At 48.9% G+C, this 126795-nt stretch overlaps 47 protein-coding genes and 1 non-coding gene across 48 annotated transcripts in view; 30 read left to right on the top strand and 18 right to left on the bottom strand.

The window, feature by feature from the left end:
- Positions 1-1332, bottom strand: part of prp28 (mRNA splicing protein PRP28) — a 2679-nt gene extending 1347 nt beyond the window's left edge. Inside the window, exons 1-2 of the mRNA XM_032039998.1 lie at positions 1014-1332; positions 1-895 (exon numbers count right to left, since the gene is read on the bottom strand). The exon at positions 1-895 is cut by the window's left edge and continues 1069 nt beyond it. Coding sequence (XP_031906442.1) covers positions 1-895; positions 1014-1310 — 1192 coding nt within the window. The 5' untranslated portion in view covers positions 1311-1332. The remainder of the gene's footprint in view (positions 896-1013) is intronic.
- A 177-nt stretch (positions 1333-1509) lies between these two features.
- BDW43DRAFT_258628 (uncharacterized protein) lies at positions 1510-4113 on the top strand. Its single transcript, XM_032039997.1, has 5 exons — positions 1510-1989; positions 2055-2264; positions 2323-2792; positions 2850-3077; positions 3127-4113. Exons 1-5 carry the CDS (start codon positions 1774-1776, stop codon positions 3905-3907), a joined length of 1905 nt encoding a protein of 634 aa, XP_031906441.1. The 5' UTR covers positions 1510-1773; the 3' UTR covers positions 3908-4113.
- Positions 4114-4259: 146 nt separating this feature from the next.
- Positions 4260-6645, bottom strand: BDW43DRAFT_258625 (protein kinase IKS1). The gene is made up of 2 exons (XM_032039996.1): positions 6496-6645; positions 4260-6440 (listed from the first exon to the last, which is right to left on the bottom strand). The coding sequence occupies exons 1-2, from the start codon at positions 6552-6554 to the stop codon at positions 4418-4420; spliced, it is 2082 nt and encodes a 693-aa protein (XP_031906440.1). The 5' UTR covers positions 6555-6645; the 3' UTR covers positions 4260-4417.
- A 75-nt stretch (positions 6646-6720) lies between these two features.
- On the bottom strand, positions 6721-9368 carry BDW43DRAFT_258622 (putative GTPase NOG2). Its single transcript, XM_032039995.1, has 3 exons — positions 9180-9368; positions 8380-9130; positions 6721-7969 (listed from the first exon to the last, which is right to left on the bottom strand). Exons 1-3 carry the CDS (start codon positions 9275-9277, stop codon positions 7142-7144), a joined length of 1677 nt encoding a protein of 558 aa, XP_031906439.1. The 5' UTR covers positions 9278-9368; the 3' UTR covers positions 6721-7141.
- A 147-nt stretch (positions 9369-9515) lies between these two features.
- On the top strand, positions 9516-10691 carry BDW43DRAFT_258621 (uncharacterized protein). The gene has a single exon (XM_032039994.1). The coding sequence runs from the start codon at positions 9648-9650 to the stop codon at positions 10512-10514; it is 867 nt and encodes a 288-aa protein (XP_031906438.1). The 5' UTR covers positions 9516-9647; the 3' UTR covers positions 10515-10691.
- A 208-nt stretch (positions 10692-10899) lies between these two features.
- On the bottom strand, positions 10900-12270 carry BDW43DRAFT_258620 (TFIIH/NER complex subunit TFB3). The gene is made up of 3 exons (XM_032039993.1): positions 12206-12270; positions 11912-12152; positions 10900-11855 (listed from the first exon to the last, which is right to left on the bottom strand). Exons 1-3 carry the CDS (start codon positions 12249-12251, stop codon positions 10997-10999), a joined length of 1146 nt encoding a protein of 381 aa, XP_031906437.1. The 5' UTR covers positions 12252-12270; the 3' UTR covers positions 10900-10996.
- Positions 12271-12418: 148 nt separating this feature from the next.
- Positions 12419-14364, top strand: BDW43DRAFT_8618 (prefoldin-like protein). Its single transcript, XM_032050612.1, has one exon. It carries the CDS (start codon positions 12534-12536, stop codon positions 14280-14282), a length of 1749 nt encoding a protein of 582 aa, XP_031906436.1. The 5' UTR covers positions 12419-12533; the 3' UTR covers positions 14283-14364.
- Positions 14365-14944: 580 nt separating this feature from the next.
- Positions 14945-15974, bottom strand: BDW43DRAFT_258617 (uncharacterized protein). The gene has a single exon (XM_032039992.1). It carries the CDS (start codon positions 15489-15491, stop codon positions 15282-15284), a length of 210 nt encoding a protein of 69 aa, XP_031906435.1. The 5' UTR covers positions 15492-15974; the 3' UTR covers positions 14945-15281.
- Positions 15975-17490: 1516 nt separating this feature from the next.
- On the top strand, positions 17491-21816 carry BDW43DRAFT_295984 (ubiquitin 3 binding protein But2 C-terminal domain-containing protein; the record flags this gene model as incomplete). Its single annotated transcript, XM_032044146.1, has 5 exons — positions 17491-17719; positions 17774-17952; positions 18106-18956; positions 20472-20962; positions 21095-21816. The coding sequence occupies 5 exons, from the start codon at positions 17491-17493 to the stop codon at positions 21814-21816; spliced, it is 2472 nt and encodes an 823-aa protein (XP_031906434.1).
- An 839-nt stretch (positions 21817-22655) lies between these two features.
- BDW43DRAFT_8469 (uncharacterized protein) lies at positions 22656-24073 on the top strand. The gene is made up of 2 exons (XM_032050588.1): positions 22656-22876; positions 22960-24073. The coding sequence occupies exons 1-2, from the start codon at positions 22802-22804 to the stop codon at positions 23488-23490; spliced, it is 606 nt and encodes a 201-aa protein (XP_031906433.1). The 5' UTR covers positions 22656-22801; the 3' UTR covers positions 23491-24073.
- A 1-nt stretch (position 24074) lies between these two features.
- hxB (putative molybdenum cofactor sulfurase protein (HxB)) lies at positions 24075-27416 on the top strand. Its single transcript, XM_032050571.1, has 3 exons — positions 24075-24451; positions 24511-24885; positions 24954-27416. Exons 2-3 carry the CDS (start codon positions 24786-24788, stop codon positions 27320-27322), a joined length of 2469 nt encoding a protein of 822 aa, XP_031906432.1. The 5' UTR covers positions 24075-24451; positions 24511-24785; the 3' UTR covers positions 27323-27416.
- A 1-nt stretch (position 27417) lies between these two features.
- Positions 27418-28385, bottom strand: BDW43DRAFT_8422 (mitochondrial 54S ribosomal protein mL59). The gene is made up of 2 exons (XM_032050584.1): positions 27735-28385; positions 27418-27676 (listed from the first exon to the last, which is right to left on the bottom strand). The coding sequence occupies exons 1-2, from the start codon at positions 28290-28292 to the stop codon at positions 27635-27637; spliced, it is 600 nt and encodes a 199-aa protein (XP_031906431.1). The 5' UTR covers positions 28293-28385; the 3' UTR covers positions 27418-27634.
- Positions 28386-28442: 57 nt separating this feature from the next.
- BDW43DRAFT_258584 (putative mRNA splicing protein (Prp39)) lies at positions 28443-31329 on the top strand. The gene is made up of 4 exons (XM_032039991.1): positions 28443-28725; positions 28785-29000; positions 29057-29160; positions 29628-31329. Exons 1-4 carry the CDS (start codon positions 28657-28659, stop codon positions 30994-30996), a joined length of 1758 nt encoding a protein of 585 aa, XP_031906430.1. The 5' UTR covers positions 28443-28656; the 3' UTR covers positions 30997-31329.
- A 611-nt stretch (positions 31330-31940) lies between these two features.
- Positions 31941-34568, top strand: BDW43DRAFT_8175 (putative GTPase activating protein for Arf). The gene is made up of 4 exons (XM_032050552.1): positions 31941-32443; positions 32517-32533; positions 32612-32722; positions 32796-34568. Exons 1-4 carry the CDS (start codon positions 32329-32331, stop codon positions 34560-34562), a joined length of 2010 nt encoding a protein of 669 aa, XP_031906429.1. The 5' UTR covers positions 31941-32328; the 3' UTR covers positions 34563-34568.
- A 291-nt stretch (positions 34569-34859) lies between these two features.
- On the bottom strand, positions 34860-37756 carry gpi10 (putative glycosylphosphatidylinositol-alpha 1,2 mannosyltransferase). Its single transcript, XM_032050556.1, has 5 exons — positions 37134-37756; positions 36837-37067; positions 36570-36784; positions 36363-36509; positions 34860-36313 (listed from the first exon to the last, which is right to left on the bottom strand). The coding sequence occupies exons 1-5, from the start codon at positions 37482-37484 to the stop codon at positions 34942-34944; spliced, it is 2316 nt and encodes a 771-aa protein (XP_031906428.1). The 5' UTR covers positions 37485-37756; the 3' UTR covers positions 34860-34941.
- Positions 37757-38080: 324 nt separating this feature from the next.
- car2 (ornithine-oxo-acid transaminase) lies at positions 38081-39637 on the top strand (the record flags this gene model as incomplete). Its single annotated transcript, XM_032044145.1, has 3 exons — positions 38081-38620; positions 38685-39386; positions 39452-39637. The coding sequence occupies 3 exons, from the start codon at positions 38081-38083 to the stop codon at positions 39635-39637; spliced, it is 1428 nt and encodes a 475-aa protein (XP_031906427.1).
- A 6368-nt stretch (positions 39638-46005) lies between these two features.
- Positions 46006-47450, top strand: BDW43DRAFT_258561 (uncharacterized protein). The gene has a single exon (XM_032039990.1). The coding sequence runs from the start codon at positions 46783-46785 to the stop codon at positions 46936-46938; it is 156 nt and encodes a 51-aa protein (XP_031906426.1). The 5' UTR covers positions 46006-46782; the 3' UTR covers positions 46939-47450.
- A 147-nt stretch (positions 47451-47597) lies between these two features.
- Positions 47598-49444, top strand: BDW43DRAFT_258559 (uncharacterized protein). Its single transcript, XM_032039989.1, has 2 exons — positions 47598-48649; positions 48728-49444. The coding sequence occupies exons 1-2, from the start codon at positions 47654-47656 to the stop codon at positions 49112-49114; spliced, it is 1383 nt and encodes a 460-aa protein (XP_031906425.1). The 5' UTR covers positions 47598-47653; the 3' UTR covers positions 49115-49444.
- On the bottom strand, positions 49443-50261 carry BDW43DRAFT_258558 (uncharacterized protein). The gene has a single exon (XM_032039988.1). It carries the CDS (start codon positions 50065-50067, stop codon positions 49852-49854), a length of 216 nt encoding a protein of 71 aa, XP_031906424.1. The 5' UTR covers positions 50068-50261; the 3' UTR covers positions 49443-49851.
- A 501-nt stretch (positions 50262-50762) lies between these two features.
- On the top strand, positions 50763-52986 carry BDW43DRAFT_305359 (SET domain-containing protein; the record flags this gene model as incomplete). Its single annotated transcript, XM_032045784.1, has 7 exons — positions 50763-51008; positions 51069-51140; positions 51200-51559; positions 51606-51650; positions 51755-51981; positions 52034-52595; positions 52651-52986. 7 exons carry the CDS (start codon positions 50763-50765, stop codon positions 52984-52986), a joined length of 1848 nt encoding a protein of 615 aa, XP_031906423.1.
- A 2839-nt stretch (positions 52987-55825) lies between these two features.
- On the top strand, positions 55826-56992 carry BDW43DRAFT_295974 (class I SAM-dependent methyltransferase; the record flags this gene model as incomplete). The annotated part of the gene is made up of 1 exon (XM_032044144.1): positions 55826-56992. One exon carries the CDS (start codon positions 55826-55828, stop codon positions 56990-56992), a length of 1167 nt encoding a protein of 388 aa, XP_031906422.1.
- Positions 56993-58566: 1574 nt separating this feature from the next.
- On the top strand, positions 58567-60030 carry BDW43DRAFT_8030 (uncharacterized protein). Its single transcript, XM_032050534.1, has 6 exons — positions 58567-58911; positions 58971-59104; positions 59170-59322; positions 59378-59578; positions 59630-59755; positions 59811-60030. The coding sequence occupies exons 1-6, from the start codon at positions 58673-58675 to the stop codon at positions 59852-59854; spliced, it is 897 nt and encodes a 298-aa protein (XP_031906421.1). The 5' UTR covers positions 58567-58672; the 3' UTR covers positions 59855-60030.
- A 505-nt stretch (positions 60031-60535) lies between these two features.
- On the top strand, positions 60536-62973 carry BDW43DRAFT_258531 (phosphate transporter). The gene is made up of 5 exons (XM_032039987.1): positions 60536-60810; positions 60878-60985; positions 61056-61387; positions 61444-62339; positions 62398-62973. Exons 1-5 carry the CDS (start codon positions 60748-60750, stop codon positions 62805-62807), a joined length of 1809 nt encoding a protein of 602 aa, XP_031906420.1. The 5' UTR covers positions 60536-60747; the 3' UTR covers positions 62808-62973.
- BDW43DRAFT_t1 lies at positions 62953-63023 on the bottom strand. The gene has a single exon. It is a non-coding gene; the product is annotated as a tRNA-Gly (tRNA).
- Positions 63024-63580: 557 nt separating this feature from the next.
- Positions 63581-65613, bottom strand: BDW43DRAFT_317721 (putative feruloyl esterase; the record flags this gene model as incomplete). Its single annotated transcript, XM_032048574.1, has 4 exons — positions 64937-65613; positions 64194-64862; positions 63966-64149; positions 63581-63873 (listed from the first exon to the last, which is right to left on the bottom strand). The coding sequence occupies exons 1-4, from the start codon at positions 65063-65065 to the stop codon at positions 63581-63583; spliced, it is 1275 nt and encodes a 424-aa protein (XP_031906419.1). The 5' UTR covers positions 65066-65613.
- Positions 65614-66360: 747 nt separating this feature from the next.
- BDW43DRAFT_7989 (flavin-containing monooxygenase) lies at positions 66361-69171 on the top strand. The gene is made up of 3 exons (XM_032050531.1): positions 66361-67143; positions 67206-68638; positions 69108-69171. Exons 1-2 carry the CDS (start codon positions 66522-66524, stop codon positions 68438-68440), a joined length of 1857 nt encoding a protein of 618 aa, XP_031906417.1. The 5' UTR covers positions 66361-66521; the 3' UTR covers positions 68441-68638; positions 69108-69171.
- On the bottom strand, positions 68431-68905 carry BDW43DRAFT_258522 (uncharacterized protein). The gene has a single exon (XM_032039986.1). The coding sequence runs from the start codon at positions 68781-68783 to the stop codon at positions 68535-68537; it is 249 nt and encodes an 82-aa protein (XP_031906418.1). The 5' UTR covers positions 68784-68905; the 3' UTR covers positions 68431-68534.
- An 835-nt stretch (positions 69172-70006) lies between the features above and the next one.
- On the bottom strand, positions 70007-71977 carry BDW43DRAFT_317719 (uncharacterized protein; the record flags this gene model as incomplete). Its single annotated transcript, XM_032048573.1, has 3 exons — positions 71427-71977; positions 70810-71318; positions 70007-70766 (listed from the first exon to the last, which is right to left on the bottom strand). The coding sequence occupies exons 1-3, from the start codon at positions 71427-71429 to the stop codon at positions 70007-70009; spliced, it is 1272 nt and encodes a 423-aa protein (XP_031906416.1). The 5' UTR covers positions 71430-71977.
- On the bottom strand, positions 71978-72837 carry BDW43DRAFT_7944 (DUF1772 domain-containing protein). Its single transcript, XM_032050523.1, has 2 exons — positions 72610-72837; positions 71978-72556 (listed from the first exon to the last, which is right to left on the bottom strand). Exons 1-2 carry the CDS (start codon positions 72677-72679, stop codon positions 72078-72080), a joined length of 549 nt encoding a protein of 182 aa, XP_031906415.1. The 5' UTR covers positions 72680-72837; the 3' UTR covers positions 71978-72077.
- Positions 72838-72922: 85 nt separating this feature from the next.
- BDW43DRAFT_258513 (uncharacterized protein) lies at positions 72923-73557 on the bottom strand. Its single transcript, XM_032039985.1, has one exon. The coding sequence runs from the start codon at positions 73189-73191 to the stop codon at positions 72997-72999; it is 195 nt and encodes a 64-aa protein (XP_031906414.1). The 5' UTR covers positions 73192-73557; the 3' UTR covers positions 72923-72996.
- BDW43DRAFT_305350 (uncharacterized protein) lies at positions 73308-73708 on the top strand (the record flags this gene model as incomplete). Its single annotated transcript, XM_032045783.1, has 2 exons — positions 73308-73339; positions 73417-73708. The coding sequence occupies 2 exons, from the start codon at positions 73308-73310 to the stop codon at positions 73706-73708; spliced, it is 324 nt and encodes a 107-aa protein (XP_031906413.1).
- A 456-nt stretch (positions 73709-74164) lies between these two features.
- On the top strand, positions 74165-75496 carry BDW43DRAFT_295968 (uncharacterized protein; the record flags this gene model as incomplete). Its single annotated transcript, XM_032044143.1, has 6 exons — positions 74165-74291; positions 74394-74663; positions 74767-74897; positions 75007-75097; positions 75150-75302; positions 75366-75496. The coding sequence occupies 6 exons, from the start codon at positions 74165-74167 to the stop codon at positions 75494-75496; spliced, it is 903 nt and encodes a 300-aa protein (XP_031906412.1).
- A 2210-nt stretch (positions 75497-77706) lies between these two features.
- Positions 77707-80052, top strand: BDW43DRAFT_258510 (nucleoside phosphorylase domain-containing protein). The gene is made up of 2 exons (XM_032039984.1): positions 77707-78355; positions 78401-80052. The coding sequence occupies exons 1-2, from the start codon at positions 77874-77876 to the stop codon at positions 79782-79784; spliced, it is 1866 nt and encodes a 621-aa protein (XP_031906411.1). The 5' UTR covers positions 77707-77873; the 3' UTR covers positions 79785-80052.
- Positions 80053-84293: 4241 nt separating this feature from the next.
- Positions 84294-85190, top strand: BDW43DRAFT_7921 (GNAT family N-acetyltransferase). The gene has a single exon (XM_032050519.1). The coding sequence runs from the start codon at positions 84357-84359 to the stop codon at positions 84990-84992; it is 636 nt and encodes a 211-aa protein (XP_031906410.1). The 5' UTR covers positions 84294-84356; the 3' UTR covers positions 84993-85190.
- Positions 85191-85833: 643 nt separating this feature from the next.
- Positions 85834-86519, bottom strand: BDW43DRAFT_258508 (uncharacterized protein). Its single transcript, XM_032039983.1, has one exon. The coding sequence runs from the start codon at positions 86178-86180 to the stop codon at positions 85911-85913; it is 270 nt and encodes an 89-aa protein (XP_031906409.1). The 5' UTR covers positions 86181-86519; the 3' UTR covers positions 85834-85910.
- Positions 86520-86981: 462 nt separating this feature from the next.
- Positions 86982-89738, top strand: dppIV (prolyl dipeptidyl peptidase DppIV). Its single transcript, XM_032039982.1, has 2 exons — positions 86982-87041; positions 87129-89738. Exons 1-2 carry the CDS (start codon positions 87036-87038, stop codon positions 89436-89438), a joined length of 2316 nt encoding a protein of 771 aa, XP_031906408.1. The 5' UTR covers positions 86982-87035; the 3' UTR covers positions 89439-89738.
- Positions 89739-93360: 3622 nt separating this feature from the next.
- Positions 93361-95212, top strand: BDW43DRAFT_305343 (tyrosinase family protein; the record flags this gene model as incomplete). Its single annotated transcript, XM_032045782.1, has 2 exons — positions 93361-94584; positions 94643-95212. 2 exons carry the CDS (start codon positions 93361-93363, stop codon positions 95210-95212), a joined length of 1794 nt encoding a protein of 597 aa, XP_031906407.1.
- Positions 95213-96498: 1286 nt separating this feature from the next.
- BDW43DRAFT_7905 (uncharacterized protein) lies at positions 96499-97526 on the bottom strand. Its single transcript, XM_032050518.1, has one exon. It carries the CDS (start codon positions 97111-97113, stop codon positions 96589-96591), a length of 525 nt encoding a protein of 174 aa, XP_031906406.1. The 5' UTR covers positions 97114-97526; the 3' UTR covers positions 96499-96588.
- A 413-nt stretch (positions 97527-97939) lies between these two features.
- Positions 97940-98833, top strand: BDW43DRAFT_305341 (uncharacterized protein; the record flags this gene model as incomplete). Its single annotated transcript, XM_032045781.1, has 1 exon — positions 97940-98833. The coding sequence occupies one exon, from the start codon at positions 97940-97942 to the stop codon at positions 98831-98833; it is 894 nt and encodes a 297-aa protein (XP_031906405.1).
- Positions 98834-103041: 4208 nt separating this feature from the next.
- BDW43DRAFT_305340 (ATP synthase subunit C family protein) lies at positions 103042-103512 on the top strand (the record flags this gene model as incomplete). The annotated part of the gene is made up of 1 exon (XM_032045780.1): positions 103042-103512. The coding sequence occupies one exon, from the start codon at positions 103042-103044 to the stop codon at positions 103510-103512; it is 471 nt and encodes a 156-aa protein (XP_031906404.1).
- Positions 103513-105237: 1725 nt separating this feature from the next.
- On the top strand, positions 105238-105654 carry BDW43DRAFT_305339 (uncharacterized protein; the record flags this gene model as incomplete). Its single annotated transcript, XM_032045779.1, has 1 exon — positions 105238-105654. One exon carries the CDS (start codon positions 105238-105240, stop codon positions 105652-105654), a length of 417 nt encoding a protein of 138 aa, XP_031906403.1.
- A 2905-nt stretch (positions 105655-108559) lies between these two features.
- BDW43DRAFT_305338 (zinc-binding alcohol dehydrogenase family protein) lies at positions 108560-109603 on the bottom strand (the record flags this gene model as incomplete). Its single annotated transcript, XM_032045778.1, has 1 exon — positions 108560-109603. The coding sequence occupies one exon, from the start codon at positions 109601-109603 to the stop codon at positions 108560-108562; it is 1044 nt and encodes a 347-aa protein (XP_031906402.1).
- Positions 109604-109694: 91 nt separating this feature from the next.
- On the top strand, positions 109695-112552 carry BDW43DRAFT_7849 (Zn(II)2Cys6 transcription factor). Its single transcript, XM_032050514.1, has 5 exons — positions 109695-109980; positions 110035-110516; positions 110571-111082; positions 111132-112132; positions 112196-112552. Exons 2-5 carry the CDS (start codon positions 110177-110179, stop codon positions 112386-112388), a joined length of 2046 nt encoding a protein of 681 aa, XP_031906401.1. The 5' UTR covers positions 109695-109980; positions 110035-110176; the 3' UTR covers positions 112389-112552.
- Positions 112046-114079, top strand: BDW43DRAFT_7488 (M20 family metallopeptidase). Its single transcript, XM_032050466.1, has one exon. The coding sequence runs from the start codon at positions 112716-112718 to the stop codon at positions 113982-113984; it is 1269 nt and encodes a 422-aa protein (XP_031906400.1). The 5' UTR covers positions 112046-112715; the 3' UTR covers positions 113985-114079.
- Position 114080: 1 nt separating this feature from the next.
- Positions 114081-118137, bottom strand: BDW43DRAFT_7659 (uncharacterized protein). Its single transcript, XM_032050487.1, has 5 exons — positions 117781-118137; positions 117591-117697; positions 117432-117524; positions 116908-117370; positions 114081-116751 (listed from the first exon to the last, which is right to left on the bottom strand). The coding sequence occupies exons 1-5, from the start codon at positions 118024-118026 to the stop codon at positions 114736-114738; spliced, it is 2925 nt and encodes a 974-aa protein (XP_031906399.1). The 5' UTR covers positions 118027-118137; the 3' UTR covers positions 114081-114735.
- A 2652-nt stretch (positions 118138-120789) lies between these two features.
- Positions 120790-123137, top strand: BDW43DRAFT_7444 (putative MFS multidrug transporter). The gene is made up of 3 exons (XM_032050461.1): positions 120790-121397; positions 121462-122279; positions 122341-123137. The coding sequence occupies exons 1-3, from the start codon at positions 121167-121169 to the stop codon at positions 122897-122899; spliced, it is 1608 nt and encodes a 535-aa protein (XP_031906398.1). The 5' UTR covers positions 120790-121166; the 3' UTR covers positions 122900-123137.
- On the top strand, positions 123136-124609 carry BDW43DRAFT_258494 (palmitoyltransferase YKT6). The gene is made up of 6 exons (XM_032039980.1): positions 123136-123201; positions 123264-123429; positions 123495-123817; positions 123880-123941; positions 123992-124166; positions 124223-124609. The coding sequence occupies exons 1-5, from the start codon at positions 123181-123183 to the stop codon at positions 124005-124007; spliced, it is 588 nt and encodes a 195-aa protein (XP_031906397.1). The 5' UTR covers positions 123136-123180; the 3' UTR covers positions 124008-124166; positions 124223-124609.
- A 488-nt stretch (positions 124610-125097) lies between these two features.
- BDW43DRAFT_7398 (uncharacterized protein) lies at positions 125098-126545 on the top strand. Its single transcript, XM_032050460.1, has 3 exons — positions 125098-125270; positions 125327-125642; positions 125712-126545. Exons 2-3 carry the CDS (start codon positions 125503-125505, stop codon positions 126487-126489), a joined length of 918 nt encoding a protein of 305 aa, XP_031906396.1. The 5' UTR covers positions 125098-125270; positions 125327-125502; the 3' UTR covers positions 126490-126545.
- Positions 126546-126795: the final 250 nt, after the last annotated feature.

Genomic DNA, 126795 nt, shown 5'->3' with positions numbered 1-126795 from the left:
TAGCGGCGCGCTGAATCGGCGTAGGCTCCTTGTAGCCAACCTTGTTGACAAGCTCCATGAGACGTTTGGGGAGATTAGACTCCTCCCACGACCGCATGGGGTTCGGTACACTTCCACCCTTGGTAGCGATGTTGAAATCTTCCTTGAAGATACGCCAGTCGCGCTCGCGCATGTGCTCCAGCTTCTTCTCGCTCCAATGCTTGTCGAGCTGGTTGCGGGTGCTCTCTTCTCTCCGTCGGCGCTCCATTTCCAGAATCTCTCGCGCCCGAATACTCCCCGCTTCACGATCACGGTCCTCCAGAGCTCTTGCGTACTTCTTGGCCACGTCATCGGCGACATCGTCGCCGAAACCTGCGAGACGACCGCGTCCGTAGAAGTTCGCCTCATGTCGACTTTGATACAGGGGGTTGTAATCGCCGCTTGTGTCTTCTTCTGCATTCCATTCGAAGTTGAATTTCCGGTCTGTCGTCCTCTTCCGCTTCTTCTTCGCTGAGAAATTCGATGTCTGCTCTGCTCCCATGTATCTTTGTTTGATTAATGCTGCCTGAGCGACAGCTTCCTCATCGTCCACTGGCCGCTTGTCCCCTTTCGAAACTGTCAGACCGAAAGACATTGACTTTGGCGGAGATGGCGGCGATAGGTCGTGACGCTTATTATGGGATTGAGGGTTCCGCATGGCGGCGGGTGCGGTAGGAACGTCTGACTTTCTCATAGCCCGAGGGCCGGTGGGTATAAATCTTCCATCACCATTGCTCATATCAGAGCCCATAGAAGGCGGCTGAGTTGCGCTCCTGTCAACACCGTTGGAAGCCTTTAGCCTTCGGTCCGCCTCGACTTCTTTAGCTCGCTTCTCGAGGGCTAGTCGTTCTCTCTCTGCTTTCGACAGAAACTTTGGCTATAGACACAGTTCATATTAGTGATGCATATCTATGCCAGACTTCCATGACCAACCAGTATAAGAATTGAAATCATACGCCAATCTATCAGAAACAAAACAAAGAAGAAAGACATACCCTAGCAGCAGCCGCATCAGCTTCCCTTTTTTTGCGAACCAGCTCATCTACACTCAGCGGTGTAGCCACTGGCTTCTTCGCGCCCCATCCAAGTTTCTTCTTCTTTGGCTCTGGCGGCGGAGGCGCAGGAGGCAGGTCTTCGGGCGGTGGTGGAGGCGCGGCCGCATCTGGCGGCGGAGGAGGGGCGACGGAGTCTTCTGGAGGAGGCGGAGGGGGTGTAGGAGGTCGCTCGATGGGCTCTGGCGGTGGGTGGGGGGGGCGCACCTCCGACGAACCGTTCATCACGATATCGTCCATGATGGCGAATGCAAGTAGCGACTGAAAGATGTCGTTGGGGAAGCAAGCACCAACTAACCATGCACAGAATGGCCGCGGCTTCTAGAATTTCTACGGCTGGCCGGTGGAGCTTGTCACGCAGTCACGTGGGTAATTAGCCCCAAGATATGGGCTTATTTGGATTTTAATGTAAACAGCTTGAGAACCTAGCTAATCTTTGAATGCTACCGGCTATGTTTATTGGACAGGTACTGGTTATGTTCATTACTTGGATTTCAGGTTTCGACAGTAGATCATGAGGTACTGCCACGATGATAAGGCGGTGCTAAATATTGGCCAATTAGAGCGGCGAGGGAGTATTGATATTCATTCAGTCTAAGACGACGACATGCCATTATCCATAGGAGCAGGCTACCCTTATCCATGATTATATTACTTTCAAACACATGGTTCTGGATTTATTGAAGTAGGTAACTAGGATAAGATGAGCCAAGAGCAAGAAATACCGGGGAACTTCGAATCTACAAACGATCACGATGCCACGTTAGCGCCAGGGGAGAATAACTCTCTCCAGATAATCAACAACAATAGAAAAGCATCAGACATCAAGTGGAAGCCTTCTTCCACTACGATAGATGAGCCTCTCGCTTCTAACCTAACCAATGAAGATCTCTGGATGCTCATCCGACGGTTCAACAAGGTATGTCGAGATGATTGCACCGGAACAGACTATACATTGTATTAACGCAATAGCTCTTGCAATAGCAAGTACACCATGTCAAAGCCGTGCAAGGCCATCCCCCAGATGAGCTGGATCTTAACCGGGCAGAAGAGGAGCAATTCCCCCCAGAAAGGTTGCGGGCAACGACTGAGCGGTTCTATACTTCTGTGATTGTAGGATTGGTTAATTTCTTCGGTCACGTCACTAGACTGCGCTCGTGGAAAGAGCCCCGACGTACCTCTGCGTTTTGTATAGTATGTACCGAGGCCTTGTGTCCCAGATGTGATTGGTGGAGGACTAACTTGTTCCAAGGCTTACTTCATTGCATGGTTTTGGGATCTTCTTGTTCCTGTGACTACCGGCGTTCTGGTTGCTTTAATCCTGGTCCCATCAACACGATCATGTCTTTTCCCTCCTTCTAACACTGATAAGTGTGGCTCTTACGATGGCGTCGAGAATCCTACGAGTGATAACGTTACCCATGCTCCAGAAACATACAAGGGCGAGGCAGCTGAGCAGGAGGCCGCGAATCTCGTTAACAATATCGCCAATGTCGCCATGGAAAGTGCCCGTGGCAAATACGGCCAATCGGTGGTAGATGGCGATGCCGAGGGATCTTCAGAGCCTGAACCAGTTGATATTGCGACGATCACAGACGTGCAGAGAGAGACTACATCCGAAGACAAAACGAAAAAGCCTATGAAGAAGAAAATATCCAAGGCTACCAACCAAACTATGCGTATTTTAGGGGATATTACCGATATCTATGAGCAGTTTTCCAAGTTAGCCCCTCCCCTAACTAGCACCTCAAGAAGTATCATTGACTAGAGTCACAACAGTCTACTTTCCCCCACACCACCATTCCATGCCATAGCGCCCCGTCTGCAGCTGGTAGGGATACTAACATCCGTTGGCCTGACATCTCTCATCTCATCAAGCCATTTGATCGTCAAGACCGGTAGCTTCATCATTGGCCTAGTCATCTTCGGCGACTCTCTCTTCCAACGCACGATAGCATTCTTAAACGACAAGATCAAAGACTGGAAGAAATACCTAGACCTCCAAAAGTAAGAAGCCCATCAATCTCAAAGGATCATACCTGCTAACCACCCCCAGCACCCTACTAAAAGGCGTCCCCACAAACGCCCAACTAACCCTAGCTCTCTTACGCCTAAGCGAAATAAACTCCTCCCCGTTACCTCCGCCCCCAACCTCTCACAACAACGAGCCCCTATGGCCCATCCGCCGCAAGCCCTCCAATATTACCCCCAGCACAGTCATCACTCAACCCTCTACATCCCTCACAACCCAAACCCCTAAACCCGACCTCCCAAAAGCAGAGGGCCGCAAGAAAAAATGGACCAAGTTCCTCAAATTCATAGGCCGAACCATCGCAACCGCAATGAAAGGTCACATAGCATTCGACCGCGCAATACGCCTCACCGAATCCACCAGCGCAAAGAACCTAATCGGCCTGTTACACCGACGAGGCTGGATCACGGGCCCGCCTGTAGGCCCGCTCAAATTCGAAGCGAAATTCGAGCGTAAACGCGGCACGGTGGTGATCGATTCGTCGCAGGAGCAGCCCGTGCTGTATTTTACGACGTGTCAGGCTGCGAAGCTGGAAGATTTGCGGTTGGAAAGTCAGAAGAAGGGGGCGGTGTTGTTTCAGATTCCGGTTACGGAGATTAAGGAATTGAAAAAGACAGAAGGGTTGGGGTGGAAGGGGAAGTTGATTGTGGAGCTGACAGCGGGGAGTAAGGAGTCGATTGATGGGTTGGTGATTTCCACGTTGGAGCCGGAGTATCAGTCTTATCATCTTACGGGGATGAGGGGGAGGAATCAGTTGTTTAATCGGTTGATTGCTATGGATGCGCAGTTCTGGGAGAGTCATTGAAGTGGTGCTTTTGGATATTTTGGGTTATTGAGATGCGATTAAGTTGGTCTTTTTGAGGGCTTGAGGTCTACATGTGTTGTTTCATGTATTTGTTTACCCTGTCGAGCTGAGGAGTTGGTATAACTAGAATGTCATGCTTGCACTTCATCCTCGAAAGGAGAATGCCACTGAGAATATTGGGCTTTATCTTGAAAGGCTACAAAAGCACATAACTTGGACCTGAATCATATCTACTTCCTAGATTTAAGCATTATCGTTGATATTCTGGGATGACTACATCAAGATGTCTTTCTAAAAGGCCTTCAAGTAGAGGCCGAGTTAAAAGCTGAATACATTGCAGAAAACCGTTTCCCTTTCCAGTGGCTTGATTGTTATGCACACATGCTCAGGCTCTCGAAAATAACTAAAACTCGTAATGACATACATTCATAATGGACCCCGTCGGAGAGAAGAGCAAAGCAACAAGGGCTGGCAGCACCGAGTTGTGATAGTACAAAACAGGAGCGAAGATTATTTTGAAAACATCAACCGTGGGTTCTGCCAGAGGCACATAACGCCAAACTGCATGCTGAGGCTAACGGCAAAAAGATGTAAGATGAGAAACATTGTTTGCATGCCGATGCTTTGAGTCCGTAGGTTCAACGCTGCTAGCAATAGTAAAGGATAGAACATCCAGGGGTTCACCGCAAGAGGACTACAGGGCTGGAACGCTGAAACAACCTTTAGAATAAAGAATCCCAGTTGAACTGTATGTAGCGGAAGCTGCAAGTCAGAAAGTAAGGTTGAAAAGAATGGGAAATACCTCATCAGGATCGCCCCACTTGGGGGTGGAGGAAGTAAATGCTGAACAGTTTCACGAGTTTCATGCACTTCAGCGGCCTCATTTTCAACAGGTGGAAGAGGTGGAGGACCAGAGTACCTCGCTCGAAGAACCACATCTCTTTCAGGGCTTAGAGACATCCTCCTTTCATTGTGAGGACCCATGTCGTCAACAAATGGCACCGGACCGCCTCCATTGGACTCGTATGGAGGGTTACGTCGGAGAGCCACCGGACTCCGTGAAAATGGTTTTCGTGGAGACGTAGGTGGCCTGGAGAAAGAAGTAGATGTTTGATTTTCAATGAATTGCATCCTGGAACTAGGGTGTCCTTCAGAGCCCGAGGAGCCGGTCCTTCGGGAGCGGATGTTTTCATTCACAGTAGCCCCAGCTTGAAGACCGTTCAAAACATCGTCCGCAGATGGCCGCCTATCAGGATTCACAGATAATAGCCGTTCTAGAAAGGTATAGAGTTGTTCAGGCAACTCAGGTCTCATCCTGCGCGCATCATCAAATCCAGTCCACTGGCTGATTTCTTCCCTGAGCCGATCAAGATCTTCCCTCTCTTCATGGATAAGGTCAGCATTGCTGTAGGGAAGCTGTGCAAAACATAGAAAGTAGAGAATCATCCCCAATGAGAAGATGTCCGATTTGAACGTAAAGTTCCCAAATGGCCCTCCAGGATAATCTCGTCGTAACACTTCGGGTGCGCAGTACGACACAGTTCCGGTCGCCCCGGTAGAGAGTCGTTTCGCATCCTGGGCCTGGACCTCGCCAAAGTCACTGACCAATACGCGTATACCATCACTGGTTTTGTGCAATAAGCAATTATTAGGCTTGAGATCACGGTGGATGTAGCCATTCGCATGGAGATATCGAAGCCCGGATGTGATATCTTTGAAGAACGAGTATATCTCCTCAAAGTGGAGTTTGCGAAATTCGGTAGGATCGGTACGAGGATCCGGCTCGCCTCTGGACTTCCTCCTTAGACGCTCTTTCAATTGTTGGGCAGTTGTAGATGTTTGTACCGATCCACAGATGTAGTTGTGCAGGTCACCGGCGTTGCAGTATTGCTGAAGGATGAACGCGCAAGGCACACTTGGCCCAAATGTGGTGATCTTCGCATCTTCAAGCCATACGTGACGGTAAGACACGAGATTTTGATGTGAGAGATGCTGTAACAATTGTACCTCTCCGAGTACCTTCTCAAGCCATTCGTGGTCATCTCCGACAGGTACGCGTTTGCAAGCGTAGTGTCCTAGGGACACACCATCCAACACATGTTTCACGAGCAAGACAACTCCTTTGCCTCCTTTGCCTAGAATTCCTTCCTCGACAAAAAACTTCTTGAAGTAGTTTGGGATGAATGCGGCCGACGATATACCCTGGGAAGCGGACGTACCCCCGCTTGGTTCGCTGGTCGGGCCATCTGGAAGAGCCGGCTGGACGAGGCGTCGGTGGGGGGATGATGAAGTTGACGAGTTTGTAGAGCTAGGAAGACTCCTATGAAGCATGCGAAAATAGTTGGGATTGACAAACTCAGGTTGTCCTCCTGGACTTGTGTGACGGCTTTCTTGTCCTGCGCCGCTATCGTGCAGTGGACGATGGCAATAAGGACAATCGGTCAAGTCAATGTCGGCATTGCTCTTAGTTGTATTCCGAAGTACTAGCTGCTGAGAGTCCCGATCAAAAACCACGACGGAGTCATTATGGCGTCTGCCACACAATGACCGTTAGAATCATGTCTATCAGTTAGGACTAGTCATCTTACAGTACGACATCGGAGTTAGAAGATCCGTATGGTACAATGGACATGCCGTCGTCCGCCATTATCAATGAAAGACACGAACATCTCTTAACTTAGGAGAACAAGGGGTTATCATTCTCAGGGAGAATTTATAAGAGCAAGCAAGAGGGTCTTCCGTTGCTTGTTGAAGAGCTATGATGAAAGCGCGGCTGGGGTGGCCCCACGTGAGCTACGGCGGTGAAGTACTAGCGCATAACGACCATATTTAACCAAGACTTGGGTACTACTACTGCACATCTCGTACCATTTCACAACAGAACTGATTGTTTTGAGAGCTATGTGGGTATCTATAGTGAGGTGTAATGGTTTACATGACCAAAAGATGCAACCAATGCTCTAAATGCACCCATTGGGGGAGAATGTCGCCTAGCTAGTACGCCCAACAAATGCCGTGTACACCACGACTGGGCGGTTTGACACCGACTTTCGGTGTTCTCGACTCTGAAGACCTTGGTCCACGCTTATCGGGCCCAGTTGGTGGGGTCTCACCCTGCCTGTAGAGCGGCGTGGGTTCTGATGGACTCCGACGGGGGCTGCTGATTTCAGCGGCAGCCCATAGCCTCTTGCCTCGGCTGCTTGGTTTCGTAGAATACTATGGGGAAACGACCGCTCAATCATTTTCCTCCCCACTCTCCTCGTCGCTCACCTCAAGGTTTGCGATCGAGTCATTGTCATCATCACTTTCACCGAAGCCCTCAAACTCTTCGCCAGATGCAGAATTAGATTTGGCTTCACTCTTCTGTGCTTCTTCTGGCTCGGAGTCGAGCTTCCGCTTTCGACGCATTTCACCGAGTCGGCCTTCACGACCTTCAATTTTTTCGCCCTCGGCATCGGTGGTGTGGGGTGGTGGAGTGAACCATGGGATCTTGCCCCTGAGGAAGTCATTGATAACCATTTTGGCGACTCCATCAAGGTCAGGCTCTCCTCCACGGAGTAGCCTTCCACCCTTACGCGCAAGAACAGCCAAAAACTCGAGAGGGTCATCTGAGCCCTTCACACCGTAGGTACGTTCCAAATGTTTCGGCTGAACACGCTTGAGAACCGCGGGTATATACTGTTCGGGGTTCTCTACGTTCTCCACGCGGCAAACACCGCGAAGGAGAATATCTTCTGGTGTGTCATGTTGGTTTGGGGGGACCACACCGGGACAGTCAATGAGATATATCCTCTTCATGAGAGTAATATACTGCCAGACCTTAGTCTCACCCGGAATGGGAGCCACGGTACACACTTTCTTTTTGCGTAGTGTGTTGATGATCGAGGATTTACCCGTGTTCGGATAACCAATGAAACCAACTGAGATCTGCTTCCGTTCCGAATGGAGAGCTGAGAACTGTCTCAGGAGTTGGATCAAAGAGCCTTTGCCGAAGGAGTTATTGATCGAGGCATGGAAAGCCAGAGTAGGATGGTCTTTAGACAGATGTCGTACCCAGGCCGCCTGGTTTTTTCATTAGCATTCGAACACCAGTAAACGCAAGAGCTAGAACAAACGAAAACGTGTAACAGTAGAATGTGTGTAACGTTACTAAGAGATCTGCTATGAAGCAGCCAGATGACTGGAGCAGGACTCAACTCAAAAACGGAGCACAGCTCGGCCCTTACAACAGGCTTTCAAAACGAAAACCGTCAGCCTAGCTTCAGAATGAAGGTCGGCGCGGGCCAGCGTCAATCTACCAAAGCTGTAACAGACATACTTCCATTGAGAAGGTAACGACACGTGGTCGCTAGAAGAAGCCTTGACTTAGCAATGGCACAGGCATCAAAGCCTGATGGAGAAGGGTATCCGAGAAGGATAGGGAATGCATAAAAGCAAATATAGTGGAAAATATATGAAGGGGAACAACGTACCGCTACACCTGTGGGGACAAGGTCACACTTGTTGAGCACGAAAATCAAGTGCTTATGAGGAGCCTCTTCCCGGATGTACTTTTCGATACTCCTGCATCGTGTACCTTCGGGGTCACGAGCATCAATCACGTGGATGACAACATCCGAGGAATCGATGACCTTATAAAGCTCGTTCCAGATACGCTTGCTCTGACCTTTAGAAAAGACTGATTCAATCGCTGTAGCCGTCGTGGTATGGGCATCATCTTGCGCGGCTGAAACATCTCCAGAAACAGCTAGCGAGCCATCGGCATGGATCTCATGATCAGTCTTTTCCACATAGGCATCATGCATCTTAGCAGTCTCGCCAGCGAAGTCTTCCAGCGATGAAACGCCCAATTTGACACGTTTCCTCTGAGCCTTGGGCCCGAATGTATCGCCATATGGAGACGTCTCAATAGCCATTTTCGCTTGATGCTGTTTCAGCCCATTCACACCTTGACCGTCTCTGATCAGGCTCATGGGAAGCTTGTTGGTCTTGAGAAGGACTTGATAGGGGTCCGCAGCACGCTCGGCGACCGCCTCACGAAACGAGGAAAGTGCCTCTTGGGAGATCACTCGAGTATTTCCAAACCATTTACGGTTGGGCTCTATCCTAGCGACGGGGGCCTCGCGAGACTGATATGAAGCAGCCACAGTGATGTTACCTTCAGCGTCACGCCGAGGCTTACCATCCTTGTACAAATTCAGCCTCTTCACCTTCTTCGCATCTCTTCACGAAGTCAGCCAGTATATCACCAGATCATAGCGAGATGGCTCACCTGTAGAAATTTTCACCCTTGACCCTGACATTACCCATGCCATCTCCGACCTTCCCCTGCCGCTCTCTACGAGAGGCCTCTTTCTTTCCTGTACCCATAATGAATCCCAATCCCTGATTTCGGATTTATATGAAAATAAATCTCAAGGTAGGATGAGAAAAAAGTAGGTTGGCAGAGCGCAGAAAGAGAAATAAGAAGAGAGAGAAAAGTTGATAGTCTGGTAAAAATTATTTTTTCGGGGCGGGAGTCAGGCTAACAGGCGCACGGGCCAACTGTGAGAAAATCGCTTCGATCTTTTTCCGGCCTTCGCAACAGAACCGTGTCTCCCATCGTCCGGTCCGGCTCCCCGAATTGCGGACGGAGTTGAATAATTTATGCTTAGTCTATATTGATAGTTTCTATTTTGATCGTCTTGGTCACATTCGATTGCTATTAAGACTTTCAGTGGAGTGAACTGGATTGTTTACCATGTCTCTCTTCCGCAGCAGTTGCAGGGCCGCCTCCGTGCAGGTCCGTGGCTTCACCTCGTCGGCCTCTCTTCGAGTCGGTCCAGAGTCACCCAATTTCGTCGATGTCCCTCGTACCATTCAACCAGACCTGCCTTCGAAGCAACATGTAAAGGGTACACTGCCTGTTCCTCGCGAAATCTTCCCCGTTCGCCGAGCCGACAAGCCGTCCGAGGAGTACATTTCTGCCGCAACCCCCCTTCCTTCTAAAGAAAACAAAGTCGATCCGAACGATCCCCATGCCCAATATATCAACTGGAAGCGCCGAATGGCGGATATGAGGAGGCAAAATCTCAGAGAAGGTCTCCTAGAGTTGCACAGCCGAAAGCAGCGGACGGATAAGTCGATGATGCAACGGAGTGCCGACAAGCAGAAACGACGAGAGCGCATTTTCCGTCAGCCAGAGAGAGAAGATGAACGGTTGACTCGCCCTTCAGTCGTTCAGGAGATGCTCCCTAAGCGCACCCCAGTGCTACCAGACCCCAACCGGGAAGAGCGTCTTGCGCTATCCCACGCTCGGTTGGAAGCTATAAACGCCCAGAAGCAAGCGGAGCAGCGGGACTCTCTTCAAACGCTGTACATGAATGCCCGGAATTTCATCACCACCGAAGCTCAGCTTGCAGCTGAAATCGACCGCGTCTTCCCTGAGGGTGAGAACGAGGCTTGGCGCAATGACCACCAGCAGGGTGAGAACATCTGGAACTTGGGTGTACCCCCAACCGTCCAGTCTATCGTCAATGAGTCCAGGAAGAGCGAGGCAGCTCGCTGGGATCTCATCCAGGGCAGAGTCAAGAAGTTGGGCGAGCAGATCACAGGGGGCAAGTTGTGAATATCATGAAGACACTGTATATTACTCTAAATTATTGAGCTGAACCTCTTGTTTCTTTATACACCTAGTCTAGTCGACGTTGGCATCAATCGTTTGCTTTTCCTCTGCAATTACTGAACCTATCCATGACTTGAACACTGATCTGAAATTCCGGTACTATCTATAATATGCCTTTACACAATGAGTATTAGCCATCATGAGCCTGAAATGGATGAAGTCATCTGTGAGTCCGGCAGAAATGATGTATTTGTACAAAGGACACCACGTGCTACAGGGTGGAATGTACGGGGAGTATTGTCGATATGTCATACGTAGCACAACATTTTTATGAATGATGGTAGTCTATATCAGTAAAATCGAGAGAAATGCCGTTTGCCAATAGAACGCCATCGCTATGCACCAGTCCCAATGCGCCAACACCTAAACCAAGAATGAATCTATATAGAAAGCACTGACCCCTCTAATTCCAGGCATTCGGCAAGCTACACACTGCCTGCAGGCCCGCTCGAAGTCGCCGCCATTGCAGCACCTTCTGAGGCAACAGGCTCCGGGGTGTCCAATGTATTTGTCGCGTCCCGTTGTGAAACTTCCTCATCGACGAAGCATCCCAAACCTGCGAATGCCTCGAGCAAGGTGCGTGAATAGTATTCACGAAGGTCATATCCACCAGCCTGCATACGAGTATCTTGTCTAATGGGATCAAGATAGCTGGATGGGTAGAAGTCTTGCAAGGTATAATAGTCCCGTTTGCCCGGAGCCATTCCGCCAAACGGATCGTATGGCTTTTCGGGTTCGGGGGTCTTGATTCTCTTGAGTCCCTTGATAAGACCAGTATCACCGGCGTCACCAGCTTTATCGGTCGGGAGCCTACCTTGTCCAGCCTTTCTAGCATCCGAGCTACGCAGGGCAGCCTGTTTCTGTCTGATACGTTCCTCCTCGCTACGTCGAGCAGACGACTTCTTGAGCAGAACTTTCTGGCCCTCACGTGCAATAGCCGCAGCGTCCGATGGCCGTCCGGCGGCAAGACGAGTGAGAACGTCTTCTCGTCCCGCGAGTATCTCCCGGCGCTCGTTCTCATACTCCTGTCTGATTGCCTGCCGGCGGAGGCGAGCTCTTTCCTGCTCTTGAGTCTGCCGTTCTTGGAAAGACGAAGCTTCCTCAGCTTCCAAGGCTTGGTTGGTGCGGATGGAGCGCATATTCTCTTGTGCGTATTTTTGGAGATCGGATTCGGTTTTCGCTACATCAGTGCCGTGAACAAGATTCGCGATGATCTCCTCGCGTTGTTCAAGAAAATCATCCCAGGCCCGTTTAGAGTCAAACTCTTCTTCGCGGCGATTGAGACTATGACTCGTTAGGTATTACCACCCGTATTCAGTGTCGGATGTGCTTTATCATACATCTGCATAACTCTGCGCCGTATATCAACCTCCCTTTCTACATGAATATCCTCGAACGTCTGTTTCCGAAATTTATTCTTTCGTAAGGTCTTATGGCATCCGGCTACAGGGCAGTTCGCAGGGCCCGAAGAGAAAATACGATCCACGCATGACTCGCACATTTTGTGATAACATTCTGGATTAATGAGGAAGTGCATGTCCGGGTTCAGGTACCGCGAGGATTTGCAGACGGGGCAGACCTCTGGAAAGGTATTAGTCTGGGAGTCTATGAAAAGGTGGAAGTTCTGAGTATACCATCTTCATCTCCACGGTTTTGTATCGACTCGCGAGAAGGCGGCATGGTTCTTGATCGCTGAAAGACAAGAGAGGTGATTATTAGTGATTTGAGGTCTTTGGGTGCTGGTTGTAGGAGTATTAATCCAACAGCTTGCACGGGCCAATCAGAATCTCCGGTGACCGTTCCGCGCGGGCGGAACTTTTCTTTGCCCCCGCGGCGATTCTCATTTCTCTCTCCCACCTTTTCCTTATTTCTATTTTCCCTATGCCTCTAAACTTGCTGTGACCTTCACATGCAGCCCCTACAACCATTCGTATCCTTCATCTGCAACTGAGTACAAACGAAATGGGCGTTCCTGGTGGCAAACTACAGGACCTTGAGCGTCAACGTCTCGAGCTCGAGGACAACATCTTGAAACTCCAGGAATCTCTCTATCTCTGGAGGATATGGGAGGCAGAGTACGATGGCTTCAAGGATGAGGTAAGCGAACTTGGTGTCGACGCTACGACGGATGACTTTCTCCGCGTTGGTCGCGATTTTGGCGGGTCGCTAGTTACGGAAGATGAAGTCGAGGTAATCCTTGGGGTGAAACAAGGCGTGACGCGGACCAAACAACAGGTCATTGACCTCGTATCAAGACGAGTTGACTACGTGAGACAGAATGTCATGACTATGGAAAAGCGGCTACGTTCGATAGAGAACCAGCTGCATGTGTTTGACTCTGCTGAGCAACTACCAGCGGAACCCACCGCGGACTACCCCATGACGGAGATTGTTGAGGAGCTGGATGAGGATGGAAATGTTATCTCGAGCTCAACCGCGACACCCGGAGATCAGGCGCCGGAGCTTTTAGAACTTCTCAAGAAGGCTGGTGTGAAGGATATCCCGGACCATCTGAAGACAGACACGCAGGCTGAATCCAAATCGGAGGGTGAATCTAGCCCAGCAGTCAAACAAGATCAGGAAGAGGCCGCAGGCAAGCCCAACTCTCAGGAGACCAACAGAAGTTCTGTGACTTCTTCCCAGGAGAACTCAACAGAGTCCAAGCTGGTGACTGAAAATCAGGAGATACCTATTACTGAAATTGATGAATCCCCAGAGGATGCCAAACTACGTCGCGAGATGCTACAGTATGGACTTGATGAGGTTGGAGCTGTTGTGGCTGAGCTTGAGCTAGATGAGGATGGAAGTGATATATCTGTAGATGATGATTACAATGCTTCCGCGTATGACGAGGAGGACGAGGAGGAAGATGAATATGGGCGGAGTACTCGATCTGTTTTGAACGAGGATTATCACCGACAGATGCGTGCGCTAGAAGCCAAGTTGAATGCTCGAGGGATGTGGAACATGGGCAAAGACACTGGCTCGCTGCCCGCGGATGTGCAAAAAGAGCTCGAACAGCCCAGTGTGGTCCGAGTTGAGAAGAGCGCCGAGTCTACAGATAAACCAATGCCAGAAAACAAGCCGAAAAAGAAGGTTGCTTTTGCAGAGAGTCTTGATATCGCCCCTGCCCCTAAGACTCCGACTGTGGAGAAGAAGACTGCCCTTCGGCAATCGGAAGTGCCTGTCCTATCAGATGCAGTTGTTGAACGTACAGAGTCAGTTGCCAAGAGCTCAACCACGAATAATGCTCCGAAGAAGACATCTCGCTTCAAGAGTGCCCGAACTACTACCAGTGAGAGTAGTACTCTACCTTTTGAAGCACCCTCTTCTCTCCGCAAGCCCATCACCTCAACGTCTCCTTCATTACCTCTGTTCCCCGCCAGGTCATCTGAACCTAAACCCTTTTCCCAGCCAATTTCGGATATTACCGACGAAGAGTCACCCGCTTCCCAAGGACCCGAGGGGAAGATCTTGGCCGACAAGCTCGTCGAGCATGAGGTATCTCAAGGTGCCGCCATCCCGCCTGAGCTCGATGAGATCGATGAGCAAATCCATAGGAAGGAGATCGCAAGTGAATTCTATCGAATGAGAAACAACAGGATCCAGCAGAACGGTGGTTTCGTACGTGGGGAGCCAGAGATCGTGCCTATCGAAACCGAAGAGGCTCCGAGGCGGGTGAGCAGATTCCGAGCTGCTCGAATGACATAACCATGAAGACAATAGAACAGATACCCAATATATATTCAGCTAAGAGCTAGGCATTTCTTCCGTTTTGGTGACGCGTAGCAACGGAATTCTGCTTTGCTATGGATCCTTCTTGAAGGACACCTGGCAAATGCAATGGGCATACATACTTCCAATGGTATGGCCATCTAACTGAATTCCAATATAGACTGGGGGCTCTCTGACTCCTCTTCTTTCCATGTCATTACTGGAGGTATTGGGCTCAATAGAGTACTTACAAACAGTGATGGTTTGGAAGAAATGAAGTGTGGTTTTCGTTTCACCCTCAACATATCAGTAGTAACCGTCATAATTCACGCAAAATTATATTTGCTAGCAATTGTGTATGAGTTGTTGAAGCGGCAGTGTAAGGCCGAACACCTCCAAATTTTTGAAAGTTTGAACACCACAATATGAAAAATTACTTTTCTTTTGTTTCTTTATTTTTCCTTTTTGCAATGCATTCTGGTTTTCGTTGGGTATATATGTTTTCTATAGCTCTTATATTAAATGAAAGTGTTCCGCATTCTGCATTTCTATAAAGTTTTCGACATATATTTAAGCCACCAACCATAGGCTTTCGGCAGCATAATTTCTCCCTCAGCATATGTTTGATAATGTGGCCCAGAAGCTTCCAGCATACGCATAAACCATAATAAACTTAAAGGGAAAGAGGTTCTACATTCCCGAAGCCATGGATGAGTCTCTTTGGAGGGGTAAAGTGGCGTTTATACCCAAGTCTCCTATATCAAACTGAAGTAGGAGACTAAACACCGAACCATAGAGCGAACATGTTTGTTTTCCTCTTCCTTCCTAAATATCTTTCACCTTTCTGGGACACAGAGTCATGTGCGCTCTGCACTTCTACACGCAGAAAAAAATACCTTATACTAACTATAAATAACCAACGTCTTCACAGTACCGATATGTGAGGTTTACAATACGAACCTGCCAAAACTACTACTAGTTCTTACCCAACAGTAGTCAAACCTGTTCCATATCAACCCCGATTGACTTTTTACCCGATGACCCAAGAACATAATACGAGCCATTATCATGCCAACATCGGACAACTTGTTTTCTCCTAATCCGTCTATAGGCAGCGCTAGGCGTACCACACAAGGCAACAACAAAAAGAAAAACAAAACAAACTTTTGTCTGGAGCAATAGCCCTAAACATCCCCGATTACGCATGCGTATGCAGAAGCCCTGTACCTCGCCCGGTTGGGCTCACACAGCCGCAAAAAAAGAAAAAATGGAAATGCCCGAGAGGTCTTGAAGAATGCCTGGCATTCGCTGCCTTGGATCCAAGGGCCACACACCATTGCTGCGTGTCAATTTCTTGACCGTCTGGACTGACGCAAAGTTTATATTGCTTGAAATGCTTATCTGGACCGAAGGGTAGTCTAATGCACGCCACTGTCGCTGCGGGGGCTGTCTTTTGGGCTAATGACCGGTTTAGTTCATGTTAACGGCGTTGTTCGGTATGGTTGATTCTACTGAGATGAGGTCTCTGTAGCCAATCGTACTGCTTTTCTGATGAAAAGCTTTCAGAGAGGTGTTTCAGATGTTACGTATGGGCATACGATGGGGTTCTGGGTCAGGTAGAAGCTGAGGTGTCTTGTTTGTTTCTAAAGTATTATGGGGAATGTCTGATTAAATGGTTGGATGGGATATAGAGGGCATATACTCTAGTAAAACATTAAAAATAAAAAATAAAAAAAGGAACAGGCATCTAGAGGCGAGAGGTTTGTGTGGAGCAATCCAGCATTCGGCGAAATGCTTGCAGAGTCTTACTTCGGAGGGTGTACGTACGCAAAGACCTATTTGGTAATGTAAGGGACTCACGACTAGTTTAAGCGGGATACTGCCCCCCGTGTTTCTATATATATCGATATACATTACACTAGGACGGGATAATCGACTGAGGCAATAATTGCATAATGCCGAAAATTTCGAAGGTGAGGTTGCCTAGCTAAGATGACCTTTTCAGAAGATCAACAACAAGGAAGGCTTTTGTCCGAAATGACGTGGCGAAACTGATCGACGTTGAGCCTGCCTCATTGAAAGGGGATTTCGATCATATTATGATGATTGTGGTGGTGGAATTCTATGAGAAGAAAGAGGAATGGTCCAAAATAACAAGCATTGCCATTGGCAGCAGGTGACGCCACTCCCCACTTAGATAGACGGGGAAACGGTTTCTCCAGTCCACTTTCAACCCACTCGCTTGATCCAGTTCTACTGTCCTGTATCTACAGATCCCAGAAGGTAGGATCTGGGTCATTTCCGACGGGCCATAGTCTGAGGTTACTCAGCAACAACTGACCTTTGCCCTATGTGGTGTAAGATCTTGTGTTCAACAACACCATCATGATGCAAGACCGCCATAAGGGACATTGGGGTTGAATCCCCACCACCTCTGCTCGGCGGACGTCGTAAGATCCAGTGCATCTTTTGATCGGGATGTTCATTCCGTTGACAATGGCTTAGTAAAATACGGTTGTTATCAATAGAATCAATGTTCCATGGTCCTTCGTTGGCACTCCTGAGAACTCCCTGACTGTGTTTGGCCAGAATGAATCACGTACCATGGAAAGCGAAGAATTGCCACTGTTATTGCTAGGAGTGCCTTTTTCGAGCCATGTTATTGAAGTCATTGACCAGGGGATGGCATCCGATGGGCCCGGGTCCACAGTAGGCTCAATGCCTTGCACTTGGGGCCACTGCTATGGCTTGGATCCCACAGCCAACCCTCAGATTGTTTCCTCTAAGAGACTGTTTCTCCACGGTGCTTTTTTTTCTCGCATGACGTCGTCATCACTGCCTTGCAATTCCGAGCTTCCAGACCTGGCCGGCTTCGCCGGACAGTTGTCAGCTCGTCTACCAAATCAAAAGCACCTCCACACATTTGACCATGGTCCAGTGCATCCCATCATACATTATGACTGGACATATTTGTTTCTATTTTTTCAATCTCCATGTGGAGGTGCGAGATTCGATTCACCTACTTCATCCAGTTTACCGGTTACCTCCATGACGTTTCTTGACGTGCCCACCCTTCTTTATAAATACGGCGCACCCCGCGTGTTGCTTACCCTCATAACTCGATCTCGTCAATATCAATACGGTCTGTACCCAGCCTCGACTGTTTCATTCGCTTCCATTTGGGTCTTCGTACGCTATCTTAGTTATGAAGAACTTCGCTACCGTTGCAGCTTTCGCTGCTGGCGCCAATGCCCTTGTTGGAAGGGGCAACAGCTGCTGTTTCCACCTGACTGCTTCCGGCGGTGCTTCCGGCAATGTCGGTCAGCTTAATGACGGACAGAACCGCGTCCACGGTGGACTATCAGAAGCCGAGTTCTGCATCGACTCCAATGGTGCCATCACTGACGGAAACGGTCGTGGATGTATCATCACTGGTATGGAAGCACCTCACAAGTTCTCGTGAAAGCGCTTAGTAACAAGCTCGGCAGGCCCAACTACTCAGTTTCAATGCGATGAGGGAGCCACGCCTATGACTGGCTGGTCTATCAACTCCCAGGGTCAAGTTTCGTACAAAGGCGATTCGGACTTTGTCGTGTGTGAGACTGGCCAAAATGGCGGATTGAATATCTATACTACAGAGACTTCCGATGTGACTGGGTGCAAGGATGTGAAACTGTCTGCCGACTCTTGCTCTGGCCCCGGTAGCTCTAGCTCGGTGGCAGTCCCTGGCTCTAGCACTGTTCCTGCATCCTCTAGCGCCTCTATTCCCTACATCCCCGGAGCCTCCTCCAGTGCTTCTGTACCTTACGTCCCAGGACAGTCTACTAGCGCCTCTATTCCCTACATCCCCGGAGCCTCCTCAAGTGCTTCTGTACCTTACGTCCCAGGACAGTCTACTAGCGCCTCTGTCCCCTATGTTCCTGGTCCGTCCTCTAGTGCTCCCGTGGCTGGGTCCAGTGGATCTGCTGTCACCGTTCACACGACCTTGACCTCCACCTACTGCCCCGAATCATCAACTGTGCCCGTTGTTCCCGTACCACCCGGATCAAGTGTGCCAGCTGGCACTCCTGGCGTTCCTGGGACCTCTGCTACACCCGGTGTTCCCGGTACTCCCGGTACTTCTGGGACTCCCGGCGTCCCTGGAACTTCGGGTGCCCAGCCATCTCAGACTGCCACTGGTACTCAACCATCTGGTACTTCGACTGCGGGTGGGAGCTGCCCCACAGATCTCTCCGGCAACTATGAATATCCTCACTTGATCATCCCTGTCGACTCTTCTTCTCCTGATGACGCTGCTGGCACTTCTTTTAACGGCACCATCTCGTCTACCATCTCGACCATCTTCAACTTTGATATTCCTTCCTCTGACGCTGGAAAGACGTGCAGCCTTGTCTTCCTCTTCCCTAAGAAGGAGAACCTCGAGACTTCGTCTTACTCTTTCGGGGGTGACGGCCAGGTCGACTTCGTTTCCCTCGAATCTGCTGCCAGCGAGTCTACCACCTATAACAATGCTCCAGGCGTAAAGGAAGACTATGGTGACATCACTATCTCCCCCGGCAACTCCTACCTCATCTCCACTTTCGAGTGCCCGGCTGGCCAAGCCGTCAGCTACGAGATGAAGAACTCCGGCAGCACCGAGCTGAACTTCTTCGAGGATTACAACCCCTCCCCGTAAGTCTACCTGTGTTGCTTCTCAATCGAATTACAACTAACATGTATTCTAGGCTCGGTCTGTACATCACTGTCTGCTAAAGTAGTGGACTCTTTTGAGCAACAGTCTGACATCACGCGAACATGACTTATGGGCCCATTGTTTTAAATTCCAAAGTATTCCTTTGTTGCACGACAAGATGGTTTTCTCCTTTTGGGTGGTCAGGCTGGAAAGATTATCTAATACGATATTCAAATAAACAAAACTCTCTTTAACCTCTAGGGGCCATTGTTTTGAGTGTATATTATAATGCTCACGAAATAATTTTATCCGAATATAATTCGTGTCTTACAATATATATATATTACAGCAAAATAGAAAACGCTAGCCTAGTAGATTAGATCTTCACGAACTGAACATAACAACAAAATCGAAGCAAAAAAGGGGGAAGCAAAAGGACGGAAGGAAGCAAGAAAAAAAAAATTGGAAAGAAAAGAGGAGCGAGAAAAAGGGCAGAAAACGAGTAAACACAAAGAGTATTTGTTTCAGCCTAGATTTTTCGGAAAAATCACCTGCAGATCCATTTGACAACCGGTCAATTGTAGAATTATGATGGGGATCAACGGGAACAAGCCACTATCCCCATACACAAAGTTTAAGCGAACATGTGGCACTACTATTACAAGGCTAGTAGTAGGAGGTTCAATAGGTTGGTGTCTATTCTCCAATACAGGTCCTGAGGAATCTGGCTGCCTATATAGGACATCCACTGCGTTGTTCGAGGAAAAATTAAAATGGTGGCTGTCATGGATAATCCGCCCAGGGTCTCTGGGGGTGGATCTGCAAACGCGCGGTATCCATCTTGGGGTCTGGGCCTTTAATTTGACTCGCGTGTCCATCGCTCGAAAGAAGTCTAAGCCCATCCAAGCCACTTCACTCGCCTGTTGCCTTGGGCGGCACCCAGTTGAGGTAAATTCGTAACCAAACATGTTCCTTTTATCTTCTGCCTGGTTGCCAAAATTTTTCTTTTTCTTTTTCTTGATCTTTTTCGTTTCTCACGATATTTTATTCACCTCATCTGGGAGGTTGCATTCCTTTATTTATTAATTTTCCAGTTGTCACCGCGCAGGTTCACGGTTACCTGGAATCTTGCCTTACGTGCAGCGTCAAAGCGATTTGTTCACCGCAGCGTCTGTGTCCCTTGCTGTACAGATCAGTTGACAGAACACCATCCCGCAGACCGACCCTCTCTACGGAATTTTTATTATTCTTACGTTTGATCTCCGCGAATTCCAACCAAATGGGCCATATTCCCGATAAACTACCGTTCTCGAAGCGGCGGTTAAAGCCGCGCATTGTTATCTCGTGGGTCTCGATCTCTTAGGAAGGCATGCATGTTGCTAACCATTGCTTGACACGCAGATACATAATTGATTATGTAGTCCTCATGTTCGTTTACCCTAGACCGTCTCATACACCGACCCAACCTCTCCTTCCCCTGCAATTATACTAATGAGACAATGCCTTTATTGCAGCGCATGCATCGCCGGCTTCTACATTCTCGATTCTATTGAGCCTTATCACCAGCATTTCTCCTTGAACAATATATCTCTGATGTACCCTTATGCTGTCCATGAGCGTGTACCCATCCCATTAGCCCTCTGTATCTCCGGCGTTGGCCCCTTGGTCATCATCGCGGTCTATACACTCGTGATCGATGGGTTGTTTTCTCACCACAAACCGGTGGACCCAGTCTCTGGAAAAAGGAAACTGACAGGTCCATACCGGTTCAAGGATCGACTATGGGAGTTCAATTGCGGCTTCCTCGGCCTTTTACTCTCGCAAGGGCTTGCCTTTCTTATTACCCAGGTTTTGAAAAATGCTTGCGGCAAACCACGGCCAGACATCATCGATCGATGCAAACCTGCGCCAGGAAGCGAAGACCCGTTTCGCGGCTTGTCGAATTCTACGATCTGCACGGGTGATCCGGCGATTATCAAGGATGGGTTTCGTTCTTGGCCTTCAGGTATGTCCTGATAATTTGGATTGTGGTAGCGTTCTCCAGTTACTAATTACTTTCGCAGGCCACAGTAGCTGTGAGGAACCTTCGTATCTTCGAGTGATATGCTGCTGATACATATTTTTTTTTTATTTTTAGCTTCCTTTGCTGGACTATTCTATCTGACGCTGTGGCTTTGCGGGAAGCTGCATTTCATGGACAACCGTGGAGAGGTGTGGAAGGCGATCATCATTATAATACCCTGCATTGGAGCTACTCTCATCGCAGTAAGTCGAATTATGGACGCGAGGCACCATCCTTTTGATGTAATCACTGGCTCGCTTCTGGGCATCGTCTGCGCCTACATCTCGTACCGCCAGTACTTCCCGTCTATCTCAGAGCCTTGGAAGAAGGGGCGGGCTTATCCGATTCGGTCATGGGGTAGAGATCCGGTCGCCCCAAGTGATACCGCTCCTCTTATGGCTGCTAGCGAGAGCACTGCTGCTCTGCGCAATCCGGAGGAAGAGGGGCTCAATACAACTGGCGCCCCTGATACTAGAGACCCCACTCAATTACGCGCCTCCAGGTATATGCCTCCGGCTAACAATCCATATGCCACACACATGGGCCGTGATGATGACGGTCACTGGTCATCCTCAAGTGAGGATGTCGCAAATGGGTATGAAATGCAACATGGCTACGCTCAGACACAGAACCCGGCATACGGCGGACAGCTTCCTCGATATGAGGTTGACACATCATACCACTCCCGCATGGAACCCACAGTCACAGGGGTCAGTGCTGCTCATGCGCCACCGGTAACGACCGTTCGCTCTGACGGTGAGCGGGAGTTGACGGATGTGCCTCCACGAGCATTCTAAGATGGATCTTCATTCAACATCAGTTTGAGGAATATACTGGATTTTACCCAGTACCACGTATATCACGACTTTCTTATTGGATAGGACAAGTGAAATTTATGAATCTTCATAGCTGCTTGAACTGGGATATATACATGGTTACATACATCTCGGACTTCGGCTAGTAATATATGTCGATATGAACGAGATGCTCCAATTTTCAGGACTTTCACAACTAACTGGTTTGCATTGTTGTCTTACAGGATACAGCATGGATATATATGAATAATGGCGTTTGGAATGAAAATCTCTTTCTTGTTGTGTCGAGAATCTAAGATAGATGGGATAAAAATAGGTGATCGATAAGCTAGGGGTCAACCGTGGCTCTAGAACCTCGTGGCCGCCCCACGTTCTAAACAAACAACGGCGACAGTGAACGGTTCATATAGGTATATAAACTACCAGTATTGATGGGATGGTGTTGTTCTTTTACCATTGATCGGGATTTATCCCATGTCACAACTAATGTTTCATGATCATCCTTTTCCTAGAGGATCCACCGTTTCGATGATTTGTTGGGCGAAAATGATCCCGTTTCCCAGCCACCCCGCAGTCGCATTTTACCAGCCTCCTTTATTTGATGATGACCACAACTTGCATATTTTTCTTCTTATTTTCCCTTCATTACGTCCCTTGACTTTGAACCCTGCATAACTGTCTCTGCAAGATATCTTGTTCTATCCTTCCCCGTGCAGTTGAGTTGGCGAGATAAGACCGTCCACGTAGAGATCATCTCCCGGTCAACGTCAGGCCCTTGTTCCAATCTTGCGACAGAAAGGTTTTTGCGATAACACAAGAGCCTATTCATATATCTGTGATGACGCTATAGTGACTTGGTGACCACCATTCGGGTTTTTTTTTTTATCTTAATATTGGACTTTTCTACTCGCGTTCCTGGACCGTTTTTGACTGGCACCGGCGATCGTCGTGCGGAAGGACTATCAAGATGATCGGCAGCTTTTTCTTTATTTGCAATCGCCTTATAGAGATTGTTTTTCTGATACCGATCATTGGAATGCTGGTAAGGCTGACATCTGACATACCTGACGCACCCCGGGCCGTCTGTTTGCCCTGGCATGGGCCTAGAATCTAACATCAGAACAGGCTTATTTTGTCGACGGGTTTCTCAAGGCCAATATTATCACCCCGACTTACGTTCTCGTCCTTTTTATCGTCAGCACTATCGCGGTCTTCTGGTGTTTTGACACGTTAATCCGTCATGCGACCACCAAGCGCTCTGCTGCCTTCGTCGCCTTCGTCGACCTCCTCTTCTTCGGCGCTTTCATTGCAGGAGTCTACCAACTGCGCTTCATCGCTAATGCCAACTGCTCTCATTGGGATGGGGGCTCTGTATGGGTTTCCCTTGGCCCCTTTGGAGCCTATGGTTACCGTACAGGCAATCCATTGTCCCTACAGGTCAACAAACATTGTGCGATGCTGAAGACATGCTTTGCGCTAGGCATCATGGAGGTTGTGTTTTTCTTCTGGACCGCCTTCTGGGCGCTCTTTCTCCACAGCCGATCCGATGTGGTTGTTAAAGAGACCACCACGATCCGGAGGAGGAGCCACAGCAGTCGGCGTGGACATGGACACCGTCGGAGTTCCAGCCATCGCCGGCCCCAATACGTGGTCTAACCCTATTTCCTCAACTGCTTTAATCTCTTTGCCTTAATGTTCTTGAAATGTTTATGATTTACGGAAATGAATGGGATGATACATAGATAATGGGAAGCAAAAAAGTGCAGAAAGGACAAAAAAGAAAGAAAAAAAAAAGGCGATGCCCCCCACCGACGGTTGCTAATGAGACTACAGGATGCGACATTGATGTGATGATTATGATAGTACTATTGTGAAAAAAGAAAGAAAAGATAAAAAAAAGCCTGCACTTTCTGTTCATTGAAAGTTGGACTCCACAGTTGCATTCGCCTTGTGAATCTGTTGCTTTATTTTGGTCCTGTGATACTGTGGATAGGATGTTTTCGGGCAGGGATTCCCACAGGATGAACCATATCCAACATTCTTTTACGCAGAATCTGCTTTGCTTGTGATATTACGACTCATGTTTTTTTCCTATTCAAATTCTTATAGGAGAATATGAAGGACTGAGCTGGGATCCTGTTTTTCTCCCTGGGCAATTAGCAAATGATACTGCAACGTTCTAGATCCACTGGTCCGATCACACATGTGATGTACTGGGAATAGGCGATTAGTTCATAGACCAGTATATCATAGTTCATACGGTGACGAACTGCTCAGGCAGCCTCTTGCGGCGCGACATTGTGATAGCAAGCCATAGCGTTGGTTAGCGTGGCGGTTAATCATCCAATCTTCTCTTCCGGATTCGGTGGCTTCCGATCGCCCCGCGTCCGATAAGCCCCCATAATCAGTGGGGCAGCTGAATTCCCATCACATCCTCGCTCCTCGATGTGACCGAATATCGATACTCATCCTGCTATGAGTCCAGCGTGATGCGTATTCTAGGGTTACATTGCCCTCCGTACACATCTTCCAGCTCTCAGCCCTTCAGTGCTGTTACGAGAGACCAAGTTTGGGACAGAGGAGCTCCGCCTCGGTGACCTCCGATGGCGACTTTCATGCACGTATCAGCACCTCCACCTCTCGCCAATCCTCTGCTAACTCGCTTTCATCTCACAGATTCTTACCAATATATCCTTCTAAGCCCCGGATCACATTGCATCATCCGCGTTTACGGCTGTCGCGCCTGATGTCGTCCATACAGGTTCGAAAGACGATTGGCCAGGTCCAACATTCTATCCCTCACGAGGTCAACTGTCGCCACTGATCCTTGTTCAACCGGGACATTTTTTTGTCTCTTTTTGTCAACTCGGGGATTTTATAAGGACAGCTGGCTACCCGGGAATGACACTGGCAAATCTCAGGGCCCTTGAATACTATCCTTTGTTCAAACTATGGAAGCCAAAATTAACGGCGAAAGCCGCGCGGAATATTGCACCGGATATTCGGAGGATGTGGACGTCATCCGAGAGCGGGAATATTCTTTTCTCAAAGGTGGGGACTCCTAGAAGCCTACGCTACAAGTGAAGAGGGTGCTAATACTGTATTCACCGGTTGTACAGACACAACCTACCTGGACCATGCCGGGACAACGCTGTATCCCAAATCGTTGATAGACTCGTTCGCTCGAGACCTAACTTCAAATCTCCTCGGCAACCCTCATTCTCGGTCCTCGTCATCCCAGCTGTCAACACAGCGTGTGGATGATATTCGTCTCAAGGCTCTTCGCTTCTTTAACGCGGACCCGGAGGAGTTCGATCTCGTGTTCGTAGCGAATGCTACGGCTGCTATTAAGTTGGTGGCAGACGTATTTCGGGATTCATCACCACAAGGCTTCTGGTATGGTCACTTCATAGACGCACATACGAGTTTGGTAGGAGTGCGGGAACTTGCGCAAATGGGGCACAGGTGCTTTGCGACCAAGGATGAAGTTGAACAGTGGATATCGGAGTTAGCCTCCCATCAAACGAACTTCCCCCGGTTATTTGCATACCCTGCGCAGTCGAATATGAACGGTCGGCGGATGCCTATCCAGTGGTGTTCAAAGATACGGGATACCAGTTCTGAAACAGGAAACGTCTACACCCTCCTTGATGCTGCATCGTTCGTGTCCACTGCGCCTCTCGACTTGAGTGACACATCTACAGCGCCTGATTTTACGGCACTGAGTTTCTACAAGATTTTTGGTTTCCCCGATCTCGGTGCGTTAATCGTTCGCAAATCTGCAGCGGGCATTTTGGAGAAACGCAAGTTCTTCGGCGGTGGAACTGTAGATATGGTTCTGGCGCAAGGAACACCGTGGCATGCAAAGAAGTCCACCATCCATGAGCGGTTGGAGGATGGTACTTTGCCGTTCCATAACATCATTGCACTTGATTCCGCGTTCTCGACGCATGCGCGTCTCTTCGGATCGATGAGTAATGTCTCGTCCCATACCCGCTATCTGGCAAAGAGGCTTCACAGCCGGTTGACCGCAATGACCCATTTCAATGGAGAGAAAGTCTGCCACTTGTACAAGTCCCCAGAGACTGCTTTTGACAATCTTACTCAAGGCCCAATCATCGCGTTCAACATACGAAACAGTTCTGGTGCATGGGTTGGAAAGTCCGAGGTTGAGAGACTTGCGAACGTCAAAAATATACAAATCCGGTCAGGATCACATTGCAATCCAGGAGGAACGGCAGCCAATCTTGGGTGGACTGGACCTGACTTGATACGTAACTACTCCGCGGGACTGCGCTGTGGGGACGATCACGACGTTATGGATGGGAAACCGACTGGCATTTTAAGAGTCAGTCTGGGTGCGATTACCAATATTAGGGATATTGATGCCTTTGCAAGCTTCATTGATGAATTCTACGTCGAAAAGGCACCAAGCATCATTCCACTGGTACCGCCTGTGGAAATTGTTTCGCAACAACCCAGCTTCTATGTTGAAAGCCTCTCCGTATATCCTATCAAGAGTTGCGGGGCATTCAAGGTCCCCGATGGTCAGCGCTGGGAGATTAAAAGAGAAGGCCTTGCTTGGGACAGAGAATGGTGTCTTATACACCAAGGCACAGGCGCCGCTCTCAGCATGAAGAAATATCCTCGTATGGCGCTAATACGCCCGGTCATTGACCTTCACCGTGGGCTCCTACGCATTACCTGCGGATCGGATCCTAAAGAATTGGAGATTTCTCTCCACCGCGAGGTCACAAATCTGGTTACTACCTCGCTGTGTCAGAGCGCGAAATCCAACGTCTGCGGAGATCGAGTGATTGTCCAGGCATATTCCTCACCTACTGTAGCCTCTTTCTTCTCTAACTTCCTTGGTGTACCGTGTACGCTTGCGAGGTTCCCGCCCCAAATCTCGACTAGGGTTTCAAATCCTACTCGTTCCTCGAAAAGGACTCAGAGAGCCCCCATGCCCGGCTCTTTCCCAGAAGACCCGTCACCGATACCTGAACAACCCCCAATCCTTCTATCCAACGAGAGCCCTATCCTGCTCATTTCCCGCTCGTCTGTTAATCGCCTAAACGAACAGATCAAGTACAATCCCAGACCCAATCACAGCACTGCAGCTAGAGCCGTAGAAGCCGATGTCTTCCGCGCCAACATTGTCGTCGCTGAGAATCTTCACCAGCTAGCTAATGCCGAACGTCCATACATTGAAGATATCTGGCAGTCATTCTCTATTGGACCGGAACAGGTGCACTTCGATGTCCTCGGATCATGCCAAAGGTGCCAGATGGTCTGCGTTGACCCATACACTGGCATTCGTCGAGAGGAACCTTTCTCGACTCTTGCAAAGACGAGAAAGATCAACAACAAGATTGTATTCGGGAGACATGCTTCTCTTTCCAAAATGGAGCTTTTGCAGGGTTCCAACGCTCCCAAATCTTGCACTATTATGGTAGGGGACGTTGTGACGCATTCCCAAGTTTCTTGAATTGTTTGCAGCATATGTGGCAGATGATAGAATAGGCGTACCTGATGAATTAATGCATTATCCATAAGGCTTTAGCTCCTCCGCAATATAACCATTAATGCAAACTTAGATGACGAGTCTAATTGAAGGATGTACAGCACAACCGCATCCAATGTGCACATTCAATGAATATCTATTTGTACATACATGAGAACAAAAACTCCCGTTCAAACCCTGACAAATGATCAATGGAGCCAGGCGATCCGAGGACTGGCGAAAGATAGAGCATTACATAAAATTTCACAGTAGTAACAAAGGTATCCACACAAGCATTTACCTCTTGGGCCACTGTTTCCAGCCACGACCGTGACCTCTCTGCGAGCCAGACCGTTAGCGTAACAGAAATCTTTCCGGGTTGATAGTGAAAACTCACCTGCTTCCACAACCGAATCATCTCCGGCATCTCCATCATGGCCTTGCGTCTGTCTTCCAGACGAGACTCCATTGTTCGCTCCCATTTGTGACCTTTGACCTTCTGTCCAATACCGGTACCCTTGATCTGTAATCCGCGCTCCTCCCGTCTTGTCTCCTTGTACTCGGTCGATTTGCGGCCGGGAGGTAGTAGAGCCTCGACTTGATACTTCTTGGCCAGCTTCACCAGATCAGCCTGTGTCCGGAGCCCGACCCGTGCGCCAATCCATTTGCCTGTGCGGAAGTTCTTGCGAGGCAGGAATGGGTTCGGGTGCTCTGGGTCGGAGTAGAGGAGGGCACGGGAGGGCGAATGTTCCGTGGGATCAGGTCGCTTGTGGCCTTTAGCGTCTCTGTTGGGTGTGTACGGTGACGGCAGAGACTCAGCATTGACAGCGTCTGTTGACTCGGACCGTGGCGCCACGGCCGCGGAATAGTATTGCGGAGGATAGCGGGCGAAGAAATTGCGTAGGCGGAGAGGCAGCTTGTTCACCAAGCTGCCAGCTGCTTGGGTGGTCGACATGATGGAAGGTTTGCCGCACCTGTTCTTTGCCGGTGTGAGACAAACGCCTATCCTATCGAGTTCTTGTTGATTACGGGGCAGTTGCTTCCAGATGCTCGAGTTAGAGAAATTGAAATTGGCGCTAACCCGTTTTCGGGTGAGGCTCGGCAGAAGGGAAAAAGGGCGCGGGTGTGGCTGGAGCGTTTCTGTTCTCTTCCCTTGCGGAACACTTAACGTTCATTCTCCTGTCGCTGTCCGCCTTGTTTGTGTTTCCTTCCCCCCACTTTTACTCAGTGTCGCTCCATCTCATCGCTCAGTGTGCTTCTGCTTTTATACATTGCGCATCCCTAAGCGTCGTAATAAGTCCACTGCCGGAACTGCCATCATGGCGGATTACAACTATGGAGGCTCCGAGGAGGAGAATGCGGAGTTGAGGAAGCTTGAGGCCGAGTTGGTATGATACGTCTATTCCGCCTATGCAGTCTATTACTTACAGCTCCGTTTTAATTATAGGTCGATGACCCAGATAACTTCGAAACCTGGGAACGACTGGTTCGGGCTGGTGAGGCGCTTGAAGGAGGAATCAATCGCAACTCCAACCCCCAGGCTATCACCACCGCCCGAAATGTCTACGACCGATTCCTCGCCAAGTTTCCCCTATTATTTGGGTACTGGAAGAAATATGCGGACCTGGAATTCTCTATCACTGGAACTGAAGCAGCAGATATGGTATGGTTCATTTAAGCGCTTTTCGAAGAGCTAAGTGTTCATCGCTAATTTTGTAGGTTTACGAACGAGGTGTCGCCAGCATCTCGCCATCCGTCGACCTGTGGACCAACTACTGCTCCTTCAAGGCAGAGACTTCCCACGATGCCGACGTCATTAGAGAGTAAGTATACTAGAGCTGGTTTCCTTCCTCCCCCTGTAACCGTTACCAAGGCAGCACGGACATTATTGTGGTGTCGAATCCACATAATGTAAAAAGCGTTGACAACAGTTCCCTTCAATGATGGGTGAGATGCTTGCCTGACCCGGATTCAACTGGAGTTACTTCTCACCCATGACATCTTCAGGCTGTTTCCTTGCCCTTGAACCTTGTTGCTTTCAAACCAAGCATCATTCCTTGCACGGATATCAAACCAAGTGACTCTGACCGGTGGATCCTATTCTGCGCTCGATGCGGACAGGGGAAACGTCTTTCACAATTTGCTCACCTTAGTCGTTCAATTGTTTGGGCTCGCACTGAAGATTAAATGCTCATGTTTGCCATCCTTGCCAATTCCCTTTGCCTATCACCCTCCCGCCCCCGTAGCTTTTATTGACGCAGTTGGATTGACTGACGTGTTTCCTCTATAGACTCTTCGAGCGAGGTGCCAGCAGTGTCGGCTTAGATTTCCTAGCTCACCCATTCTGGGATAAGTATATCGAGTATGAGGAGCGAGTGGAGGCTTACGACAAGATCTTCGCCATTCTTGGCCGTGTGATTCACATCCCCATGCATCAATACGCTCGTTACTTCGAGCGCTATAGGCAGCTCGCACAGACTCGTCCGTTGGTAGAGCTTGCTTCCCCCGAGACACTGTCTCAGTTCCGCGCGGAGCTCGATGCGGCTTCCGCACAGGTGGCTCCGGGCGCAAAGGCCGAGGCCGAGATCGAGAGGGACCTCCGACTACGCGTCGATAGTTATCATCTTGAGATCTTCTCCAAGACTCAAACAGAAACCACCAAGCGTTGGACATACGAGTCCGAGATTAAACGCCCATATTTCCATGTGACTGAACTGGATGAGGGTCAGCTGTCGAACTGGAGAAAGTACCTCGACTTTGAGGAGGCTGAAAATTCATACGAACGGACTCAGTTCCTGTATGAACGGTGTCTGGTCACATGTGCCCATTATGATGAGTTCTGGCAACGCTATGCCCGGTGGATGGGCGCACAGCCCGGCAAGGAGGAAGAAGTGCGGAACATCTATCAGCGCGCAAGCTGTCTGTATGTGCCGATCGCCAATCCGGCTACTCGCCTTCAGTATGCCTATTTTGAGGAGATGTCGGGACGGGTGGATGTGGCCAAGGATATCCATGACGCAATCCTGATGTACCTACCTAATCACGTTGAAACAATCGTGTCTCTGGCCAACATGTCGCGCCGTCACGGCGGCCTCGAAGCGGCAATTGAAGTGTATAAGGGTCAACTCGACTCGCCACAATGCGACCTGGCTACAAAGGCAGCTCTTGTTGCGGAATGGGCCCGACTCTTATGGAAGATCAAGGGCTCGGCCGAGGACGCCCGGCAGGTGTATCAGCAAAACCAACAGTTCTACCTGGATAGTCGGCCATTCTGGACAAGTTACATTACGTTCGAGTTGGATCAGCCCACGAGTTCCGCGACTGAGAACGTGCAGTACGAGCGCATTAAGAAGGTTCTTGATGATATCCGGTCGAAGAGTTCCCTTGCTCCTGATGTCGTGAAAGAACTCGTGCAGATCTATATGGTCTACTTGCTTGAGCGAGGGACCAAGGATGCGGCGAAGGAATACATGACTCTGGATCGCGAAGTCCATGGCCCTGCGTCTGTTTCGCACACGAAGACTGGCGCCGTGGCCCAAGCGCCTCCCAGTGCCAGTCAAACTACCCCTGTCCCTGAACCCCCCGCGGTTCCCACACCGCAGCCCAACCCTTACGCTTACTACCAACAGACCCCAGTCAATGGCACTGAAGTTGTCTAGTCGACCTGCGTTTGTATTACCCTCCCTAGCCGTAACACGAGGTGAATGACTCTGTGCAGTACCTCCCGGTGGCTTACCTTGTGTAGAACATTACTTGTCTTCTGATTTGCTTAGCGATTTGGCTTTTCGAGGGGGCGAAAGCTATCTCGTCGGCTGTTTGCCCGTTTTTCTCGATTGCTTGTTTATTGTTTCACTTTCTCAATTTTTTCCCCTTTTTCAATGATATCATGTGACTCGATTGGGTGGAAATTTTACGAGCTTGGACACTTCCCTTGTATTCTAATGCTTAGGTAGTAGTATTATTCTCAATACATTCCCACGGACTTGAAGCAACCATTGTGTTATTCACAAACGTAGTTTATGTGGATCCCGGCCTCTTAGAGAATTAGGCGAAGCCCTGAGATAACCGTAAGAGACAAGGGGATATCGAATACGGATACAGGTAATGAGGCTGCTCGGGAGAATACTCTCGTTGCAGAATACCCGTTTCCAGAACACTGGTACGTTATCCACCTTTGTCACTCCGGGACATCCGAATATACACAAGCGAATTAATGACTTCTCAGATCGGCGGGTTTGGCTCTTCATCCTTTAATTTTGGGATACTGATGGCAATAACCCTATACGCAGGTCCCCGTTGGTTTCAAACTATGAATAGACATGCCTGTCCGGTGTATAGATTGGTAGTTATTGGATATTAGGCTGGTGGATCAGGTTTCATGGAATAGACGGTACAGTATACCTTAAAATAGCGCACAAAAATTAAAAATTTCGATTCATATATATTTGTGAACGTTGTGCCATCTTGATATTACGAAAATTGGGCATTTGCTTTGGCCAACAAAAGATAGAGAACCCACCTTGGGCCAAAAAAACGCACTATATACAACTCAATATAGTAAATCCATGCCTTAGGAACCACTAATGATAATATAATATAATATTTCCCCACACCCACAAGATCTCCATCCCTTTTACTCAGCACACGCTCCCTCTTGCTCTTTCCTTACGCTCGACCGCTGCCTCTCGTATATATATATATATACCACACTATCTGTCTCTGTGAAGAAAAAATTATTACTCTCGGAAAAGAATCCCTGTCCTTCTTTTTTTTTTGGGAGTAAATATGATTTGCCTCTTCGCATAAAAACATTTCCGACCGCTCGTACTTGGAGGCTCGGCCCGTTTGCCGTGTTTGAATCCCCTAACTACACTAACGCTTTCCCTCGACTATCATTCTTGCCCCTGACGGGACGGGCTTAGACAAGCATCACTGTCTTTGTGCGGGGAAAGACAAGTTAACCTCACGCCCTCGCCGAGACTTCCGTTACCATGGTGGCCGGTATCAGCAAACGTCAGCAGTTCCGCAATGAGCGGGCACTGCAGGACCTCATTCGGTCGGTTCCTGGCAATGACCGATGCGCCGACTGCCAAGCTATGAATCCAGGTGAGTCGAGTCGGATGTCTTAGTTACGTGCTGTGGGAAAAACACAATATTTACTTATGATGTACCTCTATAGGATGGGCTAGTTGGAATGTATGTATATCGGCACCACTTTAACCCCCGCCACACCCGGAAAGAGCGTTCAACAGTAATCTGATATAATATGCATAGATGGGCATTTTTCTGTGCATGCGGTGCGCGTCCCTGCACCGCAAGTTGGGCACTCATATCTCGAAGGTTAAATCTTTGAGTATGGATAGTTGGACGTCAGAACAGGTCGATGTGAGTGGTGTCGCGTGAGCGTTTGCCATGTAGCAGTACTTCAGAGCTGACAAGAAGAGGCAATGCTCATTAGAACATGAAATCGCACGGGAATATGGTTATGAACAAGATCTTTAATCCTCGGAACGTGAAGCCCCCTGTCCCCGCCGATGTTGATGAGTCCGATGCATGCATGGAAAAGTTCATCCGTCAAAAGTACCAATATCGAAGCTTGGACGATGGGAAACCGAAACCACCTAGTCGTCAAAATACTGGCAGTGACCAGTCTCTAGAAGGCTCACCGCCTCCTCTTCCCCCCAAACCTGCCAGGCCCTTTGGGTTCGGTTTGCGATCGGCCTCCTCCACGACTAGTCTTCATCGACTGTCCACCAGACAAGCCACGTCTCCCGGATCGCCTCCCTCTAGAAGCGGCTCCCAGGGCATGGGGGCTTCTGTTAACGATGGGTCCTTCGAGTCGAAGATGGCTACTCTGCGGAGTATGGGTTTTGCAAATGAGTACCGAAACTCTGCTGTACTCAAAGGCTTGGATGGTAACCTTGATAAATCCATTGAGACCCTGATTAGACTAGGGGAGGGTAACGCCACGTCGCGAGCCAGGACACCCGTTCAAGCGACAACTGCCGGTGACTCCGCTAGACAGCAAGCTTCCTCTAATCCTTTCGACCAATTGGATTCCAAGCCATCTCAGCCGGCTGGGCAGTCGTACAATCCTTTCGATGCTCCTGCTCCGCAACAACCTGTGCAGTCCCTTGAGGCGTCGTTCCAACACCTTCAGGTATCACAGCCGCTGTTCCCACACTCAACGGGCGGATATCCCAACCAGCGGCCGTCTTTCCCTCACCCCCTTTACCAGCAACCGATCACTCCCCCAGTGATGCCTACAATCCCTCAGGGCGCATTCGTGCAGTCTCCGCAACCCGTTGAGGGTAGCCACAACCCGTTCGTCCAGTCAGGCAGCTTCATTTCCGCTCCGAATCAAACTCCCGGCGTCGTTCAACCTCAGACAAACCCTTTCTTCACTCAAGCTCCTCAGCAACCCAACTCCTTGCAACCGCAAAGTCAGGCTCCCGCGGGATACCATCCACCCAGACATGCCAACACCATGCCCGCCATGTCTTCGACCTCACCTTTCGGGGGGCCCTCCCCATTCCAGCAACCACAGCAGCAGCAGCAGCAGCAGCAGCAGCAGCAACAACAACAACAACACCAACAAATGCAAACCCCACAACTTCAAGTACAACCACCCCAGCCTCAAGCCTTCCACAACCCCTTCCAACCCATGACGGCGCCCCCCACCCCGCAAAGTGCGGGGTACCAAAACCAGTCGCATCTTGGCCTGCAGGCCCCCGCGCAGCATCTAGCCCCACAGCCAACGGGCCGTATGGACAAGAACAGCATCCTCTCATTGTACGGCCTCTCCCCACCACCATCAGCCACATCCGAGCACTCCCAGATCTCAAGCCCAGCAGGAGTGACCCCCTTCCCGAACTCAGCACCGACACCTACCGCACCACAACCCCAGGTCCTCCAACAACCCACAGACTTCCAATCTGCAGGTACCCGGAACCCCTTCATGGGCACTCAACAAGCCGCCACTGGATATTCTCAACAGCAACAGCAACAGCAACAACCATACCTTCAACAGTCCCAACCTCAAACCCAATACACCACGACCCCCTTCAACATGCCCATGAAATCCAACACCATGCCACCCAGCGCACCCAGCGCCTTCGCTAGACCGCAAGGCCATATGAGCCAGCAAAGCGTCGATATTAACGCGTTCCAAAACGGCCGACACAGTCCGGATGCGTTCGCCAGTTTGAGTGCGCGGTATGGTTGATCGGTACATAGATTATACATGCAATGCATACACATATACATGGAAGGATACGTACGTATCTGGAAAAATATCTCGGTACATATTTGGGTCTTGATTCAGAGTGCAATTTTTATTTTGATTTTCATTTTCTGTTGAGGCGTATTTGGTTGTATTAGTACATTCATTGTGCATTTTGGTGGCGTTGAGTGGCATTGGATGGGAAGTTGAAACGATCATTGGGCTTGTCGAGTGGGAGGCCCGATCGATAGGTATATAGGTTCTAGTAGCTTTGGATAATCTACATATAGAGCTGGATTGGTTATAGACTTGAGACAAATGAAATTGAAGGCAAAATATGTTCAAGAAGGGGAACCAAAGTTAGGGAGATGTGTGTGTACATTTAAGACCAGAGATCCTGAACAACGGTTCTGGTCTTTTTCTTCGAAGAGCTCGGCCAGGTCCAGGAAGGTAGCTTCCACAAGGATTTCTTCTTCCAGACTGGTAATTGGATTCCAAACCACGTGGTCCGTTTGCGTGGCTCCCACGGCCAGGACCAGGATGAGGCCGAGGGTCCTGATCGGCTATACAGCGACGGCATCCACCGGGTCCAAGGGGAAGGTTTCCGCTGACCGGGGGCGTTCTTCCGGAAAGTTTCCATGATCCGGTCGAATTGCCGGTCGTGATGGTCACGAACACGCTTCCGGGTCACAGATCGCCAGGCGGCTTGCTCGGTGGGGTCGAGGCACCAGACAATGATGTCGCCCCGACGACGTGGGTCGTCGTGCCAGGCGGTGTTCCAGGTGCGCCAACACTCTCCGTAGGAGCTACTGCGGAGGAGACTCTGGAGGGTGGGTTCCAGCTGGGCAAAAAAGACGAGATAGTCGGGCCATTCGTGGGGGTTGGCTTGCTGATACGTTCGCGGGCTGATTTGCCGAGGTTTCCAGGAAGAGCGATAGGAAGGCGTCCGAGGTAAATGGCGTAGTCCGCCAACCATGTTTTCGCGTAAAAACCGGTTAGGGTCGTTGTAGAACTGGTCCGCTTCATCCACATATGCGGCCTTCTGCGACTCGTTGAGGTCAACGGGGGGCTCACAGGACAGGGCCCAGGCGTGGATGTTTGGATCGACCAAGTGGGAGCGCCAAGGGGTGCTGTGGCAGGGCATGAGGAACCCAGCAGTGATCTCTGTCTGAGAAGCACCGGACGAATATGCTAGTTTGTCAACCGGGTTGTGGGTTTGCTGTTGGCTGCGGAGATACGAGAGAACGCCGATTGCCCCAGAGGCATGATATAGAGTGGTGTAAATCGCAATACTGATGTTGATCAGCAACAAAAAAAGAAGAGAAAGCCGCCTGGGAATGTATGCCCCATTGGAACGAGAAACTGCAGGGAGAAAGAAGTTCACCAGCGGCGGGGCCGTCAGAACATGCAGTGAGGGGAGCAACGGGTAGATGAATCGCACTTCTTTATGGGAAATGATTGAGAGTGCTAGCGGCATAATTAGGCAAATCATTGCAAGTTGAGTTTGCACCGACAGCTGTAGAATGTTTGTCGTCGCCCGGCGTAGTGTGCGATACAGGCCGACAATAGTGAACGGTAGCGCGGTAGTAAGCAGAAGGGGGTAGCCTTGGGTCACATAATAGTGCCAATCATTTTTCCCGTAAAAAACAGCTAGAGATTGTGCTATGTTGAAGTACAGAAATCTGAGAGGCGGAAACGTCCAGGTTCCGTAGAAGAGGCGATCCAACACGGCCGACAAGGTCAGGACGGAGACACTGATGGTTATGAGTAGTTGAACAGTGAAGGGCAAGTTGATTAACTCACCCGCAAAGCAAAACCTCGCGATAGAAGATAGCCCTTCCCCGCCAAGTGCTCCGAAGCCATGCGACGCCAGCTAAGCTCATCCAGATCAGGATGTTCGTCGGTCGCAGCATACACGCGATCGCAGCGAGTATAAGACAATAGCGCAGCCTACATCAAGTGATTTTGTTAGCTAGACGGCTTGTACCGATCGAGATGGATCCGTCGTACCTGACAAGAAGCACTAAATCACTGGTGTCTTCTCGTTCAGCATCCCTGCCCATGGAGCGCGTGTTCCTCCTCGGCTGGACTTGCGGGATTGATTCCGACGACCATTCCCAAGGCCATAGGTTGAGTGCGACAATGGTAATCGTGGTTTCGAGGCAATTGGACAAAGTCCGGGTCGAACAGAACCATTGCCAGGGACTGAGGACCGTCAGGGCGAGCTTGGATTCCGATTAGTTTCCATATTCTCGAATCAAATTGTTCCTAACATACAGTCGCCCAGGTTTCATGACTCCGGCGTCCGTAAACGGTGCGGGCCAGTTTCCACGTATATAGATCTCCAATTGCGGAGATAACAGCCTGCGCTATCTTCGGGGAGGCAACGAGGATATCACCGCGGGTTGCGGGGGAGAGGCGCAGAGCGCGTGCGAATAGGTCGGCCACGGTATAAATCGTAGCAAAGAAAAGAGGATGGATGGAGGACCGTAGATGGTGTCGCCATTCCTACTCATGAATCGGTCAGTACTGTGGCGGTACAAGGTGCGCCTGTCCGGAAATTGTTCCACAGACCCATGTTATCCAAGCTCCGCTGTTTTCGCCGAATGCAGTCTGCCACGCCGGTTCGAGGGATTGGAAAAATTCATCGGGTTGGAAGAAAGTACGGAGAGATAAAGCGTTGAGGAGACGGAAGGCGATGAGGAAGAGGAGGACATGGGAGGTTGACGGTGAAGTCGGTCTTGTTGTTGTCGTAGTTGATGTTGATGCTGATGTTGATGACGGGGGTGGTGGCCTGAGGCGTGAAGGCGGAGGCGGAGAGGTTGTCGACAACGAAGCACAAGACGACGATACAGACGCCGACGAGGAAGAGGATCGGGACAAGAGTCTCCCAGGAGATCTCCGGCGTCGCGATGAAGTTGACATGATCGATCAAACAAACTCGCAGTGTGGAACCGGTTCTCAGGAACCAATCCCCTTAAGCGGCAAGACTTGGGTGCAGGATAAGCTCGATAAGAACAGAAAAACTGGAGAGAAACGAGAGTTAGTGCGATACGGACGGGGTTAGTCCGGGGCCGAGAGAGCCAAGGGAGAGTAATGAATGGACTGTGAGTGGAAGAGAGGCGAAAAAAGAAGTGGATCAGCGAGAAGTGCCATGGGACGGTTTGCATCATAGGCAATGGTTGTCGCGGTTAAACCTGCGCTTAGGGGCAGCGAAGGCTGATACACCTGCACTTAGGGGAATGACACTGGCTGCACCTGCACTTAGAGGTATAGTCACCCTTTTTCTATTACTTGATCCTATCTCGGTGAATTCTTTCTTTTCTCGCTTGGCTGATGCCCACGAAGTTTGATCCAATCCTTTGTTCTTCTATTTAAACTCGCTGCTTCCTATTCCCTCGTCCCTTTGTTCCCCCAAACCTCGACTATCCTATCTTATCATTACCATATCACCTCCACCACCTACTCTCCTAAATCTTTCCATCGTACCCCCTTGATACATTCCTTTTCTCACTCCCACCATGGCGGTCAACGGCACGAACGGTACCACCAATGGCACCAACGGCACCAACGGCACCAAGAAGACCAACGGTCACAGTGTAACCAACGGGGCTAGAGCATACCATGCCGCTTCCACCCAGGAGGCCATCCAAGCCGAGAAGGACTTCGCCGCCCACAACTACCATCCTCTCCCCGTCGTCTTCGCTCGGGCTCAGGGCACCTCGGTCTGGGATCCCGAGGGTCGTCACTATCTTGACTTCCTGTCCGCATACTCGGCTGTCAACCAAGGCCACTGCCACCCCAAGCTGGTGGCCGCTCTCGTCGACCAGGCGTCGCGGGTGACTCTGAGCTCTCGTGCCTTCTATAACGATGTCTTCCCACGCTTCGCTCAGTTCGTTACTGAGTACTTCGGCTTCGACATGGTTCTGCCCATGAACACTGGCGCAGAGGCGGTCGAGACCGGTATTAAGATCGCTCGTAAGTGGGGATACAAGGTCAAGGGTATCCCAGAGAACAAGGCGGTCGTCCTGAGTGCGGAGAACAACTTCCACGGACGTACGGTAGGTGCTTCGTAGGAAAACTATGACTGCGATGAGACTCCCAGTCAGCTGACTTGTGTCTTAGTTCGCGGCCATCTCCCTGTCATCTGACCCCGAGTCGCGTGAAAACTATGGCCCTTACCTGCCCGGTATCGGCTGCACCATTCCGGGAACCGACAAGCCCATCGCATACAACGACAAAGCTGCTCTGCGGGAGGCCTTTGAGAAGGCGGGTCCCAACCTGGCAGCCTTCCTGGTCGAACCCATTCAGGGTGAAGCCGGTATCGTCGTTCCGGACGAGGACTATCTGCAGGAGGCACGTGCGCTGTGTGATAAGTATAACGTCCTTCTGATCTGTGACGAAATTCAGACCGGTATCGCTCGGACCGGTAAGCTGCTCTGCCACGAATGGAGTGGCATCAAGCCCGACCTGGTCCTGCTGGGCAAGGCCATCTCGGGCGGCATGTATCCCGTGTCGTGCGTGTTGGGTCGTAAGGATGTCATGCTTACCATCGAGCCCGGTACTCACGGATCGACCTACGGCGGCAACCCCTTGGGCTGCGCGGTGGCCATTCGGGCTCTGGAAGTGGTTCAGGAGGAGCAGATGGTCGAGAGAGCCGAGAAACTTGGTCATGTCTTCCGCGATGGTTTGAAGGCCATCAAGAGCCCGATCATCCAGACCGTGCGCGGTAAGGGTCTGCTCAACGCCATTGTCATTGACGAGTCCAAGACCAACGGACACTCGGCGTGGGATCTCTGTATGTTGATGAAGGAGAAGGGCCTCTTGGTAAGTTCCTCTTGAAAAGTTCAGTCAAGCTTCCTCATGTGAAGGGTACTGATCTTGTCCTCTAGGCCAAGCCAACCCATGAGAACATCATTCGTCTCGCTCCACCCCTCGTGATCACCGATAATGAGATCAAGAAATCCCTGGAGATCATCGCGGAGGCCGTGTCGGAGCTTCCCCACCTGAAGGGTGCCGCCGAGGAGCAGGTGATCCCTCCCCCGGAGAAGAAGGTCAAGATCAGTGTTGAGAACTAGAGTGCTGCGAAGGCAGAAGGGAGAATATGGGGAGCCCAAGGAAGAAGACGGGCCACCGACCCCCCTATCTCGTCACCCAGCGAGACCTCTTCGTCCATATGCTGAGCGTGGGTCCAAGCCGACCCAAGACGACCGCTCGTCCGCTGAACGTGGAAATGGACAGAGAATCGGGTTTTTCTCGCTCCAGATAGGTTTCCGAACGTGTTGGACTGGACTTGAGACGGGATGCCATTCTGAGAATACTCTGATTTGATCACTACTTTTAAAAATCACAGCGTTGGCCTAGTCCCAGCGCTGGACGGTAGCTGTATCATCATGAGAATGAAATAATGAATGATGAATTTGACACCACATGAGATTTTCGAGGTAGTAAGAGAGTAAAAGAGCGAAAAGATAACAAAAGTAAAGGAAGGAGGGAGGAAGACAGAGGGGGAGAGAGAGAGAGAGAGAGAGAGAGAGAAAGGGGGGGGGGTAGGTGTGGTCGTAGTATGAGAAGTTGACTTGTTCAAATTAAATGCCGCAGGCGTTGCGTCTTTGCGCCTTTTTTTTTCCCCTTTCCCCCTCTTTTTAATCTCTCCTTTTCTACTTGTCCCTTCCCCCCCTTCCTCAGTCAGACAGCTACTACTAGTAGTAGTACTAGTCCTACCTAGGCCTATTGCCATGGGTTCAATTAAACGCGTGCAGACTAACCATCCACCGTAGTCCCGAACCCTCCGAGACGGAGGGTATTGGATCGGTCCAATCTTAGGGTTGCAGGTGACGATCTTGAGCAATTTCTTCTTCTATTATACTATTATACTAATCGTTTGGCACCGTAAGCTGTAAGATAACACCCTATGGATATCCTTGTACGTTGTCTTCCACGTCTATCAATGCTCGTTCGTCCATCACATATCACCCCTGTATATCTTTCAGCATGATGCGCCTACCTAGTGATGCATTCCCTCATGGAGCTGCTCGATACATTCCATACTTAGTTAGCCATAGTATCTGGGATAGTTGAGTCGCGCAGTATGGTATGCATGGCGAGTATTCCTTCCAGCGCATGAAGCAATATCCCTTCGTCATTTTTAGCAGATCCTGGGTTCTTGGCTTTGATATCTTGCTTGCGGTAAATTGCTAAACGTGTGAGGCTCAATCCTGAATACCGTAATCCGGGATCATTTATTTATTAGGAGGTCTTTCTTGTCGGAGCATAAGCGTAGGGGATGTACTTCGGTTTGCTGCCGGCGAAAATATACCCCAATCCTAGCCTTCTGTACAAATATCTCTGCTTCCCCAGAAGTTGCGTATATCCATAAACTATCAACCAGGATGAAATCTGAGAGACTGGCTTTCAACCCGACCTTGAAACTTATAACCTTCGCATGCTTAGGGCATGGCTTGTTAAAATCCCCTGAAACTCCCTCCATATAATTCACCCATGTCCAGAGTATCTCGGTACCAATATCAGGGATGTCGCGAGACTGCAGAAAAGGTTGCATGTGTTGTTAACTCTCTTTTTAGGACACGGGCTCCATAGGGAAGCTTGTAACTTGCCCTGAATGCTTGAAAGTTGGCATGGCTCTTTCGTTGCCCTCTCGAAAACATCTTCTGTAATACCTTACTCCAAGCCTAGTGCTTTCTGTATCTGGGAGCTACCACACTGTTCTGGCCTATTCTCGCCCCTGATAATACTCGTTCGCATAAAGCGTAGACTGGAGCTTGCTGGCCCTTATTTAGAGTAAAGTAAGAATTTTTGGAATGATAGGTAATTTTTGCATTGTCGGACTTTTCATAAGTAGGGTGTTATACCTGAAGATTGGGTATCTCAACCGTGGCCTGGAGTTGGAGCTGAGGCAGGAGGGCCGATTTGGGGTGGGTCAGAATGTACGAGTTTTGCGTATAAGCCGTTCACATAGTAGCTGAAAGGTTGTTGTCCAATTGACTGTTGTATATCTGCCATGGTGTTGATATAGCTCAGGCAATAGTCCTGATCAGGAGTCACACAGAGCTTAGAGAGAGGTCGTGAGAGAGCGAGATATATCTCGAACAACCAAAAAGATTTGTTTAAAAGGGTATCGTTATAACCAGTTTGTATGTTCCAAGGCGAGGGAGCCCTAATAAATTGGCCACTGATAAAGACTATTGTTTCGTTGACATGGTCGCCTGATTTGCGCCATTCCCATAGCCTTTGTGCATCTCTTATTAGGTGAGACATTGCTCCTGATGCCACACATCTACTGACGGGAAAGTCATCGTCTGTCATGTATTTGTAGCACCTGCAGTACCGACAACGCCGACAGCATCTGCATAGCGGTGGCAAGTGTGCTTGTTTTCTTCATTCAACCATGAAGGAATATTTGGGGTAAGGCTTTGTCGACCGAAGGACCGATCAGTCAAGGTACCAATCACTCGTATGTCACCAAAGTCTCTAGATAGTCCTGAAACTCTCTACAAGATACCAAACTGGGGTCCCCAGTTCATCGCGCTTCCTGGACGTGTATGGTAAACAAGCGTACTTGATTTGCTTGCTTTGGCGAAAGTCCTTTGTCCTAAGACTTCAGGATAGAAGCGCCAACATATCCATGTACAAGGACTATTTGAGTAGGTATATCATATTTAGACTTCTTGCAGGATAGTGTTCCAAAACCTGGGAGTAGGATCAAACTCGAGCTCGTTTCCACGGTAGTGAAATGAACAGAAATTATTGATAGATTAATCTTTTCGAGACTCATGACGAGAATTGTGACAACGTATTGACGTGTTGCAGCTAGATCAGTCTGTACTGAATGTAGGCATTTCCGGGAAATAGAACACAGTGTTGCTGACGAGTATTTTTTTGTGGCTATAGCCTTAGCTTAAGTCGAGCAAGATGAGTCTGCTAAAATGGAAGCTTCTCCGAAACCTAATTTATAGTTAGCTCTTGCACCGAATGATAGGTAATTCAGAGATTAGTTAGTATACAAGCGGCTGGAACGGCGGAGCTTCTACCATAGAATTGTCTTTTTCTTTCCACCGGTTTCCCTTTCCTTAGGGGTGATAGAAGCTTGTTCATCTTCTCCTTCGTAATTGGCTTCAGTATCGAATAAGTGCTAGTCACAAAATGATGAATATACGGGTGGGCTACATGACTATTTCCTGTGGGCGAAATATCTGATGTGAACCGTAAGAAGTGCCAACTATCATGCGCATTCGCTGCGGGTCTACCGAAGAGACCTGCTCCTACCAGGGCGCATTTGCCCTCGGAATTGATGGATATGAAGGGTATATGCAAAGATGGGGCAGTTCACCTCATCGAACTCAAAAGCGCAGAGTATGCACATCGTTATTCGTAGTCGCGCTCCCTCGGAGTAGACGATAGTATCAACAGACTTCCTCTGGGTATTCTAGTCTTGAAGAAAGCAATGACTAGCCCTGTGGTCCCACGAATATAATGTGCGTTTGAAGAAAGGCGGTTCTTTTCAGCGCCACCAGAAAGTATAATTTGTGATTGATGAAAAGAAAGAACCCCTATCTCCCTAGCCCTGCACATTGCAGTGCTATAGTGCTCACTTGAAGTGATATAAGAATAAAATGAACAGCACTGGTGAAATTAGGCCGTACACTCTTTTTTGACTTCGTTAATGAGCCTCTGTAAATGAGTGAGCTTCTTAGGCGGGTACCAACCATTGAGAGAAGAACCTCATCATATGTACAACTGTTGTAGAAAGCATTATTGGTGGGAATATTTGTTTCACCTCCAGTGAAGGAGAGGATAGAAGACTTTTTCAAATTATTGATCGAACTTCCTCATGTCAAGGACGACTCATCTGTTGTGCCCTTTCTTACCATCTCCATCAACAAGGTTGCGCCCTGCAACAAGTGCTGGGAAGTGATAGGAGTGTACCGTATAATAAAGGCTATACCAATTTATACTCGTTAGGCGGAGAGGTACCCACCCCCATCTTGAGGCACGAGATCGTCCCATATCTCCGGTGATTAATTCGCTTTCGAATTTAGAATCTCGGTCGAACTACTATCACCATTCCCACAATTTCAATTTCACCACCTTCAACAATGGCCTCTGCAGAATTCCCGGTACCAGCCTGGTTAACAGCACCGAGACGCGCATCTCAAGCATACTCTAAAACCCAGTATAAACGTGATGCAGCTGAGGAAGCCTTCCCTCCTGAGAGCACAGGGGGGGGTGTTTTTTTAATACCCCTAGTTTGAAAATGTCTGTATTGTTTTTATTTCGATAGTCACACTGTGGGGAATAGTAGATCCCATGCTAATGTACGGAGTGCCGCGCCGGTTTCTCCTGGTCTTGTTTTCCGAGGGAGCTCTCTCAGGCACTGTACGCACCATAAAGGCCGGCACAAAGCTGTAGGCACCACTTCCCAGACATCGCCGTTAGTGGAAGAAAGAAATTGCGTTTCGTGGCGCCGGTCCGAGCTTAACGCCAACCGCGTTCGCTGGGATGGAGCTGCGCTGGAAGATTATTAGAGAGGCCTTTAAGAACCCGATAAGCAACCACATGGTACACCAATGTACTTGGAGTACTTGCCCGGTTGAACACTGCTAGCCATGACGCAGTTCTGCTGTTCTCCGAGTATATATTCCCCCCCCAGGGCGTCTGCCAAGTAGATTTGTGTCTGCCCTTTAGTAGAACTAACTTAGGATAATGTCTCTGTGCTTCTCTCTTTTATCGCTCTTTTGTCGATGCGTGACTGAGACTCGTGACCATCTTGTTTGATGGTAAGCCCATCCCGTTTGGAGAAGATTGGCCACTGTAGTCTTAACAATCATATATATCCCTGCACCAGAGAAGCACGCTCTTGGGGTTATTCATCATCCTTCCTTCAACAAGTTTATCATTCTCCAAGCGCTGTAGCCAGCGAGCCTGGTAGCCCTAGGGGTATGGGGCCTCCAAGCTATAGGTATATCGGAGAGCGTGAACAGTAGATCATATATAACGAGTTGCCAATCGCTGGTGATACATTTGTGGATATGCTTAGAATACTTGACTGGGACACTATGATGATGTAGTTGGCTACATTCTACGACACCGGTGTTAATGAAGCTCTATTATCTTTTAGGAGAGGTTGAGGGTCAGGAAGGAGAACTTGCCTGAGCTTCTCCCTGTATGGCAATAGCTGCCATGCATGCGGATCGTTGGGGGTCACTTTAGAAAAGTATTCTCCAAGCCGCTTATCTCTGTCAGATACACCCAGCAATGTAGAAACCTTATCATTGATAAGAGCTCATACCATTTTACTAGATTATAAAAGCCGAATCCCAAGCTTGTGAGTCATAAGCACATCGTCTGAAAATGTCACTATTGAAGGATAGCTTAGAAATCCAGAAGAGGCTTAGGAGAGTTCAGCCTGAGGCTCTGGAAGCTCTTTTAATGAATCCAAGAGGAGCTTTCGGAAAAGGTATCATTCATGAGCAGCACACCGTGATAGATGGAGCCGAGTGGATGGAGCTGTACATCAAGCTTTGAAGACTGCCATAACCAGTGACGGGGTCCCGTATTCTCGTTAGCGTGGTCTCAATCTTCGTATAATAGGCAAACCTACAGCTCCATTTCAAAACAGAGCCTATGCCGCTTAATGGATGCCCCTCTAAACTATGCCTCATCGGTTTTCGTGTTCAGTGGCAGACGAAGGTCCTAGAAATTCCTTCTATAAAGAACCAGCTACAAATTGGCAGTCGGAGTGGCGAGTTTGAACCCTTACTTGCGTAGCACTGTATTGATTCGATCTTTCGAACACAGCCGCAACGATACTTGTCTGGTTCTAGTGACGCATTCAGCCCCCAGAGGGATTATCATAATTGTGCAAGCTCTGAGGGACATAGCAATCAATTAATCAGACAAAAGCTGAGTATGAGCTGACTGTCCAAGGAGTTAGACCTGGAAGGAGTAGTTCGGTGGGATGTGACCTACTCTTAATTGTTTTACCATAGTTGATGGAAAGATGAGCCTAGGACCTGAAGGATGAGGACGTGCCCATACACGTTTCCGACCAAGTATATCGGGACTCTATTGTCCCTTTCGACGTTAGCTGTGCTGAGGTGCCATGCCGTACTGTCTGTTTTGATAGCTGTGGAGTACCTTTCAGAGAAGACTAGGAGACATTGCTATTTGAGTCTTGGTATGTAGCTGGATGATAAATAGTAGAAGCAGGAGAACGAAAGGAATGGGTGGGGATAGAGAATACATGTAGGGCCTTGGGGAAGAGGAATTGAATGTCATAGGGTAGACCATGCACTGCCAATGGTGACAAGCTGACGCGTATAGGTCATTCAATGTATGCATTGAATGTCAATCTTTATTCTCAAGTGATAAAGCTGGGCTCTAAGGGAAGTAGAATGATCATATCGAATAATATTGATTTAATAATTAACAAAATCCAACATAACGTGGGATTTCAACTACACAGCCAGTCGAAAGCTGCTTGAACTATGTCACAGGAAAACAGTACACTCCAACTCTGCCCAGGCCCTAACACAAAACCAAATACAAGACAATCAAATCATACAAACCCACGCTGAGTACAATTTAAGTATATCCCAGGGCAAAAACATGGACCATCAATTCATCATCATCAGTCTTAAACCCCGTAACTTCATACACCGTATACCGTAAAAGCCTGAAACGTTCCCCTTCAGTAATTATCAGCGGGCATTTCCACCGGTTCAGGCCTACGAGCTGTATTCTCTAACTCCGATATCCCAGCCATCACCCGGCCACTCTTGTCTATTGGCGGTTCATACCCCAGAATAGAGATCTCTATTGCTTCAAGTTTCTTTCGCCGAAGACGTCGAGCAATCAAGATCCCTGCAAGAACCCCAACCGTGACGGCTAGGGAAATGCCCAGGCCCTAGGGCAACTTTTGCGCCGGTGCTAAGGCAGTCTGGTCCTGCGCGCGAAGCATCTGCCTTGGTGTGAAGTGCCTGGAATACCCGTGGGGGTCGCTGTATGAGCTGGAGCAGCCGAGCTGGACGTAAAAGGACCACTGAGTTTGAACTAGCGGGTGCTGGCCGTGGACACAAGCTTCACACCGGGGTAGATGTTCAGGTAGAAGACGTTGGACTCGGCTAGGTTCTTTTTAGTTGAGATTATCCAGAGGAAGTATGAGAGACCGGAGACATTTTCTACGGGTGTGGTTAGAAGGTTGATGCATGCCTTTTCTTTCTATTTTTCTCTCTCTTTTATGTACTGTACATGTGACATAAGTCAGGTAATAATGATATGGCTACTTACTGAGTATAAATTCAGCCTCCTCCCTCGTCGGTCTTCTTTGGTGAATAGCGATAGAGATGAAGTCAGTTAGTGTACCCTTCCATATGATGTTCAACTATTGTCTCGGTTCGTACCAAGAGTTGTATTCGTAGGCGTTGTTTCTTCCCGGTGACGGTGGGACAAGAAAGTAGAACTGGGACTTGACAGGCAGTGCAAGAAGGAGCAGGAATAGTGCGCTTGATCGCCAGAGAGACTGGAGGCCCATGGCCGTCACGCTAGTTAGGTTGAACCTGAATTAGGGTTTCTGGCTGAGGTGAGACACGAGGCACCATGTATAGACAATGGCGTTGAATAAAATCCGCAGCACGGAAGATTTGAAGCATGATATTTGTTACGTTCATGTTGGCAGACAGGATGAGTCTTCAGAGTAAAAGAAGTGAAGGATAACCCTAAGTTGAACAAAGAATGACAGACAGAACATCAGGACACAACAACGATCCACCAACGATATTCTAGCAAAATAAGAGGTCAAATACCGGCGACGATCGATTTTCAGTGAATAAGAAAAGAATGGAGCCGTGGACTGTCTAACGTCTTGGCAGGGCCACCAGGGTCTCAGTCGACTGGAGACGCTAAACCACGATGTCTCATTCGTCATACTAAATTAAGAACGTTAGTGCTTAACCTCATTTTTCCCTGTCAAATGGCTTATCTATTTAAATAATCCAATACATTCGTCCTACTTTTCCTTCCCATTGACGCGAATAAAGAAAAATAAAACACACAATCCCTGCTATGCTTCTATAATGACCCGTTTTAAGTGTTCGGGTCGCTTCCTCGGCGCCACAGCCATCCTGCTATCGATCAGCGTAATTCTGATCGTCTTCGTCAATCCCCCACACACCCGAATTCTCCACAGTTCGTTTCCTCAAACCACTCCAAAGCACAATTCGTCAACCTTAACCCTGGATGACGTCCGCTGCACCGGCTCCCACGACACCTCTCACATCCAGGTCGTGGTCAAAACCGGCACAAACATCATCTACGACAAGCTGCCCACCCAACTGCTCACAGCCCTGCGCTGCATCCAGGACCCGCTTATATTCGCCGACTCAGAGCAAGACATCGGGCCCTACCATGTGCATGATGTTCTCGCCAACGTCAACGAGACACTAAAAATCACGCACCCGGACTTCGCGTACTACCGCACAATCCGGGAATACGAGTCCGCAGGCCGCGACATCCGGCTGCTCCGGGATTCTTCTCGACAGGCCGCCTGGGACCTGGACAAGTACAAATTCATCCACATGTTGGTGCAGACCTGGGAGCGACGTCCGGGCTACGATTGGTACGTCTTCGTCGAGGCCGACACGTACCTGTTCTGGGGGAACCTGGTGCAATGGCTGGAGCGGATGGACCCGGGCCAGCCGCTGTATCTGGGGTCCGCGGCGACGTTTAATGGCGAGAAATTCGCGCACGGGGGCAGCGGAGTAATCTTGTCGCGGGCGGCTATGGCGCGAGTCCTGGATGGGGATCCCGATCTGGCGGCGCGGTATGATGAGCGTATGCACGAGGAGATTTACGGGGATTATGTGCTCATGAAAGCGTTGAAGGAGAAGGGTATCCCGCTGAGCGATAAGTGGCCCATGATGCAGGGTGAGAAGCAGAATACGTTGCCTTTTGGGCCGGGGCCGGACTCGGGAGTCAGACATGGGTGCCAGCCGTTGATTACCATGCATAGTGTGACCCCGATGGATGTGAATGCGATGTGGAATTATGAACAGCGGCGGCAGACTCCTGAGGTATGGATTTGTCTCTCTCTCCTTCCGTTTCCTTTTTTTCAAATACGATAGCAATGGTGTTGACTGATGATTGAGCAGGTACCGCTCCTCATAGGCGAGCTGTATGACTATTTCATGGGCCGGGCTCTCCCCTCAGAACGCAACGACTGGTATAACCTCTCCGACGACTTGATGTTCCGTGCGCCCGGTGTCGAAGGGACGAGACAGAAGTCTCCTCTGGAACTAACCCCTGTTGAGGAGCTGGCGTATAGCTCCTTTGAACTATGCCGGAAAGCGTGTAAGGAGCATCCAAAATGCTTCCAGTACTCATATCACGACCAGACCTGTGGGTTTTCCTTCTCCTATCGGTTGGGATACCGGAAAGACCCGGAGGGCGACGATGGACCATATAAGTCCGGGTGGTTGCTAGATAGGATTGAGAAGGATCGGGAAGACCACACCTGCCGCGCACCGGAATGGCTATAAATGAAGCAAGCAACTATGGACCCGAGTATCACTTGCATTAAAATCAACTATTAGCGACATCCAACAAACACCACGGATGGATCCGATGATCGGCTCAAAGTGACCACTAGAGGTGCGCCGACAAGGAAACAACTATAACTTACAAATGCCGATGCCAGGCAGGCGTGTCAAACTGGCCAACAGTGGGCCACAGCCAGCAAGAACAGGCGCCCCTTTTTCGGCTCAGTGGGACCTAAAACAATGCCAGAATGGCAAGGAGGTCTTTTTTATACTATAGGAAATCCAAAAGTGTATATAGCTGTAAATAGTGCATCTCAAGCGACGTTTCTTCTACCGTTACGTCCTGATTGTAACGTCTCATGACTTCCTTGACTCTCGTAACTACCACTATCAGTAATATAATAGTTTATTGTTCGCTGACATGCAACGTCGGTTTGTCTCGCCGAATGGACATATTCTCCCTAACAAGGAATATCTTTTTCTGGAGGATATCGTTTCCTTCGATTGAGCCCCAGCCGGCGTGTCTCGGCGCCTTCGCCCTCTTCTGTTAAGACCCTGTGAAAAAACTATCTCATAGATGCATCCTTCCTCGTGCTGGTCTCAGCGAACCAATTTTAGCCTAGCCAAAGGGTACAGGATGAGTGGTAATAGGAATTCTATTCCATAGGAATAAGAGAAGATGTCTTTTAATATTTCCCGGCACATCAGTAGTGTAGAGCCTACAGGTGTCGTCCTAATTACCTATATGTAAAGTATAGATACAGGAGTATGGAGTGAAACGTCGTGCTTCCTGCGTAGTAAAGGAAAGGATGGGTATCCGCTAAAGAGAACCTCTCTTCAACTACCAGTCGAATATAAGTAAGAGGCGTAAATAATGCCATACATTCGAGTGCCTTTCTAGGGGTGCTTATTTGGGAAGTTGATTCCTCCATTTTCTCTATGTCGTTGTCCATCTTTGGTAGATGTAGTATGAGCAGCTCCGATGGGTGTAATTCTAAAATATAGTCGCAAGTGCCACAAAAGAAACATAGGGGAAATTATGAGGTACCTCTGGTAGATATCTTGTTTTCCTTGGATGCTAATAATAATACTGAAAGTCCCTTGTGTGTGGGCAATAGAGGAGAGGTGGAAGCCTTTTTTTTAAAGGTAAACCAAGTATAATAAACAGAAACTAGATTTACAGGGAGACTATAAATACTTTATTGGCCTGTCTTGGTGTCGGGCCGAGGGCATTTTTGCCCCTGGTTCGCTGTTATGTGCGGGGATTAGCCGGCAAGTACAGTACTTATTCTTCCTGGCTATATACGACGATGAAGTTTACCACAACCACCACAATGATAGAGGCTTTCAACCACAAAGACCATTAGATCAGGTTACCTGTTAGTATAGTATGGGCCTATTTATTACGGCAATGTTGAATTGCATATATATTAACAATGCAGCCGGAGAAGACTTACATATCTCTTCTCAAGAGTAGCAAATACTATATACTGGATCGACGTATGACATCACGGGAGTCAACAATGAGTCAGCAATTCTGCTCAGGCAGAATTCTCCCGACATGGTCTTGGGAGATTACTGGCCAATATACACTGTATATGAAGGTTATTTTGTTGAGCCTCCCTTCTAGAGTGCATCTATAGGCAACATGGAACCCTTACCTTACTCCTTTCCCTTGATCTCCCAGCTGTGCAGCCTCTTGCAGAACCCAGACTTCCCCACACAACTTTCGTCCGCGATTCAAGCATCAGGACGAAGTCCCAGAGATGATTTAGGTCCCACAAAGGAGGCATCCTGCCAGCATGAGCTGATGAACAGTACATTTTTTCTCCGTATTGAAGCTTCCCTTTGTTCTGGCGCGCCATCTGCACCGCGGGGCAGCTCATTTGTCTTGGTTGGTCTTGCGGAGCCAACATTCGAGAGTGTCTAACGATACCGATCGCTGACTGGTTAGGGTTGCGTTGACCTAAACGACGGGCGTGTCATCCCTTCGCACCAGTTGACTCCGGCTGCCTCAAATATGATAGTAGGCACCTCGCTCTGTATATGATTTGTTTATTCATATATTCATTTTTCTTTATTCAGGACGATAAGCGGGATACCACAGTCGCTCCGGATCCAATCATAGACGACCATGACTCACGTTCCCCAAAGCGAAGGAAGACCGTCAGTGGTCTTCGCCTGGCTGTGTCTAATCAACCAGTCGCCATTACAGGGAGCGAGTCCCAAGGTGGTGACCATGCTGCAACAGATCCAAATGGCACAGTTGGCGATTCTCAAAAGGCATCCGTTCGTCAGGTTCACAGTGACACGAGGTTTCCGCAACGCAAAAACCCAAGCCGAGATACTTCTGCTCCAGTCTTAGAACCTACTTCAACCGACAAACTTATCGCAGGGATCTGGAGACAGGTGTTTTCGCCAGTCCAATTGAGTCGATTCCATTCTGTATGGCGTCCCCTGAAGACATGATTGTCTCGGCTAACAATCCTAGACTATAGAGCCCGGTATAGACATCCGCACTGGCGTTAGTGGGGAGGTATGTGTTGTTGTATCTCTGGATTATATAAGAAGCACTTCTATTCAATCCTTCTCCGTGGCCATCATAAATCTAGCAGGACTAGCAATACTAATTATCACCAGGTGTTCCGAGCAGTCAATACCTTGTGCTTAAAGTATTATAACCAATGTCAATCCTCACGCGCGCTGGAGATGATAGTGCAAGCATATTGGATCGAGTGTTACGAGGCTCGTATTACCGTCCTTCGCTTAGAGAACCCTAGCCTGTCGGCTATGGAAGTCCGAATGATGGGCTTGAAGGAGGCATGCACAGTTCTTAATTGGAAAGAAAAAGATCTGCGCAACCGAATGTAGGCCACCCACTCATCTCGCACGATTAACATCCGCATTAACTCGATCCAGTGCTATTTGGCGCGGCTATAAGGAAATCAAAGATGCTGGCGGCTGGGCGAGCCTGATATTCGCTAGCGCCGGTGTATACCGATTCTGCAAATACCGTACTGGATTTGGAGAGGGCTTCTCCACGCGCCTTCGGCATATACGATCTAGCTTGGAGGTCGCAGCTGATACACTGCATCCGGGCTGGAGGGACCTTCTTCAAGTAATTGGACTAAGAGAAACACGACAGTACCACGGCCACCCACACGAATGGGTAACGGTAACTGGAAGACCAGCAGTCCCCTTATCTGCAACGTATGAGCATACCCAGCTGCCGAATGGCTTCCACTATCGCTTTATTGATGATTGTGTGCTTGATACTTCTGCTTTTGGCACAGCGGATCCTCGGCGGGTGCCGGAATTGGATCCAGATGTTTGCTTCGTGTGCAAAGAGAGACAATCCGATGAAATCGAGAAGAATCAATGCTCATGTTTTCCAACGTTGTTTGGAGGCGTGCGAAGCCCAGTCCCAGTGCAATTATTCCACACAACAAGCGGCAAGAACAATGGGGTCATAGCTCGCGGTGTAAGTCGTTCTCAGCTCAACCATGTCAACCGTTACCTTAACTAACAATAAATAGAACTTCGACCGGGGTATTGCCATCGGTGAATTCAAAGGTCTCATTACTAAAGGCATTGAGGGTGTAGATGTAATGTTAGGCGGTACTCGCACAAGAACTTACCAGATCTTTCAGGGGCAGATGGGCAACTTCACCCGGTTCATCAACCACTCCTGCCGGCCAAACAGTCAGTTTCAGCGATTCTACTGGCGAGGTAAAGAACGCATCATTGTCGTATCTCGAGGGGTTACGGCAGGGAGTGAAATCACCGTTGACTATTCAGATCATTATTGGAAACAATTGAACAAGATGTGTCTTTGTGGGGAGCCCTGTTGTCGGTTCCGAGAACTTAAATAACGATATTTGAAATTACAATGCTTGTCTAGACGCTCATTATGGATAGAAATGTATCTTGGTAATAATCTGGATTGTCTGTTGTGAAACATGAACGAGGTCACATGGTAGGTTACATAGGGATCCCGTTGTCAGATGATGAGCGGTCACATGTTGCGAGATATATCATCCTTAGAGTATGGTTTTCTTGTCTTTTTCTTTTACCTATTGGACAGTAGCGTCGATGATCAAGCCATTCTTTGATTCGTAACGAGCTGTGAAGACCGACCTCACTCGTGGGGGGTTGTGCATCAATTGCTTCTGTGGGCAATGAGATCTATCATTGACTTCAACAAGACCTTCAAAACAGAGCGTTAATGGGTTTCCTACTCCAGGTGAACCCACTTGTAATACCAGTTCTATTGTGTAGTAGTAGCTCGTAACTACGGGTAGTACAGCTCCCTAAGAGTGTAGTCACAAATGTGCATGAATTGTCCCGGGAAGCAAAGTACACAGTATATCCCCAGCAAGTATGTAGAATGATTGGATTATATAATATGAGTACAGCGACTAATCAACAGATCAGAGCAGAGAAGCATGTTCTAGGTGGAGTTGAAGAGGCACCGCTTGTCGCAGCCACTAGAAATGGCACGTTTGTCACAAGCATCAATGTCAATCCCGATGGATACCGGTCCGACCAGTCTAGGAACCCGCGTACAGATGGACTGTCATACTACAGCCACATGGAAGGCTTAGTTCCAGGACGCTACGGATGGATACATAGAAATAGCCTAGATCGGCACCTCTGAACAAGTATCGGTACCTCGCTCCCGGGTCGCATCACTATTGACTAAGCCCCTGTCACCATGCAGCAAGCAGTCTCCATGATTGGAGAGATCATTGGCATCGCCACCCGAGCAGCCCATCTCTTTTAGGACGGTCATCTTGCTGCCTAGTGGGAGTGGAGTCGGGAAACTCAACTCTGTATGGAGGAAGCAAGCAGTGCGCGATCCAGCGAAGGCATGTTTTAGAGATAAGCTTAATTAGACGTCGTCCATGTATCTATTTGATGTCTCCAGATATCAGCAACCTTCAAAATTGGATACCCACGAAACGGAGTAGTCGGATATCCTGCAGAAACTAGGAGAAATTCAATATCAATGAATGTTAACCCTAAATCAGATCACGTGGCTTGTCAGAAAGCACCAAAAGGGAAATTGACAAGTGAACAGTGCATCAGATAAGTCAAAAGAGGGTTAAATCAGCTTAAGTGGATTAGTTTTGGAGTCCGTTCGGAGTCGGACACATGAATCCTTGCAGGGGATAGCCCTGGGGAAGCCGGGCCACGCCCTAGCGCTTACAAACGGTTTTTATAAATGACGTGGCCGTTCAGTTTACGAGCAAGGTCCTTTGTCTGGGCCGACAATCCATTCTCCATTTAGTAACTAAAACGAAGCTGCGGCCAGAAAAATGTGCACGCGATCATCCAGCAGGCGCGCTAGAACGGTAATTGATATCACGATCGTCTGAGCACAGGACAATTGACGTGTTACTGCCATTCAATCCTTCCAGCGTGGAGGACATGATACAGAAAGAAATTCTCTCCCCTTTTGGAGGGAAGCAAAAGTCTCTGACGTCCTATCAATTTGTCAATGATCGAGAGGAGTCTAAAATTACGTCAGCGGATTTACGGCTTTAGCCAAGAGGGAACTCGGATGTTCGGATTCCTAGTCCGAGACCGGGAAGAATTGCCTGATCCGGGCGCTCCCGCTCCGTCAGAGCCGCCAAGATGGAGATTGATTAGAAATAATATCCATAGAAGTACTAACTAATGACAAGTGGTGAAAGTGGGAACAACACGAAAAAGAAAAAAATAAAAAAGTACAATTTCTGATTAACTAAAGTGGAATACGAGCAGTTCTGTGCGAGTGAGCAATTTCTGATTTCCGACCCGGAGTATCCCTATAAGGCAATGATTGTTAGTAAGAAGAGCGCTCGTGCCGTGGTACTACGAACATAACCCATATTATGTAGAGCACTAGATGTACTAGTCGGAAAATCAAGCATTGGTCGCCAAGAGCTACTGCAGTATGATGATAGATCAGCTCATCTCGGTGGACAAATGGGTCTTTCGTGCACAGCGTCTATACTGGAGCTCTTGGCAGTCGCAGGGAGCAAATGAGCTTGGGATACTGCTTCGGTGAACCTGCATCACGGTCCTTTTCCAATTAGCAAATATGGTTCGGCTTTTCATGGATAAGGGTCACTAATTTATAACAATCGCTAACCAGAGCAATTCCCTCTGGCGATCAAGAGGGGAAGAAGAGGTCTGTGATGTGGCCTGCAGACTCTAGGATTCTTTGACTCATCGCCGGCCCATCGTCGCCAGGCTGGGGGCCACGATCCTGTGAGGAGTTCCAACGAGGAGCGAGGTGTGGGCAACCCATGAGCTACTACCCTCCGTATCTCAGGAACTTCCGGGTCGCCTGCCGCTCCCTGCCGCGCTTCCTTTCTCGACCTACCTCATCCGACGGTTCCGATGCCTTCCAGATCTGGTGATGGTAATCCACAGTGGCCATCACTAACTATCCGTGGCAGGTCATATGGCGAATCAATATTATGAGGATCCCCCCGACCTCGCCGTTGGAGGGAAAAAAAATCCTCGAGATGCTTATAAATTGCCCTAGCCCCGCTCTTTTCCCTTCTTTTTCGTTCGAAGGTCCTATTTGGCATGGATTATTTGACAGCAGTGTAGCTATCCTTAGTCACTTCAGCCTTTTCCTGACCTATTTGATTTTGTTTTTGTCCTTCCCTCCTCCCTGTCGTTCGATCTCTTTCACCGCGCCCCTTCCATATAGATACTATGACGGAAACTCAAACGGTCTTGGCATCACGGCAGTCCGGGCGGAGCTCTGAGAGCTCACTCGATGCTATTGCGACCGAGAAACAAAATTTGGCCCTGCATAGCGTGCCATCGACTCGGCCTGACTTGCATAACTCAGCATCTCCTAAGCGGTGGAAAACCTTTTGGACCGCTTTCCGGTATCTGCAACATCTAACCCCAAAGCAGGTTGATGACTTCATGGCATCATATGTCATCTATAACCTTGACTGGTCCAATGAGAAACAGATGGTTGTTGAATTAGGTCCCAATTATCAAGAAAAAGTTGGCGATTGCCTCAAGGCGTACTATGGGGTGCTTAATCATCTCTGCGCGCTGGGCGACGTCGAGAAGATGTATATTCCACCTTTCATGAGCAAGAAAGCGACGGTCCTGGAAAACCAATTGCTGTATGAAGAGTCGATTGCCGAACACATTGACCTCAAGGCGGGAGATAAAGTATTAGATCTGGGATGCGGCCGTGGTCGCGTCGCTGCGCATATGACCCAGTACGCGGGCGCATATGTGACTGGGTTAAACATCGACCCAAATCAGATCGCCCAAGCTCGTTCCTACAACGAGAAGCTCGGTTTCAAGGACAACAGCTTTGTCGTCCAGGATTTCAACAGTCTCCCCCTCCCATTTGAAGACGAAAGCTTCGATGCGTTCTACCAGATCCAGGCTCTTAGTCTGTGCAAGGATCTGCCCGCCCTTTTTCGCGAGATCTTCCGTGTCGTCAAGCCGGGCGCAAAGATCTCGCTACTCGACTGGGTCAGCCTGCCAGACTATGATCCCTCGAATCCAGAGCATGTCCAGCTCATGCGCCGTGTCAAGCCGCTCATCGGAGCCGTGGGCACACCTACTCCTAAGTCACTAGAGAAGGCACTCACGGATGCAGGATTCACGGTAACTCGCTCAGACAACGCTAGTGTCGGCGGATTGCAGGCCCCGTTGATCGCAAAGGTTGACTTCTACTTCCGATCCATGCGACAGATGATTTTGGGCCTGGTCAAGACTCACGTGCTCCCCAAACATTTCAAGACATTGATCAACCGTCTTTGTCTAGACGGAGAAGCGTTCGTCAAGATGGACTCTATGCGACTAGTGACCACGAGTTATCGTATCATTGCACAGAAGCCCCTCAAATGAGTCCCCGTCGCTTAAGGACAGGACAATGGAGACGAGTTTTGTGGGTTCCTGAAACGGAAAAGATTGAAGCGGGAAAACGCCTCACTATTCCCGCTCGAAGAGAACTAACGATCAGCCACCACAATCTCTTGGCGAGCTCCGTTGCGCAGCGAACATGGACGAATCTCTTCCAACTTTATGAACTGGTATGGCAGTTTAGCCACACGTCCGCTGGCGGAATGTTGTCGTCACCAATACTCGATAGCACAAATTTTCTATATGCTGATCTGGACAGCATCTGATCGAAACTAGAATCTCCGTGACTGCACCCCCAATGTCTTCTCTCCAAGGAACTGTCCCCGTGCCAAGAAAGGTGAGTAGCTTATGTCCCACTTCACCTACAGTGCGTGAGACTGTACTGTCTTCCGAAATCCTCTGACATGGCTATAAGATAATATTTGACCTATTGTATACCCCCTGCCCTAATTCTTCGGTCTTCTGGACCTTTTCCTTTTCATGAGAACATGGCTTGGCGTATCAATACCCTGTCCGTTCCATACTCTCGGCGTTCCTCCGGTTGTATCCCTCGGTTTTTTTCACGGTCACTGAGTGGCCCATAGATCTATTTATCTAAGGTTTGCCTTGATTCTGCTACTGCTAAGGTTCAGCTGGTGTTCGTTGTTACTTTGCATCTGACTTTTTATCTGGCCTTCTTTCGGATACCCAGTTAGAAAGGGGAATCCCATTGCTATTAGAAGTATATAGATCAGTAATGATACATCTATTCAAAAAATACTTTCAAACGGTTCACCGTTCAGTCTATCAATTTAACACAGTGATCGAACTGAAGTCGTCGGGTAATCAGATGGACAAGTGTTCTTACAGAATTATTGGAGAAAAATAGAAAAAGGAGAAAAGGGGAAGGGTATGAATCAAGAGACAGAAAGAGAAAACAAAGCGTGAAATGGCATCAAAGCATATTAAAGGAGGCCAAGAGGCTTCCACATGACGGAGATTCCAGAAATAGTATAGGGTAAATAAAAATCGGATAATGATTTGTCCGATCAGACTGCTTAGGACCCTAGTAGTAAGGGCTGGTGCTTAAGACGGTACTACCAGATCTTGGGAATCTCCACCGACAGAGGTTACACTAGTTAGAGCTTTGAAATCTGAGGGTTCCAACAAATACAAGATATGTACTATCGAAATCAGCAAGATGTTCTCGAACAACGCGCCGCAGTTTCCACAAGATGAGCACAGATACTCCTCCCTAAATACCTCTTTCCAAAGGACCACTCCTAGCGTGGCCCCCCACTGGATCCACCGGAGCTTTCAATGGCAGCCATCCATTTGGGCACGTTGTTGCGGATCTCCCGCCAATGGGCTGGCTGTGCGAGAGTCCCTCAAATCTTATCGGTGCCCTGATGCCGGTTCCCATGGAGGGACAAAGTTCATATTTAAAATGCCACCTCAAACAACAGCTAGGTGACCATTGCCACAATGGTTCCTGAAATCTGAACTTTGCCGACATTGGGAATAATGATGTCGAGCTCTCACACTTGCCCCTGCATGTCGATCAACCCTCGGGGATCCGCAAGATCACCAGCTCATCAAGTCCAATTCGAGTTCCACAGCGAAAGCTCACAGTCGTCAATACCGCTTTGGTATTATTAAGACTCTTCAGACCTTAGTCGTGTTGCCATGAGCCGCCCGCAAACCTTTTTTGATGTGGAGGATTGGCCTCTCCCACCTGCCCGACGAGAGAGTACCATTTCGTCTTCAACCCAGTCCTCCTCGTCCGCTAGTTTCGTGTCATCATCTTTCTTTCCCAATCCTCCCCACAGCCCGGCGACCTCATCTCCAGGGAGATCGCGGCAAGCGTCATGCCAATCTATGTATGATGAGGTAGCCCGACTATCACTTAACTCTGCTGTCACAATGTATGTGGACTACAGCTCTGCTATGGGCCCCTGATATGGGATATCTAACCCACCATCAGTTCCTTCGTTCGAAGTACCAAGCTCTTCAGGCTCCAATACACATATATCGATATTCGCAAAGATGCCACAGGAAGACTGAAGGCCTTGGAGCTGGGCGGCGCTGTTGGCCAGCAAAGTCCCTTTTTGCATACCTGTGAGTGGCGTGATCCCAACTACTGTACAAGCACATTACGCTGATTGGGGATTCCTGTGCTGAAGTCAATACATCGAAAATCCCCGTCCCGCATCTAGAACACCCCAAATTACCGAACGAGCCCTCGTTAAGAATCTCTTTCATGGAGGAACAAACCGTCCAGACCGCCCATACCGTTTTTACGTCACAATTATCCTATACATTTGAAGATTGGCACGGTAGGATCAGCCAAATCTAATCAATAAATTCCTACTAATGCGTGTGGACTATCAGATTGTGTCCAGTTTCAGGAGCTGATCCTAGCTGCAAAACTTATTTTTATTGCTGGAATTGCAGAAGCCAAGTCAAAAGGGCGAGGGGAAGAATGCATCAGCCAGAATCTACGGATACTGCGCGGCTACAATGGCAGACAAGTGCTGCTATTTTTCGCCAATTCGCAACGAAAAGAGCTAAAACGCTATGTCTCTGTTCCTGGTGGGTGGCAGACAGACCAGGAGAAAATGGCCTAGGCGCTGACGGGTTTAGTGAATTGCATTGAAAGTGTCAAGCCGCCGAAAAAGGCCGGGCGACCGGTTGTGCTACATCTTCTACCAAATTTTGATCACCTTACTCAGATGAAAACTCTCCAGATCCATTTCTTAGACGACGGAGGTATGTCTACTTCTGGTACTCACACCGAAATTTAGGATGCTGATAGTTCATCCAGATAGTCGATCCTTCTGTCAATTTCTGGCAGACTACGTGAAATAGGCCGTATTCTTCCCTAATCCTCCTATCTCTCTCTTTTTTTCTCCTTAATTCCCGAGCGATAATACTGCATGTTGCTGCATTAGAGGTTCATGTCTGCAGTCTTCTTGGTTCCCGCATGATGACCTTGGAATACGGTCCCGCGGATTCTTTCGGATATAATACTTGGTTCCCTCTTACTTTGAATAATATACCCTGTACAGTTAAATGGATACCATCATAAGTTCTGAAAGCACGTGGCGCACGCACTGGCTTCGATGAAAGGGGGAATGTAATAGCGAGAAGGAAAGCCCAATCACCGATAGAACCTGCGAGTCAAATCATCCATCACACGTATCACACGCGTCCGGTGTCTCACATAGATGTCCTAGTGGCAGCTCGTGGAAATTGCTTGCATGGCGAATATGAGGCGCTGATCACGATCCATGTCACGATGCTCGTGATCGGTGGGCCGCAGGAGAAACGATGGGGGGCACGTGGGAAAAGAATTGGCCCTTGCTTCATGTCCAGACGGAAGCTAATGCGGCACGTTGAGCTATCCGCTACCTTGAAGCCAATCGCCGGACTGACGCTTAGTGGGCCCCCAACTTTATTTTGCGACCCCCACTGGGCAACCCCTCGAGGTACCAGGTAAGTAACGTAACAGTACCTTACTACCTAGATTGTAAGGTCCGGCAATTTACCACCTAACCATGCCACCCTCATTCCTAATGCTCTTCCATTCTTCTTCCACATTCCTTTGTCCTATTCCCACGTTGTCGAGTCGCATCTGCATGATCATAAGTTCACGATCAGCATCCATGTCATGATGCGACATATATGTTCCCTTTAAGGCATCCGTGTTACATGAGCCGTAGATCTGAGAGAGATAACGGCCAATTGTGACAGACGTCAAGATGGCAAAGTTCCGCTCGAGGCTATATAAAACCGATCGAGCTCGGGATTTTGAACATGAACAGGTGCATACAGTCTTCATGATGTTGGCAATTTTTGTCTTCTGAAACTGACGTCTTATCGTCGTTCTAGGACCGCCATGTTCGCATGCGGCAGGTCTACGAAACTATCGATCGACAGGGCTATCAATGGATTGTCGTATTTGTGGCCGGGGTGGGCTTTTTCCTCGATGGGTATACAGTCAGTGTGACGATAAGCCACCGAGTGCATGCTACATCGATTCAGTACTGATTTGTCCTCCTTCATGCAGCTATTTGCAAGCAACATGGCTTTCCCGATGCTATCCTACGTCTACTGGAAAGATGAAATATCTTCTATGAATCTCACAAATATTAATATCGCTACGTTAGCTGGTACAATGTTAGGACAGGTATTGTTTGGATTTTTGGCAGACAAATATGGGCGGAAGAAGATGTATGGTCTAGAGCTGATGCTCTTGATTACCTCAACCTTAGGGGTGGTCATGGCCTCAAACGGCGTACACGGTAGTATGAGTGTGTATGCATGGCTGGTTTGGTGGAGGATTGTCGTCGGCATCGGCGTCGGTGCTGATTATCCACTGAGTGCCGTTATTACATCTGAGTAGGTGAAGTTTTGCCCTGTCTAGTGCGATCAGTATCTTACGGACTGGCGAATAGATTTGCACCCACGAAGCATCGCGCACGAATGATGGCGTCGGTTTTTTTCATGCAGCCACTAGGTCAGATCACGGGCAATATAGTGTCACTTGTTGTGGTCGCCGTCAGCAAGCGTCAAGGGCACGGGGATCTCACCCGCACCCTTGATACCATGTGGAGATGGGTTATTGGAATTGGAGTAGTTCCTGGCGCGGTCGCAACGGTGTTCCGTTTCATTATCCCAGAAAGTCCGCGGTTCATGCTCGAGGTCGAGGACGATCCCGTACAGGCAGAATTCGACGCAACCAACCTCTTCAACGAACCGCCTAGCACTCCGTCTATAGAGACAGGAAGTTGGAACCACCTTCCCCTCCCAGCGATTTCTATGATGAGTCAATGTTACTCCGAACGATCACCCTCACAGACAGAAATTCTTCAGCCCGCGACCCTCAACTCACACTGGCATCTGACTCGGAAGGATATTACACAGTATTTTTGGACGGAAGGAAACTGGCGCACCCTCGCTGCCACCTCCCTCGCCTGGCTTTTGCTCGACTTTGGCTTCTACGGAATCGGCCTCTCGAACCCACAATTCCTTGCCAAGACATGGGGTTCCCTCAAACTACATGGCCCAGCACCTGTCTGGCAAACGAATGATACTCCCGGTGCCGATGTTTACAAGATGTTCCTGGATAGTTCTGTCCACGCCCTTGTCATCCTCAATAGTGGTAGTTTCCTCGGGGGTTTACTCTTGATTCTCGTTATCCACCGCCTTGACCGCGTTGCACTTCAGAAATACGGGTTTTTGGCGTTGGCAGCCCTCTTTATCGCGCTAGGAACTATGTTTCTGACCGTCCACAAAGAGGGTGCGGTAGCCGTGGCCCTGTACATCATCGGTCAGGCCTTCTTCAACTTCGGTACGGGCCACTTTCTGAAATAAAGGGGAAATGAACACTAATTTAGAGGATACTTCAGGCCCAAACGCAACAACCTATATAATTCCTGCCGAGATCTTTCCCACGCGATACCGTGCCACATGTCACGGAATCAGTGCGGGCGCTGGCAAACTTGGCTCGATTCTCGTCCAAATCTTCTCTGCACACTTCAACTTCGGCTCGGGTCTCGGCAATGAGCCCATCATTCGCCACGGCTGGGTTCTGATTGTCTTCAGCGTATGCATGATGCTAGGCGCAGTGGTCACCCATTTCTGGATCCCGCCAGTGCAGCGACAGGACGGCAAGGGGAAATTCTGGGGTGGAAAGACGGAGACCTTGGAGACCTTGGCGCTGGGAAGGATGGGATGGAAGAGTCGGTATGCGGTCAAACCGAGGGAAAGAGAAAGGGTGATATCCCCGAGCTTTTCACCCGGTGGGTTTGGCTTATAGTGAGGTATTGTTCTTGTATATATATATATATGTAGGGAGGGGTATATAATAGGCACAAACTACAAACAAATAGATTTGCCAAGAGGAAGACTAAGAAGCAAATAGTTCGTTGGTACGGCACATCTAAAATGATGAAAAAAACAAGTGCATCATCCGTGAATCGAACACGGGCCTCATCGATGGCAACGATGAATTCTACCACTAGACCAATGATGCTACTAGATGCAGAGCTGTGTCCAATAAACGTTTATAGTACAGATCGAGTTTAATGAAGATCTGCCTGCTACAAGAATTGCTTAGGTTGATATATGAACCCAAAACACGGGGAACTTTTGTCTTGGCCTCAAAAATCTAATTTCTAAGGAGAATATCTCTTAAGTGTTCTTACTAGACATCTCAGGAAGTCAAACTTCACAGATAGACAACCTGGCTTCTTTAGATGGTTGCAATATATATTCCTTTTCAGCATGATCTTCACTCTGTTTGTTTCTTTTGTCAGTCTATCAGTTGGTACCTGTCGATGTTAATACACCTGGCATGCTTCCTACATCGCGGAGGCACTTTTGCTAAACCCCAATCACATCCAGCAAGTCCACCGTAAGCGAATCGCAGAATACGTTAAGGAATGGCTCTGTAGACCCAGGCTACTCAAGAGAGCTTTATACCAGATCTGCTTAGTGAGCGAAAGTGTCCTGGGCCGCTCATTGGAAAGGTCATCGGTTGATCCGATCAAGGTGTTGGGGTTTGTACGAATACTAGACTCTATACATGATTCAAAACATCTCTTCACATTGATAACTTGTAGCATCCTTGACATCGCCACCCCTGTACACCGAAACAAGCGTATAAGGACATAATCCTCTCCTTCGCCCATCGGCAGCCAGAGCATCACCGGTCTCAGGAGCAATACGATTTTCGACCCAGTCCACCATTTGCCCCAACGGACCGATAGGAACAGGCCCTGCCCCACCACGACAATGATAAACCCCTGGGGCTTCGAAAAAGCGATAGAAGTCACGCACAGATGGATCCTTCTCTTCTACCAGCTTATAGTATTGCTCCGTGCCTTAGGGAAAATCAGCTGGTCCGATAGCCCGTGCCAAGTGATCATTTTTCCGCCGGCCTGTTCGAAAGCCGACAGGTCTGGGTCATCTGTACCTATCACTTTGTTGTAGGTATCCTTTGAACGTGTAAATATCTCCTCAAGGGCTTTGTGGTCTAACGTGGTGAAGTCAAAAGACGGGTCTTGCAAGACAATTTGACTGATCCAATCAGCGGAGATAGCAAACGGCACACCGGTACAGTTTAACGACGTCGAGTATATATTGCGAGTAAGGCTCGACTCCCCCATTGATAAGGGCGTGCCCTTGCCCAGGTACTTTTAACCACCAGAGGATTATTCCGGGTGATCTCTACCCCGACTCTGCTGCAATTGAGCCGAGTTCCTACCAAAGTACGCGGATCGAAACCACACAAATCCGGCGCAGAAATCACCCCATCCACGACCCCGTCAATATCATCGCACGCCCTAATTGTAGCAGCAGTAATAGCATCCAAGTCACAAGCCGGAGGAAAAGCCTGAAGCTGAGCCATGACAAACTGCGGCCAGAACTCCGCGACCAGGAAACCAGGCCAATTGATCGCCGGCGCGGCGGCCATGATCCCATTGTAGGCGGTTGGGTATCGCTGCGCTAGCATCAGACCCTGCCTGCCACCCGTGGAGCACCCACTCCGGTATGAGTACTGCGGAGCCCGGCCGTAGAAGCTGGCAGCGATCTGTTTGCCGATGGTCGCGGCGTCGCCAAGAGCAACATAGGCGAAATCCTCCAGTAACGCGGTGTTTACGTTCCCCGATGCATCTAAGGACCGTGATTTGGAGCTCCAGCGGTTCAGATCGTGGTCGCCGTCTGTGGCTATGACCGTGTAGTTCTGGGCCACGGCCGCCGCGAGTACGGGATCTTCGGATCTCATGGCGTATCCGACTCCGCCGGAGCCTTGCAGTCGGTTGTTCCAGTTACGGAAGGGCAGCCAGACTGTAGCGTGGACGGCATCGTCCTTCTCAGGGTGGGCGTACGTGACCGTCACATTGCAGAAATCCAGCGTCGAGTCGCTCCCCTGGAATTCAACACCGGGGCGGCCGAAAGGTCCAGTACCTGCCCCCCAGGTATAGAAGAATAGGGAATAATATCCGACGAGCAATTCCCGACCTGAGCGACAGTAGCCGCGAAAAATTCCGTCACAGTAGCCATGGAAACCATAGACTATACCCTATCGTGAAACATTGCGAGCACTAGCCAGACAACCGCAGACAATAACATCATGCACCCCCTTTCCTTCCATCGAACCTACTTATAGTGGGTATAGGTCTTCGGAAATATAGCCCCCCGGATCTCAGGTTTGCTGGAAGTCCTTAAAACTCAAACCAAACTCGTCACGTAGGGCCAAGACCAACCGGCCACCTGATAGGGCGAATGGTACAGTGATGATATTAGAGGGAAGAGAAAGCCCCAGAACGTGATATGATTTTGATATAGGATGTCAAGTGGTAGACTCGGAGATGCCGAGAGATGTAGGGGTGGCATGGGATGGATTCTTATCCGGTCTTAGTAAATCTGTGCATAGGAAGGGACTGTTAATCGCATAAATAAGTGAGACTTGAGATAGATCTGCTCAGGGCGGGGGAATCCCAGTTAGCCGTGTGTTGCTAGATGGGGTTATTGGTGCCCGAGACCGAGGTTCTACATCCATGGTAGGGTATGGACATAACCTTTCTGCGCCTTGTAGAAATGAGGCAGTTCCGTAGATCTCTGGTAGAAGCCTGGTCGATCTTCTAGAAACTGTAAATCTACGACTTCAACTCTCCAATATAGCTGTCATGCCGCTGCACTTTTAGGGCCCTGGAGGGGTTGGGGTCGGCTTATCTAAGCCCTACAGCAATACCCTACTAGGAGTACCAGTACCAGGTGAAAATTAGCTACAGCCTTCTATCTTTTAATAAACGCCAAAATACCATACCTAATCACCTTCTATCATTCAGTCTGTAGAGCGTGTGCACTACTACTGAATAAGTTGATCATAAAGTGCGCGATTCGAGTCCGTGAGGAAGCAATATCTGGTTTTCGATTTTGGAGTTTTGCCCGTCGGAGTTGATGCCGATGCCGGTGTACGTCCGATGCAACTGGGTCAGCTGAGGAACTATTCTTCCATTCTGCATGAGACGGGGCTCCAGAATGGTACGTCGGAGCCTACTTATACTACTTTTAGTAATCGAAGATCTGCGCTAGTGGCAGGACAACTCAATGGTGCAGATTTGCTGAGGGGTAAGGTGGGGAGCTAGATTGAAATCGAGCCATTCTTTTTTCCCCACAGCTTGAAAATGGTGATTGAGGAAGACTGAGTTGGGAATGAGAGTTTTAAATAATATCACGCGGTTTTTGTCGGTACTTCATTATTCATATGGAACTATAGTGTAGTAGAATGCTAACTAACCCAAAGACAGCCACAGCTTCTAGGTACCTCGTAGTAAGTACTACTACCACTACTATCAGTTAGTACTAGTAATAGATAGTAGTAGCTCCTTGTGCATAAAGTGGGGTATAAAGAGCCCAGACCCCATGCTCTCTCTCTCTTCCCTTTTACCCCGCTCCAGCTTTCCTTAATACCCCCACCATCTCTTTCTTCTCTTCCTTCAAATCGACCAGATCAGAGAACTACATGATGGCTGTCCCTTCGAAAGACAGAATCGAGCCCGACTCCTTCAACGTCCCAGTGGGCCAGTTCCCCGCAACCGCCACATCAACTGGTATTGACGCCGACACCATTGCATCCAATGTTATACGATCACTGAACACAGCCTTGGGGCTGAACCGATCTCAGGAGATCTCAAAACTGTTCCTGGAAGATGGCTACTGGCGAGACCATCTCGTTCTAACCTGGGAATTCCGTACCATCAAGGGCCAAGAGAACATCTCTAACTTCCTCAAGGAGAACCCCCGTTCTCTACAAATAGAGATCGATCGGTCGTCCGCTTTCCGCGCTCCTTCTATCTTTCCAATCGATAGTTTTGGAGATGTCACTGGAATCCAGTTCTTCATTGAAGTCACCAATGATGTAGGAAGCGGAAAAGGTGTAGTACGACTGGCTGAGAAGGACGGCGAGTGGAAGATTTTCACGTTCTTCACATCCCTGCTTGAGCTCAAGGGTAGTGAGGAGAAGATCAATCATCGCCGACCTGTGGGAGTATCACATGGTGAGCATCATGATAGGAGGAATTGGCAGGATAGACGAACCGCGGATTTCGACTTTGTGGGGAAGACCCCGACAGTCCTGATAGTTGGTATGCACACCGTCTTTCCGTACTTTCCTCCTTTCTTTCAGTAAATAAACTAACTTTCCCAGGTGCTGGCCAAGCTGGACTGACAATTGCTGCCCGCCTGAAAATGCTCGACATCGATACTCTGATCATTGATGAGGAAGATCGCATCGGAGACAACTGGCGTAGACGGTATCACCAGCTTGTGTTGCACGACCCCGTGTGGTTTGATCATATGCCCTATCTCCAGTTCCCAGCAAACTGGCCTATTTTCACGCCAAAGGACAAGCTCGCAGAGTTCTTCGAGTGCTATGCTAAGCTGCTCGAACTGAACGTGTGGACTAAGACCAAGCTCCACTCGACATCCTGGAGCGACGCGAACAGCGTGTGGACCGTTGAGCTCCAACGGCAGAAGGAGGATGGTACGGTCGAGACTCGTACCTTCAATCCCCGCCATGTCATCCAGGCGACCGGCCACTCGGGTAAGAAGAATCTGCCCAATTTCAAGGGGGTTGAGACTTTCCAAGGGAAACGTATCTGCCACAGCTCCGAGTTCCCCGGCGCGGATCCCAAGAGCAAAGGCAAGAAGGCAGTTGTGGTTGGCTCCTGTAACTCAGGTCATGACATTGCACATGACTATTTCGAAAAGGGGTATGATGTGACGATGGTCCAACGTAGTTCGACCTGCGTCGTTTCCTCCGAGGCCATCACTAAGATCGGACTGAAGGGCTTATACGAGGAGACCGCCCTTCCGGTTGACGATGCAGACTTGTGCCTCTGGAGCATTCCCACTGAGATTTTCAAGGCGCAACAGAAGAAAGTCACAGCGGTTCAGAACCAGCATGACAAGGAAATCCTAGACGGGCTGGAGAAGGCTGGCTTTAAGGTGGACCAGGGACCGGATGATGGGGGTCTTTTGATCAAGTACCTCCAGCGTGGTGGCGGTTACTACATCGATGTCGGAGCCAGTAAGCTCATCGCCGACGGCAAGATTAAGGTCAAACAGGGACAAGAGATCGCCGAGGTCACTCCGCAGGGATTGCTCTTTGCCGACGGCTCCCAGCTAGAAGCGGATGAGATCATCTTTGCAACAGGCTACCAGAACATGAGGACACAGGCACGTATCATATTCGGAGACGAGGTAGCGGATCGCATTCAGAGCGTCTGGGGATATAACGAGGAGGGCGAAATGCGCACAATGTGGCAGCGCAGTGGGCACCCCGGTTTCTGGTTTATGGGTGGTAATCTGGCGCTGTGTCGGTACTATTCGAAACTGCTGGCTTTACAGATTAAGGGCATGGAACTGGGTCTTAATCACTGAACATAACTTGCCGGGGGTATCAAGCTTCCTATTCATTCTTAAGATGGCTAGAATTAAATCAGAATGAAACATACAAATGAGCATACAACCTTTTTCACACATATTGATTCACCCAACCCTCCTGCGCCGCCACACAAACTCCCATCGTTAACAGGCAAGTGTACAGCGCCGCATCCTCGTCAACATCTCCATGCCCTCGTAATGCCGAAGACAAATATTCCCTCTGCGCCCGATTCCACCCACCAACCTTGAACCCCTTCCTCGTCAATGTCGCCAACCACGGCCGCCGCAACCCCGACTGTGTTGTATCCGCAATACTCAACACAAACCGATCCCCCTTCATCTCACTCCCGGACTCAGCCGACGACGGCCTCGACCTCGACGACCTCTTCTCCCACTCCACAACCCTCACCACTTCCCCCTCCCCATCCGTCCTCAACTTCCTCACTGAAAACCGATATCCCCTCTCCGCCTTACTAACCTCCCAACCGCCCCCAAAGGGAAACCACACCCCCCCACTCAACCCTTTCTTCTTCGTCTCCTCCCGAACAGGCATATATATTGCCCCCACGATCGTCCCCGCACTCTGCCCCGGTAGATGCGTATACTCTTCGCTCTGCACGATATACATGTCTCGAGCGGTGAGTTTGCGGGGCCCGCCCGCGAGCGTCTTGCCGAAGCAGGAGGGTTGGTAGACTTCGAGGATTGGGGTGGGTCGGCGAGAGGTGGGTGTTAGTTGTTGGATTTGGAGGCTGAGGTGGGAGGTTAAGCGGAGGGTGTGTTTTGGTGGTGGGGGGTGGGCGAGAGGGAATGTTTGTATTTGAGTTATGGATTTGAATTGCGTTGGGGTTGCTGGAGGGGTTGTTGTTGTTGTTGTACTATCTTTCGTCAGTATATTTGTTGTATAGGATGGGGGTTTTATACTAGTATACTATACTAGTAGAGGGAGGGAAGGTGTGGAGTATGTTATACCTTTGTGTACTGTCTGTGTCGCTACTCATTGTTTTCCTTGGGTATATGGGGTATCAATTGAGGTTTGTTTATTTTTTGAAGGTCCTGTAGCGTAGTGTAGTGTATAGAATGAAGGATTTCTGGAAAGTTTGATATATCTACGTCTATATAGCTAGCTAGGATGTCATGTTTTCCTTTATAATCTTCAAAAACAGGGCTCGTATTCGTATATTCCGGCCCGCAGCGCCCGAGGCTCACTTGATTCGTTCGACGGGAATCCTGTCTGCCTAGCAAGCCCGACTAAACCTTTCAAGCTTAAGTGATTCCGGGTCTTTATTCTCTTGGCACCCTTTTTCATCTCCACTGGGCTGACTCTGCGTCGGGAGTGGGTTTTGCCAAGAGCCAACGACCAGAATACTCTTTTTGGCATGGTTCGCGGATACGAAAGAGAACACGACGCACAAAACATATTCTAGAAGCGGTAAGAGTGGAGTTGGCGCTTTTTCTATTTTTCTTTTACTATATTATTTCTTTTTTCTTTTTTTCATGCAGTGAGCGGAGGGGGTATCATTGGTGCTTTTCTATCGAACAGGGGTTATGGGTATGGGGGCGCTATTAACACAGCCACCGACCATCGACTTGTCTCAGGGTCGCACATTCATCTGACCACGGGTCGTAGAGTTGTTCGATCATGATTCCGCGTTTTCGCGCGGCTTCGTATAAGGGCTCGCATGCGGCACGGGCTTCGTGAAGGATATGCACCGGCGCTTTTTTCTCGTCTCGCTTGCGACCCCCAGGGGTAACATTTTCTCTTGGTTCGTAGTATAGGTCTAGAACGAAGGACAATCTCCTGAGATAGGGGAGAAAGGTCTCCGATTCGAAGGCTTTAATCAAGTTCTCCCATTCTGGGGGTTTAGTCAGGGACGCCGGTCCTCGGAATCGGAGTGTCGATAGGTTGGGAGGGAGCCAGGTGTACAACGAGGGGAGGCGGGACTCGTTCTCGAATATCTCGCCGATGGAAAGCCGGAGCATCTCTAATCCGCTCAGCTGTGGTAGAAGCTCCTGGATCATGCACTCGTTTGTGAAATGGAAGTCCTGGCAATGCGTTGAGCGGATGGTTAACGTGGTCAGGTTCGCAACGAGATGTGGTAATGCGATAGCCATCCGGCAGAGGGCATCAATGGCATCGTTCTCGATGATCTCCAGCGTGCGCATGTTAATGGTCGTAGGTGGATGGTTGTCTTCATCCAGCGGTGGGTCTTGTTTACCAGAGTATTTATTGTACGTCCATGTTTGAACCAGTTCAGGGATGAAAGTGATCTCGATCTTCCTTTCCTCAGGCGGGCCTTCTCGCACGGTGATATAATCCGCTTTTCTTTCGCCTTTGAGCAATGGCCTCCTTATGTGCCTTCATCAACTCATTCGTCGTAGGCCCTTCGAAGCGGAGACCGGAGGTGAGCAATAGGATCAGATGACGAACCCGGCCCTGCCGTATATGCGGAGAGCCGATGACTTCCCCACTGGCTGAGCCGAGCTTGTACCGCTCGAGTTGCCAATGGAGAGGCAACTCTTTGTCATTGAGATCCTCGTTCCATCCTGTGTCCATTTCCAGCGATTGAACGTTCGTGAAGTGCGAGCCGAGAATGGCCCATTCCTCGTTTGAAGGGGTATCCTCAATGCGGAGCGCCGTAATATGAGAGGGGATGGACTTGAGCTGACCGACGAGGTTTTGGCCGTGGTTCTCGCTTTTCCCCATGCTACCTTCGACTTTGACTACATGATGGTACGGTTTTAGATTGATCCGAGTGTATGCCGAGGCCCTTCTGGCTTTCGGGTAGGCATTATGACAATTAAATGTTGATCCTAGGATGTGTGTTCTGGGTGTGGTCAAAGCCTTTAGCTGAGCCCAGGCTCGAAACAGGGGGCTCTACTGTATAGGTTAGGACTTCAAGACCGGAAACAGAAACGGTAAGCGGGGTGTAATATTCGACTTGCGCACGTTTGAATATTGATGTTTTGGACAGGAGTTAGTCACCATTAGTACTGAGGTTTGCTCTGATCGAGCCAGGTATCTCCCCTTGATCCAGCGTTTGCAATTGTTTTGACAATTCCTGCGAGACGAGTAGAATGACGATACTGCAGCTAAGGTGTAGCTGTCTAGATTGCTCTCGCAATTAATTTCCGTCTCTGACGAGATGATCGGCAAGTGGGCATGGTCCGGGATAGCAGGGCTTAGTCTGGGGTGTGGGGATCAAATGATGTGTTGGAGTTGGAGTTAGAGCTGTGTGAGCTCAGCCTTGTTGCTTTTTTGCGCTGTTTGCTTCGCGTCACCCTTACACATGACCCATTTGTTGCACGTGGATTTGAACTTAGGTCCTCTGTGTAGGAATGATCCTCCATGGAGAATTTGTTCCTGGATCGCTCGCTCCCTTGGCATGTAATTGTAAGGGACACCGCACTAACTGCGCTCTGCTTGCCTTGGAACATAAATCAATACCCCACGAAAGTATCACAGTACGATAATTTTCCATACTTCCCCGAGAAAAACAATGAATCTTAGCATTCCACTAACCATTGCTCTTATGAAACAACAAAGTATCTAATCAACGCCAAGACGCACTCGAGAATACCTCCTCTAGTACAGTGTTGATCCTACAGTACAAAGTTAATGTGGCTTCCTAGAGAATTAAAGCAGCTCCAACGGCCGAGGAGTCGCCGCAACGAGCCCAATAAGACCTCCTACCAACGGCAGCAACCCCCGACCGGTATTGAGTTTCAGCCACCGGGTCAACAGCGACTCGACTTCCGTGCTCGACTTCTCGTCCGCCACCCACTTCGAGTTGGCTTTGTCCATCAATTGGTTGTTTGTATCGGACATCAGGCCAAGCGTGTAGGGCACGATACCTAACGTCAAAACTGCTGCGGTGCAATACATAAGAGAGCCGTTGCTCGGTGTCAATGGGGCTAGTGCTGTGCCCGCGCGAACCGCCCAGCCACAATAAAGGAATGCTGCGGACGTGACTGCGGCTACAGGAGGAGATTGCGATTTGCCCTTGGTATAAATATTTCGCCATGATTTGACGGCAATATCAAGGGGCATATTATCTTCGCGCGTCGCCTTAATTAGTGCAGGCACAGTGATTGTGCTCAAAGAGATAATGCTGCCTTGACGGGCTGTTAGCTCCTATACTGAAATCCACAATCATGGAATTATTTACCGGAAAGCCAAGCAGCGCCAGTTAGGCCCACCACTTGGGCGACGCAGAAAGCGACAGGATATGGGCTCATGATGTTGATCCGTTGCTGAAATGAAGCTTTAGAATGAAACGTGTTGAAGTGTGAATGGCGCTGGGAAGAGTTTTTATCAGTGCGAGCAGGACATCCATGACGACATTTCTACGCATGACTTAAACCTTCATCAGGAACAATTGGTGAGCTTCAAGTTCCAAGGTTCAAGTCTCCCAATGACCAAGGGACGGTCACCGACTCGGGAACCTTATTATTGATTCTACTCCTAGTGGGCCCTTCTCGGCTTTTGTCGGTCTTTGGGGCATTCACGCGAATCAAGAGAATGGCGATCACTGACTCAACGGTGGGACTTTAAGCTATCTATTGCTTTCCTTGCCAGTCGCCTTCGAGAGGATCCCACAAAGTTGTATGACCCATGTCGGATCGGCGTGTTTTGACACCGACACACCGATGTGAAGAAGTGTGTATACGGCTAGGGTGCACCCTGCATATTTACGTCCGAACCTTTTGTCACTCTTCCCTGGGATAGAATCATATACAGGCGTGCACATCTTTGAAGGCCCAATCACGGATGCTAAACTCTAGAAAAAATGCTTGTCAAGAGTGGACACCATCGTTTCTACTCTTGGTGAGAACGAGAACATCGCAGGATTACCGGTACTACAGGATGCTGCAGCCACCACAGTACCAATACTGCAAGTATTGAGTCAGATGCATAGCTCCTACTAGAGTCGACCTCGCCTGTTCCTCCTCTTATCAGATACTTTAAATCCTAGATTTGCCGCCACCCGTCTGCGACTGGTGTACTGGATTGTAAGTAACGCATTCTGCTACGCGTATGAAGACCTTCTCAAGGCGCAGGTTATCTATGAAACTCATCCCCCGCTGATACAGCTGTACCTTATGCAGCCACTTGCTATAGTCGAGGAGTCTTCAGAACATATCCTTAGTACGGAGAAAGGTGTCTATGGCCGTTATGCGGATCTCGCGGCGGGGATTGTTGAACTTGTCACCGATGAGTGCAGGGATTTGGATGCCGTCGGGGTGTCCGGTGCTTCCAATGATTAGCTTCCGTATTTGCCGGAGCTGGCATGAAAGGCTACACGGGGAATGTTAGCTCGATTTATTCCCTTTTACTTAACGGTTGAGAGAAGCGTATGGGAGTTGGTATTTGGCTCATAATGTCCATGTACGTACTTAGGCTAAGATATGCACATCTCATCGAGTAGTGTTGATTCATATGCTTGAAGTCTCTCACAGAAGGGATAGCATATTAATAACATATGCAAGTGGCGTAATCCATCTGCAGCCTTTTCTCTGTGCATTTGTACCATAAATTGCCAGTGAAAGAGCAGATCTTCTGACCAGGGCCACCTCGGAACCTGCGGAGCTTTCCAAAGACCGACCTGCGAAGAAGTGCTGCGAAGTTTATATAGCATGATCTTCTAAGCTTAATCCGTAACCCAACCCTACATGATTAATTTTATGACACTTAGATCAAACATACGCACTCTTAACGAAATCATGACTTCAAACACGAAGGTTGACTTGAATCCTGTCCCTTCGCTCGATCTACAGTCTCTTCCTGATGAGCGCTCTACAAGCCTGTTCACGCCCGGCCCCATCTACCATAACCATATGCCGCACGTAAGTCCCTTGACGAGATCTTATCCCTAAACATAGCCAGCTATAGATGCCCGACTCAGCCTACCTACTAGGGTTTCCATCAGAAAAACTGGTGGAGATGTACCAGAACGAATCATCTCACTCAGAAACCCTAACGACGGACTACTCCGAACAGGAATAACCAAAGACAACCGGAGACAATTCCTAGGAACTGAAATGTACACTCTCTCCTCCATCACATTAGCTCCGTGTCTGACCAGTGGGCGCAGATACACAGCTGCATACACCGAGTTCTTCGATCAGGAACTTTTCAACAAGCACGACAACTGGAAGGCACTCGTAAATGAGTATCTCTTCAGCTTCCCCGAGCCCCTTATGCATGGCTTCACCGGCATCCGTAAGCTCAACCCCCCTCTTCTTCCCCACCCCAATACGTCAGCTAACACACAAAAGGATCGGCCATGCATTCATCCACCTCGCCTACGCCTGCGAATTCTCAGTCCCCGAACTCGCAACCGAAGCCCTAAGTTTCGGTTGCACAGAACGAAACCCAATCCCCTGCTCCCTCGACTCTCCGTACCCGGATATCTCGACCTACAAATCAACCTCTAGCAAAGAAATCCTCTGCCGCGTGCACACTGACGGCCGCTTCCCGCTTCTCGAGTCTATTCTCCACCCCCGGATTCATCAACATTCCGAATATATTCGCTCGCACAGAAGCCACTATCCTCGAACACTAGAGTGCGTGGGATATTGTCGACCCTGCGGAACAGTTCAAGGAAGCGGTCCATGTCGCCGGGATACTATTTACGGAGTCTCGGGACGAGGCTGGTGAATATGACTTTTCCTGGCGCATTTGTTGACGGTGGGACAGGCTTTGAAGGTTCTTCTGCCTTCGTTCCTGAGGAGAGTAGGGTTGGTGTTTTGAGGCAGTTTTGGTTGTTTGTGCTTTATGTTTTTGTTGCGCGGTTGAGTCCGAGGATTGGGGATGGAGAGGAGGTTAGGAGGCTGGAGCTAGAGGGGAGGGATTGGAGTGGTTTATGAGAGGTGTTTGCAGGGGAGGTTTGGGATGATGTGCATCGGATTAAGATAGTCTGAGCATTTGGGATGTTGAAGGAGTGGTTTGGGGAGAATGATGGGTGGTATTTGAAGGCTACGGTGAGGTTTGTGGAGGAATTTCAGGGGTGGATAGGTATTAGGGATGACATTGAGCGGAAGATTGGGGAGTGACGGTTTGCCTTCTATGGATATTTTGCTAGTCCATGGTTGGGTGTTGTTGTGATCTCAGGGGAAAGATGGGCAGAATGATGCTGTATCAGCTACACGTACGTAGCCTACTGAGGACCGGATGCCATTCCGATAGATCTCAATTCTATGGACGACTATATCAACTATCTTGACTGCTTCTTCTCTCTTCTTCTCCTAATGGGTAAAGCCTTCAGGGGCTGAAGAGTTGGTGATCCGGCCAAGCCACTAGGTGGTCACGTGTCTCGTATAGATTCATAACAAGGGTCGTATAAAGTAGCCGAGAAAGAATATACAAACTGGCAGCTCCTTAAAGTGAGTACTGATAATTTCAGAAAACATATTCAAAAGTGCGCGATGTAGCGTTAGAAATCTGTCTTGATCTAGAGCAGATCCTTTATGATCAGGATCTGGAATTTTTCTTCTAACATGGTGTGGCGATCGGAGTTGCTTGCAGGTTCATTGGTGATATTCATCGCTGGTTCGACAACCGTAAACCAGACCACGAAAGAGCGACAATATCAGACTGATAATTTTACATTCATTCTCGAAATTGGCCTCACCAACAAGCATATGGTGAATAGTTTTCGGCCGTAGTACTAAGACTTTAGCGTAACAATTTATTTGGATCACTAACACCTATTAAATTACATGTCCTTTAGCACGAAGAATATTGAAAGACAAAATATGATTACTGTATGATCCGTGCTGAACTAGAATATAGCCCTGTAATTCTTGCTTTACTGTTACAGAATTTATGTCACAAGCAGGCACGTACAAAATCTGTGGGTAGGGATCCTAACACGTGATATAGGGGGATAGGTTAGGTTAGGTTATATTTAACGGCCGTGGTTCGCCGTCGAGGCATATGAACCACCATCCCCTATTGGGGCAAAGGCCGCCAGGGGGTAAGCCCTGGGTGTCTCTAACTAGCTGCTAGTTCTAGTTCTATGTACATGTATGGGACTTTGGCGCGTTTACATAGCTGCCGTAGTCAAGAAAAGTAGAAAAGTAAAGGGCCTGCGATAGCAGGTAGAGGGATAATGCCAGCTGCACAGGTCCGCCTATACTCCATGACCCATTCTGCCTCCACTGCGTTTTTTTTTTTTTTTTTTTTTTTTGAAAAGGAAGACAATAAAGAAAAGAAGGAGATATGTTATCTCTGTCTTGCTAAGTTAGGGGGTATTGTGGACAAATATTCTTAAAGAAACAGGTCTTAGATAGCTATGCAGCTAGTTTAACTGCAACTTTTAAAGTGCCTAGTAAGTAGAGGATTGTTTTAGAGGGGGGACCTGGAGGTCATAACAGGTGTCTCTTTGCAATACGGCAGAAGAAGAAATATATAAGGAATTTTCTTGTGCCACAGCGGCAGAGAAGGTATGTATCTTCATGATTAAAATATTTATAATAAGTTATAAAGTTACTATATCCTGTACGGGCTGCCAGAATCCGCGTGAGTAGAGGGCATGGTATTCGCTGCTCATTAGGGCACTTGGAGGAGAAGATATTCTATAGATCCTGATAAGATTATAGAGCTACGGACTGTCAGTGTCTTTGTAGAGCAGATGTAGTATCAGTTTTGGCGCGCTGCCTTAGTGAGGTGTATAACCATTTCTTAAAGAAGGAGGGTCACGGTAGCCCCATTTCTAGCAGCTAGATTAGCTGCTTTATTCTCTAGGATATCTTCATGCCCAGGGACCCGGCAGATCTGTATAGAGCCGCCATCGGTATATGAAAATCTCTCCAGTGTAGGCCAGGTCAAAGCAATGGCCCGGAAGGATTCAAAGATCTCTTGTAATAAGCCTGCGAATAATAATAGGAGCCGCATGGCTACGTCTTGGTTATCTAAGTAAACCCAAACATTAGTAGCAAAGCTAGCTATATAGAGTGCTGATACTGCTTTAACCCCAGCCAACGCTGACTCAGCTTCAGCATCAAAGACCTCTTTATTTGGGCCGAGGGAGAGAGAGGATTGTAGAAATTGCTTCCCAGACTGATATAAAACAAAGCCAGCGCCTACCATCCCATTTGCTAGTCTATGATATAGGGGGATAAGGTGTCAGATAAAATGGCTATGCGTGACTAGAATCATGTGACTGAAGAGGGGTAAAAACGAGGCCCCGTACGCATGGATCAACATAAGCAAGTCAAGAATCATACAAGAATCATAGAATCATCAATATCATCAAGAAGAGCTCAAAAGGCTCTAGACTTGATCATTTTAAGACGTTTTATGAATCGTATCTTTATCTGATATTCGGGACTGACCGAATATCTGACATAAGGCTGTCGAAGAGAACACACTCTAGCCTCATTGTTTCCATCTTGGTCAGAGGCTAGCTCAAGCCCTCAATTAATCGTCATGGCAGACCCGCTCAGCATTACGGCTAGTATTATCGGAATTGCTACTCTGGGTTTCCAGATCGCAAAAGGATTATACAAAATTGCGGACGGCATTGGTTCTGCAGGAGAGGAGGTCCGGCTATATGCAGGAGAAATCAATGAATTCTCCAAACTTCTGAACCATATCAGAGCGCAAATATTAGCTACACCTGATATTCCATTCAGTTCGCGAAGCTTGATAAAGGATGTTATTGATATTTGTGATAAGGTTCTCCAACCCTTCCATTGCCTACAGAAAACCCTGGAGTCCTTCTTCACCCGGTTTAAACAAAGCCCCAACAAGCTCAAAAAATTCGGTCTTGGTGTTGGATGGGTTTTCTGTTATAAGAAAAAGTTGCTGTTTTATTTAGATACACTTAGGAATCAACACAGGATCCTTAATACAGCACTTGACTTAGCCAACTTGCAAACCACGAAGGACAGGACTCCCCAAAGCATATGGTGAGCATTCAAATTCCGTCTCTTGTTCAATATTAATGATTTTAGTATTCTGCAGCTGTCTCTCGAAAACTCCATGGCTGCGATTAATATGTCACCTAACAGTAGCACAGGAGGCAGTATTTTCTCCATTAGAGGCACAAATGAGCAGCCGTCCAGAAAATTTCTTCTCTCAACTAGCGAAAGGATGTCCAACCTTTCAAGTAATAGTGAGAATGCCGAACCGCCGCCACAGATAGAGAATGACCTGGACCCTCAAAGTTCAACCGACCTCGTTGCACCAAGCAGTATTTCACAAGATCACGAAGATCAGCTAACAGCTCATGAAATGCAACTCATAGAACACCAGATTGACCAATATCAGGGTACAGATTTAGGCACAACTGCTGACGAGTTATGGGAAGACACACGCTCTCTCTCACGGAAGGCGAAGCGATGGGCATCTGAAGCCCTTTGCTCGCTGGAAACTAAAGCTGCAGCTTCGTTGGGGACGTTGCCAAGCTTTACCCACAAAGACTATACTGTGGGGTGGGTCTGTACCCGCTCCATAGAGTATGCAGTGGCTGAAGGAATGTTAGACGAACAACATCCGGCTCTTCCAGTAACTGAAAACGACCCGAATACGTATACATTGGGAAGAATAATAAGGCACAACGTCGTCCTCGTATGCATATCTGCAGGGACCATGGACACAGGGGTTGCAAGCACTGCTATATCAGAGATGCTTCGAAGTTTCCCAAATATAAGGATACGACTCCTGGTTGGGATTGGAGATGGAGTTCCAAACCTATATAGCGATATACGCCTTGGCGATGTAGTGGTTGGCTCCCCGACTTCATCATCAGATGGCCTTATACTTTTCGACAGTAGTGGCGATGAGATTGTTGAGACCGGCACACTCGAGACACCACCTAGAGAACTCAGAAGCACACTTTCGATATTGCAAGCTCGACATATAAGAAGAGAACCTGAAATACCTCGTTATATTAGAGAGATGTTAGAAGCAAATCGGGCTATGCGTCTTTCATTCTCCGCTCCAGACCCTGGAGGTGACTTGCTCTTCCAATCATATTATGAGCACCTTGATAAGAGCAATAAGAGTCTGCGAAGTTGTCTTGAATGTGACCCCTCTCAAGTGATACCGCGGCCAGCACACAGAGGCAGACCTGCTATTCATTATGGCACTATCGCATGGACTAATTCAACCACCAAAAGTGGTTTCGCCCGTGATGCTATTGCCCGCCAGAAGTCCATATACAGCATGGAGAAGGGAGCTATGGGACTGATGAATTTTTTCCCTTGTCTTGTTATTCGAGGGATTTGGAACTACTCTGACTCCCACTGGAATACAATATGGCAGGGCTATGCGGCAGCAACTGCTGCAGGATACGCCAAAGAAATACTTGAGACAGTACAAACCGCTCAGACGTAGACCGAAATCGTCTGACAGCCGTCCTATTGGACGATTATACATAGTTCGTTAACTTCTAGAATATAACGTATACCTTCCTCTCTTCAAATTGGATGTGAATCAGTGTTAAGGTTACACAGCATAGCAGAGCTTCCAAGAACTGAGTCACCACACGTACAGTCTAGCTTTGAACGGCCGGTAAGCACTAACGGATTGAGGACATTGTCTTGCTACATCTTATCTTACTACAAGACTCTAAAATGTAATTTGACTTCCGGCACATGTGCAAGGTTTTCTCAGCATTACGCTTCTTCAATTGTCAATCCGGCATTCCGGAAATGCACTTCTGCACTTTCCTTCTTCGCACCCACAATATCGATGCGCCACTGGAGAAAGAAATCAAATCCTTGACTAGGATTGTTTGCATATGATCTCCAATGCCACCAAATGAATGTTTTCAGTTTAGTAAAGAATTCTTAATAGGATTCAAAGGCTGCTCAGCTAGAGCAGGCGAGGCATGCCAACACCCCCCCTCGAGGTGTGGCAACTGCGGGGGCAGACATCCTGCCCTAGCTGCCAGTTGCCCAAGCAAACGAGCAGCCCGAAAACACCGAATCAAGTGTCCACTATGCTACCAAGCTCACCAGCGGTACAGGTAGTTATTAGAACACGCCAAAGAGGTGTATCAACATCTGATAGTCCAGTTAGGGAGGTATCTAGTAATTCTCAGATCAGTAATCCTAGGTCTAGCTCAACCCTAGGAACACCTTAAACAGCGATTCAAGTACCACTACCAAGCACCCCCCGGGACCAAGTGATGGAGGATCCCCAAACTCCTAGACTCCTGGAATATACCAACCCATCTCAATGCTAGTGGTCCATCAGGACTGTTGCAGGGCATATTTATTTCTATAGCAGCCCTGGAGGCAGGACTCCAGAGACAGGCAGATATTATCTGCTTGCAGGAGCCATATATTGTATGTAATTTTCAATATTCAGCCTATTTAGTTTACTAGCTAGAAAGAGGAGAGCAGAAGCACTATAGAGTACTGATAGTAATTTAGAAGGACTATTAGATATAATAGCTATTAAAGAAAGAACTGACCTGGTTAACTATCTCTATATACTAGCCCTAGATATCTGGAATCTAGACAGGGACAGGAACCGTATATAAAGAACAGGAATAGTCAACTGCTATAATAATTGGCTAGAAGAAGATTATTACTGGCAGGGTAATAGCCCTAGATACTAATGAGCTATTGAAGATACAGAATAGGGACTATTAATAGAAGGAAGATATCTTATACTAAGTAATTTCAATACTTATAGCCCTCTATAGAATTCCTAAACCAGTAAACAGGTTAATATAGTACCCATGGAGAACCTAATCAAGTGATTTAACCTGCATATTAATAATAAATCAGGAATTCCTAACAGGCCTAAGTGTACCCCAGATATCTCAATCATTGATTTAGCTATATCTACCACAGAACTAGATTCCTTAGATAGCTGGTTAGTTTACAAGGTATGTCCTACAGATTCAGATCATGAAATAATATTACTTGTATAGAAGGACCTAGAAAGAAGGCCTATAGAAGCTAGTAAATAGGTGACTGAATAGCAGATTAAAAGCCTGCATGTAGATTCTGAGGCTCTGGACAAGGCAAAGCAGATATGGGATATACTCGCAGCATGCTAACCAGCTCTACTAGATAGCTGTAGTAGAGCTGAGATAGAAAAGGATGCAGTATAGCTTTAAAGTATCCTAACTCAGGTACTTAATAAACATGCTAAGTCTATAAGGGTAAGTCTATTTTTAAAGTACTGGTAAGAACTACCAGTCAAAGCTAGCTGATAAGAAGATACTAGATGTCAAGGGTATCTACTATTTAGGGTAGAGGACCTGTCAACTAGTAAGGGTACGTAGGCTAATATAAAGAAAGAGGTCAAAGGCAGGCAGTAGATACTATTCAGACAGGAGACAGATTTTTGATCTCCTACTACTACTAACGATTCGCTAATTTATAGCTAAAGGCTCCATGCCTAAAGGATTCAGAACCCCCCTTGAACCCAATCTGTCGTGTGGCCTGATGTTCCTCATCGGTGACCGATTGTCTACGCACCTGGGTCAGGGTATCCTGTACGGTCATCAGGCCGAATCGCTATTCGATCTGTGACACTGCGTATCACAGGGCCGCTAAACAGAACACTAAATATATAGGCCACTATAGGCCGTGACAAGGCTCCAAATCCATTAATAAGTAATGGACTACTGTACATAAACATACATAAGGACTAGATAGTGGCATTCTGCATATCGCCTAGCGTGTTGATTCCACCACTAGGTTAAAATACGAATCCGCACACAGTCTAGTGGGTTGTGGTTTATAATCCAACATAGCGAGGGTATGAACTCACCACCACTACCACTGTAAACCCTTTTAGTCTTTCATATAAGGTCAATTGTTAATAGTTGCCCAAATTGCGCACTTATCCTGCGCAATTTGGAGCACCCCTTTGACACTCCTGGAGAGGTGAACAAGTGAAACTAGCGGGGAAGTCCGGACACCCGATGGTGCTCCGTATTCCCAGTCTTCAAGCGCGAGAGTCTATAGAATTTTGCAAAGCCATAGGTTTGTCGACAGCAGGGGCTTCAAAGACTACTTTGCTTACAAGATTTGCAGACAGCCATATTCCGGCGTGGTCCATGGCCCCCAGTGTTGATATGGGTGCTCGACTGTACAGTCATGCAAAGGATATATGAGCTTACGACTCAACCATTGAGTGTTTAGCGAAATGCTGCGAAACTCATTCTGTGTGCCTGAGCTCGTCTTCTGTCATGCTACCAACGCGGCCTCTCGGACCTAGCGGTCCAAATCATGCCCCAAGGCTAGTTGAGCCTCCGAATAGCTTGTAAGATATTTGTATTAAATGATATCAAAACGATCAGAACTTTTTTTATGATCCCTATCAAATATCTCAGAGGCCTATCTAGGCGGGAACCCCTTGTCCATGCTACCAGGTCTCTACCAGGATGCTGTCGAGATTACATACCGCTAGGGAATTTGATATATTTGGATATATCCTCTTTGCATTATTCAAGACAACCCTGGCGACTGGGAACGTTGAGTCAGGATATATGGCTCACATCTACAAAAATGCTCAAATAACTATTATCGCGGTCTTTTCATGCAACCAAAAACCGCCAATCCTTGTACCAAGAGCCCAGAATAGACAGGAGCTAGCCACATCCGACTTTCTGGAGCAAGACGGTTCGCGTTCCTTCGTTCACACGCACCGTCTGAGCCTAGATACAGTGAGGATGCCTCCGCCCGACCCAAAAAGTTGATTTCGAGAGGGTGGACCGAGCATATCTACCAAAGGGGCTGGACCTTCCAAGAAGACCTTCTGCCAAGTCGTGGAGTGCACTGCTTGAAATAGCCGTGTTGTATATTGCATTGCGATGAACACCAATTCTCCGAGAACAAAACCATATGTCCTCTTACTGCGCAGGAAGTCCAGTTTATTCTAAGTCAGATTAGTTGGACTACATAAGCGCATATTCCTCAAGTCGTTTAACATTTGCGTTGGATAAAGTGACAGCAATATCGGAAATTGCCAACGTGTTTTCGGAAGCTACCGGTGATGACTATCTTGCTGGCCTCTGGAAAAGCAATCTGACAATTGATTTGGCGTGGCACGTATGGGGAATACAGTTACCACCGGATGATTATCTCGCCGCCTCCTGGCCGTGGGCTTCCCTGAGACCAGGCGCGCCAGTATTGTTCCTGAGGATCAGGTGTAGAATTACACGACTCACCTCAGTGGTTGACACAAATGTCATATTGAAGCGTCGCAAGCTGTTCGGAGAAGTGAGAGATGGCTTCGTAAAACTGTACGGCCCTCTCCTGGTATCTACTACGCGACTTCCAGATGCACCGAGCGGCTGGATGACCTGGCCAGCAAAAATATCAACGGCAAGTCATTTCTCACCAGATACAAAACTATATGTGGGTGAGGACTTGCTGGACACAGGCGAGGGTGTTCCCATACGGTGTCGAAGTCTTTCGGATCGAAAGCTGAAGGAGCCGTTACTGAAGACACAAACGATACTGTTGCTTGTGGGAGAGTACATGGTCAAAAGGCCTTGGTTTTGGACGCTCTCTCCGTGTATATGACGCCTATGAGCGTTTAGGTCTGATAGAATTTGACAAGTGACACCTCGATGCGGCCATGAAGGTTGCAGTGAAATCCACGGTGACCATCGTCTAGTTCTGAATAACCTCGGGAAAAGTTCTAAAAAAAAAAAAAAAAAAAAAAAAAAAAAAAAAGGGACGGAGATCAGAGCGTGGAGATAAGATAAACCAAATCGTATCGCTTGGAAGGATTTTCCCATTGGACGATTGATGAAATGCTTAGATATTTGATCCTTTGAGGAATGACTCAGAATGAATGAATATGACACATTCAATGGATGGCCCACGTTGGACACAAACTTGTTCTTTTTATTTCCCCCTCTTTCCTGGTCTACTTATATCTGGATAGCATCACGCCTCAATTGAAGGTCAAAAAGTCAAGTTTACAAAGTCCACAATGGGGGCCACCACATCTACTCCAGAGGAACCCTGCACCCTAGTTCCAATCAACCTCCACAACGCAGCGGAATACACCGAACTCCAAATCCAACGCCAAAAATGCGGCTGGGACTTCGAAGATGCCAAGCTCGTCGAGTGGCGTGAAAAACAGGACGCAAAGCTCAAGTCGTTCTTTTGGATCACCATCCCCCCATTACCCACAGATAGTGGCGCAACTCGTATCCGCGCCGGCCACATCTCCCTAGACTCCTACGCTAGCCCCCCAGACCCCGAACTTGCCATGGCTGATCGCTCATGCCTCACCATCCAGACCTTTTTCATCCTCCCCCAATACCGGGGCGGCCTTGGGCGCAAAGCAATGGATTTGGTTGAGGAACTGGCAACCAAGGAGCCATACGGCAGCCCCCAGTGTAAATACCTCACACTGAACGCGATAAGCAAACGGTATTTCTACGAAGAGAGCGATTTCTGGAACAAGCTGGACCGGGTACGGCCGGAAGTTTGTACGGTCGAGTGGTATGAGAGACGGGGTTATGTGTATTGGAAGTCGGAACCGAGGTATAGGGAGCGGCGATTGGATGGGGATGAGGCGATGGTTTATTCAGATTTTCTGAGGAAGCCCTTGCTGAATTAGACGTGTTTGTTTTCGTCAGCTGGCTACGTTTGAGCGTGATGAGCGTTTAATGATATTTTCCAAGGGGGCTGTACATATGGAGCTTCCTGTTTTCTATGTACTGGATGTACGTATATGATATGGGAGGGTTAGTGATCAACGTGCGCATAGACTATTTACTATTTTGGAATGCTAGGGGTTGACATTGCATGAATCTCCACAAGCCCCTGAGGCACCATCAAGCATATTACACGTCGCAGACCCTGAAACAGACTCTCCTGCGAACCTAGTCTCAGGGTGCTACGCAATTGTCGTAGAATATGGGAAAGGCAACCACACACGTCTGTGGCTGATAGTGACTTCACCCCTTGCCTCAAGATCAAGGGGTAAGAAAACATATGGAGTTACGAGTGGAGCTGGGATGCACTCCCTGCCAAATTATTGGCACAGCATGCCCCAGAGCAACGCCCCATAACGGCAGGGCTTGTAGTTTAATTCCGCGTTATCGAGCTAGATCTGCGAGCCCTGAGCCCAACGGCACCCGGCGAGGTTCCTGCGCAGTGAGATCTTCGCATGCCTTGCAGTGATTTCAAGTCTATCTTAGTGGCTATGGTAAATGTAATATGATTACTACCAATTAGGTGATGCGGAGCCATTTTTTGCAGGAGAGATGGGCGAGCTTTGCCTCGTCGTGGTGATGATTGCCAATTTGTAGGGTGGTGATCTCTAAGGCACTCCACTCCGACTATAGAGTACGTAACGTCTGGAGATCAATTTGAATATATATATATATATATATATATATTTTGTCTTTATGATACGGTGTAGTGGGAGGACGATCCCCTGGCTTTTGGAGTATAAAGTAGGCCTCGCGACCGGTAGTTTTTGTTCTCCCATCATCGCAACTGTATCCTTTAAGCACCTATAGCAAACCTACAATCACTTACCCATACTGCCAAAATGAAGGCCGCCGCCATCCTTTCTCTCCTGAGCGTCGCTGGACTCGTCTCGGCTGCTCCGGCTAGCAACGGTATGTTCCTCGTATAGAGGACGAAGCAGGCATAGCTGATGATCCCTAGTCCCACCTCGAGAAGTTCTCGTCCGTGACCTTCCCGTTGTCGATAAGCTTCCTGTTGGCAAAGTCACTGACAAGCTTCCTCTGGGCGAGGTCACCGATAAGGTCCCCGTCGGCAAGGCCCTTGGTGGCATTGGACGTCGTCAGAACCTGGAGCAGGAGGTCGAGGGGGCACTGACCGACCGCAATCTTCCACTCGACGATAGACTACCGCTCGGTCAGGCTCTTGGAGCGCTTGGACGTCGTCACGACCCGCATGAGCATCATGACCACCCTGAGCACCACCGTGGGTCTGGTGAAGGGCATCATGACCGGGACTGGCGCGATGACCCGAATCGGGGACCTCCCTTCGAGCGTCCCCCCGGCCATGTTGGCGAGGGTCATGGACATGAAGGGCATGACAATGGCCGTGGGGTTGGCACTGGTTGGGGTAAGGGGCCTTCCGCGTGAGTGTGAAGTTGGCCTGGTTACCCAACTTACATTGGTCTGAAGCCATTGGCGGATCATAACAAAGAGGCGTGGTGTTGGCTCAGGATGTCATTGTTTCCGGAAATTAAGCCAACAATAGTCCCATCAGTAGCGGTTTTGAGTTGATCTTGGATGTATCGGTTTCATTTTTTTTGTTGATTAATTAGGTGTAACTATTCTAGCTCGGCCTTTGGAATTGTTAAACACGGGGATATCATCCCAAATAGCATCATTTGCCGGAGTATGTTGTAATCTCGAGAATCCTGATTAACTCTTGTGCGAGTCTTGGGTTACACCGCTAGCATGGCTATGCCACCAATGAAGCAGTTGTTTGTCCAACGGCTATCACCGGTTTTTAATTGAGGTGCTTGGCAGGAGGAGAGGAGGTGGATTGATGATAAGACATGTTTACTTATTTTATTGCGGGGAAAAAGGGTTCATGGATATTATTTAAACCCGAAATTCCGCATTTCCCTTTCCTCACCCCTTGATCCGCGCTTCAACCCGGAATTGTTTCCACCATGAAGGTATGTTGGCTTCATTCCTTTCTCTTTTTTCTGTTTTGGCCCCAGTGCATTGATGAAGGTATAAATAATTAATCCTTCATGATACAGTACTCTAAGCTTCTGCTGCTCCTGGCCAGCGTCGCACATGCCCTTGATGTGCCTCGGAAACCACACGCGCCTACAGGAGGAGGCAGCAAGCGTCTCACTTTTAATGAGACCGTAATTAAGCAAGCAATTGCCCCGAGCTCACGCTCGGTGCAATGGATCGCCGGCGTAAAGGATGGGTCGTACGTCTATGCGGCTGAAGATGGTGGTCTCAGCATCGAGAACATCGCCACCAATGAGTCGCGCACATTCGTCCCTGCGGACAAAGTTCCTGCAGGAGGTGCGACGTCCGGGTATTGGATCAACCCGGACTTGTCGTCGGTGTTGTGGGCGTCGAACTATACCAAGCAATATCGGCATTCGTTCTTTGCCGATTACTACGTCCAGGATGTCGCGTCATCCAAGTCCGTCCCCCTAGTGCCCGATCAGGAAGGTGATATTCAGGATGCCCGGTGGAGTCCGAAAGGCGATACAATCTCCTTTGTGCGCGGCAACGATCTTTTCCTCTGGGAAAATGGCACCGTTACTCGGATTACTGATGATGGTGGCCCGGACATGTTCCATGGCGTACCGGACTGGATCTACGAAGAAGAGATTCTGGGCGATCGCTTCGCGCAGTGGTTCTCGCCGGACGGTGAATATTTGGCCTTTTTGAGCTTCAATGAGACTGGTGTCCCGACCTACACTATTCCGTACTACATGAACGGTCAAGCGATTGCTCCGCCGTATCCGCGGGAGCTTAAGCTGCGGTATCCCAAGGTATCGCAGACAAATCCGACCGTGACATTGAATCTCCTCAACATCGCTAGCAAGAAGGTGACTCGGGCTCCGATCGACGCGTTCGAACCGAGCGACTTGATCATCGGGGAGGTGGCGTGGCTCACTGATACTCACACCACCGTTGCTGCCAAGGCGTTCAACCGTGTCCAGGATGAACAGAAGGTAGTTGCAGTCGATACTGCCTCGAACAAGGCTACAGTCATCAACGAGCGAGATGGAACAGACGGATGGATCGATAACTTGATCTCGATAGCTTATATCGGCTCTATCGAGTCATCTGACAAGACGGATTACTACATCGATATCTCTGATCACTCGGGATGGGCGCATCTGTATCTTTTCCCTGTTTCGGGCGGCGATGCTATCCCTCTGACCGAAGGCGAATGGGAAGTCACGACCATCCTTAGTATTGACAGGGAACGCCAGTTGGTGTACTACCTGTCGACCCAGCATCACAGCACCGAGCGTCATCTATACTCCGTGTCATATTCTTCGTTCGAAGTTATCCCGCTGGTCGACGACACCGTTGCTGCGTACTGGTCCGCTTCCTTCTCTGCGAGCTCAGGATACTACATCCTCTCGTACCTCGGACCAGATGTGCCTTACCAAGAACTTTATTCCACCAACAGTACCAAACCAATTCGCACAATCACCGAGAACGCCAAGGTAATCGAGAAGATCAAGGAATACGCCTTGCCAAACATTACCTACTTCGAACTCGACCTTCCCTCTGGAGAGACACTCAACGTGATGCAGCGACTACCCCCCGATTTCTCCGAGGACAAGAAGTATCCCATTCTTTTCACCCCGTACGGTGGCCCAGGAGCCCAGGAAGTATCCAAGAAATGGCAATCCCTGAACTTCAAGTCCTACGTTGCCTCTGATGAGGAATTAGAATACGTAACCTGGACCGTCGACAACCGGGGCACCGGTTTCAAGGGCCGCAAGTTCCGCTCCGCCGTCACCCGACAGCTCGGCCTCCTCGAAGCAGAAGACCAGATCTACGCGGCACAGCAAGCCGCTGACCTTCCCTGGATCGATGCAGACCACATCGGTATCTGGGGGTGGAGCTTCGGCGGCTACCTGACCAGCAAAGTTCTGGAGAAGGACAGCGACGCGTTCACCCTGGGTGTCATCACCGCTCCTGTCTCTGACTGGCGCTTCTATGACTCCATGTACACAGAGCGTTACATGAAGACCCTCTCGACGAACGAAGCAGGGTACAATACGAGCGCGGTCCGGAAGACGGACGGTTTCAAGAATGTAGAAGGTGGATTCTTGATCCAGCACGGCACGGGTGATGATAACGTTCACTTCCAGAACTCGGCTGCCTTGGTGGATCTCCTAATGGGTGCTGGTGTCTCGCCGTACAAGTTGGACTCTCAATGGTTTACGGACTCGGATCATGGCATTAGCTACCACGGCGGAAGTGTGTTTTTGTATAAGGAGCTGGCGAGAAAGCTGTATGATGAGAAGAACCGGCAAACGGAGGTGTTGCTGCACCAGTGGACTAAGAAGGACTTGAAGGAGTAACTGTTGCATTTTTGCGGTTTACTTTCCATATACTGCGTATGTACTTTTGAGGTGACGGCTAGAGCTAGGCAACGTACAAGAGGTTACAGATCAGGTTCACATTTCACTATAGATGGAGTCTCCCCGGGGATAGCGAACTTCAACAAACAGTGACACTAGTGGTTTGTTTGAGATATACTGGGCAATGAACTGTCTATCTTAATCATCAAGGTTAGCTTGATATAATCCAATATTCGAACATAGCAGATACCCGATGCGATGCCCAACCGGCCCCCTTTCCTAGAATATAGGACTACATATATTTACCATCACCCTTTGTGGGGCATTCCCTTCCCAACTTCTTTCCCCTCCCTTGGATTTGCGAATCATGGGTCTTTCTTCGAACTTTCTTTTTCGCGAATATCTAAGCTAAAGGCGAGGAGCTTGAGCTCTAGGACCAGGTTCAAAGGTCCTAAATCCCATCGTCAGCTGGCCCCAACAACCGGTACGATAATCAACTAACATATAAGCTCTCAGCCGAGATTCTCCCTTGCTTCTCCATATCCTGCCAAAACTTCCTAGCAGCTTCTTCGTAAGACTCAGCTGGAGTGTTCTCATTAATCGTCCCCGAAGCCATGGCTTGCGTCTATGCCTTGTTTCCGTTTCAACTTGACAAGAGCATCGTTTTTCGCCTGAGAATTGACCTGCAAGTAGACGTCCTTGATCCCGTCTATGGACTCCCCAGCGTCCAGGCGTAGTTAGGATATCGAACCATTGTAAGTTGGCTGCACTGGCGCAATACGCTTTTTTCCCGGGCGTTTGATTCTAGAGTACCTTTTTGTAAAACCCTCCCTTGAAAATTGCTACCTCGAATTGCTTAAGGACCTTCGGCATTATGGTTCAATGTAGTGAACGTAAGGTGATAATAGCTTCGGGGTCAAGCTAGAAAGTTTCCATGGGGGATGAAACCGAGAATGGGGATCGACCTGAACGACGTACACGTTGATAAAATGAGGAGTTATATATAGCCCTTTTGTTGGGTTCATGTCCTAGCCAAACGGTCGTTCGTCCGGTCTGTAACTGGTCATAGGATATATAATATTTAGCGTTAATGACGGCTGGAATTTTAACTATAGTGCGATCATGGTTTGTATATGTGTCTAAGGCATGCGACAGCCTGTGGCCATGGCCAGTAGGTGTCCAACTGCATACTGGCGTTGGAATGTCTCGCACTCAATTCCCCAAAATCAGAGAAGGAGCTGTAACCTTGCGCTCAGAACCAATAGACTCCGTCCTTGTAGCGCTGTATGAGGTGACGAGCAAGCCATTCATTGCGTGAAGTTTGCGGCGATTCGAATAAAGTGGACCTTAGCTGGACTAGCATGATTTAATCGCTTTTGGTTTTTATAGGAGCATCGATGGCTATTTATACGCTGTGAGTCCAGGAGGGGCTAATCAATGCTACATTCTACACGATTTGTGAAGCCCAAAGGAGGAATAGAGAATATAAGCATACCTAAAAGCAAAGAGCAGTGAGTCGAAGAAACCAAAAATACATCCACTGGGTCTTAAGAACAGAATTAAATGGGCAGCTTCCAGGGACTGGCATGGCAAGATGAGCCAGAGCATATGGTAACTACGAAGAGGTAGCAGCTAAAAGACGTGAACAAGACTAACCGTTCTACTACATGTATTTTAGGGTAGTTTTGTGGTAATATGTTGTAGCCGGGTTTACTAAGATTAAAGTGCAGTAAACCAGAAAATGGAACTTGATTCATATTCACCAAGCAGGAGAATAGGCGCATGCCAATGTCCTGCACCGAGCGGATAGCCTTGTGTGGTTTGGAAATATACATAAAACAGACTGCCAAGGAAAGTAGCTAGAAAAAGAAAATAGATGGATACCAAAGATATTGTTGTTCAAACAAACTGAATTCAGCCCAAGGATTATCTCCGACAAGGGAATTTTAAGACATTCGTGGGTGCGCATGAAAGGTTGGTATATACTAGACTAAAAGACACACGCTATGCACACTACAGGCCATAACCATTAAAGAAGAAGAGAAATTATATGAATAATAGGTCTACACCTTCATAGTTCCCCGGGTGGCTGGAGTAGTCAAGAAAATATGCGTCCTTCGAATCATATAGCGTCGTACTGGTCTATAGAATGCTCATGAAAACATAGTGGCCGCCAGGGGCGGAGAAAGGAACCAATTAGACCAGATGTCAGACGAAGGCGGCTTCAATCATATCAGGCAGGCAGTCAGGACAAGCAAACGCATGCACAGGTTGTGTATGTAGCAACCGAGAGGCATGGGCAGTAACAGATAATGTTATGGGAGACAACCGGATGGACAAGAATATTCAATCAAAAATGGGGCAGGGAGAGGCGACCAGCGTAAAGCCTAAGGCATGACTGCGTGCTAACTCCAAGCTATATAGGAAGATAGTACAGATAGTCTAAGAAAAAGGTAGAAAAGGAGAAGAATATCACAACATGAAGTATAACATTCGGATCGCAGCAGACAACGTTAGAGTGGGACACATATCCAATATACCAAGTACAAATACTCCCGCCAGTGTCGTATGGATACTTATAATATATGGAAATCAGGGCCGCTCTCGCGGCTTTCTAGCAAAGCTAAGATTATAATCAACTTAAACGATACTTTTATGCGAAATAGTTAGGTGATGGCGTGTTGCTAAACGCGCACAATCTATATCCGGGTATATCTTCGTATATATTCAAGCCCGCTAAGTTAGAGGGCCAGCATTCTGATTATCTAAGAATCAGAGGACATTTCTGTATCTATTACTTAAGCTGAGTATGTTGGACGTTATAATACTGTCCTGCATCTTCAATGGCTTTGTATCTCTCTGCAAGAAACAAACCTCCATCGCTTCCGCAAGCATTACGGCTGACCGTCAGCCTGCCATCACATTATCCGTAATTCAGAGTTCCATAAATGGACAATGTACTATGACACTACAGGGGCACTGTCTCCACTTTTGCTTCCAGAAAGTGTGTCTGTAGTGGTTTTACTAAGACTTAATCGTTTAAACCCCAAGATGTGCGACTGTATGCAAAACACTGCATACATGATGAGTACCCATGAGCTTCCGGACACGCTAGGTGGTGACTGTTCAGGCCTCGTATAAGATTAATGATGTGAGAATGAGCATTTAGCCCTAACTTAATATCAAAAGGAATAGTATATCAATTGTTCCCAAGGAACAATAATTGAGTTACTGCGTAGGTCTTATGACCGAAAACGAGAAAATAGCCAGGTTGCTCCCTCTACTCTAGATAGGAAGTAAGACTGTGATTAGTCTAGTTTGCTATAGGGTTTGTTAGGTGTGATTTTCCACCGCATAGGATCGAATTCTGCGCCTACTTATGACCTAAATCAAAAATAGTGGTTCAATCAAAGCAGGAGCTAGATACTCTATGTTGTAGCTAGAAGTGTAGCGACAATCACTGATGTTAACACTCGATGATTCAAGTCGCCGGTTGCAGCGAGACGTGTTGAATCTAAGAAGTGGCTCGAGCATCAACTGAGGACAGTGGTCGTGATGTCACTCGGATAGCCATCTCCTTCCCGAACCGGCGACTTCGCATATCTCACACGATGACAACATGACCGTTCCAATTCCAGACTCTCTTGTAGATCGAGTTCTTCAGCGACGCCAAAGTCCTCAACCTATGAAATAGATATCGGCCGCGTGACTAGATCGTGGACTCAATTAGTGCTTATCGCTGACGTCAGAAGCGGACCCTATCAGCTATAATAATGCTATCAAGTATAATAATAATAATGCTCGCTAATTGCAGGGGGACATATACAATGCTCCTTTTGGTTTTTCTACACATAACTTGAAGTTTGTAGCATCCGGACTGCATTGATTGTCTCATACAGTCTATCAACCAGCTTCATCCGCCATGCCTGACCGCAGCATCAAAACCAGGGGCACTCGCATTCGCAAGGATATCGAGGAGCTCACCCGTCAGGAACTGGACAAGCTTGTGAGGGCCTTCTATATGCTCCAGGCTGCAGACCCGGGGATGCTCCCAAATTTAAATGAAGAGTCCTTCTATGTTATTGCGGGATACCATGGCCAGCCCTTCAGGGGTGCAGGATACGGTAATATGAACTGGTGGGGAGGATATTGCCATCATGGCAATGTTCTCTTTCCAACTTGGCACCGGGCCTACCTGCTTCGTCTCGAGGAGGCCCTCAACAACGTGTCCGGCTCTACCGATGTGGCCCTTCCGTACTGGAACCAGTTCAAGAAGACGGGCGTCCCTAAGATCTTCACCGACAAGGAATACACCTTCTCGACCAAGGTCGCCCCCAGCGACTTCAATTCTAATGATATTCATACCACAGAGGGGGGTGCTTTCACAATTCGTAATCCACTGTATTCCTACAAGATGCAGCAACGCATTTACGATAACCTAAAGCGCGTCGCTGTCAGTGCAGACGGCCAAAAAACAAAGGCTATTGATTACAGCAAGTACAAAGATTATGAAACGGTGCGATGCCCCTATTCAGGCCTGGTCGGGCCGGGGGATCTGGATGAAACCAGAATATATAATGAAAGTGTCAAAAAACCAATCGAAGACCTCCAAAAGAATGTAACGGAATGGCTCGGCAACAAAAGCACGACTCTCGTCCCAGGCATGAGCGACCTATATGTCAGAGCTGCATTTGAGGCGCCGAACTACACCGTCTTCTCTAACACTACCTCGGCAGCGAAGTGGAATGATGACCAGTACGGTCGCCAGGCCACGTGGAATCCCAACTTTGCTGTCCCAGTGGAGGAACCTCACAACGGCATGCATCTGGCTGTCGGCGGTTACAGTTTCCCCGACGTAAATAATACTCGGCCCTACTTCCCCAAGTCGAACGGTGACATGGGAGAAAATGACACAGCGTCATTTGATCCTATTTTCTATTTCCACCATTCCTTTGTCGACTACATATTCGCACTGTGGCAAGATTTACACCAGGCCGAGGGTGTAAAGATCATTGAGAATTATCCAGGCACTAGTCCCATTGACAGCCAGGGTCCGACACCATTCACAGCAGCGGACTCTCACTTAAATATGAAAACTCCGTTGATCCCATTCAAACGTAATAAGACCGATTACCTGACATCTGAGGTACGTATCATTCATTGCGCTTCAAAGTATGAGTAACTCAAAGTGATCGGCTCTCTAGGATGTGGTGGATATCAAAGCCTGTGGCTATAACTATCAGCCACCTAAGATTCCACCGGCAGCCCCCGGACCAGTTGGATCGCCCAGTACAGTGCAGGTTGCCAAAGACACTAATCAGTCCGCCCTTCCTATCGTGCGAGTGTCAGGAATCAGCCGGGCGCAGCGTCCTGGGTCTTTCGTCATCCGTGTATTGGCAAGCACCGGGAAAAAGGAGGAAGTGGTAGGTATCGTGCCTGTCTTCAGCCGGTGGCACGTCCCTAGCTGTACCAACTGCAGCAACACCCTCGAGGTGACTGCACACAAAGTCCTGCATCCTGATTTGCTAGTCAACAACAATGAGAGGTTGATTCAACTCTCCCCTGAAAAGAGGCTGGAATGCGCAAAGTCCCTGAAGCTTAGATTGGAGGTGCTCGAAAACCCCCGCGCGGACCTTCCATATAAAGACATGCCAAAGGAGGGTTTACCTAAAACTGAAGGCCAGGTCTTGACTCCCCTTCACAAGGACAGTATTCTGGACCCAGACCCAACAGTAGAAGTACTACCATGCATGGTTACCAGCCCTATACGTTGATTGGCCTTTCCAATCTGCTTGTCGTGCTCTCTTCAACGCCCGAAGGGGGCGAGATGGGCACCAAAATGCCGAGAAGGGGAAGCCAGAGAGGAGAAAGGGGAGAAAAAAAAAAGGCTTTGCCTATTCCTTAGGAACCTGACTTGGTATTCGAACCGTTTAAAGGTTCATTTATATTATGCGGAGTCTGTACAAAAAGCTATGGCGATGTGGGAGAGTATTGTTACTTACTTCTTAGTGCAAACAGATGCAGAAGCCAGCATCACTCCAGAGTTCACATGGTTCAATTTTTCATGTAAGTGTGCGCCCAAAGTAGAGGTGGGATGGGATAAGAATGATCATATTTGTATGTAGTCTATTCATTGTAGGGACGCTATTTTGCACGCACACGCACGAGGATACGTCAAGATCACCAGAGGGTCTTGTAAGCTGTTCCAAAAAGCCGCAAAATTTATGCATTAGAACAAACAGGATCGACACAGGCAAACTTATTGTGATGGAGTCAGTTGGTGGGAATAAAAAGTCCAGCCATGGTACACCCATCTATATGAAAATAGATATCACCAAATGGTTATGTCCTGCATCGCGAAAGGGATTATATTGCTTCGACTATGCTATCTATAATATAAATGGCAGAAAGTCATAGAAGTTCCTTAGGATCTTGTATATCTCCCTTTTACCTCAAGAACAGCTTCAACCCTGCTTTTCATGCTCTTTCGCAAAGCATCTTGAATGTCTTGCCTGATGAATGTCGGTGGCAGCCCTAACACCTCCTCTGAGCCCTCATTTTTCTTATCATTCGACCTTTTGCAGTTTTTTGGAGATTTTCACTGGGCTTACTCCACATTTATAAAGGCCCCATGTATGTATATAAGCTAAGGTACGTACATACGTTTCCCACCCAATACCAACACCTCCATTAGCGCAAAAAAAGACCCGCCAACTAGTGCCTTAACCACGAGCTACTACTTAAACTAGCTACTAGCTATCATCCCATAGCCTCGAAAATTTCATTCCATCTCAAGAAACAACCCACCCCCCCCAACACAAGCACCATGGCCGAAATCTCCACCTCGGAGATCCTCCTCTCTCCCAGCTACCCCACCAAATCCGTCACCTTCACCCCGCAACGCGCGACCATCGTCCGCGAGATCCATACTTCTATTTTGGTAACCCATCTACCATAGTTTCTATTTAGTTTAACGACAAAGTAACTAGAGACATTAATGCGGGGTCTAGAGCGGTCAACACGAACTCACGATATTGGGCCTTGCTCCCAAGGTTGATGTAGATTCGATCCGGATCGAGGGCACGGGGGCGGCGACTATCACCGACATTCAGACGGAGATTGTGCCGCGGCGGGAGATGTTTGAGGATGTTTATCCTGTAGTCTCTGATGAAGGGGAGGGGAGTGAGGATTTGGCTGTGGGTGTGGAGTCGGAGGGTGAAGAGCTTGGGGGCGACGATCCGGAACTACGGGCTGTAAGGGCGGAGATCGCAGAGGTGGAGGTGCGGCTCGCGCGTGCGTGGAATGAGCAGGCGATGGCGGTTTCGATGCAGGGGATTTTGGATGAGTATGCGAAGAAGATAGATCCGGTGGACGCGGAGAAACTGGATGGGTTTCTCCAGATGTATGCGCGGCAGCGGGCTGCCGGGCTTGAGCGCGGTATCATTGGGCTGGGGTGGCTGTTGCGGAGGGGGAGAGGGAATTGGATCGGCTTGCAAGGAGGCGGGATCGAATTGAGGCGAAGCATCGGAGGGTGAGGGAGGGGGTATTGAAAGAGGCGCGGCGGGAGAGGGAAAAGCGGGAAAGGGAGAGGAAGAGGAGAAAGGAACAGCGAGAGAGGAAGAGGAATGAACGACGGGTGTTTTGGACGGCTCAGGTTGGGCAGGTTGTGGTGCATCTTGATAGTCAGTCGGTGGTTACGCCGGGGTCTAGTCGGCGCAGTTCGATTTTCGAACGGTCGTATGGTGACGCTTCGGACACGGCTCGTGGGCCGATCGATGTCACGCTGCGTCTGAGCTACGTTGTGCCCGGTGTGAGGTGGAGCCCTCGCTATGAACTGAGGATCAATACGCCGTCGTCGTCGGCGCGGATGGCATATCGGGCTGAGTTCCGGAATTCCAGCTCAGAGACGTGGAAAGATGCGCGTGTGACTTTGTCAACATCGCAGGCTTCGTTTTCGGGTCTGGAACAGCGGATTCCATCTTTGCAGCCTTGGCATATTAAGTTGCTCGATGCTATTCGAGGTGAGAACCAAGAGCATCCCTCATGGCAAAGAATTCTGAACGGTGGATACGCAAATAAGCCTGTGAGTAGCTCTAACAATGTACACTACTGTCGGATGAAACTAATCATTGAGGAACGGGATAAGTTCAACGGTTTGTCGACCAAAACCCACAGTCTATTCCATCCTCGTTCGTTTGGCGGAGGCCTTTTTGGAAATACAAATACTTCCTTTCAGGCTCAGGGGGCCACGTCTCTTTTTGGTGGTGCAGTAGGACTAGGACAGAGTCAACCAGCATCGTCCGGGGCGAGTCTTTTTGGAGCTGCTCCAACCCCAAATCAAGAAACACAGACTGTCTCAATCTCATTTTGGTGGAGCAGCTCAAGCACCACCACCAGAACCATCTGCACCGAGTGCGGGTGAGATATCATCCACCCAGAACCCACAGGTTGTGTCTGGACGCCTTTTTGGGAGGATTGGTCAAACAAGCGGTTTTGGGGGGATGGCTCAACAGGCGTCATCTGGGGGCCTTTTCGGCGCGGCAACGAAACCGTCTGGCACATCGCTTTTTGGGAACGCTCCAGCAGCAGAGTCATCACAGGGTCGAACAGTACAGGAGGCTAAAGATGATACCGCAGACGAAGAAGAAGATGAATACGACATTGAAAATGAATCACTTGCGGCAGCCAGTCTAGAACACCAGGAATCGGTCCAGCAAGACTATGGACTCACTACGACGTACGATTTGCCGGGCCATCGGACCCTCATTCCATCAAACAATAATAGACGTCATATCCTGGCCGATCTGGATTTGAAATCTGTTACCCTCTCCCATATCATCGTGCCCAAGCACAGCGCAGAGGCATTTTTCCGTGCGCAGGTCAAAAATACACCATCGTTGAGAATCCTGCGCGGCAAAGTAGGCTTGACTGTTGATGAAACGTTCCTCGGGACTGCAACGATACCCAATTGCACGCCAGGTAGTTTCTTCAACGTTTCCTTGGGTGTTGATCCCTCGATTCTGGTGACATACGGTAAGCCAACAGTGCGGCGATTGAATGGTGGGTTCTTTACGGGGCAAGTGGGAGCTGTGTTCCGGCGCACCTGTCATATCAAGAATACCAAGAGCGTCGCTGTGGATATCACTGTCTTGGACCAGGTGCCGGTAAGCGAGGATAAGGAGCTTCAGGTTGAAATCCTGGAGCCCAAAGGTTTGGATGAGAAAGACGATGGAGTGAAATTGGATATGGAAGCGAGCCATGGCAGCGGAAAGGCAACCATGGAAAAGAAGGGGGAGGTTAAATGGGCGATACACTTGGAACCAGGCAGGGACGTTCGAGTGGTGTTGGAATATGGGACGAAAGCGCCAAGAGGGCGCGAGGTGGACTCAGCGTGATACTACGACAGTGCTGTCACATATGGTTCTCAGGTTCTGGCTATCAGATCCTCGTATATTGTTTCCTTGAAATCCAGCCATTGTTAATACTATGATCTCAAAGAATGGTCCTCTCTCTTTCTCAAGTAATGAAAATCGCCCTACATCCTCTCCATAAAGAATGGCCTGATATTGACAGGGTTATGCAACCAATAAAGCTCCAGATCGCAGAAGAGAAATAGGAAACCATCTCATCAAGATGCAAGATCGCGAGTATCACCCGAATAGGAAAAGACCAATGCTTCATCTATAACCAGCGCCTTTAACACTCAATCCCCAAGACACTAATAACTAACCCTCTCAACCTCAAATACAGTCCCCCCCCACCCACAACATAAAAGCCATATATCCCCCTAGGCCCCTCCATCTGACCACCCACCCTCCGCGCCGCCTAACGCGCCGGCATCCGCATCTTCATCTCCGCATCCTGGAACTATGACTGGAGCCGCACGATACTAGGCCAACAGGAGAGCTACAATCTGTACATCTCCTTCCGGAACCCCGTGGAACTCACGTCGGATATTAAACCCGTGTATCTTTTTTTGCGGGGTGTTGGCTGAGGTTTTCTTCTCTGTGGCCGGGCATGGGGATATCTCGCCGGCGAACCACGGGGTGTGGGATCCCGCGAAGAAGAGGATGGAGGTTTGGGAAACAGAAGTGGAGAAGTGGCATTGGAGTACGGAGAGGGGTGCGGCGGAGTTTGCGGCGGGAGTTGCGGGGAGGGATGATGCTGTTAACGGGGATATTTTGGAGGGTTTGTCCGGAAGTATATATGTTGGGAGAGATTGCCGAGATTTATGGGCGGGTTAGGGAGTGGAGATCGAGGTTTTGTATAACGGAAGTGTGGAGGAGTTGAGGAAAGGGTTCTGTTGGCCAGGAGGATGGGAGATAAGGGACGAGTTTGGGAGTATATTGGGTGGTTTATCAGTTGTATAGGGTTATGGGACATGGGACTTCGGAGAGCATCAGAATGGGGAGATGGGGTACAGACGACTTCTTTGGAGGAGTTTTTGAGAGAGAATCCTTCTGTTTAGGAGTTTGAGGTCTTAGGGGTTTGATATTGATGGGACTTTCGTCAATCGAACAAGAAGCCGAGAGATCATCAAATAAGCTGATGCCGACTAAATGTAGGGCCATCCCGTGTAGATTGCAGCCGGGGGTATGCCACGGCCATACACACGGCCATATCCGCGGTAATATTCGCGAGAGTATCGACGACTGTTCGACTAGGGTAAATACTCGAGTTGGAAAATACTATGTTTGAGTATATAACAGGTAGGTGTTTGACTTCGCTGCTATTTCTTGACGAGAGTAGCTAGAGGCCGTCCCGTCACCCCTTATAGTAGATATGCTAGTAAGTATGTACATACGGTGTTAGTTAGTACATAAGCTTCGAGTTCATCTCCGGTCAAACGAAGCTGGCAGAGGAAGGGGTTCACTTGGGTGTGGGTGATGTATGGATGTGGCATTTGATTTGTGAAGAGGTGTGATAGATGGTATGTGCTATGGTTCTGGGAAGAAAAGGGTGTGTTCAATTATGCGTATAGTTTGAATAGTTAAGGGCTAGACTAGACTAGAGGGCGATATCAGTTTCTATTGACCTGGTATGCATATTCAGTACACAGTCCCGGACAGGCCTAGTGCAGCGTATGGAACGGGAATGGTGGGTAAACCGAAACGGGTAATTTATTAGTAGGGCTAAAGATAGCATCGCAAAAGTGGAAACTCACCCCGGGTAAAAGCTCCATATCAGGGACCCAGTTTCATTTACTGGGTATCGATAGGGAGGGTAATTAGGACAAAATTAGCCATTTCTGGTGTCAATGATGCATTCACACCTAGTGTAGTGAATCAATTGCTGTCCGGGAGAGATGTGCTTCGTATGGGTTCTCGTGTCTCGTAAATATATATTTTCAGGTTGAAGCTGTCATTTATGCTCCAGCACGAAAAAGCTGTCGCTGGCTATAAATCCTTCATACGGCCAATTATTTCCACTACTTACATTGAGAACCCACCTATTGAGAACCGTATAGTACATATCTTATCTTCATTCAACGTTGTCTACTTTTCTACCGGATAAGAACGGAGAACGTGATTGATTCAATGGCAGGTTTTCCAACCGAGGCAAAACCACGACTAACCCCAAGGGGTAATGATGCCTCAGGCTGCGATAACGACAACTGCGACCGTCACGGGAATTGGCAGCCCTGACTCATAACATCAAGGCTGTGTCGGAATTCCTCAACAAATGGAATCCTGACCATCTCAATTGTCTCGAATGGTTTCTGAGATATTGCCAAGGTCGATAATCATACGTAGGATAACTCCGTAGTACACGGAATCTGACAGCAAACAGCGAAAATCGGAGGCAACACGGAAGATTTCGGCGAGTCACAAGAACATGCTAGCAAACGTTAAGCGCAAGCCTAAAGTTAGCACAAGATTCGACTGCAGGTTTCGAACCTGTTCATGTGCTGTGATCCCTGCTACATCTGGTATGCCAGATAGATTAATTCAGGGTTACGTAATGGTGCAGGGAGACTGAGAGCGCCAATGACATCTTCCGATCCACGGAGCTCTGGAATTGAATTTGGGAGGAAATGACCAAAGGATGGAATCCAAAGTTTCTTTTGTCTGGTAGTATCTATAGGGGAAGGGGAGCTGAGATAGGAAAGGAAAAAAAAGAAAGAAAAGAAGATAACGGGAATCAAAGAGATGCAAATTATATGAGACCTGTCGCTTGCTCCTAGTTATTATTACCATTAATATTTGGTTTGTTTTTCTTCTCTTGGCTTGGGAGTTCATAGAGGGTGAGATTATTTTTTCATTAGTGCTGACCAAAGAATTTTCGGGTTCATCCACCGACGGGTCGTTTTCGTCGACGTCGGGATCTCTCAGGAGAGGAGTTCTCTGATGTATCAAAAGCTATATAACCTGGACACCACCCTCGGAAGGGAATGAGACGGCCTCAGTCCTTCATCATGAGCAGATTGGGGGTTGGGGTGCGTGGTGGGAAGGAGCCAGCGTCAAGCATTCTTGTCTTGCACTGAAGCGGGTTCTCCTAAAACGGGAGGATCCCAATAGGAGAGTCGGTGAGCTCATCCTTATCCTCAGAGATCCGAACTAGTGTCTAGTCGGGAAGCCTCCAGTTCTCTCCGTGGAAAAGAGCTGGAGCCAACTACGCCTTTATAGCCACTGCTGTCAGGCTTTTGTTTCCTTCCACCCGAAGCCATTGGGTCTATTTCCCTCGGGTTGACCGTCAGAGAAATCCCGCTTTCCCTTCACACCTCAGTTTTTTTTTCTTTTTGATTTATTTTTTTGTTTGGGAGAGTCCGGTTGGTGGTGGAGCCGCATGCCCGATTCGGCCCGGTTGATTCGAGTCCGAAGAAGAAGACCAGAAATTAGCTTGCCGCATGCAGCTATTCATTGGTTGAATCGGTGCGCCTGGTGGATCTGAACCGCTCCATCGGACCCATCGTGAATGCAGGGATCCACTGCAGGAGAAAATTCTCTCGCGCCTTCTATGTTTTTCGCCCTGTCCTTTTTTTGGGATGTATCCTTTACGAGCATATAGTAGGCCTTTTTTTTATTGTAGCCCGGCAACTGTTACTTGGGGATGGGAAGGGCAGACCGGAGGGTATTTGTACTCAGTAGGACCCAAAAATATATGGGTACGACTCAGAAGATTGCCATGGAAATTGGCGTAGATACCAATGGGTCTGAATGGAGCATCAAGTGGATGCCAGTTTCGCAACCGCAACGGGGACTCGTCGACAACACATCCAGCTCCATTCGCGGACCTGCGCGGCCACCTAGCAGCAGGAATTATTGGCTGTACCAGAAGAATCCTCCCTTGGCCCCATCCCGAACCAACCCGATCAGTCAGAGGCATCCCTGGGCAACAAAGGATGTGCGTGGAAAGATAGGGATATACACGCAGTAGGGCTTTTTCTCAACAGCGCACTAAGACCGACGGGGGTCGGATGTGTGGGAAAACGAGCGAAAATTTAGCGGGAGAGTATTTATGTCCCGGAAGGCCTCTGTTGTCAACTTCTCCAGCTTTTTTCCCTCCTAAAAAGTTCTTCTCCCTCCCATTCCTTTCCACTTCTCTTCTCTCCTCTCTCTCTCCATCCCAAGAGAAAGAAAATTTTAAATCAATTACCATCACAATGGCCTCCTCTCGTGTCTTTGCCTCTCGCCTGGCCTCTACCATGGCCGCAACCACCAAGGTTGCTCGCCCGGCCGCTCGCTTCGCTGCCCCCAAGCGTACCTTCACCACCCAGCGCAAGACTGCTATCCCCATGACCCCCTTCCAGACCGTCAAGCGCCAGCAGCCCTCCATGATCCAGGCCAACGCTCGCCAGGTCTTCGCCAACGTCCAGGCCCGCCGCCAGTACTCCTCTGAGATCGCCGACGCCATGGTCCAGGTCTCCCAGAACATGGGTATGGGTACCGCCGCCGTCGGTCTCGGTGGTGCCGGTATCGGTATCGGTCTCGTCTTCGGTGCCCTCCTCCTCGGTGTCTCCCGCAACCCTGCCCTCCGTGGCCAGCTCTTCTCCTACGCCATTCTTGGTTTCGCCTTCGTTGAGGCCATCGGTCTGTTCGACCTGATGGTTGCCATGATGTGCAAGTACGTTTAAACGGATCGTTTTAAGTAACGGCATCCGAAAGGGGCATATGAGGCAAATGCAATTTCCTTTATTCTCAAAGCCATGTCGAAATTGAACCGCGCCGTTCAGTTAGGAGGTAATTTTTTGTGGTGGTCTTTTTATATATCATGTACTACTTTCCCGGCATCATCTATCATCCAAATACACTGTACATATAGAGTTTAAAATGGCCACTTTAAAACTCCAAATTTGTTCTCTTCCTCGATCACATTCCGCTTGTATATTAGTTCCCTGATATCCCATCTGTTTCTTCGACGGTTTTGGCCACGGTGGTCGGTTAGCTGGGCTTTCCCTCTCTTTTTACCCCGGACTTTTTGGCAGCGTGTAAACTGGAGCCCAATTGTCTATCCCAGAAGCAGCAATCTGTCCCGTGGCTTTCCTACGATCAGGCTATAACGCTAGAGGCTACAAATCTGGAGAAAGCTTTGAGATTCTTGAGCTGAGATCGATTGTACACCGCTAGCAGAGGTCAATTGACCCGGTGGATAACGGGAGGAAGCTTCCCCGGCTACGTTGACCATAACTGGCGGTGGCAGGGGAAATAAACGCCACTGTGACCCCATTGGTATCAAACATCCGCTAGACAAAATAGCAAGATTGTGAGACGAAAACCAAGGTAGGAGAAACCAAGAGAAAAAAGAAAAAAACAAGAGAGGGAGCAACGATGAAACAATGAAACCTCAATCTCCGCCAGGGTGTAATCGACATGCATCCCGTGAGACACCAGTCTCAAGAAGTTGAGCAAAAATTGAGCAAAAAGGGTTGCCGTTGTGGATCTCGATCCGGGATCGTGAACGTCACCGCTCACCAACCATACCCGGAAATGAGTTCTAACCTGGACCAGTAGAGCTCGCCAGGACCGATGAAAAAAAATTTTCATAGTCATAATAAAGCCAGCGGAACAGCCACCTGCAGCAAAAAACCACTGAACCTTCATCCATGCATGAAGAAAAATTTTTTTTGTGTTACGTTCAACAAACAATCAATGGCCCTGACAGCTCAGACCATGTCCGTGATAGCTCCAGGATCCTCGGTAGAAGCGCAGGAGCTAATGGCGGACTAGAGCTGCGCCAAGGTCGTCCCATGATACATCCCACCAGACGCAGGTCCACTCGTCGCCATCGCCTCGATCCCTGCGGTGATCGCGTTTCTTTCCCTGTTCGCCTTGCAGGTCTGTATATAGTTGCGCTGAGAGGTATTACCTGCGTGTGTGCGGTAAGTGGCTTGAATGGTGAATCATGACAGCATCTAGAACAGACTTGCCCATCGAGCTCTTGACGTCGTGTTCAATTCGTTCACTGGGCTCGGAGTTGCCCGATCACGTGAAACATATGGGACAACGTCGGTCTACTCATGTGACGCTCTCGAATCACTTCACACTTCCATTACTCCGTGGGAGATACGACAAGGACTACAATCTACTGTAAACAATTGACCCGACTACTAGAAAGCAAAATAACATCTCAGATATCATGAGGCACATTCCCGTATCCCCCATATCCCCCATATACCACCAAAAGACCTCCCTCCCGAATCCCACGATAATAAAGCGGGATATAATTCTTCCCCCACGATATCCTCGGCACGCATTCCGTAGAACATGAACATCTCTAACCCCCCAAACCCCCATAAGATAACCAACACATATAACGAAGCTAACATCATCCCCAAATCCCGCTCTAATCAAACACAACCATGACAACCCAACAACCCCCCCGAAGCTTCACAGCCCACCTCCTCTCCTCCTTCACATCCCCCATCTCCTCTCTCCCAACGCCCACCCCAGATCCCATCTACAAGCCCGCAGAGGTGCCCCTGATCAAGAATGCAAAGAGATTGACTACCACACGGACCAAGCAGCTCATGCGCGCTGCGGAACGGGCACATGATGATCCGCCACCTCCGCCGGGGCTGGGCGAGTGCTGTGGGAGCTCGTGTGATCCGTGCGTGACTGATCTGTGGAGAGAGGAACTGGCATGTTGGAGGGAGCGTTGGGGGGAAGGGGCTGTGGAGAAGAAGGAGGAGGAGGAGGAGGATGGGGATGATAGTAACAGGGATGGGATTGGGGAGAAGGGAAGAGGGAGGTGTATGCCTGGGAGTTTCGAGTGGTGATTCTTTTTCTATCTACTTCTTTTTTTGGGGTCTAATGTCTGGAGTATGTATGAATAGATGGGTTGGTTATGAGGTATGAGTTTTGCTTTCTTCGTAGGGGAGCTAACGGTGTATGGATAGATGTGCTGATATATTATACCTTAGATCTGGTTGTCTATGAATGTTATATGGGTTTTGGCTTTGTACAGGATATAGATGGGAAGGTATAAGAACGATATTCCAAGTCTTCTCAAAGGCTTCATAGACTCTGCTTGAAGCTCCTCGAAAATCAAGGCGGAGCTTGCCTTGACAAGATACAGTGCGTGCACTTTTTGGATGAAGAGACTTGCGTGATGGGGTCAAGACATTTTCGACGGGTTTCCTAAAATTCTCCATGCAGACCTTTTTACTGCATCAACTACTGGAATCTTATTTCTTTGTGGTCCACCCGCAGAGACCTTTCAACACCTAGATTATATGATATGTTTTCAATCTACCTGTCGATCTTCCTGCGCGACAACATGGCGAATGTGAGGTAATTCAGTACCCGCATGCCCAGCACTCATCTGCGTCTATCTGTCTGACCCGTAACTTGGTACTCTCTGAAAATGCACTTGACTTGAGTGATGATGTCCCCGATGATCCGGCAGAGAATGATCTCGTAGAAGCAGACAACGATATTTGGGTGCCTGGTACTCGATGACCCAAATCTATTTGCTAATCTGGGAGACGCCGGAGGCGGCATTAACATTCGATCCCCCGCGGAGTCTTCCATGTTGAGTCAGTTCTCTTGTTGACATGACACTCGAAAGACCATTTCACATACTGTCAAGTGAGTTTTGACCACGTGAGTCAATGTTTCCCCTTTCTCAACCCTGTTCCTAGCCAACGAGGTCGAGGAGACTCCGTTTACAAATGAAGGTGTAGGGGAGTTCTTTGGAAGATGCCACCTAGATGATGAGTTTGAGAAGGAAGTGGAACAGAATCTGGGTTAGCGTTAATTGTATCTGAGGGCCTTTCCTGACACTTTTATCACGTTTTTAAATAGAGTCTCTTGATCCTTGCTGTTTAATAAACTTGTCCAGTCTAGGGCTGAACAAGAGACATGCCAGCTATCGAAGACTGCCAGATGCATAGACCTCACTAACGGATGTGGGGGGTGTATGATGGAGCATGCTGTTTTCTGCTTGGGTGTTGCTTATCTCTTGTGGTGAAAAACAGTGTATTCTAAGCCCAGATAGCTTGTCTACTATAGGTGAACAGGATCAATGGGATGAACTTGAAATCCAAATGATCAATACCGCTGTAGAACCATATCCTGTCGCCATCTCTCGCAGTAAGTCGTTTTGAAGGAACGACATTGCTTCGTAGAAAAGTGTGCCACAGGGACAACATCCCTTTCTGCCAGAGAATGATGGGCATTTAGGTACTTTTAGGTATAGCTCGTAACTGGGAACCTCGTATGGACTAGACAGGCTTTGTCAATAAACAGGAGCTTCAGATGTCTGAAGTGGCAAGCCGAAAATACCCCGTCATTGAGCTCTTTTTGTAACTCGCGAGTAAGTCTTGTTTAGCACCTATCGAATTTGAGGTCCGAGTTTTTCTTGCGGTGGATATCAAGCCTAGCCAGGAATGTTTTACATTACCTCTAGGTCTGAGCCCACATATCGGTTTCGGAGGCAAAGGGTGGGATTGTGGGCTGGAACAGGGCCTGCACCTTGGACAAATTTGCCATCTCAGCCAGGATCAGCATCCAATCCCAGTTGTGAAAGACCACGGTTCCATCAGACATATTCTCGGAGCAGTTTGGTGTTGCCTCTGGGTTGTTAGTGGCGTAGATATGTCCTTGCAGCTCTTGATGGACATGCGATTGGTTGTCACCATCTCGTAGCCCGACAAGTTAATAGCGACGGCCTTGAGTAAGAGGTTGAATGTTGAAGTAGCCTCATAGCAGTATGGAATCGCTATCTATGCGGAGACGGATTGAGTACCACTACCAATGAAGACGCCATGGCATGAATGGGACATTCTCTACTTGCATGTGAGAATGGCTCTGCATGCAAAATGAGACTTATGGATCGGGCTTGGACTGTCTATGGGACAGAAACATCCAGAGGCCCGGTAGATTAGCACATGTATGCAAGGGCCGCATCTAAGTTATGAATGTAATTGTTCATAGGAAGTTACGACAGTTATTGCAGGGTATAGCCAGCAGGGACGTTCACATCTGTTTCTGTGACTTCCTGGTCTGCCAATTGATCAAAGATCCAATGACGAATCCTGTCATCAGACCCACACGGGACCTCGTTAGAATGAAACTAGCCTTATTATGTGAAAATAATATCTCCGGCTTGTGGGGGAGTAAACTCCCACCAGTCGATGTCCGCACCGACACATGATACCCATTGAAGACCTGCACATTCATGCGTGGTGTGGGTATTTTTTCACCGGTAGATATAAAACATGCCCCCCAGGGATGAATAATTTAAGAGATCCATAATTTGTCAAGAGGAAGATAAATGTAGAACATAGGTCTTATGTTGATGCCGCGTCTTGTTTCAAGATTCGTAGATGGTTGGAAATGAGGATAGAGGAAGGGCAGGAAGGGTCTTATAATCCTACGTTATCCTACGTTAAATTGTAGAGGAAGAGTGGAAATTTCTCTATTCCGTTTCCTGTATTGATTGTGACTTTTTCTTTTAAATTTTGTGCCGTCCACTGGAGTAATAGGAGTCTGTTTTTTTAGAAGAGTAGATTAATATCATTCACTAGGCAAGGGCATTTGCGGATAGTCATCAGGGCAAGTATCTGTCTCATTCTGATCACATACAGACTTTTTCCATGAACGGAAGGGAATAGAAATTGAAATATGAAAAGGTGGATTTTCCAAACCCCCAAGCGTAAGAGCCGCCCATTAACGGACACCCTAAGGAGTCTCGGAAACATTGTACACCAGCTTCTGCCCACTGACCTTGTCCTCCTTCATCAATTGCATTCCCTCCAACACACCCTTCAATCCATCGGCGCAAACCTTGGGGGGGTGCACCTTGATCTTACCCTGCGCAATCAAGGGCTCGGAAAGGGACCAGAACATCTCACCGAATTCCTTGTCCTGAGGCTTCGCAGGAATCTTGTGCTCACCGAAGCTGAACGCCTCTCCGATGACAGTGTACCCAAGAGTTGCGCGATCATTGACATTCTCACGCTCAATCTTGCTGTTGAGCAGGTTGCTGTACTCCCCACCCTTGGTAGAAAGAGCGTTGTCACAGAACTTAGCACTGGCTTCCAGAGAGATAGTGTCGAAAACTAGTCTCAGGTTGTCGTTGGTAGCCTCGCGGATAGCCTGAGCGGACTTAGGGTCACGGTAGTCATATACTTCATCCGCACCGAGCTTCTTAACCAAGCCGAAATTGTGAGGCGAGCAGGTGGTGATAACCTTGTAGCCCGAAAGCTTGGCATACTGGATCGCCAGCGATCCGGTAGCAGTCGAACCGCCGTAGATCAGAATCGGCTCTGGCTCGGAGATGGGTTCGGTTGGCAGAGCCAATTTCAGACTTTGATACAGGCCTTGGCCAACAGTAGTAATGCCGACTCCCAAAGTGGCAGCTTCTTGGAAGCTCAACGACTCGGGGATGTGCATCTGGAGATCACCCTTCGCAACGATATACTCAGCGAAGCAGCCGTCCTCGGGTTGCACGGCGTTGGAGCCATGGGTAAAGCCGCAGACCCGGTCGCCTTTGCGGAAGGACTTTTTAACGTCCTTGCCTACTTCCTCAACAATTCCAGCGTAGTCACATCCGACCAGGGAGCCGGGAATTCCGAGATATTCAACATGCTTCCAATCGGTGGGGTTCAATGCTACACTGACAGTTTTAACAAGGATATAGTCGTCGCGAAGCTTAGGTATCGGGCGGTCCGAGACAAGGGATGCCTTTTTGGGAGCGGTGATAACAACAGCCTTCTGGGACATTTTGAACATATATAGAGAGGGGAAGAGCTAATTGATTGATTGATTCAAGTGTGATCCGGACAGAACAGAGGTTGGGGATTAGGGTTACATAAAGAAATAGGGAAAGCAGTGATGCCATGATGACAAATCGCAATTAGTAGGATTACTAATCACGAGATTCATAAGCCTAGTTTCAACTCAATTCTCCAGCTCCATCTCCACCTTCCAACGATTACTGAACAACTTCTCGGTTGTTAGACTAGTATGTTCTAAGTCCTGTAGCATGGGTAAGTTGCCTTGCACTTTTCATTTGCTCCCCAGATCTCCATACCGTATAACACTGACCAAAACATGAGAATAGTTAGTCTTTTTCTTGGTAGTACACCAGAAAATCTCATGTGGGTGTTATCGATATCATTTATACCCAGTCTACTCTGACGAATGAATGCTAGCTACTAAATATGTGGTGGATCGGCTCAATGATATCCCGGTGTGCATACAGAGGAGCATTTGATTAGAAAGCACAGAAATATCATTTTCTTCGCACCGAGTAGCCGGTGTGGTTTCTATAGGTCTCCCTGTACTCATTCCACAATGACTCCCTCCCCACGGGAGCGCGTCTCTCGAGCCTGCGAACATTGTCGTTCGCGGAAGATTAAATGTAATGGCGAACAGCCATGCAACGCGTGCTCACGAAACCCTCAAAGATGTGCCTATCGGACAGGTAGCATACGTAACAGAAAGAGCCGCCAGAGCAAAGAACAACCACGGGCCCCGGCACCATTATTACCGGCCCCACAGTCCCCAGCACCACTGCGTGGGGATTACTCAAATATTCGCCTCATTGACGACCCCGCCCACTACAAACGACAGTATGAGCTGAGGGCCGGCATTGGGGTATCAAATCCTGAGAGCGGAAACTTCCAATTCTACGGTTAGTGCAACGGGTGCATTTTGTAAGAATTTTATCCATGCTGATCATGTTCAGGTCCGTCATCTGGGTGCGCTTTCCTTCAAAGAATCTACCAAAGAATTCAAAAATGCCCTTCTCGTGAATCATTACTCACATGTCGTACTGGACCGATACCCGACGGCTTGCAAAAATGGGGCATAGAGAGATTTATGTTTACCGCCGATGCGGACGGAGACCTGCGCCGGTCACGCTTGGCAGCGGAGGCTTTCCTCCCTCAATGTCTAGGCGATATGTTTATTGAGGCGTATTTTAGAATTGTCCACGCACAGATGCCGGTGCTCGTATACTCAGACATCCTTGATTCGTGGAATCAGATGTGGGAGACTCCTATACGAGGCCGGCCGGTAAAAAACCAGGAAATCCTATTCATGGTCTTAGCCCTCGGGGCGCGTGTGATCAGGCTAAAGAAAAGCGAGCAAGAAAATCGGGCGGACGAATGGGCCGAATATTTCTCCAGTCGAGTGTCCGAAGGTTCTATTTTCATGCAGGAGCCGAGCGTAAAAGGTGTGCATCTAATGTTGCTGAAGGTACGCATCGCTCTAGCTTCATTCGGGTAGATACATATTGACGTCGCAGGCCATGTACTCTCTACAACTCATGCGGCAGAATGATGCGTATCTGTATCTCGGTCATGCTACTAGAACCGCCATGGTATTAGGCCTTCATCGATCCCAAGTTACTAACGGCCGAGAACCAAGCATGCACCGGTTGCGCCATACTTTTTGGATTATGTATATTTTCGAGCGATTATCATCCGTGTATATGGGCCGGCCTTCGTCCTTGTCTGATAACCAGATAGATACGCAATATCCTGAAGACATACCGTCCTACAAGGACGAGCTTTTTCATCTCCCAGCAGTCGAATGTACGTGGACCAGGGTTATGGCTGAAATTGCCAAGTTGGCCGATCACATCTCTGTCGACGTCTACTCACCCGCTAGCATCAAGAGTCTTGCGGACACAGCAAAGGTGGAGCAGACGCTCCTCGATTACGACGCGGCCTTGCAAGCTACCACCAGATGTCTGCCGGAGTACCTGCACTTCTTCGATGACTCCGTACCGGTCGGTGAAGACTGGCAAGAAATTCAACGCCTCAGTCTAGGATTCGCCTACAATATAGTGCGCATGCTTTTGTACCGACCGGCTCTGGTGTTGACCACATTTTTCACCTCGACGAGCGAAGCACAACGCATCGCCGCAGGCTGTCTTCGTTTGCAAGAGTGCATCGATAACTCGACGACGGCAGCACGAAACCTGATCAGCTTGGCCCACGACGTCTATTTTCAGCGGTTCCCTGACATCCGGTACGACGGGGCGCTGGCTTCCTATATGGTCTCCGCAATTATGACCTTACTGTACGACGTCTTGAACCTGGGAACCGAACCGGATAAGGCGCGCGAAACATTTGCGTTGGTGGAGCAGGGTATCCGATGTTTAGATGACATTGAGCATACCGGATACACTGTTGGGAAAGTTTTAAGTATGGACCTGATGAAGGTGGCCAAGCAGGCGGTTTTGGCAGCGGATCCAGTGGTGGACACGAATCAAGTTTTAGTTGATTCGTTCCCTTGGTTAGAGTATGGACTCCCTCTCCTTTCCCCCCCCTTCTCGGGGATTCCTTGTTTATACTAACTGAACAGGAACTGGGCCCCTGACAACACGATTAATACCCCCAGTACTGTTCCAACGCCGCCGATATTCCCTCAGAATGCAGCCTTTCCTATGCTTGGAACGCTTGCAGGAGACGTTGCGATGCTGTCGGGATCTGGGGTTAATTGTCAATGGTTGAGCAATGGCCTGGATCCGAGGAGCATCCCTGGATGTTTATACTGATCAAGAATAATTTCCTATATACATGAAGGTCAATAGACGGCGAACATAGATATAAATTTAAGATAATCCACCGGTCTAATAACAAGTATACAAGGGGGTACTTAAAACCTTCCAGGAAACCATCTAGCTATTCACAGTAGGCGGTGTCTAGTATAGTGCATTCAAGGATCAAGAATCGATTGGCTATCGTTTTCGTCTATGCGCGACAGTCTACGCTAGTGAAACAACGTAGTACTAAAAGACGACTATTGCCATGATTCGCAACTCTCCCCGCATTATCAGTCATTCTCTAATCCCCTCCCTAACTCAGTAACAGCACTAAAGAAGATGACACCAACCAACCTATCGACCCTTCTCAAAAGCTCCTCTCTAGACCTAACCCCCTACGAAGCTCTCTACAAGCACTTCCACGCCCACCCCGAACTCTCCCTCCAAGAAGCCACCACATCCCAAACTGTCGCCTCCCACCTCTCCCAACTAAATGCCTACGAACTCCACACAAACATCGGCGGCTACGGGCTCGCCGGAATCCTCCGCAACGGCGATGGCAACACCGTCCTCCTACGCGCCGACATGGACGCCCTCCCCGTGAAAGAACTAACCGGCCTCCCATACGCCAGTACAGTAATAATGAAAGACGCCGACGGCATCGACAAACCCGTCATGCACGCCTGCGGCCACGACATGCACATGACATGCCTCCTCGCCGCGGCCGAAACCCTCGCCAACATGCGACACGCCTGGAGCGGGACCCTAATCGTCCTCTTCCAGCCGAACGAGGAACGCGGCGGCGGCGCACAGGCCATGGTCGCCGACGGACTTTACTCCAAAATCCCTGTCCCGGACTACGTCTTCGGGCAGCATGTCATGCGCATGCGGGCTGGAACCGTCGGCTCTCGGCCGGGAACCATCATGGCCGCGGCCGATAGTCTCAAGATCACGGTGTACGGGCGGGGCGGGCACGGCTCGCTCCCGCATCAAACGGTCGATCCGGCACTCCTGGCCGCGCACATCGTCATCAGACTACAGGGCATCGTGAGTAGAGAAGTAGATCCCACCGATCTGGCCGTCGTGACCGTTGGAAGCCTCCAAGCCGGCCAGACGGAGAATATCATCGCAGACCGAGCTGAAATCGGGCTTGACTTCCGCACCGTCAAGCCGGAGACTCGGGAGCAGATTATTTCTGCGATTCGCCGCATTGTAGAGGCGGAGTGTGTGGCTAGTGGGTCGCCTAAGCCCCCTGTTTTTGAGCCCACGAGGCGGTTTCCCCCGACAAATAATGACCACGAGGTGGCGGGGAAGTTGGCAGCGTCATTTGCAGAGCATTTTGAGGGGTTTGACGGGGATGTGCCGAGGTCGAATGTCAGTGAGGACTTTTCGACGTTGGGGACTTGTAGGGATTTGCCGTGTTGTTTTTGGTTTATTGGCGGGGTGGAGGCGGAGAAGTGGGATAGGGCCATGAGGGAGGATCGGATGGAGGAGATACCCGGGAATCATTCGGCGTTGTTTGCGCCGGCTATACAGCCGACGATGAGGGTGGGGGTGGATACGCTTTGTATGGCTGCTTTGACATTTTTGGGGGGGGCAGATGTATAGTAGTACAGTTGGGCGGATATAAAATGAGGGTTAGGGTTCTTGGCTCTTGTCATGTAAGGGGTAGATGCGGTCGAAAAAGAAATCCCGCATAGAACAGACAATACACTACAATTTACGGAGAGAGAAAACCTCATGTGACGATGAAATCCAATAGACATCACCCCATTGGCACACTTAATTCGCGCAAGGCTTCGTTAGTCTAGACGCCACGTTACAAAAGCCCACCTCAGCCGCAACATGAAGGTGAAGCTGCCTCACCACCGTGTACGGAGTAGTATCTTGAAAGTTCGATAAAAATAAGGCCAGAAAACGTATCGAAGAGTATGGTGAGGTTGGGGAGGACGACGGTGGTACAGGTACTTTTGTTTCAAATTCTTGGAGCGAGCATATTAGCTGACACAACGATATCTTCTAGACCCTGTATAAAGTGGCATTCTATTTCCATTCTACCTAATCCTACTACTACCCATCTACCTACCAGTTTCGCCTGCACCGGTGGCGTAAACATACAGCACCCATGTCTAAGACGAACAAAAGCCCTCGAAACGAGAGCAAAAACAAAGCAAAAAACAAAAACGTACCGACATCCCCAAGTCAATATCCACCCTTTTCGGCCCTTATTCACTAAAAGCATAGAACTGTTTAATATAAGCATAGAATCCAGCGAGCTAAATTCCGTATATCGCGCGTGCAAACCCAGTCTTGATCGGTTCCCTGGCCACAATCTATCCTGGACCAGGGAAAGCAAATGTTAAGGCAACTCGGGAACAGTTTGCTTGGACGATTTCCGCTGGTTCCTGGCACGTCTTCTGAAAAAGACACGCTTGGCCCATTTCCACGCCTCCACGCCCATGAAGAAGAGGATCGCTTCGACGAAGACGATGCCCCACTCCCATGAGATCCCTGTATGCTTGAAGACCACCGTGTTGATAACGGGGATATACAAGATCGGGAAGGTTGTGACAAACCCAGCCATAATGGACCAGAAGAGGAATGGGTTGCGCCAGACATCATACATCCACTGGGTGAAGTAGCGGGTGGACTTTGGCTGCATGCGGAAGAAGGAGCGGCGCATGTTGACCATTTCCCAAGCGAGGAAGAGGGCGAACCAGGTGAGGCAGACGAAGGTTGTTGCGCGGGCGCGGAAGACCAGGTCGCATTCATCGCTGTAATGGCGATTGCAGCCGCGAGCGAGGTCGCCGTTGCCGAATCCCCACATGCGGACTGAGAAGGCGGAGAGACAGAGCGCTGCGGTCCAGAGGCCGTATACGAGGATGTCGATCAGGACTTCCCAGGTGAAGATGCCGGCTTTGTCTTGAGGGGGTCGGGTCATGATGTCGGGCGCGGCGACTTCCATGCCCAAGCCCATGTCGGGCATGCCGGAGGTAATCATGATGATCCAGATGATTTCGACGGGCGAGAGGGGAAAGACGGAGCGGCCGTCTTTGTCTTGGAAGGCGAGGCCGATGAGGAGGGTGCAAGCTTGGGCGATGTTCTCAGAGAGGAGATGGAGGACAAACTTCTGGATGTTATCGAAGATGCGGCGGCCTTCTTCGACTGCGTTGAGGATTGAGGCGAAGTTATCGTCTGTTAGGATGATGTCTGAAGCGTCTTTTGCGACGTCTGATCCGGCTTGGCCCATAGCGATACCGACATCGGCATGCTTGAGGGACGGGGAGTCGTTGACACCGTCACCGGTCATGGCGGCGAAGCGTCCGCGTCGGTGGAGCGCGTCGATCATGCGTACCTTGGTCTGAGGAGCACAGCGTGCGATGACCAGTGGCAAGGTGGGAAGCGCGTCGACTTCATCATCGGTGAGTCTATCAAATTGGCTGGCTGTCATGACCATGGCATCGGCGACGTCGGCTGCCACAGTACTGAGATCCGCAGGCATGATTCCGACCTGCTGAGCAATGGCTTTGGCGGTGCCCGGGTGGTCTCCAGTTACCATATGGACTTCAATTCCGGCGCGGTAGCATGCTGCAATAGAAGCAGCCGTTTCCGGGCGGGGAGGATCATATAGGCCAATCAGTCCGAGAAAGCAAAGGTCCTTTTCGACATCTTCGCGGTTGGGGTCCGCGTCTTCGAGTAGGCGGCTCTCTTCCTTATACGGCCGATGGGCCAACGCCAACACGCGGAGACCGAGCTTTGCGAGCTCCTCCATATTTTCAAGAATCGAGTTGCGATGGCTATCGGTCAAAGGTACCGGCGTGGACGAGTCTTGATCCCAGACGACAGTCGTGCACGCGTCGATGATGCGCTCGACAGCGCCCTTGGTGAAGACCATGGAGCGTTCTTCGTGGGGAGTGATCTTGGTAAAAATAACGGACATCTTCTTGACAGTGGAATCGAATGGGAATTCGGCCTTCTGGTGCCACACAGCGCCTTCGCCTTTAGTCCACCGATCACGGTTCCAATTGAACCTCGAAGCGAATACTTCAATAGCGATTTCGGTGGGTTCGCCACGGGCGCTCCATTCTCCCTCGTCGGACTTATAAACATGAGACAGGTTGGCCATCGAAGCTACATCCAGGAAGTGCTCTAGCTGGAGGTTTCCCGAGATAAAATCTTCTGGCTTCTCCGCCGCTGCACCTTCCTTCTCATCGTCGAAATGCGCAGGGGACACCGGGGTAAAAGTCACGTCACCGACTGTAGGGTTGAAAGGCTCGTTGGATGTGCCCACTGAGTATGTGCCTTCCGAGGGAATCCAAGCTTTCTTGACAACCATTTTGCCCTGAGTTAGGGTTCCTGTCTTGTCGGAACAGATGTCTGTGACTGCACCGAGAGCCTCAAGAGAATCTAGCTTACGAACAATGACGTTCCGCTCCACCATGCGCTTGGTACCCACAGCCATTGTGATGGTGAGGACAACCACCAAGCAGGCAGGAATCATACTCAGACCGGTTCCGACCGCATACAAGATGACCTCGTTGTTATCGCTGAACAGATTGGCCGCCATCACAACAATAGCGAAGAGAACGGCAACGCCGAACAGCACAATAGCCAACTTTGACAGCTTCCTCTGAAGTGGAGTGCCAACATTGACTCCAAGGAAGCGACCAACGGCATCAGTCCCAGTAAGCGTCCAAGCCTGGACATACCAGCGCTTCTTAGTCTCTCCGTTAGGGCCACGCTTCACCGGGCGCTTCTTGCTGTCGCTGGCCCGCAGCGCGGCAGCAATGGAACCGATTTCAGTGGACATACCGGTACTGAACACCACGCCACGGGCGCGACCGCGAGTGACAGTACTAGAGCTATAGGCAATATTCAGACGGTCGCCAGGGCCCGTATCCTCCTTGAACGTGGAGTCGTATTCTTTCTGGACGGGGAGTGACTCTCCCGTGAGAAGAGCCTCATCCGTCTCGAAATTCACGGCTTCGACCAATCTAGAACGATTCATTATTAACTGATAATGATCCCTACATACGCTGCACAGGCGAAACCAACCTGATGTCCGCAGGAACCGTATCGCCCGTTCTCAGTTCGACCATATCACCGGGGACGATCTCCACCGAGGGAACGGAGAAGGTCTGGCCGTTTCTGGAGACCGTACCAGTAGGCGAGCTTAGCGAATGCAAAGACTCCATGGTCTTTTCTGCGGCGTACTCCTGAAAGAAGCCGACGATGATATTTAGAACGATAACGGCGGAGATAAAGCCACCTTCAATCCATGATTGGATACCGAAACTGACCGCCATGGCCAGTATCAAGACCTACAACGACGAATTGGATCAGATTCTGGGAGCTCTTATACAACAGGGGATTGCTTTTGACAAAACAAAGTGGGTCCCTTAACTAGCATCATTGCATTGGCAACCTGGCGGATGAGGATTTTGATGACCGAGACCCCTTCGCCTTCATCCAGCTTGTTGGGTCCATATTGCTGCAGGCGATGTTTCGCCTCATCATTGCTCAAACCCTCATCGAGTCGGGTGCCAAGTTCACTAATCACAACATCATAAGGAAGAGTATGAGCTGGCTGGCTTAATGGAGATCCCCCGGACCCTGGAATTCCAGAACCGGTGTTCCTTTCGCTCGTCATAGGAAAAAAAAAAGCGTCGGAAGAGTCCCAAGGCAGAAAACAATGAACGATAGTGACGGATACTGGGAATTGTCTAAATCCACAGAGTGGGGGATGGAAAGGCCTTTTTAAGTCCTTCTCAACGACAGCAGAGGGTCAAAGTACCCGACCATATTCTGGTTCCGGTTTTTAACGTTTGGCTGGGATTCGGACGAGCCACGCCCTAGAGAATGGGATGCACAGTCATTGGGGGAGGACCGGGCAGGATCTTGGCGCCCAGTCGATAGAGAGGGGACACATCTTTTGGAGAGTTCCGCGTCCAATACAAGGAAGGATGACCAACATGACCGCTCCTTGGCTAGTTTTGGCGTCCTCAGCATTCAGGTATCCTTCCCTGCACGTGCTCCTCGTCTCGGCCCAATGGCCATCCATCATTCACGCCTTTCTTTTTTTTTTCCAAATCCCCGTAGGCTGACGGAACGTTGTCGGTGGGGATCGCGAAAATTTCTCTGCTTGGCAACACTAATAATAATTCCTTTGTACCTTCTCGGACCGGTCATGATAAACATTTCTCATTCCCTTCGCCAGCAAAAACAAGGGAAGATCAGAGGCTAGTCGGTGTGTCCTGCATATCGCCAATTCACAGCCCTGGATCTATCATCTTCCCATAACCCTGCCATGTAGGGTAGCCACGCAGACCCTTTGACTGGGTTCCTCGATCATCGGTGTATTTAACTACCGACCTCGGGGTAAGTTTCAGAGCTTATTTCTCCACTCGTGATTACCCCCGGCAAACAGAGCATAAGGCAATCCGCGGGGACACAACCGTTGTTACTCGGTGGTGAGCTGTCGGGTGTCACGGAGACCCATAGGATAAAAAGCACAATTCGTCGTTCCCAGCGACAGGGATCTTGAAGGTAAGCAAACTTCAAATCCCGCATTGAATCTGGATGCAGGTAAATGGAAAAGATGATACCACGCTCGGCCTCACTAATGGAAACACGAGACGGCCAGCTAGCACTTTGTTCAGGGTTCCCCCCCACTGTCTTTGTTACTAACTGCGCAAACTGTGCGATCCGTTCAGTCTGATTACCCTCCGACGACGCCGTCGTTGTTGATCTGAGCCTATACGGAGGTCTTCAACGCGACAGATACAATCCGGGAATTTACATCGGTCTTGGCGTCCTAGTTCTCGGCTCACGACAGCTCAAACACTCGTTTACACGTAGTTCGTCGCCTGTTGCAAAGGTGCCTAAATATGGGATTTTGCATATACACCTCTGTGACTCAATAAGTTCACATAAGAAATAGTGCGACGGGAATCCGGTGCATCATTGTATGAAATATCACCAACCTATGGGATGAACTGAAGGGTTCACCTATACCTTGTAGTAGCTCCCAGCCAGGCCGCATCTTAGGAGTTCTATCTTTGTAGTCTCTTCCATGTTCGTGTGATGGGGCTTCCTCACTTAATGGAAGTCAACGCTGCTTTCGCCAATTACCCTCAAGCTTCTACAGCCTATATTCACCCTGGAAGGCAATTCCGCGACTTAAAAAGAAGGTTATCAGCCCCCTAATTATATAGCATATAATCATTGGCAGGAAGAGGAATCCTTTTCTTTCGTTTGGCTGAAGCTTAAATATTGTATTAAGCAATGCCAAAGAAAGTCAGCATGTAGTTGGTGTAATGTCAAGAATCTCCATGTTTGGGGATCCTGGTCAAGGGTTTCCATTCAGATGAGGCTATATCTATCCAACCAAGAGTAAGAAGCATAAATTTAAACTTTGTGAAGAATAGCCCTATCGCTCGATACGAACCCAGTAACAGAAACTGACGGTCTCTTGGCAACGGTTCAAATCATGCTGCCATTACTAAATATATATCCACTTGCCAACGATCTCATAAAAAGGACGGACAAAACCAGTCACGTCACTCGATATACAAACAGTGAGAATGAAAGCGGCTTTCTCAGGTGGTTTGCTGTCTCTTTACGCCGACAAGGATGGAGACCATAACAACAATGTGATTTGTTATCGACCACATCCATTGACCAAAGTTGGAGTAAATTTCAATGCGTAGCCTGGTAAAATACCATTTTTTTTGGCATATATTCACCCATACCCCAGCCTTTCTAAATTTGTAGAATATCTGGTAAGGTATTCGTATGGAACAATATCAAAACGGTCAGATTTATGATCCCCTATCAAACTCTCCAGAAGGCCCACCTAGATGGGAATTATGAGGCCTTTTGTATGTGGCCTGATCACCATAGTATTCAACAATCCACATACTTCTGCAGGTGGTCAATTCACCAGGCATATGTCAGGTCTGCGATACTAGGTAATTTCACGGGCGTATTCAATAAAATCGGCAGAGTGAATCATCCATATTTTAGCCGCAGATGAAATAGGTATAGTTCCAATATTTATGCAGAGGGGGACTGGTACGACGGTAGGTTCTACAACGCTAAATTGGTGTCTGGTCTAAGGATAGGCTTCCCCAGATCTGAGTTGGTAGCGTGACGGTCAGAATCTACAAAGTGGACTATCCCCCGCATGTTCTCGTCTTGATGAGATGTGGCACTGCCCTATGTAGGTGAACTGTGATATAGCAGTCTTTGAACTGTGCAAAACCCCCACATAGTGGTTGAATTGAAAGATTTTCCTTTTGAAAGGATATTCAGGTGTCGACGGGCCATTGTGAGCAACAACAAACGGACGAATGACTGTGTTGGTGGAAAAGGGCAGAAAGAGGCGAGGGAGCTATGATAATGCCCCACTCCCCACAACTTCCGTTTTAGGAAGTTAAACTGGAAAACTGAGGCTAAATCTAGACTGACATCTTAGCCACTAGGCTGTTTGGAGAAAGAAAAAAACTCATCTGGAAGGCTAGCGGAGGGATCTACTATTCGACTGCACCTGGTGGGTGGAAGCTATTGGCCACCTTGTGGGAAATTCCGAACAGGGTTTGTCATAATAGGCAAAGCTTTCGCAACGCCATCCGTAGTGTCAATTGTCATCAACGGACGACTCCGGTTCTTAGAAATTCACTGAAAGTTCTATGAATCGATTAGTAAAAGAAACGCAGAAGCACAGTATAAAAAATAAAGTCCCCTCGGTAGAGACTGTGTCTTTGACAGCTTTCAATCCCTGCATCAGCCATGGCACCCATTGCAGATACACCACTCAGTGGATCAGATCCAAACATGGAGAAATCCATGAATGGATCAGGATTTTCGACTCCGGGAATGTCACAGTCTCCATCACAGCTAGAGCAACAATCAGACTCCTTTGATCTCGAGAGACTAGGACGAGAGCGTCCTGCTTGCTTCTCTAACATATGGTCGGAATTGACCTTTGGATTTTCTATTGTAATGTCTCAGATCCTTGCAGTATGGCTTTTCCTCGCTTGTGCTCGTAACTACATCCCAGAAGAGCTAACCAGGTTATTGATAGGAATATTATATATCGGGCTCAAACGTTCTTATTCCCACGTTAGTCAAGGAGCTACACATACCGGCAGCTTCTGTTGTATGGCCATCAACCGCCCTGTCTCTCGTCGTGACCTCGACACTTCTCATATTCGGTCGACTGGGAGACATGTACGGCGGTTATGTGCTCTACCTGGCAGGAGCTGGCTGGCTGACTATCTCGTCGATTCTAGCCGGTTTCTCTCAGACCTGGCTAATGCTACTCATCTGTCGAGCGCTGCAAGGATTCGCACTTGCTGCATTTCTCCCGTCTGGGATCATGATCCTGGGAAGTACATACCGACCGGGTCCGCGAAAGAATTTAATTTTCAGCGTCTATGGCGCATGCGCCGCGCTAGGCTTTTTTGTCGGTATATTCTTTTCAGGCTTGTGCAGTCAGTTTGTGTCCTGGAGATGGTATTTCTTCATTGGGGCCATCCTCTCCGCAATCACCACTATCTCCTCGTATTTCTCTATCCCAAGCGATTTTGCAGAGAGAAGACAGTCGAAAGTCCGAATGGATTGGATTGGTTGTTGCCTGTCGATACCAGGATGTGTCCTGCTTGTATTTGCGATAGCGGAAAGTTCATATGCTCCACAAGGTTGGAAGACACCGTATATCCCGGTTTGCTTCTCGTTGGGGATCATCCTTTTGGGAGCCATGGTCTATGTTGAAGGATGGGTAGTGGAAAACCCCCTGCTTCCCGGAGACTTGTTCGCAGTCAAATACATGACGCCACTTGCCATTGCACTGCTGTTCCTATATGGCAGTCTGGGTATATATCTTTTATATGCCACCTTATAGTAAGTGAACCCCCCGAGTGCGGATCCCTTGTGGATTTAAACTGACGATCTCTCTCTGCAGCATGTCGGAAATAATGGGTGCCGGTCCGCTGCAAATAGTAGCCTGGACGGTCCCCATGGGGGTCGGAGGACTTATTCTCTCGACAACGGGAGGTTTCATCATGCACAAGATATCCGGGACGATTCTGATGCTGATCTCCTGTGTCGGATACGCCGGCTCTGGACTCTTCTTTGCCCTGATCCCTAGAGGTGGGGTATACTGGGGTTTTGTCTTTCCCGCAATGATTTGCGCCACGGTCGGAATTGATATCAGCTTCAATATCGCCAATATCTTCATTACTACTAATATGCCGAAAGCCAAACAAGGGTTGGCAGGGGCATTGATTAACTGCACTCTTCACTTCGGAATTGCTATATTCCTCGGCTTCGCTGACATTGTGAAGTCAGAAACCGAGCATCTGGGCCAGTTTGAAAGCTACAAGGCTGCTTTCTGGTATCAGACGGGGCTGGCATTGGTTGGAGGTCTTATTGTTGTGTTCTTCGTACGGATTCATCACGCAAAGAGCGACCTGACCGTGGACGAGAGACAGGCGCTGGCAGCCGAAAACCGGACGTCATAGCATAAGGCTTCTTTGGGCTGCGAATATGACCGAAATAGTATATGTACATAGGATAGCGCAATGTTGAATGCTATAATGGGATGGTTTTAAAAAACAACGACTCTGCTGCCTGATTCATGAGGTTGACCGATAATGAAAACATGTGACTGGTTGCCTGAAAAAAATGGGATGGATCTAATAAGGTTGGTCAAGGCGGTGAAGCCATAAATGGATCCCCGCAAAACTTCCAGCCAACTGTCAACGACGTCAGTCGCCCCCTATACCCCCTAAAGTTCGCCAAAATGAAGATCCAGTATATCGGAGTGAGTCTGCGAAGGTCCCTACTGTATACTGGTCTCTGTCTAACCCGCTCCGCGCTTGATAGATCCTACAGAATGCCCAGCAGCCGGCAGTGGAGCTGTGTGCGGAGCGTGAGCTCACCAGCTACTCGCGCTTCACTAGGGGTAGCATCAGCGAATTCATGACCATGTTCAGTAAGACGGTGGCCGAGAGAACAAAGCAAGGCCAGAGACAAGATATCCAGGAGCAAGGTAAGTTCACAGCCCTTGCCCACGGACCGTTGGACAACTTCCCCCTGACCGCCCCATGTTCTTAGATTTCACATTCCACGTGTATGCGCGGACCCAAGGCATCGCCGGCGTCATCATCAGCGACAATGAATATCCCTCCCTCGCTGCCCATCAGATCCTGTCCAAGGTCCTCGATGAATTTCTTTCCCTCCACCCCAACGCGGGCACCGCCACTCAGCCCATCACCTTCCCCTCGCTCAAGACATACATCACCGCCTACCAGGATCCGCACCAGGTGGACAGCATTATGAAGATCCAGAAGGAGCTGGATGAGACCAAGATTGTTCTTCACAAGACCATCGAGAGCGTCTTGGAGCGCGGAGAGAAGATCGATGACCTTGTTAATAAGGTAAACTTTGGCTTCTACAAGGCATTCGACACAGGTTGAAGAAAGAGGCTAACTGGGTTTAGAGTGAAGGTTTGTCCTCGCAATCCAAGATGTTCTACACCTCTGCCAAGAAGCAGAATAGCTGGTAAGGCGGACTACCACTTTTTTGCATACCAGGAGGCTGACGTTGTTTAGTTGCATCCTTATGTAAGAGATATCCCATAGGGGCGGACACAGAAGACCTCGGTATCATCGTGAACCCCTCCCTGAAGGGGGGTTTCGGTGTCTTGACTGCTTAATTTCATTGTGTTCGGAGCGTTTTCATTCTTTATTGCAGCTATAGTTGGCATTTGCCTTTAGTTTTGATACAGTAAGCTGTTTGCTTGAAATTTGGTACGCTGGCGGTGGATTAACAATATATGAAAGGCACATGGAGCAAGCATCACGGAGAAATCATTTCTTTCAATTTCAGACTGTCACTCACTCTTAGAGGCAGAAGAAGGGGTGTTGTTGATCTGGCTTTTGTGACTTGGGGCGCCGTGATACATTGGTAGAGACCTACTATCTACTGAGTCACCACTGTAACAAAGAATAAGAACAAAACTTGTTTTTCTCCCCTCGATGCGTCGGCCTGAAACCAGGCACGATGACAAGTCAGTGTGTGAGCTGTCCGACCGTCAGGAACAGGGCGTACACCGATCTTTTATCAGCTTATCATCTGTTCGAGTGGAGCCCTGGTGCATAGAGTCCGCTCCGCTAGTGATGAAATTTGCAAATTGTTACAAACCACGTTGACACACCGGTTGAGGAGTGCGATAAGGATGAAACATTCAGATCGTGCCCTCCAGGCCCGCTAGCTTGGTTATAAAAGATTAAACGAAGCCACTGTCTTGGCCACACGACTGGCTGCCTTTTCCGTGAAGATCCGACAAGCGAAATGATATCTTCCGAGCTAATACCGGGACGGGCTTATCTTTCGGCGAGGAAAAGTCGAGGCGATCGAGGAAAGTCGCCCCTCGTCCAATGTAGATCATGCGGAGATTAGGGCACATTAGGGCAGGGCAGCCCCCTTAGGGCAACTCCACTCGGGACCAGCATCGACGCCCGCCAATTCGCTCTGCATCAACTCGTCTTCTAGAAGGCGATCCACCACTAATCCCAGTCGGTTAAGAAGCTTGAATTTCCATTACTCTCAGGATTCGGCATGGTGGTACCGCCAAATACCCCGTCTGTAACCGGGCTCCCGGCCCGGTCGCGTCTGATTGGCCATGGCCGCCGAATTTCTCATGCTCTGTTGTAAATGTTGTGGGCTTGACAGTTGGGCCTCATTGGGATTTGATCTCCTTTACGACCTGTACAACTGTTGTTCATATAGCCCCTCTTTCACTTATCTCTCGCTTTTTATCTATCCCCAGCTCCCTTCCTTTTGTCCATCATTGTCCAGTATACCCCAGCGTTTGAGCGAGAATAGTAGGTGAGCTCTCCCGCCCCTCCGCACCCAACCATATTATACCTAACGAACGTGCATAGACTACTGTTGTTATCCATTCTTTTGATTATTTTCTTTTTTCTCTGTTGAGTCATTAGACATACACGGTTATACGCCTGAAACGACGCGTGCCCCGAGACAACTCTCACTCTCCACCAGCAACTCTATACCAACTGATTGTCTACCTTCCGTTAAGAGAGCCAATACCACAGTCAACATGGAACAAGACTTCCCTATTCAACAAGCATTCCCCTTCAGCATGCAGAGGAACCGGCTGGCGGAACTCCTCACGGCAGATGTGTTAGTTGCTGCGGGTTCAGCATCATTGATCACTCCGGCTGTCATGATTCTTGACCGGTACGTTTGACTAGTACACCAACGCAGTTACTCGAAATTCTCCAAACATCTTTTCTGACTGAGCCCTAGACTCGTCGTGGAGAAGTCATCGCACAACCAACCTCTTTTGCCAGCATTCCGCCGACATCTGTGGCTTTCCATTACCCAGCCAGCGACGTTCCTTACATCCCGCCCGAGTCTCCTAGTCTGGGGTCTCTACACCGCAACGTTCGCAGCAGCAAATGCCACAGAGACGGTCTTGGACCGAGTCTATCCGGGGGTTGACCACGCCATTTCGGGAATGGCGACGTTCCTTTCGACTTTTGTTGTCAACTCCTCTGTGGGCATCTGGAAAGATATCAAATTCGCCCAGCTCTTCGGCCACCCACCCGCCCCAAAGCCCACCAATCCGATCCCCAATCCAACAGCCGTCTCCAAGAGCAACATCCTGCGCCGCGCTATCCGCACCATGCCGCTCGCAACCTACTCGGCCTTCCTTCTCCGGGACGGCCTCACCATCTTCGGTTCCTTCAGTCTCCCCGCTATGGTATCCAGCTCAATCCCCGACTGGGTCGCTTCCCGCGAGTACGCCAAGATCCTCATCGCTCAACTTGCTATCCCCGCCTCCATCCAGCTGGTCAGCACCCCCATCCACCTTCTGGGCCTGGACCTCTACAACCGCCCGATGCAACTCCCCGCCAGAGACCGAATCGCACGTGTCAGCAGAGACTGGATCGGTGCGTCCCTGACTCGTATGTGCCGCATTATCCCGGCATTCGGCATCGGTGGGTTTGCCAATACCGAGGGTCGGGCGTTTTTGCACCAGCAACTCCAGCTATGCGGGGAGGAGTATGAAAACGAGGGCTGAGTGATCTCTATCTTATCGAGAAAAATCACTCATGCCGCGCTGGCATTGGCTGCCGGTGGACGGAGGATCCACTTGGCGTGGCTGTACATTACTGGAATGGGTTGGACTGCCGCTACCCTAACCCTAAATCCAGGGCTAAAATTAACCATCCCGTACCCACTCCCATCACCGGGCCGGTTCCCATGCGGTGAGGGGGGACGGAGAACGGGTTCATGAGAATGATTCCTCTTGTTCCGGTTATTGGATGAGGGTTCTCTGCACATACCACTCGAGGAGGGATTTCCCGGGTGCTCAGACCAGTGTGTA

Source organism: Aspergillus alliaceus (genome assembly GCF_009176365.1).
Source record: "Aspergillus alliaceus strain CBS 536.65 unplaced genomic scaffold BDW43scaffold_1, whole genome shotgun sequence".
Lineage (NCBI taxonomy): Eukaryota > Fungi > Ascomycota > Eurotiomycetes > Eurotiales > Aspergillaceae > Aspergillus > Aspergillus alliaceus.
This window is presented reverse-complemented; position numbering and strand designations above follow the sequence as displayed.

Coding starts and splice junctions, on each gene's coding strand:
- BDW43DRAFT_8030 (XM_032050534.1), top strand. CDS start 58,673: ATGAGCCGCCCGCAAACCTTTTTTGATGTGGAGGATTGGCCTCTCCCA. Junction 59,579..59,629: donor ACGCTATGTCTCTGTTCCTG/GTGGGTGGCAGA, acceptor TGACGGGTTTAG/TGAATTGCATTGAAAGTGTC. Junction 59,756..59,810: donor CCATTTCTTAGACGACGGAG/GTATGTCTACTT, acceptor TAGTTCATCCAG/ATAGTCGATCCTTCTGTCAA.
- BDW43DRAFT_7944 (XM_032050523.1), bottom strand. CDS start 72,679: ATGAGCCCATATCCTGTCGCTTTCTGCGTCGCCCAAGTGGTGGGCCTA. Junction 72,557..72,609: donor TGGCGCTGCTTGGCTTTCCG/GTAAATAATTCC, acceptor CAGCCCGTCAAG/GCAGCATTATCTCTTTGAGC.
- BDW43DRAFT_258522 (XM_032039986.1), bottom strand. CDS start 68,783: ATGAAGGGGGATCGGTTTGTGTTGAGTATTGCGGATACAACACAGTCG.
- BDW43DRAFT_7398 (XM_032050460.1), top strand. CDS start 125,503: ATGGAACAAGACTTCCCTATTCAACAAGCATTCCCCTTCAGCATGCAG. Junction 125,643..125,711: donor GCTGTCATGATTCTTGACCG/GTACGTTTGACT, acceptor ACTGAGCCCTAG/ACTCGTCGTGGAGAAGTCAT.
- BDW43DRAFT_7659 (XM_032050487.1), bottom strand. CDS start 118,026: ATGACGAGCGAAAGGAACACCGGTTCTGGAATTCCAGGGTCCGGGGGA. Junction 117,525..117,590: donor ATCGTCGGCTTCTTTCAGGA/GTACGCCGCAGA, acceptor TACGGTCTCCAG/AAACGGCCAGACCTTCTCCG. Junction 116,752..116,907: donor TCAGCGATAACAACGAGGTC/ATCTTGTATGCG, acceptor GCAGTCACAGAC/ATCTGTTCCGACAAGACAGG.
- BDW43DRAFT_258494 (XM_032039980.1), top strand. CDS start 123,181: ATGAAGATCCAGTATATCGGA. Junction 123,202..123,263: donor TGAAGATCCAGTATATCGGA/GTGAGTCTGCGA, acceptor CGCGCTTGATAG/ATCCTACAGAATGCCCAGCA. Junction 123,430..123,494: donor ACAAGATATCCAGGAGCAAG/GTAAGTTCACAG, acceptor CCATGTTCTTAG/ATTTCACATTCCACGTGTAT.
- BDW43DRAFT_258628 (XM_032039997.1), top strand. CDS start 1,774: ATGAGCCAAGAGCAAGAAATACCGGGGAACTTCGAATCTACAAACGAT. Junction 1,990..2,054: donor TCATCCGACGGTTCAACAAG/GTATGTCGAGAT, acceptor CTCTTGCAATAG/CAAGTACACCATGTCAAAGC. Junction 2,793..2,849: donor ATCTATGAGCAGTTTTCCAA/GTTAGCCCCTCC, acceptor GAGTCACAACAG/TCTACTTTCCCCCACACCAC.
- BDW43DRAFT_8469 (XM_032050588.1), top strand. CDS start 22,802: ATGATCGGCAGCTTTTTCTTTATTTGCAATCGCCTTATAGAGATTGTT. Junction 22,877..22,959: donor TACCGATCATTGGAATGCTG/GTAAGGCTGACA, acceptor ACATCAGAACAG/GCTTATTTTGTCGACGGGTT.
- gpi10 (XM_032050556.1), bottom strand. CDS start 37,484: ATGTCAACTTCATCGCGACGCCGGAGATCTCCTGGGAGACTCTTGTCC. Junction 37,068..37,133: donor GCGGAGCTTGGATAACATGG/GTCTGTGGAACA, acceptor ATTCATGAGTAG/GAATGGCGACACCATCTACG. Junction 36,510..36,569: donor GATTTAGTGCTTCTTGTCAG/GTACGACGGATC, acceptor CACTTGATGTAG/GCTGCGCTATTGTCTTATAC.
- BDW43DRAFT_7921 (XM_032050519.1), top strand. CDS start 84,357: ATGGGGGCCACCACATCTACTCCAGAGGAACCCTGCACCCTAGTTCCA.
- BDW43DRAFT_258561 (XM_032039990.1), top strand. CDS start 46,783: ATGCATGCCTTTTCTTTCTATTTTTCTCTCTCTTTTATGTACTGTACA.
- BDW43DRAFT_7989 (XM_032050531.1), top strand. CDS start 66,522: ATGATGGCTGTCCCTTCGAAAGACAGAATCGAGCCCGACTCCTTCAAC. Junction 67,144..67,205: donor CCCGACAGTCCTGATAGTTG/GTATGCACACCG, acceptor TAACTTTCCCAG/GTGCTGGCCAAGCTGGACTG.
- BDW43DRAFT_8175 (XM_032050552.1), top strand. CDS start 32,329: ATGGTGGCCGGTATCAGCAAACGTCAGCAGTTCCGCAATGAGCGGGCA. Junction 32,723..32,795: donor GGACGTCAGAACAGGTCGAT/GTGAGTGGTGTC, acceptor AATGCTCATTAG/AACATGAAATCGCACGGGAA.
- BDW43DRAFT_258617 (XM_032039992.1), bottom strand. CDS start 15,491: ATGCGTAATCGGGGATGTTTAGGGCTATTGCTCCAGACAAAAGTTTGT.
- BDW43DRAFT_7488 (XM_032050466.1), top strand. CDS start 112,716: ATGACACCAACCAACCTATCGACCCTTCTCAAAAGCTCCTCTCTAGAC.
- BDW43DRAFT_7849 (XM_032050514.1), top strand. CDS start 110,177: ATGACTCCCTCCCCACGGGAGCGCGTCTCTCGAGCCTGCGAACATTGT. Junction 110,517..110,570: donor CGGAAACTTCCAATTCTACG/GTTAGTGCAACG, acceptor GATCATGTTCAG/GTCCGTCATCTGGGTGCGCT. Junction 112,133..112,195: donor GATTCGTTCCCTTGGTTAGA/GTATGGACTCCC, acceptor CTAACTGAACAG/GAACTGGGCCCCTGACAACA.
- BDW43DRAFT_258622 (XM_032039995.1), bottom strand. CDS start 9,277: ATGGGTACAGGAAAGAAAGAGGCCTCTCGTAGAGAGCGGCAGGGGAAG. Junction 9,131..9,179: donor AAGGGTGAAAATTTCTACAG/GTGAGCCATCTC, acceptor GACTTCGTGAAG/AGATGCGAAGAAGGTGAAGA. Junction 7,970..8,379: donor TTGTCCCCACAGGTGTAGCG/GTACGTTGTTCC, acceptor TGAAAAAACCAG/GCGGCCTGGGTACGACATCT.
- BDW43DRAFT_258625 (XM_032039996.1), bottom strand. CDS start 6,554: ATGGCGGACGACGGCATGTCCATTGTACCATACGGATCTTCTAACTCC. Junction 6,441..6,495: donor TCTAACTCCGATGTCGTACT/GTAAGATGACTA, acceptor ATTGTGTGGCAG/ACGCCATAATGACTCCGTCG.
- hxB (XM_032050571.1), top strand. CDS start 24,786: ATGGAAGCCAAAATTAACGGCGAAAGCCGCGCGGAATATTGCACCGGA. Junction 24,886..24,953: donor GGAATATTCTTTTCTCAAAG/GTGGGGACTCCT, acceptor CCGGTTGTACAG/ACACAACCTACCTGGACCAT.
- BDW43DRAFT_258531 (XM_032039987.1), top strand. CDS start 60,748: ATGGCAAAGTTCCGCTCGAGGCTATATAAAACCGATCGAGCTCGGGAT. Junction 60,986..61,055: donor TTTTCCTCGATGGGTATACA/GTCAGTGTGACG, acceptor TCCTTCATGCAG/CTATTTGCAAGCAACATGGC. Junction 61,388..61,443: donor AGTGCCGTTATTACATCTGA/GTAGGTGAAGTT, acceptor ACTGGCGAATAG/ATTTGCACCCACGAAGCATC.
- BDW43DRAFT_7444 (XM_032050461.1), top strand. CDS start 121,167: ATGGCACCCATTGCAGATACACCACTCAGTGGATCAGATCCAAACATG. Junction 121,398..121,461: donor TAATGTCTCAGATCCTTGCA/GTATGGCTTTTC, acceptor GGTTATTGATAG/GAATATTATATATCGGGCTC. Junction 122,280..122,340: donor CTTTTATATGCCACCTTATA/GTAAGTGAACCC, acceptor CTCTCTCTGCAG/CATGTCGGAAATAATGGGTG.
- BDW43DRAFT_7905 (XM_032050518.1), bottom strand. CDS start 97,113: ATGCACCACAACCTGCCCAACCTGAGCCGTCCAAAACACCCGTCGTTC.
- BDW43DRAFT_258558 (XM_032039988.1), bottom strand. CDS start 50,067: ATGGACAACGACATAGAGAAAATGGAGGAATCAACTTCCCAAATAAGC.
- BDW43DRAFT_8618 (XM_032050612.1), top strand. CDS start 12,534: ATGGGCGTTCCTGGTGGCAAACTACAGGACCTTGAGCGTCAACGTCTC.
- BDW43DRAFT_258559 (XM_032039989.1), top strand. CDS start 47,654: ATGACCCGTTTTAAGTGTTCGGGTCGCTTCCTCGGCGCCACAGCCATC. Junction 48,650..48,727: donor AGCGGCGGCAGACTCCTGAG/GTATGGATTTGT, acceptor ATGATTGAGCAG/GTACCGCTCCTCATAGGCGA.
- BDW43DRAFT_258513 (XM_032039985.1), bottom strand. CDS start 73,191: ATGTGCACGCCTGTATATGATTCTATCCCAGGGAAGAGTGACAAAAGG.
- BDW43DRAFT_258508 (XM_032039983.1), bottom strand. CDS start 86,180: ATGCCACCAAGGGCCTTGCCGACGGGGACCTTATCGGTGACCTCGCCC.
- BDW43DRAFT_258510 (XM_032039984.1), top strand. CDS start 77,874: ATGGCAGACCCGCTCAGCATTACGGCTAGTATTATCGGAATTGCTACT. Junction 78,356..78,400: donor AGGACTCCCCAAAGCATATG/GTGAGCATTCAA, acceptor TAATGATTTTAG/TATTCTGCAGCTGTCTCTCG.
- BDW43DRAFT_258620 (XM_032039993.1), bottom strand. CDS start 12,251: ATGCCGCCTTCTCGCGAGTCGATACAAAACCGTGGAGATGAAGATG. Junction 12,153..12,205: donor AAACCGTGGAGATGAAGATG/GTATACTCAGAA, acceptor ATACCTTTCCAG/AGGTCTGCCCCGTCTGCAAA. Junction 11,856..11,911: donor CGGCGCAGAGTTATGCAGAT/GTATGATAAAGC, acceptor AACGAGTCATAG/TCTCAATCGCCGCGAAGAAG.
- BDW43DRAFT_8422 (XM_032050584.1), bottom strand. CDS start 28,292: ATGTCGACCACCCAAGCAGCTGGCAGCTTGGTGAACAAGCTGCCTCTC. Junction 27,677..27,734: donor TGATTCGGTTGTGGAAGCAG/GTGAGTTTTCAC, acceptor TCTGGCTCGCAG/AGAGGTCACGGTCGTGGCTG.
- BDW43DRAFT_258621 (XM_032039994.1), top strand. CDS start 9,648: ATGTCTCTCTTCCGCAGCAGTTGCAGGGCCGCCTCCGTGCAGGTCCGT.
- BDW43DRAFT_258584 (XM_032039991.1), top strand. CDS start 28,657: ATGGCGGATTACAACTATGGAGGCTCCGAGGAGGAGAATGCGGAGTTG. Junction 29,001..29,056: donor GAACTGAAGCAGCAGATATG/GTATGGTTCATT, acceptor CTAATTTTGTAG/GTTTACGAACGAGGTGTCGC. Junction 29,161..29,627: donor GATGCCGACGTCATTAGAGA/GTAAGTATACTA, acceptor TTTCCTCTATAG/ACTCTTCGAGCGAGGTGCCA.